At 39.6% G+C, this 144,179-nt stretch overlaps 1 protein-coding gene across 4 annotated transcripts; it reads left to right on the forward strand.

The window, feature by feature from the left end:
• The first annotated feature begins 38,566 nt into the window (after nt 1–38,566).
• Nucleotides 38,567–112,483, forward strand: FRMD6 (FERM domain containing 6). 4 transcript variants are annotated; one of them, XM_061182545.1, is made up of 14 exons: nt 38,567–38,645; nt 79,857–80,101; nt 85,753–85,843; nt 88,775–88,878; nt 89,855–89,931; nt 92,157–92,343; nt 95,519–95,674; nt 98,903–98,968; nt 99,860–99,928; nt 102,420–102,594; nt 107,177–107,512; nt 108,267–108,398; nt 109,708–109,799; nt 111,787–112,483. In XM_061182545.1, exons 2-14 carry the CDS (start codon nt 80,003–80,005, stop codon nt 112,069–112,071), a joined length of 1,869 nt encoding a protein of 622 aa, XP_061038528.1. In that variant the 5' UTR covers nt 38,567–38,645; nt 79,857–80,002; the 3' UTR covers nt 112,072–112,483. The 4 variants fall into 4 exon arrangements, with proteins under 4 accessions (XP_061038528.1, XP_061038531.1, XP_061038530.1 ...); XM_061182548.1 differs by having other exon boundaries at nt 88,775–88,854; XM_061182547.1 differs by having other exon boundaries at nt 38,570–38,645; nt 79,901–80,101.
• The last annotated feature ends 31,696 nt before the right edge of the window (nt 112,484–144,179 follow it).

The following is a 144,179-nucleotide window of genomic DNA, read 5'->3' on the forward strand; positions in this document are numbered from 1 at the left end:
TTTATGTCATAATGGAAAATGAAAAAATGATGGCAGATTAAAATGTTATATGCTCACAAATATGTCAAAGAAAAACTGCGTCATTGTCATAATGTGGTTCTTCCCACTAAAACATTCTATTTCTCTGTGTAAAATACCATCTTCATGTCTGTTGAATAACTCAGGGAGCACCTCAAATTGTAAGTAGTCATGTGAGACGGGGGAAAGATGGCTAGGGCAAGTACCAGGACAAATTCTTGTGTAATCTCACCAGGTAACTAGCTAGCGATGTGACCTTGGGCACATTGCTTAAATGCAGTGGGGCCTCATTTTTCCCTTTTGTAAAATGGGTATTAATAGAAATGCCTACTTCATGGAACATCATAAAGATGAAATGAGATAGCAGGCACTCAATAAGTGATGACTCATATCTAAGCATCTTGATTTGCTCATCAGGGAATGAGAGAGTAGACAAGAAGATTTCTAAGGTTCCTCAAACTCTAACTTGTGAGGCTGGAGAGCTTTACTTTTGGAAGATTTATAGAAACAAGATTACTTGGAATTGCTCTGGATGTCCAATAAGTTCTTACAGTTCTTAGCACTGTACTAGGCAGCAAGGACAAAAAGTGAATAACTAAGAGGAGCTCACAGTCAAACAATCCAATACAGTATGATGTGTGCCATAATGGAGACATATACAAAGTGCTTTGAGCATCTCAGAGTGGATGTAGTAGAGATGGTGATAACGTGGGTCTTGAAAGGCAAGGGGAGGAAAAAGGCATTCAGGCAGAGGGAAGCATATGTTCAAAGGCTTGGAGACATGAAAGAAGATTGTGTGTCTGGTGTGGCTGGAGTGTATATGGGTGGGGTGGGGGGTTGGGAAATAAGGATGAAATCTGGATTGAGACAGTTTATGGAGCACCTTTTTGGCTACAATGAGGACTTTATGACATACTCTTTGAACTAGGGAGTAATATAATCAGATTTGTGATTTTAAAATAAACTCTAACAGTGGTGAGGAAGATGATCTTGAAAAAGGGAGGCAGGTGGGAGGTTATGACAATAATCCAGGCAGGGGTAACAGAGAAACACAAAAGGGTGTATTAGAAAGATTGATAGGCCTTAATGATTGTTTGCGTGTGCTGGCGTGGGCAGGGAATGAGAAGAGGAATTCAAAGATGCCTGTGACCCAAGTAGAAAATCAGGAGGGCAGGTTTGGTGTGAGAAGTGCTACTATGGATACATTAGATGGAGAATCCACGAAGACAGGGCAGATTCGTGGATATGTGTCCCTCTAAGACTGGAAGAAGAGAGGTTACAGGATCTGTGTGCCAGTGGTGAAGTGATGGGTGCGTCAATGTTTGTCTCTGGAAACACCAGCAGTGTTAGGGGTTTCCAAGGCAGCCTGTCTCTAATGCGGACCAAGGACAGCCTTACTAGCATCACAGCCCCCTGGTGCTCTGTCAAGGCTCTGTCAAGGCCCACTGAGACAGAATCTGCAGGATGAGAGATGAGCATTTATATCTTAGCAAGTCTCTCTTTGCTCTAAGAAAAATAGCCCTTTAAATACTGATGAAAGCTATGGACACAGTACCATCCAACAGAAATATAATGTGAGCTAAGTAGGTAGTCTTGGTTTTTCTAGTAACCAGGTTTAAAAAAATAAAAATAATCAGGTAAGATTAATTTTAATAATATTTTTATTTAGTCAAATACATACAAATATTATAATTTCAACATTAATCAGTAAAATAGTTATTAGTGAGATATTTTGCATTTTTTTTTAATCACTCTAAGTCTTTAAAATCCAGTAGGGATTTTAACACAGTACACTACAATTGAGGCTATAATATATCAGGCACTCAATAGCCATGTAGTAATGGCTACTGCACTAGACCGTGTAGTTACAAATACCTCCCACTCCCCTGCTTTGGAAAAAAATACATACACACAGAATTTTTCTAGAATTTCTAAGGATGCTCATAGCTCCTGAAGCATATCCATGTTTGGTTAAGAACTCTTGTTTTTCAGGTCTTTGAGTTTTTTGAGACTGATTCTGAAAATAGATGGCTTTCTTCAATATTGTGAGGTTAATTTTAAATATTCTAGGCATGTAGAATATAAAGTAAGGTACAGTGCAGAGTGATAAGAATTCATTCTTGCGCATGAAAGAAAGGATTAAACAAAACTTATTATTTTAAAATTCTGCAGTGGACTGTCTACTCTAAAAGTTGGATTTTTACATTTTCACAGGACATACTATTGGTTGCAGACTTGATTTATTAACTCTGTGGATATTGTTTCTAGGCTGGACAGAAACAAAGGGTTAAATGCAACACTTTCGAGGTGAATCATTTTAAACTCGCTTTTTAATTCAGTGAATTTTAAAAATTGGTTTAGGTGGTTTCCTTTCCCCTCATCGTGGTTATAGATATATTGCAGAGAAATGACCTGAGACATCACTCCTTTTCCAAACTCCTATGTGTAGTTGCTTTAAAGCAGCACCGTTATAAAGGAGACTTCTTTCTGAGTCTGAGGCAGAAGTATTTTTAGAGAAAGCATCATGTTGTATTTGAAAGAATGACCCTTCCTGTAATTGGCCTGTTGGGATGATTTGGTTGTGGTCTCACATAATTACAGACCCGTGCCAAGGGTCTGAGGGCCATCAGCATATTTCCAAGGCCTCTAAATCAAGATTATTTGGTTAATTGCTCACAGGTGTTTTCCTGTGCTTACGAATACACGCAGTCTATGAATTTTACAAAACTTGGCAGAAGGAAGGGCTGTGCGGCCCAGGAGTTTCTTAGATTTACTCAGCTAATTAATCAGGCAGGGTAGGGATTTGGCTATTCTGTTGAGGGAGCTAAGCGTTTGGAGTATGACTGAGAAGTAACCTGTATTTTTGAAGGAGAGTTTAAGAGGAAAACAAAAGGAAGCAGAAACACTTCAGTAAGCTGCTGCCAGTGAGAGCTCAGAGTGGTGGCGTAGCCTATTCTGGCTGCTTTGCAGAGCTGGATCAGCTCTGCCTCTGCAAAGAAATGGTGCTGGATTCTAAAAGTGACTGTGTCAGGGTGTGAATTTTAATTTCTAAAACTGTGTCTAAAGTACAAGCCACACTGTTTATTCTTCTTTCTTCTGATTTCTCATGATCATTATTGTTTGGGCAATGGCCTTGGAAAGTGTGGAAATTCTGAGGAGAGGATTCCTATACTGGATTTGTTTAGAAATTCATCCTAAACAAGTGAATATGACATTATTCTGTGGCATAATGTGAAATCCAGAAGAATGTCTCAATAATTGCCCTAGGTCATTTCTATGATAGTTATTCACGGGAGAAAAGCATGGGGGCCTGGTTAAATGAAATTCACCTACAGTCAGTTAGACCACATCATTCTGCCCAAGAAGCTAGATAGAAAATTGTTTTGCAATTCATTTCAACAAGTGTAGGTGAATTCCTACAAAAAGCCAGGTGCCGATGTTAACAAAGATGAAAATGACATGATTCCTGTTCTCAAGTCTCTTACATTTGAGGGGAGAGGAGAGAAAACAAATAGAGAATGTCAATTGAAGGTACTACACGCTATGGAAGAGTCTTGATCCAGCCAGCGAATCTGGGACTCTTTCATGTAGGGTGTATGTAGCAGCTGGGCCCAATTATGAAAGATGAGGAAGAGTCCAGCTAAGAAAGCTTGGTATTCAGGAAGAATATTACCAGCATACAAAGAACTAAGTGGAGAGTAGATGGGCATGAGGCTGGAAACAGAGAGATGACAAGCTCCATGGATACCTTTTCAAAGATGAGGGAGACTTAATCTTGCTTATAATCTAAAAGAAAAGATCCAGTAGAGGGGAAGAGATTAGAGATACAAGCAGGTCCTGGAAGATCTTGGAAGATATGGGTATAAAGGACATAGTTTTCCTGAAATAGAGGGATGACTCAACTAGTAAGACCAGAGGGCAGGACAACAGGGTGGCGGCACATGTAGAGAAGCTTGTGAGCAGATAGGAATTTGAGATCTTTGGTGTTTACTGCCTCACATTTTCTGATGAAGTTGGAAAGTTCTCTGCTTTAAGGCAATGGTTCTAATCCTTAGCTGTACACTGGAATCATCTGGGGAGCTTTAAAAAAAAAAACAACTGATGCTTGGATCCGCTGCCAGAGAATCTAATATAATTGGCCTGGGATGCGGCCTAGGCACTGGGAAGTTTTTAAAGTCCTGGGGTGATTTTAATGGGTTGCCACAGTTGAGAACTCCTGGCTCAGACTAGAGTAAGGGGGCTGAGGAAAGTAGTGAAGAGGTCTACAACAGCTGCTGAGGTCTGGAAAAGGGAGCTGAGGAGAAGCAAAATAATTGTGAGGCAATCTTAAAGCCAGGTGAGTCTTAAGATCATATCTGTATAGGAGCCCCAATCCACACGGGCTGATTTCTTCCCCCAACAGCAGTGTTATGTCAGCCAAGGAGGCTATTTGCGGGACTGGTCCCAAGGTGGGCTTTACACAGTCTCCAGGGAACAGAGGCATGAGAAAGGGGTCAGGTCATTTCCTGCAGTTTAGGCTGGGCTTCGAAGAAAGCGAGGCAGGGAGCAGCCCAGCCCAATTCCACCATAATCCTATATTTCTACTAGTGGGAGTTCTTCTCAGCAGGCATTTAGACCAAAAAAACCAACAAGTAAACAACCCCACTGGGAAAAGCCAGGGAACCGGACACTCCAGCACTTACATAACTAATTGCTGAATAACCTAGAGGTGAGTGTACACGCTTACTATAAATATGTGTGCCACTGCATGTCAGGAACTCATTTCATGCCCATCCCTATTTGAAAATCACCTTTCATGCCCATGAAATAAAAAACCAGGAGGCGGTTGATGGTGGGTATGGCTGTTCCATTTGTCATAGAAGGCTTGTCCCAGATCACAGGAGGGCTGTCTACTAGCCCCCTTTTTTCCCCTGGGGACGGGCAGCATCGCTCTCGCTAAGGCAGTGACCTATTATTGAACCATTTTGCATGTGCACAGTGAGTCATTGTTCTGGCAGAATTCCCCGCTCTCCACACACATTTTTACCCACCTTTGGAATGTGGGAACACTGACTGTGTATATAATAGCCTGGCAGAAAAGTGGCTCTGCAGAGATTTTCCTACTGAACAGCAGGAGAGGAAGCCAGGAACAGGAGAAGGGAAGGGAAGAGGGAGGGTAAGGAGAGCAGTGGCAGGGGACATAGAGAGAAAGAGAAATTTCAAGAGGAACCAGAAATCATGTTACCATGTAGAAGAGTGAAATTAGAACACTCCCTAACACCATACACAAAAATAAACTCAAAATGGACTAAAGTTCTAAATGTAAGGCCAGACACTATCAAACTCTTAGAGGAAAACATAGGCAGAACAGTCTATGACATAAATCACAGCAAGATCTTTTTTGACCCATCTCCTAGAGTAATGGAAATAAAAACAAAAATAAACAAATGGGACCGAATGAAACTTCAAAGCTTTTACACAGCAAAGGGAACCATAAACAAGACAAAAAGACAAGCCTCAGAATGGGAGAAAATATTTGCAAATGAAGCAACTGACAAAGGATTAATCTCCAAAATATACAAGCAGCTCATGCAGCTCAATAACAAAAAAACAAACAACCCAATCCAAAAATGGTCAGAAGACCTAAATAGACATTTCTCCAAAGAAGATATACAGATTGCCAACAACACATGAAAAGATGCTCAACATCACTAATCATTAGAGAAATCCAAATCAAAACTACAATGAGGTATCACCTCACACCAGTCAGAATGGCCATCATCAAAAAATCTACAAACAGTAAATGCCGGAGAGGGTGTGGAGAAAATGGAACCCTCTTGCACTGTTGGTGGGAATGTAAATTGATACAGCCACTATGGAGGTTCCTTAAAAAACTAAAAATAGAACTACCATATGACCCAGCAATCCCACTACTGGGCATATACCCTGAGAAAACCATAATTCAAAAAGAGTCATGTACCACAATATTCATTGCAGCACAATTTACAATAGCCAGGACATGGAAGCAACCTGTGTCCATCGACAGATCAATGGATAAAGAAGATGTGGCACATATATATACAATGGAATATTACTCAGCCATAAAAAGAAATTGAGTTGTTTGTAGTGAGGGGGATGGACCTAGGGTCTGTCATACAGAGTGAAGTAAGTCAGAAAGAGAAAAAGAATACCGTATGCTAACGCATATATGTGGAATCTTAAAAAAAAAAAAAAACATGGTTCTGATGAACCTAGGGGCAGGACAGGAATAAAGATGCAGACATAGAGAATGGACTTGAGGACACAGGGAGGGGGAAGGGTAAGCTGGGACGAAGTGAGAGAGTGGCATTGACATATATACACTACAAAATGTAAAATAGATAGCTAGTGGGAAGCAGCCGCATAGCACAGGGAGATCAGCTAGTGTCCACCTAGAGGGGTGGGATAGGGAGGGTGGGAGGGAGACGCAAGAGGGAGGGGATATGGGGATATATGTATACATATAGCTGATTCACTTTGTTATACAGCAGAAGCTAGCACAACATTGTAAAGCAATTGTACTCCAATAAAGATGTTAAAAAAAAAAAGAAAAGAAAAGAAATCATGCTACCTGCAGTATTCCTCACTAATGAGAACCCTGACTGAGTAAAGCTCAATGTCAGTGAGATAACCAACATGAATACGTATGTAAAAAACATTTAACATGATGCACATATATATATGTTTAAGACCCTGGGCAAGTTACCTAACCTCCATTTTCTCAAAAAAAAGAGATATTACCTACCTCACAGGGTTGTTATAGGGATTAAATGAGTTAATATTATTGGAGCACTCCTGGAACATCGTAAGACAACAATAAATGGTAATCATTGCTGTTGTTAATATGTTTTTTCTATGTATTAAACAGCTCTGAACTTGAGGACGTTAAGTCACCTTTCCTAACTTATTTTTCTTCTTGAAACCTGTTTTTTACTATCTGTAAAAGGGGGATAAAATCATCTGGTCAATAGGTACATAAATTTAAGGGAATTAGAATGCTCATGCACCTTAAAGTAAAATAAAACATGCAGTGTACAAATGCATTATAATGATGATCTGTTTATTCACAAATAGTTATTGAACATTTATTATATGCCTGCACTGAGCCAGGACACGCATGATGTCTGCCCACATGGGGCTTAAAGTCTGCAGGAGAAGCTAGACATTATATATGATAGAATAATACAATATAGTATATGTTATATTATAATATGTATTATATTATAAAAATTCACAATTGTGGCGAGGGTTCTGAAAGAGAAGAACCAGTTGTTATGTTTGAGCATTACAATGGGAACTATGTTAGTCGGGGTACAAACCTTTGCTGAGGATTGATGTTTAGTTAAGACCTGCCTGATAAAGAAAGTAGAGATGGGGGTGGAGGTGGAGGGGAGGAGGAGGAAATGTTCCAGATCAGTTTACACACCAAAAGAAGAGTAAAGGCAGTTAGGGTTTAGGGAGCCAAGGGAAAAGTGGCAAGAGATCTAGACCTGCATTAAGGAATCTGGAACCAAAGCACAACTTGCTCCTGTTTACTTCTCTAAAAGGTCACCATGGTTGTTGTGAGCAGAACAGATTGGAGAGAGGCAAGGGTGGAAGAAGAGAGACCAGGTGGAAGGCAAAGAAATGATGGTGGCCTGGGAAGACTGGAGTAGATGGAGATGAGAAGCAAATTAGGCAGAGTTGAAATATATTGTGGAAGTGAAATTGGCAGGACTTGGTGAATGGATTGAATGTGAAGGGTGAGGGCTGAGAGGTGCCGAGAATGGGTCTCAGGTTTCTAGCCTGAGATGTTGGCTAGATGGTGCAGCCACCAATGGAAATGAGGAAGTCTGTTGGAGGAACAGATCTGGTGGGGGAGATGATTAGTACTTGTGATTTGTTTTCAAAATCATTTCATTGAAATGCAAATTATTGTAATCCATTGCAATCAGTAAAGAATTATAATACAATTATGATGTATATTTTATGAAAAACTGACAAAGTTTCATCTGATATATATATATATAGTTATAATAGTAAGGAAATCTGGATGATTCTTGGACTCCCTATGTTTAAAGAACCTCAAGTAATTGGTTGTGAGGCAAAAAATATGATCAGTCATCAGGTGTTTTAGTACCCCCTTGACTGTTATTCTGGAATCATTTAAAGTTAAAGATTACAGCTCTGTGCACAACACAGAAATTTCTCATGACAGAAGTTCTGTACTAAAACTTCCTGGTCTTGATTATCTATAAAATGAAGAGTCTTCTTGTATTTATATTAAAAGATGAATATTCATAGTATCTATACGAAAGCTGAGCAACATGAAGGAGCCCTTATCTTTCATATGTGCACAGGAGGCCAAGGCTCAACAAGTGACCGACTGATACAGTATCCCTTCCACAAGCTGTGACTGTGAGTGACTGTTTATTAAATCGCACAGTTGAGCTTTGAGGTACAAGGAGGAAAAGGAGGAGGAGGAGGAGAAAAGAAAGAGAAGAATAAGGAAGACAAGTAGGGAAGGGGGAGGGAGAGAGGAGGAATGGAAAGTAGGGAGAGAGGGAGGGAGGAAGGGAGAGAAGGAAGGAAGGGAGAAGGGAAGGAAGGGAGGGAGGGAGGGAGGAAGGAAGGGAGGGAGGGAAAGGAGAAAGAAAAAAGAAAAGAAAAAATAAGAGAAAATCTTGACTTTCACTTGAATCTGATGCCAATACATAAAGAAAAAATACCATTTGGAAGAGTTATCATAGACATGACAGGAAAGATTTCTTCCCAAATACGCCATAAAACAAACCTCCCTACCATCACTACCTTCCCTAACTACTCTTAAAGCGCCAGAGACAGATGGGGAGTCAGAGAATATTCCAGACTCAGAGCATAAAGGTTTATAGCTAATGCACAGTTTATGACTGGAGCCTAGGACACAGATCAGTCCAGATGTTTGGGGAGTTCATACTTTCCAACAGCTGGTCCCCGTACCTACCAAAATTACATCAGCAACTTTGTATACTTTTCAGAAAGTCTGAAATATCTCATCAGCTGGCTTCCACATGCTTTCTTTAGGGATATAACATTACTCCATGAAAACAAGTGAAAAGAAAGACGAACTTGAGAAAAATAGACAAGGCCTTTGCTTGTGACAACTGTATTTGATTTGCCCCAGAAGACAAACAGATATTTCCCCTGTAGTCAATAGTGTCACCCATGCCCTTTGCACTTTCAGTGGTGACTGGTAAATAGCTATGTGATTGGGCAGGTTAATTCACCTTTATGAGCCCCAAGTCCCTCATTGTAAAGCAAAGTGCCTGAACTAAATGGTCTCCATGAGATTTCTTCCAGGTCTTCCTTCGACTTTGACTTGCCTCCCTGGGAACACTGTGTTTAAACCCCATGGGAACTGGCTTAACTTGCTCTGTGGAGGTCATCCAAACCTGATTTCCACTCAGCTTGTCCTGTGACTTCTACTTTTAAGTTGGCCTGGGAACGTCTCCTCTAAAATTTACAACTGGATGAAATAAATCCATCAAGGGCGGCTAATTAGCATGAATATAGTTGCCAGCACTAACTTATGAAGGAAGTTCTGTGAGGATAAAGGGAAATGATTCACCTTAGACACAAGAAAAGTTCCACTGATCTGGCACACGGTTGGGGATTGGGTGCCAGGACATAGGGCAGAGGGGTGATTACTAGGTCTTTTTCCCTGAGAAAGGCAGGATTCCAAAGTGGAAAGGGATAAAAGAGGCCCGGTGTCCCTGTATTCAGGATGAAGTTAGACTTCACCAGTCAGACATTTGCCTGGGCCCATGAAGGCAGGGCTTCTGCAGTCAGCAGCTGAGAGACATCATCTTCGCTTCTAGGGATGTCACCTTCCCAGGAAGCCTTGCCCATACCACCAGCCTTTCTCTAGCTGGATTTCTCCAGCTTGCTGAGCAGTAAGTGTCCAGCCCCAGCAAGATCTGGCAAGACAGGGTGAGACACAGACCCGGGCCACGGCCACTGTCACTCCCATCGGCCTCAGCTGCTACGGGCCAACGTCTGCAAGCCGTGTCCCAGACGTATTGTTGGTTGCAAGCTGGCCTCAGCCTTAGAGAGCTGGGCAGTGCACCCACAGGTTCTGACTTTCCCAGAGAGAGTTCCCAAGTAGGAAGTAGTAAATTCAGGCAGAAGCAGGATCCGGGCCAGCTGACTGGCCAGTTTGCTGATAGAATCAACTTTGCTGCAATGGGGCTTTCACATCGCCACATTCCAGCACTGTAGTATAATTACTTTAAACACAAAGTGGCATCTAACCATGCCACTGTTTATGTGCCCAAATCAGCACTCAGAGGAAACTTTCTGATGTTACCTCGACATTGCATGTGACTTTGGCAGGGAAAAGAAGCCTGGTTATTTGCGTTTGACGTCTGACTCAAAGGCTCTGAAGTGGTGTGTTGGATCTGGTAGCCTGCCCTCAACGGAGCTGTGTTGTCATTCTCACTGGTCCAGCCTGCAAACCAGCTTCACATGGGGGCAGAGATTTCCTGCCTTGCTTGTCTTTCTCTAATAGCGATGAACTGACACAGTGTGACCCACCAAGGCCAAGCTGTTGCCGGGATAACACCTCCTTAACTCCACCGGCACATTCAGACGCAGTGTTTCACCCAAAGGATAGGCACCGACCTATCTTTTTAACTAGGCCTGAATGTCCTGCTGCTTCACCCTGCAGGCTGTTCAAGAAGGTGGGTGGATCTTCATGAAAGCATAACCGAGAGAACTAAAGCTACTGGATTAGATGGTGTTACTTACAGATTCTTGGATGTCTAAACGAAAGAGGCCTTACACACCTCTGACAAATTTTTTAAAGTGTGAATTTATATAATATCAAAACGATGACTCTTAAGAAGATAGAAAAACACAAAACAGGAACCTTCCTTGCAACGCACAATAAGTAGGTCAATGTGATTAAGACTTTAAGACTGGCAAACTGGGATTCTACCAGACCTACTTGGGGCAGAAAGGCGATGAAGATGCTAAAGTCAGAACTGAAAGCTCCCACCTGGGACCAGCTTGTGTGGTCACAGAGGTGTCCAACATAAATAGGGTGACCATACACTTTATAAGGCAAACCAGGACTGTTTTTTCAGAATGAAAAGGAAATTATTAAAATTTAAACCTGGACCCATATCTCACGTCACTCACAAAAATTAACTTGAAATGGATTAAAGACTTAAATGTAAGATCTGAAACCATGGAACTCCTGGAAGAAAACACTGGAACGAAGCTCTTTGACATGGGTCTTGGTAATGATTTTTTGGATTTGACACCTGAAGCACAAGCAACAAAATAAAAAATAAACAAGGGGGCTACATCAAACTAAACAGCTTCTGCATAGCCATCAACAAAATGAAAAGGCAACCTAAAAATTCAAAAAAATATTTGCAAACCATATATCTGATAAGGGATTAATGTCCAAAGCATATAAAGAACTCAAAACCCCAAATAACCCGATTTAAAAATAGGGAAAGGACCTGAATAAGCATTTCTCCAAAGAAGATCTATGAAATGTCAACAGGTGCATGAAAAGATGCTCAACACCACTAGTCATCAGGGAAATGCAAATTAAAGCCACAATGAGATATCACCTCACATCTGTTAGAATGGCCATTATCAAAAAGACAAAATATACAAGTGCTGGTGTGGATGTGGAGGAAAGGAAACCCTCGTGCACTGTTGGTGCACAATGTAAATTGGTGTAGCCACTATGGAAAACAGCATGGAGGATCCTCAAAAATTTAAAAACAGAACTACCATATATGATTCAGTAATTCCCCTTCTGGGAATATATCTAAAGGTAACAAAAACACTAACTCAAAAAGATATCTGCGCCCCTATGTTCATAGTAGCATTATTTACAATAGCCAAGACATAGAAACAACCTAAGTGCCCATCGATGTATGAATGGATAAAGAAGTTGTGGTATATATATATATATATATATATATATATATATATATATATATATATATATATATATATATATACAATGGAATGTTATTCGGCTACAAAAATTGAAGAAATCCTAACATTTGCGACAACGTGGAAGGACCTGGAAGGCATTATGTTAAGTGAAATAAGTTAGAGAAAGACAAATACTGTATGATCTCACTTATATGTGGAATCTGAAAACAACAACAACAACAAATCAAACTCAGAGAAAAAGAGATCAGGCTTGTGGTCACGGGGAGGGGGAATTGGAGGAAGGTGGTCAAAAAATACAAAGTTCCAGTTATAAGATGAACAAGTTCTAAGAACTGTAATGTGCAACATGATGACTACAGCTAACACTGCTGCCTGTTATATAGAAAAGTTGTTATAAAAAGATCCTAAGAGTTCTCATCACAAGGAGAAGTATTTTTTTTCCTTTATGATTTTCTTCCTCCTTTTCTCTTTATTGTAGCTAGAGGAGAAGATGGATGTTAGCTGAACCTATTGTGGTAATCATTTCACAATTTATGTAAATCAAACCATCATGCTGTAAGCCTTAAACTTATACAGCCATGTATGTCAATTATTTCTCAATAAAACTGGAAAAAAATGTAAACAAGAATAACAGGCATTACCTGGGACTTTCTGGCAAACCAGGACGTACATCCAAGTCATTCTCCAGCAGCCTTTATCAGTGGTACTGCATCTGGGTGAACCATGAGGCCAATGAAGCATAAGCTTCGAGTCCCTCACTTGCATTGGTCCCTGTGAGTGCTGGGAGTGGACCGAGCCTGTAGCGTTGCAGGTGTGAAGGGAAAGCCAGACACAATCTGGAAGCGTCTCTATGGAAGCAATGCTGGTAACTCCCCTAAAGATATTTTAGGAAAAGTCCCAGATCTCCAAGGCTTCAGTGACCTGTTATGATTTCTTTCCTAAATCATTATTCATTTCTGTACTTAATTTTGCATAATACATAATTTTTTTCTTCAAGAGTATCCCCCTTTCCACCCCTTCACCTCCACCCAAGTTATCTAAGCCTCAGGTTTCATACCTTGTGCTAAGGGCACCTGCTTAGGTGGGCAGTCTGGGGAGAGAAGTAGGGATCAACATCATCCCACAGGGTGCAAATAGGCTATTTCTTACCCTCACCACGTTTATACTAATGAAATTAGGATAAAATGATCATTAAGGGCAGCTCAAGAGAAGAAAATCAATCTCCCAGCTGGAGCTGAGGGTCATAGCTGATAGAAAAGGGGTAGCAGTAGTCTTGACTCCTAATCCTTAGTTATAGGAAGAAATACAGAAGAAAATGATGTATCGTATGTTTGTGAGCTTCAAGTCTTTTTATAGTCCCCATTAGTAGAGTTATTTCCCGCCCTAGAGCTTCACAGGGTCAGTCCCTGACCCAGCTTCAGCTGCCGCCCAACCCCCAGCTCACACAAGCTCTGTTCCTGTTCCAGGGTATTTGCTCCTATTCACAGTACCCTAAAGATTCATCCCAAACCAAGCTTTGGGAGTCCTTCAATCTAATTCTTCCTCTGCACTGACTTATTTTGTACAGGCTCTGCCATTTGTCACAAGATCCTCAGTTTTCTTGGATGTGCAATGAAAGTAAATAATGCCAGCAGCTCCTTGAAAAAAATAGATCAAAATTTAAAGTCAGCTGACCTCTATGTGTTAAAGCAACACCTCAGGTGCATGGAGTATGAGAAAAGAATAGGTGATTGTTAAAACAACACAAAAATGATCTTGGTGGACTTCCTGATCATACTTCAAGAAATAAAGTGAGATACTCTTGTTTTATCACCAGCTGGATACATTGCAGAATCTTTGCCCCAAGGAGTTAGGCATTTTGAACCAGTGTGCCATCATGTTTCCTGACTGCCAATCAAGAAAATGTCCTTTTGGGCTCCTGAATTCCACAGATCCAAACACTCAAATTGATTAGATTGTGAAAACTAGAGGCTGGCTGGTCACTCTGAAAGCTATAATTCTGCAAATCTCTCAGCCCTCTTCCAGCTCTGTCATCTTTCATATTTTTGCAAAGGTCATGCACATTTTCTCATGCCTCTGGACATGCTGTTTTTCCAGTTAGAATGCCTATTTACAACTTCTCCGTCTGGGCCACTCCTCCTTCCTTCACAGTTTCCCTGTTTCCAGGAAGATTTCCTGAGCGCTGCTGCCCTCCGCCCATCACCATTAGCACCTAGTTCCTGATCACATCATAGGGCTCTACACTGTATTTATTATCTGTCTACTCCACTGGGCCAGGAGCAATCTGGGTGTAAGGACTCTGTTTACTGTAGTTGTAGTAGACAGTCAATAAATGTTGAATAAATGAGCAAATGAATGAAAGCAAGAAGGTATTGTAGATCATTAATAAGGCATGAACTGTGACTTAGTGGCTCTGGAAATAGATTCAAAGAATTTCCTATGAACCTTATTTTGATGTTTCCCAACTTAAGAGACTATAGCCCTTTTTGGGAACACCGTATGGGCAAAATATTCACAGATTTGGATAAAAGAAAATTTCAACGGTCTGGGAGACTTTGAGTGATATATAAAAGGGTAAATTGGACTCTCTTTCCTGGCTTTTAATATTGTTGGCCTCCTAAAAGCAAGATGGATTTGTAGGGTGAGTGTGTATGGTGTATTATCCCACGATGGAATATATGTCTCTCCCATTGCTCTGTATTTTTAAAACAGCCTCTGCTAGGCACAGCTTAGCCAGTGAATGAGAGCAGAGTCCGAAGCTGCTTCTGTCCAGCCTCAAGAGCCCCGAGGGATGTTTTTCACTTGCCCTTCTAAACTGCAGCACTGAGATAGCTAAACATCAGCACCAAATATTTTATGCTCAGCAAGTTAGTAAAATGAATTTTTAAAGTCCAAATTAGAGCCAAGGGAGCTTGGGAAAATTTGACTGGAAGCCTAACTTGCTTTGTTAAAACTCACTAACAGAATTGCTCACCCCAATCTTGCACAAATTAAAAACTGTGTAATTATACACATTGGAAAGTTTTCAAGTTGTCCAGGTAGTAGGAAAATCATAATGACAATAATTACATTGTATCTAGAAACTATGCTTGAAGACTATAAAGACAGTTAAAGCTATTTCTCCTGTTTCACTAAAAGATGCCAACACTGTGGTAATTTTAAAACCACGTCATTTACTGCCCACCGTGTCTCCAGCATAGTATGAGCTGTGAAATAGGTATAGGGATATGGGAGTGAAGCAGGGCAGTTTGGGGGCACTTTCATTACCAAAATCGGTACTTGAAACACTTGGTATCATACCTCCAACAATCTGCATATTTAGAATGGGATGAATTTGTCTGTGTTGGGAGAGGTGGTGATATATTTTTTCCCATTTAGCAGAAACTAATTCAGAAGAGGTTCAGTAATTTCTACTGTTGCATTTTCAGAGAAGAAATGACTGAAACTGAAAACAGAACCCAGAAATTCTGATTTCTAAACCCTTGTCCCATGACCTTTCTGGGATTCCCCTTACTTTTTTTTTTTTTTTTTCCCGGAATGATGGCAAAAAATAGACAAAGCTCTACCCATGACAGGACGCAGTACCTGGATAACTATTCCCTGGACCCGGACTGGAACGTAACTTCTTTAGTGTCATAATGAACTGCCGTAGGATAAATCACTCTAGCGTTTGAGTCTTTTTGCTCCCTGGCACAAGCCCCATCACACCAACTGGGTAGGTGTCCTCACTGTTCTGGGATTCGGCATGCTCATTCCTAGTTCCAAGGATGCTCTTCCCTCTCTTCTCTGCTCATCCAAACTGTGTCTTCTATCAGGTTCAGCGAGGCCTCACGTCATTCGAGGAGGCTCCTCGCTATTCTCATCAGCTCATAACTGGGCCCCTCTCTAAATTCCTCTAGCACTTACTGTCTGAATCATTCTTCTTAGAATTTCATTCTCTTCTCCTCTCTCTACTGAATTGTGAGCTTCTGGAGAACAAGGTCCATGTCTTACTTTGGAGGATTCTCATTTCCTACACTTGGTAGGCATTAAATAGGCAATTTATAAATGGTTGTTCAAGCAGCCCCCCAAATCATCTAATCCTTAGTGGTACTCCAAGGCTTGATGAAGAATGAGAAAGCATGATGGAAAGCACATGAATTTCGAGTCAGACAGAATTTTTTAATCTCCCTCGGTTCTGTTTTTTTCTTTTTTTCCCCTGTAAACAGGAATAAGAAGACCTAACTTGCCAAGTTGTCTGGATTAGAAATACTGCGAAATGCCAAGTACAGTGCCTTCTATATAGTAGGCTCTCAATAAATAGAAGCTGTTATTGGTTATGTACCAAGACCTGGGAAATAAGGATTCTATTTTGTATTGGTTTGCCAAACAGATGAAAGAGTTTTGAGATTTCTCTTACTGAGGGAAAATAAAAATTATTGAGTAATACTGTTTGAACTCATGATCAGAGAAGTCTGTAGGGAAAATGGAAAAGGTTGCAGCATGTTACAGGCTGTGTGAATATTTTTTTTACTTATCAGCATCAGGCTCAGAACTGGGGTTTTCTGCAGTGAATATAGCAGGAGTCACATCTTCACAATGAAAGGTTTTAAAGCATATTCCTCTGCAGATCATTCACGCTGTTCTCAGGATTTGTCAGTCTTCTCTGCTACTCTTGCCTGATGTCAGATTAAGAAGATAAACAATTCTGAAACACACCAAAGGGAGATTTCAAAGGAATTTGAGATGCAATGATTTACCTTTAGTCAAATGATTAGTTTTAATTACTTAAAATATGTGCATATATCCACCGTGTGATAACGTTCTTGATCCATAATCTCCTGTCTTTTCCTCAGTGGAACGGATGCCAAAATCTTTGCATTGAATGTAAACCAAAGTTGCTACTTAATTAGTTCTAATGACCTGGTAACCTGAACACAAATGGTCCTTTTATTTTCAGCCACTCCAGTGATTTTCAGCAAATGAAGAGTCTGAAGTGTTCTGGCTGTCTGGAGAACCTATAGCTGAAAGTCAGGAGAGTCTTACAACCTGGTGACCAATTTATAAAACACTGAAGAGGAGGCCCGCACGGCTCAAGGACAGAAATCTATAGAGAACCGACTTGATGCCTATTCTTGAGTGAGTCATATGTCCTTGGCCCCTTGTGGCGTCTCCGTTTGTAAAAATGAGGGTGACAATTTTTACAAGATATTATCATGAGGTCTACTTAGATGTATAATGTAGTGACTGAGGGCTCTGGCTTTGGAGTCGGAAAGACCTGGACTTGAATATTGGTTGTACTACCTATCAATGGCCACTTTGAGCAGAGAACCTCTTTATGTCTTACTTGCCTCATTTGTAAAATTGGGGTAATTATTGTTCCTATCTCATAGGGTCATTATGAAGATTAAATAAGGTGCGTTGAACATCACAATAACTCAATAATTGTTAGCTATTATTTGTGGAGTACTCTAAGCTTCTTGCGGGAAAAAAAAGCCATATAATTCAAAATCCAAACTATTCAATTGGCAGATAGGTTTGGGAGGGCATTTTTAATTTTAAGTAGATTTAAATAGGCTTCCACTTTAAATAAGTACTGTATGCCAAATTATCTCGTATTTTCTGTGTGAAATTCACACAATTTCTGATTTCTTTTATATACCTGTAGAAATTTTTTATATGCCTGATTATTTTTCATAGGCCTGTAGAATTACAACCATCAAGATTAGGAGTGCATCACTTTCATCTGCATAACACTGCTCCCTCGTGATAATTTTCCTGTGAAATACTGGAACTGGATGAAGTAAAAAGGAGAATTATTAAATTATCAAGTCCTGAACTAGTCAAACTTCACTATTTTTTGAGATTCTCACCCACATTCACTTCTTCAATAATGTAAATTGCAAATTAATAATCTTAGCTTCTTAGGTATATGTTTGGGATGAGACCTAGAAAGAAGTTTGATCAGTAACTGAAAAATAATAATTGGAAGATAGGGTTTTCCTTGGTTTGGACTGTTACATACAGGGGTTAAGACAGTTCAGAGGATCTAGCCAGATAGGACACCCTGGTGCGCAGATGACTGAGGGACTAATAGATGGAGAAGCACAGCTCAGAGGAAGTTGGAAATCGAAAAGCAGGAGTGGGATAGGGTGGGGCAAAGAGAGACTGCTGGCCAAGATAGGAAGTGGCAGGGTGCGCGTATTGGGTGCTGGTTTGCCAAAGATCAGGCCATGCAGGTGTGTGCTGCCACCTCCATTCCTGACATCAATGTACAGAAGTAGTTCCGGTCTGCTTATCTGCCCTCTGCACCTTCTCTTCTGTGGCTGACATCACCCAATCCTGCTTCCCTCCTCTGCTCACAGCTTACCCAGTTGGAAAGTTGGAGCATTGGGGTTGTTTACTGTTAGAATCAGAGAATAATGAATACCTGAGCTGAAAGACAGATGTGTCCCTGTTTCTAAGAATACACCCTGATTATCATATTCTCCACAACCTCTGAATGTTACTTTTGATAAGGAGATCATTTCATGAATTGCATAACAATAAGCATTCTTTTTAAACAGCTTTATTGAAGTATAATTGATATATCATCTATTTTAAATGTACAATGTAATGACTTTTTAAGAAATTCATAGAGTTGTGTAATCATCACCACAATCCAGTTTGAGAACATTTCCAACATCCCCAAAAGATCTCTTATGCTTGTTTTCAATTAATCCTTATTTCCACCCCTAACACTAGGTGACCACCAAATCTGTCCCTATATATTTGCCTTTTCTAGGCATGTGCACAAAAGCATCCAGTATGTCCTTTGCACCTGGCTTCTTTCACTTAGTGTAATGTTTTTGAGTGTTATCCTTGTTTGTAGCAAGCTTCAGTAGTTTGTTCCTTTTTAGTGCTGAATACTATTCCATTGTCCATGCACAATTGATAGACATTTGAATTGTTTCCAATCTTTTGCTATTATAAATAATGCTGCTACGAACATTCATATATATGTCTTTGTGTAAATATATGTTTTCATTTCTCTTGGGTTGATTCCTAAGAGCAAAATTACTGGTGAGGTTTAACTTCTTAAGAAACTGCCAAATGATTTTTCAAAGTGAAAAAATATTTTACATTCCCACCAGCAATGTAAGAGGGTTCCAGTTTCTCCACATCATTGTCAACACTTACTATTTTCTGTCTTTTTAATTATACCCATTCAGTAGGATCATAAGCATCCTAAAATGACCAGAGGTCATTTACCAACTTGAAACAGACCCTTTGATGTCTGTGCAAACATAAAAGGAATGCTTATTTGCTATTTCTTGTTTTGGCCAAACAAGTAGAATAAGTTCAAACACATACACACACACCTAGCACTTTATGTGGGCAGGGGCAGAGGCTCAGCACTGACTGTCTTCTCCCCCGGGCCAGTGGGCCAGCTGCTTCTCCTGTACAACTCCTCTGCTCCAGCAAATTGAAGCAGGTCCCTTTAGGATAACCCTCTCATAGCCCATGGTGTTATTTCAAAGAAAACAAGCAAACAGACAAATTCAGGGAAGTAATTTATTCTTTATTTTCTTCCCCAAATGGTGAGATTGGGTGATAAATAATGCAAGCAGAGGAGAAGAGAAGAAAGCAGAGAACCCAACATTTGTCAACTGCCCAAACACTGGAAATGAGATAAGCATTTTCATATTTTTCACATCATGAAATTTTCATAATCTTTGATATAATTTTATGATCACTATCTCACGGGTGAAAAAGTGAAAGCTCAGAGAGGTTAGGTAGATTGTGTAAGGTCACACAGCGAGTAAAGCTGGGATTCAAGCCCAGGTCAAGTAGTTCTGAGCCAATTTTATTTCAGTATGCCAACTGAGAAGAAATAAATAAGGGAGGAAAATTCTAAGAAACAGGGAGAAAAAAGGTCATGTAAATGTTAACTAGTGAGAAAATATAACAGTGAGATTTACAATGGTCTAAATTATACAGCCAACAATTAGCTTGTGGTGCAGGGCTTCTATTATTTCCACACTTTGGTGCCTATGCATATACAAAGTTCACACCCTGGGGACTAGGAATCAAACTCGAAGCTTCAGGAAGGATGGGGAGGAGTGGTATTCCTGATTATTTGATTTTCTCCCAGCTGAAAAAAGATTGTTCATTCTGAGCACTTGCCCAGATAGTGCAGAGAAGAACCGCAGAGACATTTTTACCACCCAGGGTGAGAAACTGAGAAGTTCCAGAATTAACCTGGTACATTTTTTGAGTAATAGTTCTGCTTCCCGCGGGTAAGTGGAACCTTTGCTGATGTCATCACCACCCACCATCACCTGGCATCCCTGAGAGGTGGAGGTCATAGCAGTAGAGAAATAGGGTGGAGCATTTAGAAGAGGTTACTTGCAGGAGCTGTCTCAAAGAAACACATTGACAGATTCCACAGTGGAGGCCTCCTTAATCTCTGTCTTTAGGAATATTTGATTTATGTGTCTCTTACTCCATTTTTTTCCATAAATGTTTATATGGTCATCATGAAAGAAAAAGTGGTAACTCGTCTTTAGGATGCCTAGTTTCAGGGGAAATAGCACTGTCTCCCTTTAGTTTTTCTAGTCCTCAGAGCATCAAGTTAGGGGTTGTTCATGCTTAGGTTGGGAATGTGGTAAGAGGGACAGGGGATGAGAGATGAGAATATGAGTAATATTCTGTGAAACTACTTTTTCTCTAACAACCAACACAAACTCTAGTATTTGGGGACTATTTGGATTTTTGCCAATTAAGTCTTCAAATTTTAGGGCTTTAAATTAAATCCTGACTCTGGCAGCAAACTTGTTACTCAGCTCATATTACGTACTTAATAGCTCTTATTTTTGAATGGGAATAAAAATACCAGTTTACACCACAGGATCTCAGAGTGAGGGGAAAAACTAGCAAAAGTGATTACAAGGTGCTTTGCCAGAACAAATGTTTATTGGTGTACCTAATAAAAGCGGTAATAATAGTACGATAGATCAATGCAAACTTCCCAAACTACATTCTAAAACATGTTAACAGGTGATCTGTGGTGGGGAAAAAAAACCCCAACTCCATAATCAGATACATTTGGGAAACACGGAGTGAAATTTGCGTAACACCAAAAAGACTTTAATATAGTAAATGTGCATTATCAGCTTTCAAGAGGGGGATGCTAGAGGGGGATTTTCTGAGCTGCTTGAAAAGAAAAACTTTTAATCACAGAAACATTTCGTGAAACATTTTGGGGAAAGATGACACAGAAAATTTGCAATTGCTTTAGGAGTATCTTTTCTTGTCCTACCCAAAGTTCACATATCCAGGCAACTCTCCATTTCACCCATCTTCTGTCTAATATCTCCAACCAGGACCCAGATTGGTAAACCCATAGAGCACAGAAAGATGTTGAAAGAGGAATGATACCTATGACCCTTTCTAAATCTGAATTATCTTCTAAAAGCCTAGAGAGCCAGCCTGATTGAGACACTGATTAATGGTGGTTTCACGTGAAAGGGGAATTCTTCATTAAAAAACAAAAACTAACAAACAAACAAACAAACACTAACTTGTGTAATAACTACATGCAGTGCATGGAACTTGTTTGGACCTGGATTCTAACAAACCAACTATAAGAAGATATTTTGGGGATAAGTGGAAAGTTTGGAGGCTAAGGAATTATTATTAGCTGTGTAACCAGATAATTGTACCTGGTTATCTAAGGACATACACTCAAGTGTTTAGTGTGAAATATCATGATGTTTAGGATTTGCTTTAAAATAATTCAGGGAATTCCCTGGCAGTCCAGTGGCTAGGACTCCGTGCGTTCATTGCCGAGGGGCTTGGTTTCAATCCCTGGTCAGGGAACAAAGATCCTGCAAGCCATGTGGGGCAGCCAAAAAACAAAGAAACAAAGAAACAAAGAAACAAAATTTCAAAAAATAGAGGAAGCAAATATGGCAAAATATTAATAACTGTTCAATCTAAATAATGGGATATATGGGGATTTTTGTTTACAATATTTTTCTGTCAGTTTGAATTTTTTGATGATGAACAGTGTTTTTTTTAATGAAGATTTATCAGTCCCAGATCTACTAAATCAAACTGTCTGAAGATTGGGCCTGAAAGTCCGCTGTTGTTTCCCTCCTCCTCTCTCTCGCTCTCTTTTTTAATCATATGTAGTATCAGGGTTTTTTAGGAAAGCTGAGTTGCTAGCTTCCTCCGGACTGTTATAGCCTTTGCACGTTGCCCCATCCTTCACAGCCCAGTACTTGGCAGTGATGTAGGTGTGTAAGGTAGTTTTAATACAGGAGAAAGCCTATCACCCAAATATGTAGGGTGAGGCTACAGATGCTAACTAAAAACCATCTCATTAAACGAGTTTAACATGACGTTTTTACTGATTAGTTTTGGTGTTTACTGTTTGTAATATGAACACAGTTGCACATCTTTGAATTAAAAATAAAAAAGTGAATAATTATTTGCCGTAATTAGAAGGTAACCATAAAGTTATAATAAAAAAGTAATGTATTTTACAAATAAAACATTTTAAAGCAAACAGTATAAATAATAACCCTAATCAATTTCTAACACATTTACCTAAAACTAATTTCCTTAGAGAGAACGGCCACTATGAGTGATCAGCATAATAAAGTTATGTATTATACTTCACATGCTAAATGACTGTCAACCTTCAGAGGTGACATTTTGATGTATCTTTTCAAAGAGCACAGTGATGAACACAGAGATTCAGTACCTGCAGAATCCATGCTATTAATCCATATCAGCTGTACTTTCAAAAAACCATATTGTCGTACTTTCTAAATGTTATGGCAGAAGGTTTACATAACGGGCCTGAGCGTCATGCTGTGGTGCATACGGTCTGCAGAAAGTAGTCACCAGCATAATTAGCCATGTTCTAAGCCATCACATCCATTGAATATGGGTTTGTGAGCTGTTTTCATTTTTCTAAAATATTACACTGAAATGGATTCATAACTGTTCTTTTTAAATGCTTGTCTGTTACCACCTAAAATCATGTGGCATACCACAAGGAGTACCCTTAATACACTTTGGGAAACATCAACCTAATTTAAGAGCAGCAAGATTATATCAGATCCTTTGCTAATAGGAAAGAAAGGGGAAAATGATTCCTAAAGGGGAAGAAGTTATGTCGTAATTATATTTGTATGACCTGTAGCTAGCACAGTGCCTAAACCATAATAGGCATGCAATACATGTCTATTAAATGAATGAATGCTCATCATGTCTCTGAATTATCTCTAGCCCCTACTCTCAAAACCAATTATTTGTCAAGGTAAAGGCTTTTAATCAGAGCTCTTAGCCCATGAAAATTAAATTGCTGAGCCTGGCCCCTTTGTAGGAAATGTAACACTCATGAAATTCAAGTACTCTTGGGAAATCCAAACACATTTTCATTTACCAATGTATATAATCGAGGCAAAAATAAATTTAGATAAATTTATTTAAATAATGGATATTAGCTTTTGACATTTCCTAAAACACTGGAAAAGGAAATGGAAAATTCTATCTCACGGATTTGGCGGCAGCTTAGTGTAACTGAAAGAATGCAGACAAAAAGCCCAGGCTCAAATCCTGGCTTTGCTACTAGTTAGCAATGTATAACCTGGTAAAGTCACGTAATCTCTCTGAGCTTCAGTATTCTCATTTATAAAATGAAAAGGTGAGATTAAACTATCTATAAGTTTCCTTCCAGCTCTAAAATTCTATTTTCCGATTCTTCTCCCAGAGACTCCTGAGCAGCGCTTGGTATGAAGCTTCAGGTCTTTTCCAGTACTGAGTAGGCAGAGTCTGGCATGGTCCAGTGTATGGACCCAGAGCCATTCTGAATTACTTGAGCCCAGGTACTGGCAAACAAAATCATTGGCATATAAGTAAAGGCTCTTGGTTTTTCAATTTTCAAAAAAATATATTCAGAAAACAATTTAAAATGCTCTCATTTCCTTTAATGTTTTAAGTAAATTTTATCACAAGGCAGTACATTTAGCTGTTAAAGACTACTCTTGGCAATCAGATTGTTTAGGACTGAATCCTAACTTTAGAACTTAGACAAGGATAGATGTGCTACCCAATCTTACCTAATCTTATTCTGGTAGTCATTTCGCAATATATATGTGTATCAAATCATCACACTGTACACCTTAAACTTACACAATGTTATATGTCAATTATATCTCAAAGCTGGGGAGAAAAGATCTTAGGACAAGGGACTTCTCCATGACTCAATTACCTCATCTTTTTTAAGTGATTACAAAAAGAAAAAAAATGCTATCTACTTCACAGGTTTGTGGGAGGCATAAGAATTAAATGAAAAACAATACTTGCAAAGCACTTAGGAGAATGCCTGACATGTAGTAATCACTCAATAAAGCAGCTACAGTTGGTCTTTTCCAAATATCCTTTATCTAGGAAACAACTGTTTTTTCCTACTAAAGAACACAATAAAAGAGTTCATTTGGTGTGTACCTACCCCTTTGCTCTGAGCTATTTACATTTACATCTGCAGAATAAGTGAGGAAGGCAGGCAGGGATCATAGCCTGTCTGCTCCTGGCCACTCCTACCCTAGAGTTCTGTTCCACTCTGCAACCAACTAAATCGCTTTAGTCAAGTCATCAAATTTGCCTAAAGTTAACCATCTGTCTAGCTGTGTGCTATTGGCCCATTCTGGGCAGCTCTACAGAAGTTGCCATGTGAAATGCTGACTTGTGTTGAAAATGATGGTTCAGGAAGTCCCTGTCCTGTTTTTGCAAGGCCCATGAGATAATGCCTGTGGTTTAAATGCTGCAAAATGCTGTTCAAATGTCACTTATTATACGTAAGGTCCAATTTGAAGATAAAATCGAAAGGGAAAAGGCCAGAATGTGGGATGTGACCTCTGGAAGGTCTCTCATTATTACAGGGGACTGTGCTCATGTCCCATGGGTCCTGGAGTGGTTGTTTCTCTGTCCTGATTTGACACAATGAGAGGGATGACCTGAGGGGGAAGAGGAGAGACCCTGTTCCCCAAGAGGGCTGGGAATGAAAAGATGGAGGCACCATAGGGAAGAAAAGGCCATATTCATTTTGAACGATTTTCTCACATTCATAAACATTTTAAGTAAACAGTAATTGTATTTTACATTTTAAAAAATAAATGTTTGTTTTTCTTTAAAATAACTGACAGGAAATTTATATGAATATGTCTCCTATTTAAGGGAAAGAATAAACATTTGAATTCACAACCACTAAATCAAAATCCTTTGAAAACTGGTTTTACTCTACAACTGATGTGCCCCCATTTCGTATGTTAATGAATGATGTTAAATGTATGTGTCATTCCTTTATTTTAGAAACATATTTTTGCAATTTTTTTTTGGAAGCATAGTACATAAGAGTGATACCACTGGCTGGAAGTAGTTGCTGGGGGAAAAAACTGACATCAAGCAAATGGCATGTAATCAGCCAGAACAGTACAATTAGCAATAACATTTTGCCCAACCACACACACTTGCAGTGCCCTGTATCTAAAAACAAGCTTCAAGGGAATGGAGAACAGGGAAAACATTTTTTCCTTGTTAATTAGCATAAGTCACAAAGCTAGAGGGATTTTAGTTTGAAGTAGGAATTACAAATAATGGGGGCAATCTCAAAAACTGAGGCTAAAGATTAAATTCACAAGACAAGTTGATATCTGTATATCTTCGGGAAGGTAATCCATAAATCCATCTAAAACCATTTAAAAAAATCATTCCAATTTAACTCATCTCTCCCCAGAGCTCTCAAAAGGTTTTAATGCCTGGCTTTTCCTGAAACTCAAGGACTTTTAGTTCTCCAAGTTGGCGAAGAGTAATGGGGAAATCTCTGATTTAAGAAATGGAACGTTTGCCAAATTCTTTCCATGGGTTTGGAGTGAGGTAGGATAGTACGGTGCCCGATCCTCATCCTCAACATCAGTGGGAAGAGTAATTCGGTCCCTACCACCCCATTCAGACTGGGAGCCTCCAGCTGTGGGTGGTTCTGCATTGTTCGCATTCCTCCTAGAGACTGTCAGGGCTGGGCTGACGGTCACTCTGGGAGCCACAGCTGACAGAGGAAGCTCCTGTCGCGTGCTACATTTTACAGCTCGGCTCTAGCAGTGATAAACAAAACCATAGGAACGAAAGGCAAAGGTGATTCCAGGGACTGCCATCAGTTCCCTACATGGACCCTGAACTGTCCAACTCTCTCCTTTATGTTGTGTGTGTGGCTCAGATGAAGTAACTGGAAACCCGAAGGGGAAAAGCTAGGCTGCAGATAGAATGCAGAGGCAATGGCAACTTACCTGAGAGCTTTGTCATTCTTCCTTCAGTTTATCAATTTAAAACCCAGGCAAACTTAAGCTGTTAGGGTGGAAGGGGTGCCATCAGGCACTGCCCTATTGACACCTTCTTGTCAAATGATATATAATTCTTTATAAATTCATTTAATTCTTTATAATTATTTAAAAATAGATCTGTCCACTGGCAACAGGGCTGAGAATTTTGTCCCCAGCCCTTCCTGTCTCAAATCTGGGTTTGCACACGTTTGTGTGGGCACAGATCTTGGGTATTTCTCAAAGTTTTCTGATACCATAGCTTGCTGTCTGAAAAATCAAACACTTTGCTGAAAAGTGGACACTCTAGTGTCAGGTTTTAAAAATTGTATTGAATGCAAATGCAAACTGTGACTTTTCCATTTTGCTTTAAAAAAATTATTTACAAACTCTAATACTAAGGTGCATTTTGTATTTGGGTATGTTGTCTGTGCCCTGGTTTCCTTATTTGTGAAGTAGGAATTGTGATGGTACCTATCTCAGGGGGTGACTGCTATGATTAAATGAGATAATAAATTTAAAACCCTTGCCACAGTACCTGCAACACAGTAAATAATAAACCATCAACTGTCATTTTATTTTATTCCTGAAAACCACTCTTTTGAAGTCACTCGTCATTCATAGAACAAAATAGTTATCTATCCATGCAGGCTTGCACTTATCCATGAGGTGTCGGTCACCTTCCAAAGCCCTCAGTGGGTCAGTGCAGTGGGCATGAAATATATAGATGTTTATCAGGCAGCATTAAAAGAGCAAAGCTATGAAATGGGAAGAAATAAAAACTGGGATGCTTATATATTCTGTTCAGTCTTTATTCTCAGAGCTGCCCTGCAGCATATTTACAGAAATGTTAGTTAAGACTGTGATTCATTTACATGCTATTAGATTCATGTGGAAGTTTCTGGGGACTTAATGTTATTGTGATGTTTCTGGAGATGCGTTATTCATGTTATTCACATTATTCACTAAGACTGGTGGTCTCTATTGCTTTATCTTTAGTTGAATGACTTTGTAAAAATTAATAAACAGAAACCTCAGTTGAACTAGAGTTGGGTTAAAATGCCCTACAACGATAGCAGAGCCCAAAAGGAAGAAGAAAGACTTCCTCTTCTTGCCTGGCAAGAGCTCAGCCAATGAGAGACTCAGCCAATGAAAAGCCACTATACTTTGAACTCTCAATTCCTCCAATGGACTCTGTTTACTATAACCCTCCCAACTTCCTTTTCCCCTTCACGAAAGAGATCTCCTCTCCCTGTTGTGTGGGACTTGAAAGTGGCTCCCCATGGGTGCAGACCCCGAATCGCAATTCTTTGCTGGCCCTGAGTAAGCCCATTTTTGCTGGAGAAATAATCGGCAGTCTATTTGTTTAAGGTCAGCAGCTTCCTATTGACCAAATTAATGATCACAGTTTTACTTACTCCATTCACATCACAGAAAATTAAAAATAGGCAACCCTTTGTGAATTTGAATTGGATGCACTGACATCAATGTCCTTATTGTGACAAAAAGATTACTAACACATTACCTCCCCACCAACACACATTTTTATTCATTGGATAAAATGAATTGGTGGAGTAACAGTACCTAAAGTATTTTGGGGCTTTCAAATGAAACATTTCAAAAGTATCTTTAATCTGGCCTCTTCATTTAAATCTTACTTTAGCATCGGTATTAACAGAGTAACTGGTCACAAATGAGTGTCAGAATCATCTGGAGAGTTTGTTGCTTTTTTTTGAGATTCCCAGCCCTGTCACTAGTTCTTAAATGGTTCTGATACACTTACGGTTTGGAAACCACTATCTAAAATAAATCAGCTAATAAGTCTAAGTGGAAATCGGGCAATATTTGTAAAAGGTATTTATTGATGTCTTTTTAAAGCTATTTTTCTTGGGTTTTGCTTTCATGAGAATTTGAATATATTTGAATATATACATATATATTCTTTATTTTAAAATGCTAGTGATATGAAGAATAATGGAAGGAAATATAGAGACAAGGAAGTGGCTGTAGTCAATATGAATGTGATCAATATGATTTATGCAAATAATTTTTGATAGCCCTAATAATCCTTTCAAAGTTCATTTCTATGTAGTATTTGTCAATAGCTATTTGTTCAAAACAATTTTTAATATTTAATCTATTAAGTACATTTCTATCACACTATTTTAAAAGAAAATTTAGCAAATTATTTAAGTAATTACAATTATTATTCATTGTGAGAACTAATAACTAGTCAGGTCTTGTTAAATTATAAAGTTTATACTTTATTAATATAACTTTTCCTTAAGACTAATTTTAGTTCAGTAAGTTGATTCTTCACTGAAGTGAAAAGCTTTAGTGTTTCCAAATTTTTCTTCTCTGACATCACTATCATTTAATATGAATTGAGATAAATCTTGCCATACCTCGGCTGACAAAGAAGATGTGTTCTACCACCTTAGAAATTTTATAGCCAGAGATAGAAATTATGCTAACGCAAACAAGGCTTTCGTCAGATAAAAAGATTATCCTATTTTCTTTCCCTCTTAAAAATCACTGTATACTTATAAAGATGATACAGGAAGACATAAAATGTGTATCAAGTCTTGGGGCTGAGAAAGAGATCCAGGTAAAGTTAGGAGAGTAGATGGAGAAATGGAGCCTAAATACCTCACTCTGTCGGTCCCAAATGATCCCTCACCTCCAGCAACTCTTTTCAACAGACCTTCAGTAGGCTCAGCCAGCATCCCTAGATGGGAACCTCCCCTCATCCCAACTCACAGGGCACCTAAATGTTCCAGTCAAGTTCACCCTTTAGATCAGCGGTTCTCAACTAGGGGCAATAATTCTTTATCATGAGGTACCCTACAGTGTAGGATGTTTAGCAGCATCCCTAGCCTCTACCCGCTAAATACCAGTAGTATCACCCATCTCACCACGCATCCCCCACCGCACTGTGACAACTAAACATGTCTCCAGACACTGCCAAATGTTTCTGGAGGGGCAAAAGTCATATACTGGTTGAGAACCACCAGATTAGAAGTGGCAAAATAGGGGTTTGAAAAGTGCCTTATCTCAAAAATATACATCTCTCCCCTTAAAAATGCTGAAATTCCTATAATAAGGCCTTGTATCTTTCTTTCCACAATTGCAGAATACAGGGCTTAAACTTGTACCTATTCTTGTATAGGTACCAGTCTGAGGTTAACTTTGTGGGAATACTTTCAGCTAAAGTGCAACTAGTCAGTCAATAATGACAAAAGGTTGGACTTCCCTGGCAGTCCAGTAGTTAAGACTCTGCATTTTCCACCGCAGGGGGCACAGGTTCCATCCCTGGTCAGGGAACTAAGATCCCACATGCCATGCGGTGCGGCCACAGAAATACATACATACATACATAACGTACATACATACATACAAAAGGTTGGTTTTCAGAACCTTCCCAGGTCTGCTCAGATCACCTCAAGTGGACCACTTTTCAGAAAGAGGACTAAGAACAAACTTCCAAACCTTGACGACTTTACCTGGAATTGTTCATCTACCTGTCTAACACATACCTGCTGCCTTGTCACGATTGGTGCTAGATGTAGTGTGAAATATACAGTGACTTCAACATTCTGTAGGTGGAAAGAAGGGTCTGGGAGAGGGTCAGATATTGGATATTTAAGAGGGAGAGTGGATAATTGAAATTTAACTACAGGATGGGAGATTAGGTCTCGTTTACCTCTGTGTCCCCAACACCTGGTACACAATAGGTACTTAATAAGAATTTGCTAAGTGAATAAACGAATGATGGAGAAGGTCCTCAAGCAGCTGGGGGGACTTGGGATACAGAGCTTTGGTAGGAGGAAATTGACTGAGAAGAGTCAGGAGAGAATGGCCTAAGAGGAAGATACATGGAAGCTTGGAAGTGGAGAGGACTAAAGCCCTAGTGAGAAGATGCCTGATCAACTCTGCACCAGAAGCAAGGCAGTTTAGGGAGAAAGCATGAGCTTGGACAGATTTCCTGAGTTCAGATCCAGGCACAACCACTTGTTTTCTTTAAGATCCTGGGCATCTGTAAACCAGGGATAATGACAGCTCCTCTGTCAAAAGGCTGTCATGAGGATTCAATGAGGTAATACTTATAAACCTCTTAGACCATTGACCAGCCAAGGGTCAAGCTAGATCGACCCTTGAGAGTGGCAGTGTTTCAGAGAAGGATGAGGGACTTGAGAGCCATAAAAATCTGAACGATCATTGTGGTGAAAGGAAAAGGAAGCCAACCAGGAATGAGTAAAAAGTTGACCAAACATCTGTGAGCACTCCACTGACGCAACTGTTGTCTTGGTGATGTGACTAATTGACTCATTTATTCGATTTTCCTTAATCTTCCTCAGTGACTTTAAAGCAAAATGCAAGAACATTGATGATTGAGTTGACCTGAATTTGGGGATTGTTAAGAAAGCTGCATTAGAAGGTCAAAGAGATATGGGACGTTGAGACTAAGGGGAGGATATATCCAAGATGGTAAGCCCAGGCATTAAACTCAAAGGTTAAGAAGGGAAGCCCAAAACAGCTAATAAACTGAAGGAACTGGGGGCTGGGTGCGGGTTGGTGACTGAAAGTCTCAAGGTCAAACAACAGCTCTGGTGGGAGAGGTGGAAGGGCAGGATGTGGTGGACAGAGCAGTTTCCAGTGTTCAGAGATGGAGCAGCTCCAGATGACACAAGGTCCAGTTAAACTTCACATGGAGGTGGGGGAATCCAGCAAGGAATGGAAGCAAGGCCACTTCGTTTTCTCTTGATCAACTCAAACCACTCTGTTCCCAAGGGTATCTCATCAAAATGTTTTGTTGGCAAGGAATTCAATAATTGATTAACTGCTCTAGTAAAATCCCTCTAACGTTCTTCTTGCTATCTCAAAAGGCTGTAGGGTGAGTAGTTAAAGTCAGGGGGAAGGCTCACACAGAACTAAAGTACACATTAAGGTATATCAGTAGAGATAGAACATTGATAATTATACCATATGTCTATACTTTAAATATAAACATTAGGTAAACTGGCTGATGTATGATGTCCCATTCAAATCAACCGAAAGTCTTCTTAAGGGATTGATTCTTTCTCATCATTACCTGGGATATCTGTCCAAGAACCATCCCAGCAAATGTTAATCCTCTCCCATTCTCATCTCAGTGCCTTCTCTCTTTTCTCCACCTTACTCTCAAAGCAGCCGTGTGCGCTTGTGCGCACGCACACACACACACACACACACACACATACATAAATACATACCCTCCCTACACATAGTTTATGGGATTCAGTCATTTAACAAATATGTACCAGACACTGTTCTAGATGCTGGGGCCACAGCAGTCAGAGAGGTTAGATCTGTGCTTACATGAAGCTTATATTCTAAACGGAGAGACAGTTGACAAACAAGTGAACATATTCATAAATAATTTCAGATTGTGAAAATGCTACCAAAAAACTAAGTGATGTGATAATAAAATATTTTATATTCATTTGTATATTAAGTCTGTACGTATATAAAAATATCATGTAGTAGGTATATATCCCCATTATTTTTTAAGAAATTGGGGTGAAAGTGACAAAAATTATTATCCAATATAGAACTATTGGCAGAAGAGAAAGTCATTAATTTGCTGATTCTGTTTTTCTGCTCAAGAAATCACATAGAATATTTGGCTTAATGATATATGAATCACAAATACTTTATTAAAAGTTTTTAACAGAAAGCAAGTTTAAGAAAGCCTATTCCACCCCCCAACCCCAAATGGTCTTACCTTCAAAGCAAGATCTAGTTAAGAGTGCTACCAACCAGCACTTTATTCTCCCAGCCTGTCAAAACTAAACTTCAGGGTCTGAGGTCCTTTGAGAACAATCTCAAATCCGTGATTCCTAATTCCAACTCCATAGTCTAATTACCAGTGTCCCTCCTTCAAAGAACTAGAGCATAAGAATTCTGTTTAGGCTAACAGAATGATATATTAGGCTACCCTTGAAAAAGAAAAATGGAACCACTGCTTTGCCTGCAGAAGAATTTCTTAAGATTTTTTTGGCATTAGGTTCCATAGGCAAGCCAAACAAGAGTGAATGTAGGTTTTGTTTCTAAACTAGGATCAGGTGAAAGGGAAACATCGATCTAATGTGGATGTTCACAAATACTTTTTCCCTTTTATCCTACCAGTTAATAATAACCAGCACGCCAAGACCTTGTGTTATAACCAAAATCCCAACCACTGCAGATGGGTAAGGCTGTCTCTTGGAGGCCCCACCAACAGAGTCCTTTAGCCTCAGTGAATCTCCTGTGAAATTCCAGAGAAAGCACATCTTATTTGTACTTTTATCCATCATTCTTTTTTAAGCAACTAAAATCAAGTTTAAGAGCATGTTTGTTATGCCTACAATCTACTCAAAGTAACCAAATTAAAACAGACTGGACAGATTTTAAACCTTCTTCATAAATGGACTTTCCCTCAAGAAAGCCAGAATCAGCCAGGCTGTAAGTCTGTATTCATTTGGGAAGATGGACGTTCATACCTCCCCCGTTCTAGTTCAGTGTGTTTCATGTGCCTCAGGCACAAATTGATAAGATGGCATTTAAATATGGAAGAGAATTTCAGTGACATCTGTACTGTTATCATTTGTGTTTCAAAGTGACACCACCTAGAATACTATCCCAGATAAAGATCATCAGAGTGTGCCCTAGGCATAACTCAAGAGTAACCAGTCTATCACCAGAGTCCTACTTCCTTTCCTTTCTCATCTGTCTCCCCCAATGGGGAGTGGAGGGCATTGCCTTCCATCTCTGGGGGGTAGGAATGTTTTCTTTCAGCTTTTCGGAGAGTAATCAAGGAATCGGACCGAAAAACTGCTCTGGGACCTTAAAGGCCCATTGTATAAACACACAAGCGGCATATATCAGGAGGTTTTATTCTGTAGGCAGTCTACCCCTTGTCTTGTCCCTTCTACTAGACATTTTTTGGTTTGAGGGCCCTTCTACCTGTCCTCAGTCTTCTCTAGAATGTGAAGCCCATGCATAAGGCAGCAGTGCTCTTTTCACACTTAATTCCAAGACCTCAGTGCAATTCTCTGTGCTGGGCTCTCCTACCTTGTGTAGCTAATACCTCCACTGTACCACTTAGAACGGCCTCTCCTCAAGAGTAAAGGGCCTGGCCTGCCCGCCCCCGGTCTTCTGGAAGCTTTTGTCTGGAGTATCAAGAATTCAAGCCCTCAAGGAATTGAAATGTGGTGTTTGTGGTGAAACTAAAACCATAACGGAATAGAAAGAAAGAAGCTCTTCAAATGTATCTCCTGTAAACTTTTATATACTGTATTAAAACCAGACTTTGTCCCAGGATAATCAAGTTAACCTATTTAAAAACAGTGTCTCAAAATTTGATGGCCAAGAGAACAGAATTTAATGAATGCAGATTTTTTCAAGTTTGTATCTCTAAATTGGGTAAAGGTAAATCTTCCTGAGTTAGAGGTACATAATATTAATCCCAATGCTGTGCTGTCTCTGCAAGATACAATTGACCCTTGAACAACCGAGGGGTGCAGGGTGGGATTTAGGGGCACCAACCCTCTGTGCAGTCAAAGATCCAAGAATAATTTATAGTTGGCCCTCCACATATACACATATACCCTCAGTTCCTCCATATGTGTGGTTTCTCTGTATCTGCAGTTCCATATCTGCAGATTCAACCAATAGCGGATCCTGTAGTACCGTAGTATTAACTATTGAAAAAAATCCACATGTAAGTGGATCTGTGCAGTTTGAACTTGTGTTGTTCAGGGGTCAAATGTAATTCTTTCTATTCCTGGTTAGGGATTCCTGGTACATAATAATGAGACAGCTGGATTAAATGACTGTTAATCAATTCTCCTGCCTTTCCTTGAGAATTAAAATATCTTTTGGTGTTTTTATTTTACAGAACACAATTTATATACTAGCTGAGAATAATAAAAAGGGCACTTGGAGTTTTAGTCAGTGAAAACCAGGGCTACATCACTGCACTATTTGTTTCCACAAGTGATTCTTTTTTTCTTTCAAAGTGATATACATTAGCTAAAGGGACATTTAAGACCTTAGAGTAGGACTTACTTAAATTTATTTTGCTTTAAAATGCATTTTGTTTTGCTTTTTCAATGAACTTCAGTAATTACCAAAAAGAAAAAGGAACCTAATTTCTTTACTATGACCTTCAGCCAGAATGATGAACAGTATTTAATTTAGGGAAAGTATTCTTTAAAAGCTAATATGTCAAATTACTGGCTTCTCCCTTTGACTAGAATTTATATTTCAGCATTAAAACATACGGTAAGTCCCAAATTCCCTTGAATTATGTATAAAAGATGAAAAATAACTAAGCTTTTTTCTTCTAACATACTGAACTCATCTTAATTCTTAACGTACTATTCTGGTGTTTGGAAAATATCAATACTTATAAAGGAATGTAAATTATAGCAGTTCACATCTCTTAGTTTTCTATACAACTGTGTTTCTTCCATAAAAGCGTGTAACTATCACCCACCAAAGCTTAAGCCTCTTCAATTCCAAAATGAGGCTACGGCCATTGTCCTTTAAAACCATGTCTCCGTGCACCTGCTCATTCTATGCTCTCTTCCTAAGATATCCTAACCCATGGTTCCCACATGGGTCTCCACTTAGAATAATCTGGGGATTTTGAAAACACTCCCAAGCCCAGGTCACATCCCAGGCCAATTAAATCATATGCCTGGTACACAGGCATCAGGAGTTCTTTTTAAAGTCCCCAGGTGGTTGCAATATGCTGCCAAGTTTGAGAACCACCACCTCAACCAACTTGTTCCCAAACTGTCCTTCATCCTTCCCATCTCAGTTGACAGGGTATGTCTGAAGCCCTCCCTGAAGGTTGTAGGCCTTCCCATTACTCCTCCTGCATATCTCTACCATAGCAAGCAGTAAAAAGTATATTGTAACTGTTTACCTGCTCACCTGTTCCCTCAAACTACTCCAAGAGTCTATTTTTAGGTCTGAATCCCAGAGTCTCACCCTGTGCTTGGTGTAAGGGCGTACTCAATAAATACATTCATGGAACGAATAACTTCTTCCTGATAAAACTAAAGCAAAAACATACAGTTATGTTAATATTTATATGCTATGGAGAAAGTAGTGGTTTAAGATGTGTTTTAGGATAATGTTTCACTTGATGGGCAATGTCTCATATTTAGGAAAACATCTCATCATACCAATGAAAATAAATCTATATCTCAACATCAAAAAGAATAATAAAATATAACTTTACCTACAAAACTTCATTCTTTATTGTAATAAGCACAGAAAAACGTTTCCTGTGATAAGAAACATCTAAAACAACCCATCCTTTCTTAGTTCCATTTCCATCTTGAGTGGATTATGCGTTGTTTTCCAAAGCAATCCTTTCCGAATTTTATGATGTTTCAGGGGTTTATAAAACTGATTTTTAAGAGTTTTAAAGTACTTAGTTGGGACTTCCCTGGCGGTCCAGTGGTTAAGACTCCGTGCTTCCAACGCAGCCGGCAGGGGTTCAATCCCTAGTCCGGGAACTAAGATCCCACATGTCACGTGGCATGGCCAAAATAAATAAATAAATAAAGTACTTAGTTTACAAAGTGTATCATGTTAAGAGTCTATGTTTATCATGGTATTCATACTGTTAACATGATCATTATAATTTTAAAAATTCATACAGTAAGTTTTGCTATAATCAAATTCTAGACAATAAACCCAATCTTAAACGCATGTTTTAAAAAAGGTGTTTTTTAAAATTTTTTATTTTTTTGCCTTATATATCCTGAGAGGTTTATTGATTTCTTTCTTTTTTCAATGTAATTGTAGCTTCTTTTCATTAGTAGGAGTGATAATATGATGTTTTATTGTGGTAAAAGATATATAACATAAAATTTACCATTTTTCCAGGTTTGTTGAGATATAATTGACATATAACATTTTATTTGTTTCAGGTATACAGCATGAAGGTTTGATATACGTATAGATGGTGAAATGATTACCACAGTACAAGTTAACATCTATCACCTCATATAGCTACAAATTCTGTGTGTGCATGTGTGTTAACTTTCAAGATCTACCGCCTAAGCAACTTTCAAATATACAATACGTTGTTTTAAACTTTAGTCACCATGCTGTATGTTACATCCCCAGTACTTATTTACCTTATAGCTGAAAGTCTGTACCTTTTGAACACCTTCACCCATTTTGACCACTCCCACTCACCCCTTCCTCTGGCAACTGACCAATCTGTCCTCTACATCTATGAGTTTGGGGTTTTTTTAGAGTCCACATATAAGTGATATCATATTTAAAATATTTTGCTCCTTGGGTTACCTATTCATTTCATATTGCAGCAATGTTTTACAGTCTAACAATATGTTATTCTTTATCTGCTAGATTTTTATGCATGAAGCCTGAAAAAAAATCAGATTTAGGAACTGTTTTCCAAGACAGTATTATATTCCTCACTTGTCTCACATCAAGTTAATTTAAGACCTTAACAACTACTGTTCAATATGCACTCATTCGGAATGCATATTAAAGACAAAAATGAGAGAAAAAGTATAATCCTCCACTTTTTAAACGCCAACATTGTAATCAACTACTAAACAAAAATTTAAATTTAGTCTGTTAATTAAATACAGCTAATTTAAAAGGTAGTCATTGGAACATGGTTCTTGACTTCCTTCCTATAACGGGAGTCATGACTTTAAATCATGAGTGCAATAGGCTTAGAAACTGTTCTGCTTTATCTGAAATAAGCTCCGAATGTATTTTCAATTGTGGAAAGGCAAAAAGATTACCGTTCCTAATATTCAGTTCTAATGTCATGGTTCCCAAAATGTAAAAGCTGTGAATAAGACAACTATTCCAAGGAAGCTTCAGCTGTGAACACAAAACGGAATTTCTTTTGCCATGCAAACAAGGCACACAGGCATACTTTCAACCAATAACAGCTAGCTTTATACATTTATGTTTGGATCAAAAGAGCAGGGCAATTTTAAAGCTGGCTTCTGTTAGCATCAGTCTGATCTGGGGTGGCGTCCTTTCTTAGGTCCTCTGCTTCCTTGTCTCCTTGTCACATGCAGACCCACCCCATCGCCCCTTTAGTGAAGGGCCCTGTGGGGCGTTACTGCCGCCCCTGGCCAGGGCTCACCGGATCAGCAGGCAACAGAAGACCTAGGAGGGTAGAAGCCTGGGGGGCTGGGGGTGGGAGGGTTGGAGCTCTGTGGGTCGCGGGCCTGGGGGCCAGGTGGAGGCTGGTTCTCTCTTCGTCTCCAGTCCCCAGAAGCTGGTCCAGTTGGCGCAGGCTGACTGGAGAGGCGTAACTCACCCCTTCCCTAGACCCAACAACTAAAAGTGGCAAAGAAATCTCCATCTCCTGTCCTGAGTCTTAGTGCCATAAAAAATATCTTCCACTGGCCCTTCGCATCACGCGCCGACCCTCGGCTACCATCAAGAGCGGACAGATATAATTTCTGAGAGGTCACTGGCACTAAAACCACAGCGGATAGAGAGGCCTTGTCTACCTGAAGACCTGGAGAGGCAGAGTTAGCGGGGGAGGCTTGGCTTCCTCGGCGGTGCCCCCTCCATCCAGCATAAAACCCGCGAAAGAGCGGCGTCCTGAGTAGTGGGTGGGCAGGTGGGTACGAGACAGGAGGACGGGAGGGAGCAAGGAATCACGAAGCCTCCTCCGCTGGGACCGCCTCCTCTCTCAGCGGCCTCCCCACAGTCGCTCCGAATTAATAAGACGAAGATCAGGCCAAATTGCCGCCCCCGGCCAGCCCAACCGGGCTCCGGAGGGAGCGATCCCCGGGAGCGGGGGTCCGCGCGTCGGAAGGGGCCATTAGGCCAGAAGGGGGGTAGCTGACAGTGTCCCCTCGCGCCTCCGTCTCCGTCTCGCGGGGAAAGGCCTAGATCGCCGCGGTCCTAACACAGCATCCGTCTGCGGCTCGCCTCCCTCTCCGACCCCGGAGGCGTGGCGCCCTCGGCTTCCTCCCGCCCCCGACTCGCGGCACCCCTCCGCAGGACGCTTGGTTGGGCCCGGGGCGGGGCCTGCAGGCGCTCCACGTGCGGCTGCAAGCTCCGCTCCCGCGGCTCTGCCACCGCCCCCGCCACCTCTGGGCCGACGGGGGGGGCGGAGCCTCGGGGGGCGGGGCGGGAGGCGTGGCGAGGGGCGGGGCGGACGCGGAGCACTCGTCCGGCTGCCCAGGCCAAGGGGCTGAGAGCAGTGGGGCAGGCGTGGCGGCCGCAGGAAGGCACTGAGTGCTGACGGGAGTCCGACGTCTGGTGCTGCGAGCTTTCTCCGAGGTAAGACCAGGAACCCGGCTCCCCAGGACGCCCCCCCCAGCCCGGCCACCGCGCCCCGGCCGCTCACTGTGCCCCTTGCCGGCCGGGTGGCGGTGGCTGGACGGGACTTCGGGAGGGCTTCTGGAAGTCGCGAGCCCCAGCCCAGGCGGTGTCCCCTTCTCTGCGTCTTTCTTCGCCTTCTCGTCGCTGCCTCGGCTCTGGGCGTCGGGCACCGGGCTGGAAGGTCGCTTTTCCGCGAGTCGGAGCTCGCCCACGCCGGGAAGGGAGGACGGGGCCCCGGGGCGGCGGGGGAGGCGCGGAGCTCCGGGGCTGCTTCTGCGGCGAGGGCGGGAGGCCGGCCGGGTCTGTGGGCTGCGACCCCGGGCTCGGTGCCCGTGCTCGGCTTCCCGGTGGTCGCCGGCGCCCTGGGCTTGGGGCGCCTGCCCTTCGCGCCCCGTCGCTGTGACCCGGTGGCGGGGCCAGCCCCTGAGCCCCGAATTCCTGGGTGCCGCCTGTTGTGCGCGCGCCGGCCCGGGCAGCCCGACTGCGGGAGGGGACCTGAGGCGCGAGGTCTGCCCCATCGTCCCCTAGTCGGGGGAGCCGGAGGCTGAGCTCGGGCTCGGCGACGCCGGAAGGGGGCCTTGGTGGGATGCGAGTGGGGGGCGCGGCCTGCAGAATTTGGGTTCCTGGTGGAGCTGGCGGAGCGCAGGCCCGGCCCGGGGCAGAGGAGACCCCCAGCTGCTGATCGGGGAGGGCCACGACCTGTCAGGGATGGACAGCTGGGAGCCACCGGGTGAGGTCCACAGGGATTATAGCAGCACCTCCAGTCCCGGGACAGCATAACCTAATGGTGAGGGCGTTTTCTTGAAGGCAGGAAAAAATGGAAAGCTGTCAAAATAAGCCCATTTTAAAGTTGAAATGAAAGTTGGCGGATTTTCAGGCCGTGCAGTTGTGTAGCTAGTGTCCAAAGAAATATTAGCTCCTTGACACCCTTTTCGTTTGGATTTCTTAGCAAAAATCTGTTTTGCCAGTATTTCCCTCAGGAGTTGTGCATTGCCCGCAGCGGGGAAGGAAAACTTAAGCAAGCGTTCTCGGGTTGCTTTTAACTTGCCTGTGCTCTCCAGCCTTTTTGAGTGTGCAGAAAAAGTATCTCTTGCTGGATTTCTCATGTAGGATTCCGTCTCTTCTTCTCTGGGACCCGACGATGTTTGTTTATTGGTTTTATAAGCATCTATTTAAATTTAGTCCTTGAACCAAATACTCCCCGTTGCCACAGGGTGTAGTTTAGGGATTAGAGAATACTGTTGGATAAAACTGCTAGTGGCTTCATTTTGCAAGAATGTAAGTCATTTCCTTTCTGTGATTTCAGGGAGTTGATATTTCACAGCATCAAAACTTTGTGGGGAAAATTTTCCGTAGTACATCTGTCATTAAAAAGGCTTTTGACTTTTGGATTTCTCTTCTTAGAGCAGGGCGTAAATTTAGGCTCAGCAGTGTTAAAGTATCAGAAGTTTTTCAGAATCTACAGCATTCTGAAACTATTGTAGAAGGTAATTTTAACAAGCACCAAGACCGGCAAACTGCCTGCAGGATAGAGAGTGGGGGAGGGGAGAAGACCAGAAGAGAGAGGCAGGAAAGCAGAAGCCTGTGCTGTTGTCCTTTGTCGTATAAAACTTCTGGCACTTAATCATTTTTCCTTGGGTGTGGTTTTGAGAAATAAAAGTATTACGTTAAAAATGAAAATACTCCACAGTATGAGACAGCTGACATTAGAATGCTCTTTCAGTATGTTTGTAAACATATTGGATTTACATTTCATATTAAAATGGACTTCTGGGATTATTAGATGAGAAGGGTCCCCCAGGGGATATCTGGTATCAAGTTATCTGCAGGATATCTTTTCCAGAAAGCAGACTGCCTGTAATATGAACTAATTCCCCCCCACCCCCCTTTGAATTGCTTGTAAGAGTGCCTGAGATCTGACACTGATGGACCACAGTAATCAGTTCTTGCAGGGCCCCAAACATTTCAAGGGACAGGAAATCTTTCTCTGTTTCTACCCCCTCCTTTTTGGTGGGGCAACAGGGGTAAGCTACCAGCTTCAAATACATAATTTGAACTTGCAGATATAAGATGCTCCTGGCACTACAGGAAAACTGAATGGGCCAGGATGAAGACCGCTGCTTTTGAAAGCGAAATGTCAATGTGCTAGGTAATAATTTTTAGCTACAAGTTCTTTAGAAACTCATTCAGCTGGTCTAGTTGAATTGGGGGAGGGGGGCGGGTTGTAGAGCTTTTCTGATTTCTGAACTTTGTTTCCACTTTTAACTACACTTACAAAGCTTTTGGCTTTCAGAACTTATGACATAATAGACCATGTAGCCTTTTGCTGCAGATGCTTGAAATGAAAGTTTCAAACAGAATTGTTTTTGACTGAGCTGTCAAGTTCAGAGTTTAGTGTAAATGAGTCCTGTCTCACAAGTAACTTTTTTGATAAAGGAATTCTTTGTAGTTTTCAACTTGAATGTTGCAGATTTTGATTTCTGAGTCTGTGGGTTTTTTAAAAAAAAACTAAAACCTGCAAACAATTATTTTAATACATGAAAGCCGGTACCAAGAAAAGATTAATTCAGTCCAGATGTAAAAATGTATGTGAATTTTAGATTTGGATGATCTCAACCAGTTTTCCCTTTTGTTGATGAGGCTGCCTGGATCCCAGATGGCATTCACAAATTATCCCTTAGGTGGTTTTCTGAGTTCAGAACTAAATTTCACCAGCCTTCTCTAAAGTCATTTTAATATTTTTTCAAGTCTTCTGAAGGATAGAAAGTTTTCTGCATTTATAGAGAGATGGATTTTTCATACTACTCATTAATACTAACCTTATAAATGCCCTGGTTTGGTAGATGAATCCTATGGGGAAACTGGAGGTAATCAGTATCGTGTATTCTTCTTCTTCTTCTTTTTTTTTTTAATTAAGAGGTACAAAACTCCAGTTATAAGAATTGTGTATCCTTATGGGCAAAGCATAGAAGCTTTGGTTTTCGCTTATGCAATTCCAACTTTCTTCTTTTAAAGGAAAAAGTTTTAAATGTGTTTACAATCTTCAGTAGAATCTTGTTGTTAACAGTTTGTGGTCTCTGATATAGCAATTGTATGATGAGCCTCTACCGTTCTTTCTCAACAAGAAACAGCAAACACAATAAGAAGACTCCAGCATTTTTTTAGCTTGTACTCCTAATACCAGAGTTATAAAGGATGTGTGTTATATATTTAAAATTATATATTTTTAGGAAGTCTTTGTATGATTATATAATTATACATTTTGGGTGTTTGAGTACATTGCGATTGTATATAAAACAATCCAGTGTAGGAGGGGGGGAAAGGAAAGATTTAGTGAAGGAATTTATGAGTGATGAAATTTTAGTTAAAATGTATCTTTCCTGAAACCCAAACAGGAAAAATGGTATTGTTGGTCTCCGTACGTAGTTAAACTTTGATATAGGGAGTAGTTGAGAGGGCTTTTTGAATTGGACATTCTTCTGAGGAAGAGGCTTTGGGGGCCTATAAAAATAAGTAGAAACAAGTTAAAGGGATAATTTGAGAGGAAGGAAGAAGTAGAATACTGGGCATTGAATTGCAAGGAGAATCTAAACTTAGAAGGATGAGTATCGAGAGCAAGGCTGAAGTAGGGAAAGCTTTCTATTTAAAAGTGTAAATTAAAGAAGATCTTTTTAGCTGAGAAAAAAAAGGATTAGAATTAAGGTGCCCTATAAGGTCTGTATACAACATGAAATAGTGCTGCGGAGTGATATTTATGCTGGAAACCTTGCCTGCATTTGTGTTGAATCACTAGTTTGGTGTTAAATATTGCATTCAGGGACTGGATGCTTATTACTGTCCTCTGCTCCCCCTCTCCCCCTTATACCCCCCCCCCCACTTCCCATTTCAAAGGCTGGAAACATTTTTTGTCTAAGTTCTAATGATTCGAGAAATATTTAATTAGTCCTCCAGCATTTGGGAGAACTGCTAATGCCCACCCCCCATGCTGTGGGACCAGAGGGACTCTACAGCAATATTGGCTGAAGTTATCATAAAATTTTGAGTGAAAACAAGCCATCTGTGTTTCCAGTTATCTTATATGATTTAGTGGTGTAATTACTTCTGATGCAACTTTGTGTACTATCACTTTTCATATGTATCAAATGGAGCAGTCATGCAGTATACCATATTGATCAAAGAGGGATCCTAGAACACTGGGGAGGGGAAAGAAATCACTGATCTGACAGCTGGTATAACGTAAGGAGGAAAGTGTTGTGCCGAAACATTCATGGATAAACCAAACATAGAGCAAAGGAGAAGGCATTTTTTCCTGGAGCTTCCTTGGAGTTGTCTGTAGCACAGCGTTTTCTGGAATGCCTTTCTCCACCTATGTGACCTTACCTAGCAGAGTTTAATCTATACAGCAAGAATCTAGGTAGAGATCTGGTCATTAACCAAATCATTTCATTAATGTGGTAATTGGGATAATTCTGATCAAAAGTATTTATTTTGAGCCTCCATATTCCAATTAGATTATCCTGGGATATTTTCAGATGTTTTCTAATAACTTTGCCTTTGTACATGTATGTTATAGAACTTTGAGCAGAAATGTTTTACTGGTATATGAAGGTAGAGGGAAAAGCAATATTTTCTACTACCTTATAGCCACAGTTTCATGTGAGGGAGGAAATCATTATAAAAATCAAGGAAATTCTGGATGAAGATTTTAGGAAATTAATGATGTTTCTCACTTAGCTTCTCAGGTGGTTCTTTGTCTGATTCACATTAAATGAAATGTAATTAATTTTCTCCCTACAGGTAGCAGTACTTACACTGTCCAGTTTTAGTGGATGGCTTTTGTTTGGAGGGAGTGGGTGTCCCTGTGGCTTTATTTCTTTGAACTTGTTCCTGAATAATTACATACAGCCAGAAAAATGCACAGATCAGAAGTGTACGGCACAAAGTGATCATATCTAGGCAACCAGCATCCAAATCAAGAAACAGAACCTTACCAGGCACACCCCCCCCCCTCCGCCCCCCGCCCCAGCTCCAAGTTTCTTGCAGTCATAATCCCTGCCCCAAGGATGACCACTATTCTGACTTTTACTGCCGTAGGATAGTTTTAACCTGTTTTAGGGTTGCATTCATTTATTTTTCTTAATTTTTAAAAAAATTTATTTATTTTACTTATTTACTTTTGGCTGTGTTGGGTCTTCGTTGCTGCACACGGGCTTTCTCTAGTTGCGGTGAGCGGGGGCTACTCTTCATTGTGGTTCGCGGGCTTCTCATCGCGATGGCTTCTCTTGTTGCGGAGCACAGGCTCTAGGTGTGCGGGCTCAGTAGTTGTGGCACGTGGGCTTCAATAGTTTTGGCTTGCGGGCTGTAGAGCGCAGGGTCAGTCGTTGTGGCGCACGGGCTTGGTTGCTCCGCGGCATGTGGGATCTTCCCGGACCAGGGTTCGAACCCGTGTCCCCTGCATTGGCAGGCGGATTCTTAACCACTGCGCCACCAGGGAAGCCCCTCTTGGGCTGCATTTGAATGCAATCAAGTATAAGTTCTTTTTCGTGTCTTTTTTAACTCAACGTGGTGTCATGTCCAAACTGATTCAGGTAGCAGTACTTCTTTTTTCTTTTATTTCTGTGAATAAATATACCTAGTTTAGTTATCCATTCTGTTGATAGACATTTGGGTAGTTTGGGGCTGATGTGTGGGGCTTGACCTTTTGATGGCTCAAGAAAAATCAAGCAGTTTGGAATTGAAAGAAGAGTAATCTTAAGATTAAAAGAAAAAAATACATCAGAAACGTGAGAGAAAAAAATACAATATCACACAAACAATAAAGGCTCAACTCAGTCCACAGAATCCTAGTGTTTCAGGGACACATTTCGGAATATACCAACTGGATATTGCCGGATTTCACTTGAGAATTGGGAAAAGGGAAGGGACCTTAGGTGACAGCTAGCCCCTTCATTTCTTAAAGGTGAGGGGACTGAAGATCCAAAAGACTGAGTGACTCAGAGTCTCACAGCTAATGACAGTGCCAAGAGTAGAAGCTGCTTCTGACTTCCAGTCTAGTCTAGACTAGTGCCATCTGAGGGCTGAAACCCAGCTCACTACTCTGTTGTCCAAGCAGTGAGTCCACTGGCCTGGAACATGGGGTGCCCTTTCCTGATCCACACGAAGATATCCTGTGGCTCAGTTCAGATGGAAGCATACCTGCCCAGAGAAAATGGAGCTGTGGCCCAGTGAGGCAGAATTATACTTCCTCAAGCCTGCTCTGCCTCTGCCCCCAGTACAGAGCCCTTGGAATTTCTGTTTAACTCCTTTCTCCTTCTCTCCTCTCTACTAGGGCTCTCCAGTGAGACTTTGGGTTATAAGCGCCAAGTAGGTGATATCTTGAGGTCCCTCCTGGCTCATTGTTTTATTCATCCATAAACAATCTAGGATTGACCCCAGTTTCAAAGGACTGCTCTCTAAATATTTTCAGAATAGTTTATTCTTAAGAATAAGAATATATATAAACATATATTTTTTGCCTCTTCCTGCCGTTATGTCACCTCCTTTCTATACACTTTTCTCCTCCATTCTGCCCCCCCCACCCCCTTTAAGTTATCTTTTCTTAAATATCCCTGGAAACATCCAGTTTCTGGTCTCTGTCTACCAAAAACAACAGTGAAATTCTGATGCTGAAATCTGTGGCAATTATTGTAATAAGTGCTCCCAGGAAGCACTTATTGTAATAAAATATAGGATTATGAGAAATCTGATAGGTAAAACAAAGTGCTTGTGAAGGAAGACTGTTGGTATAGATACTTTCTTTCATGTTTCCCTAAAGAGAAAAAGGACATTTTCGTGGTTCAAGAAAAGACTCAGAATTTCAACTTAGGCTCATTAGGAAGGTGAAAAAAAGGTAAAACAAACAAACAAATAACAAAAGCAAAACCTGAAGTTTCATAAATGGGTAGTAAATAACATATCCTACTCAAATGAGATACAGCTTATAACAGCAAAAACTTAGCATGTATAATCTTAGCAAATAAGAGATAAATAAGAGATACCTGGGGGAAGAGTGCTCACCATAGGGCCTGACAAATTGCTCACTGAAATTACTACAGAAAAGAGTAATAAGTTTTGAAGACAAAATGGAAGAAAGGCAGTAGAATATAAACGTTAAGAACAAGATTTTTGAGATTAGTTCTCTGGGGTCCAAATCTGGGCTCCACTGTTTTCTAGTGTGTAATCTTGGGGAAGTTACTTAACTCTCTGAATCTCTTTTTCCTCATCTGTAAAATGAAGATAATAATAGCAACTATCTCACAGGGTTGTTTTGATTAAGTGAAATAGCACATGTAAAGCAAGTGCCATGGTGTGACACATAGTAAACAGTCAAGAAAAGTTGGCTTTTATTACTTAACACAAAAAGAAATGATGTATACAAAGATTTCTAGCCCTTGGAAATCCCTAAGCTTTTGTTTACAAGCAGTTGTTCACAAGATTTTATTTTGTGTTTTGATCACATTAAGTAGGCAACAAATTATAGTATTTCTCAGTTACAGATATTGGGCAGTCTATACTGCTGCACTAAGAATAGCTGGCATGTCCCACTGATCACTAACTGAGTTATTTTTCCTAATTCTCCTATTTGCAGCAGTCTCATTCCCGCAGCTTCTGCCTGCTTGCTAATATTTCTTTCCAGCTGCCAAAAAGTAAATTTACAGATTTAAAAAATTCTCTTTGTGATGAATAATGTTGTACAAAGTACTTTTAAACTTAGAGTACCAGTGTCCCATGTCTTTTTCTCTTGTACTCTGTAGATTTCATGTGAGTCCTTTTTAAGAAAGCCACTATTATTGGGATAAAGCAATTGTTTCTTCCTCCCAGCCCCACGCCCCACCATTGGCACAGTTTATAAAATGTGGGCCAGACCCCTTTACGATTTTCTGTTAGGCCCAAAACTTAAGATTTTTAAACCATTCATTCAAAGAAAATTAATAGTCTGAAAGTTTCAAAGGAGTTTTTAAGAAAAACAAACTTAAGCACATTAGAAAGACACATTTACATCTAAATAGCATAATTACAAACCCAGTCAAAATAGGCACAGAATGGTCCAGAATAATCATGGTGTCATTCTGCTCTGTTCATTAAAAGGGGGGCCTACCCCAGATAACCCTGTGCCCTGTTATGTGTTGTGTAATATCTTGAACTTAATAAACTTAATACTTTAAAAATGTTCACCAGGTCCCTCAACAGGTTTTGCTTATGTATGAAGTATCCAGGACTGTGTTGAATACTTACTGCAAGTCCTGCCAAAGGGTTTCTTGTCTTGGTGGGGGAACAAAATATATGTGTTTGGAGAGGTATTAGATATTTCCCAGTAAGTGCTAAGTGGACTCCAGGAGCAGAACCAATGATGGCCAAAGGTAGGATGGCCCTAGCTTCCCTGGGGCTGCTGGATTTGGGTTGGGTCAGGAGGTCAGGCTGGGATTTTTGTATTCCTCAAGTACAAAGGACCTTTTCTAGGAGCAACAGAAATGTTCAGGATTTGGTAAAAGTCTCAAATATTAAAAGAAAATTATGAAATTGAAACTATTAAATGTTTAATTAAATTCATTCATTCATTCAACATAATACATGCCTACTGTGTGCTAGACACTGTTCTAGGCCCCATAGCTACGTCAGTGAACAAAATAAAGAAAATAATCTGGCCTTTATGGAGCTTATATCCTATTAGGAGGCAAACACTAAACATAACAAAGCTGTAGTATTTTAGAAAGTAGTGTGTTTGGAAAAAGAAAAAGCAGAGCAAGGTAAGGGACATTAGGAGCGCTGGAGGAGGGAAGCAGGGCCTTTGGCAATTTCAAGTAATATGGTCAAGGTAGGACTCACTGAGAAGATGACATGAGGGAAGAAGGTGGCCATACAGAGACACCTGGGGGAAGAGTGTTCCAGCAGAGGGACCAGCGAAGGCCTTGGGCAGAAGTGTGCCTGGTCTGTTCCAGGACCAGTGAGAAGGCCACAAAGTAGCAGTAGATGAAGTTATAGAGGTTTGGGGAGCTTATCACGTAGGGTCTGCCTGGTGGACCATTTTAAGAACTTTGGCTTTTACTTTGAGTGAAATGGGGAGTCACTGGAGAGTTTTGAGCAGAAGAGTAAGGTGATTTGACTTGCATTTTAATAGAATCACTGACGGCTGTGTTGAGATTGAAAAATGGAGTGGGGTGGTCCTGGGAAGCAGGGATACGAGTTAGCCGCTGTTGGCAATAATCCAGTTGAGAGATGCCAGTAGCAGTGGAGGAGGTGGTGAGAAATGACCAAGATTTATTTTATAGGTCGAAACAATAAGATTTCCTGGTTTGAGGGATATGAGAAATAGCGATCAGAGGAAGGATAACACCAAGGCTTTTTGCATAGTTATGGAGTTGCCATGAACTGAGATGGGGATCTGATGGAGGAGCCGGTTTGGGAAGGATAACCAAGAGCCATTTTGGACATGTTATATTCACCTTCCAAATGGAGAAGTTGAGAAGCTTGTTGGATTTAGGAATCTGGAGTTTATGGAAGACGTCCAGGCTAGAGATAGAAATTTGGAAGTCGCCAGCAGGCTTTGGATGAAATCATATAGGGAATGTATGTAGACAGGGAAAGCAGTCCGTGGACCAAGCCTTGGGTCATATCCATATTTATAGTTTGTGGAAAAGAGAAGTCTCATAAGAATGTATCTTAAGCCAAAGGAATTATGCACATATTTCTGACATAGTGGACCTAATTGTTTCCATTCCCTAAGTAACAGTGTTATTATTAGTAGATATTAATTCTACTGACCCACACCATGGGAAGAAGGAACTATGAGTTACTTTTTCTGTGATGAGGGGCTTGGGCTGAGCCTGAGGCACTTGAGGCTTTAGAGAGTGAGTTGATAAGGAGGAACCAGTAGAGAAGACTGAGAAGGAGCAGTCAGAAGGGCAGGAGGGAAATTAAAAGCATATACCTGAAATCCACTAAAGAAAGCATCTCAGGGAGGAGAGAATGATTCAGTGGTGTCGTGTCAAGTCAAGTAGCTTGAAGACTGAGAGTTGCTCATTGGATTTAACAACCTTGAGGTCACTGGTGACCTTGACAAGAGCTGTATTAGTGGCAGGGTGGGGACAAAAACCCGGCTGGAGTGGGCTCAAGAATGAAAAGCTTCTGAAAGATGATTCTTATTTTCAGTTCAGTTTCTTATACTATAAATATTCAATATTGTATGTGAGTACATTTTAATATGTCTGATAAAATGCGGGGTGGGACTTCAGAATGCTGGGGGCCATGAGGGTCTTCAACGGGTTCTGACAGGGATGGGGAGCCTTTGAGTTTCCCACTAGTACAGTGTATGGTAGGATCGTTTTGTTTTGTTTCTAGTGACAACATGTTCTTTAATTCAACCCATTAATCATTTCATATGAAAAGGATAAAACAGAGCCCCAGTGAGACATGTGTTTTGAGTTGGCTTCTCTTTCAGCAACACTGATAGGTTTGAGCTGGCCAGTCTATACGTCATGGTACTCCACCAGCCTGAAAACCTTCATTCCTGGAACGGATGGCTCAGGTTAGGGGTTCCCAGGGGCCAGAGCAAATTGAGTAATAGAAACTTTGCTTGTTTAATATTTCTTTTATGCTTTGATGACTTTCATTGTGAATATTATTTCAAGGCATGTGATTAAGCAATTTTCATAGTTCTGTATTTTATATCATAATTATGCACTAAGAATTTTCTCGTCTGGGAATTACCTTTGAATTATAATTCTAACTTTCTGTAATACTATCATCAGAAAGAATCAACAGGTCTCTGATACTAATTATCTTTTGTTTCTCTAAGCTTATTAAAATGCTAAAACATAGGCCTTTAATGCTTAAATATTGTTTTTGGGTAGTTAAAAGCTTATAGTGATTGGTAGAATTAAAACATTGTTACATATATTTGAGTGCTGCTTGGTAATGAAAGTACTGTATGGTAATAGTCTTTAGAAAGCTGCTGATTATGGGAAAATGCTGGAAAGGGTAAGGACTTGTCATTTGTAGTGGATTATGGCACATGTTTTTTGAGAAGTGGAGCTCCAGTGATTATATGTGTGTTTCTAGTGGGTTGTGGTATACACATATAATGTCAGCATTCTCTGAGGTACTGCTCTGTCAACACTGTTTTATTAGTATCATTTTGAATGTTGTTCCAGCTGAAACTTACAAGTCACTCTACAGTTAATTAAATGAATGAAATTGGCCTGTAACAGTGAAATACTTAACACAAGGCCAATGTGAAATAATTTGGCAGTGGTGAGTGTTTTACATGGTTAAATACTGGAGCGTGCAGAGGTATAAAACTAAGCAAATTATGAAATAAATGCTAGGTCTCTTAAGTCATTGACTACAGAATGAACTCCAGATCTCTTAGCGTGGAGTTCGACATGCCAAACCAGAGTTGCAAGCCTGTGGCGCACCAGCAAGATTGGCTACAGACATGTTTTGGTTTTAACACAGTGTTGAAAACATCTATTTTCCAGCATTTAAAAATTGAGAAACTTTAAATTTAAAAAAATTGAATTTTACACATTTTCTTAAAAAACTAGAAGGCATGGCAATGATCTGTTGGAGCAACATAGCAGCTTCCCTTTTTATACGGGTGTGTGCTCTGCAATCCCCCGTTGTCCCCAACAGAGATCCTCTTGCTTCCAACATTGAGACCAGGTGTCTGTTGACATTTTTCATCCTGCAGGCTTCATTCCGATGTTAACTGTCCCTGTAGGCATGTGAGTTTGCTGTCCTCCTGTTGTAAATACTTATTTTCCAGTGTCATCTCGAAGCTCCTTAAGTCTAGCCAAATTGTTCTGCCCTTTGTCCCGTCAAACACATACACAGTTCGTCTGGGTCATGCTTCCTCTACCCCTTCCACTGAACTGAGCTGCTTATTGCCTGTACCACTTGATGGAAACAGAGCACATGCTACTTTGTATAAGTCATCCTTTTATATATATTTCCTAGCTTCTCAACTGTATTAGAATTTTCTTGAGGGCAACAACTATATCTTAGAATTTACTAGTGCCTATCAAGTTTATTTTAGATTTAATAGATTAACTATTGCTTAGATTTAGCTTCCAGTGTATGGTAATATATGATTATTATGATGCTGTAAAAAGATTAGAAAGTATCAAAATCTTGTATAAAGTCTACTTCCTCAAATAGGACTTTCTTAATTTACTATGTCCATTCCTTTGTAGCTTTGTAATCACATTTATGTAATCTAATTGAGTATTAATTCACTAAACACCTCATTTATTGCCAATTCTCTGATTCTGTTAGGCAGATGAATGAAGTTTCCAAATAAATGGGTCATTACAACATACCATTTTATTTATTTCAGGTATGCTTCTTTCTAATGGCTATTATTGTTTTACATGGCTTATTTTCTCATTCATTTGGCAAATAGTGTGTACACTATACGGAAGGCCCTGGAGATGTGTGAACTTGACAAGCATGATGGTACCTGCTCTTCAGAAACTTTTAGCTGGAAAGGCAGATATTAAATAATGGAGTATATAATTGTTCAATTTTGATAAGTATTAAGAAGTAGGGCGTGTTCTGAGACCTTATAACAGAGTACTCTGGTCTGGGGGCAGGGGCTGCAGTATGGCGTATAACACGACTGAATTCTAAACTCCTTGACTTTCTCATAATTCCATAGCAGTTTGTAAAATATTCTGAAGGTAAAAATTTAACCTTAGAAACAAATAAATTAAGGGGTAATTTATGTAACAAAATAAGAGCTTAAAAAAAAAAACTTTTCCAAAGAATTTACCTTTGGCTGTAGACATTGCATTAATGATAAAAATTATAATTTATAGCACTAGAGTCTTTGTTTAATACTTGAGTTGAACTCTGTTTAAGTAAACAAAAGGGAAAAGGGAAATTGAGCTAGAAATTTCCAATGTAGCTAACTTGCAAAACAACTTTTGTTTTATGACACTAATTATTTCAAAGGCATTTGTAGTAAGAACTTTTCTTATGACTTTCAAAAATAGGATATAAAAAATAAACTGATTTATCCCTTCAAGAGTAACCAGTGGATAGTACCTTAATTTTATACTTGTAAGCCCATGACTGAGAAATATTAATAGTTTATCAGTCTGATCTTGGAGTGAGGTAATGTGGTGTCATGAAAAACCTCAGCAGTAAAGTTAGTGACAAGTGTGAGCCAAAAAATAGAGTGGAATTTTGTGTGGTTGCATATATTTTATCACAACAGTCAGACATGCTTTAAGTGTTTTTTCCTAAGGAAAATAGAATTTTATACTTAACCCATCTAAATATAGTGGTAAAGTTAATTTTTTGCATGGTTTATTGTCACACTGAAACAAAGGTCAGCCGCAGTGGTGCCACTTTTGAAATCTTTGTTGAGAAACTCATGTCACTTGCTAATTATAAAAGGAGATTCAGAAAAATCACCATACTTAAGGAAGGTTTAGTTCAAATAAACCCAAGAGTTTTAAATGTGATCTTAAGGAAATGCAAGGAAATCAGATCAGGGCATAGTTTTTAAGAAATGTCAAGTGTCACGTACAATTTAAAATAAATTCCAAATAAATCTGTTTAAAATAAAATCTTTTTAACTTCAAATATTCATTAACTGAGCCCACATTCATTTTAAATCTGTAGAAAGGATGTTGAACTGATAATTTGTCATTTACTAAATTATTTGCTGTTACTGGTGCCTGGAGAAATGTAAAGATAAATTTTTGTAAATTTCGGTTGTCGATTAAAACCTAGCAGGAAAAGCTAATGGAAGTTATTTTATTCATAACATAGAACGAAACTTCCTTTATTTATTTTTTATTTTATTTTATTTTTATTTTATTTATTTATTTTTGGTTGTGCTAGGTCTTAATTGCGGCTTGCAGGCTCCTTAGCTGTGGCATGTGAACTCTTAGTTGTGGCATGCATGTGGGATCGAGTTCCCTGATCAGGGATCGAACCTGCGTCCCCTGCATTGGAAGGCAGATTCTTAACCACTGCACCACCAGGGAAGTCCCAGAACAAAACTTCCTTTAATAATTGGCTTATGGATTCTTGAACTAGACTCATGTTTCTGACCAATACGTTTTCAGGAAATTTGTAATCAGTATATTATAGATACAGGAGTTAAATTAATGCATTTTAATGTATAATCTATTTTCTACTGAGGAGACTTCGAAATATATACTCAATTGGCAAGGGGATGGGAAAGGATATAAAATTTTATTTGGGGGCTTGGGTAGGCTGGTTAGTGGTCATCTGAATTCCATTTTCTAGTGCTTTGAATCCTGACCAGACATGTTGTAGTGGGACTCCTGTTTGTGTATCTTTTTCTGGTATGATGTTATTTTCTGCATTACTAAGGTTAGTCACATCTTCCATGTAGGCAGTAAGCTGTTTGAGGACAGACAAGATGCTGCATTTCCCCCTCTCCTGAATTCTTCCATAGCTCCTAGAAAAGTGCTGGCTCTTGACTTAAGCCCAACAGGATTACAGCTTTATTCTTTCTGATCTCTATAAGGTGAGAGAACCATCATGTAGATTTGAACCTTCAGCAAGTCAGGGAGGCATTTGACCCATTAAAAAAAGTAACAGAAATGTGTTTATGAAAACCCATATGCCTATTTCCCAAGTCTGACATATAAGTAAAATATAACTCTTCCCGTAACAGTCATGTGTATTCAGATTTAATGTTGGCATTCAAAAATACACATTGTGTTGCTTAAATTTTCAAAAGCCTGTGAAAATACAAATTTTGTTTCTTAAACTTTCAAAAGAGCATAAGATTGGGTTTTTAACATTAACAATAGAATGCAGTGATAGAAATTATCTGTGATTTCTCGATGCAGAAAGGCAAGGTCTCTTTTGAAATGCCTTAATTTGGGGTTTCTTCCTGGCCTGCGAAAGAACAGGGTTTCTTGTTTCCTCATGCCATCAGTTTTCTGTGAGCATAAGGAAGGTAGAGTGTGCACAGATTTCCTCTGCTTTTCTGGGGTTGGCCAAGGCATAAGCTTAATCCATTGAAAATGTCCACTTGACCATTCCTGCAGTTTTTTCTCCTTGGCTTGACAGGTGGTGGTGTCCACTCATGTTGTGGTGATCAAGTTGTCCATGAGGAGGTAATCTTAAATTGACATGGACCTCTGACCATTTGGGTTGATATGCTTGGCCCCGTGGCCTAGGAATGAGATGATAATGGATGTCATATTTTATTATTAAGGAGTTTATATTGGTCTTACCTTTCTTTCAGATTAGGGGCAAAAAACACAAAAAGTTGGGATTATTTAATTATAAAACTTTCGTGTTGCTGGGCCACCCATCTTCTCTGCTGTTGCCTTGACTTCCTTGGAAATAGGAGTTTTAGCTTCCCCTGACCTCTACTTCTTCATCCCTCTTCTGTGTTCTGTTCCTGCTTCATCTGTCCACTTGTGTGTCCTCTATTCTTACAGAAAACAAAATCTCTGCATATGGTATGTTTTATATTGGGATAAGGAGAAATTAACTAAAATCATGTATAGAGATTCCACCCCTTCCTAGTTTATTTTACTGTGTGTGTGTGTGTGTGTGTGTGTGTGTGTGTGTGTGTGTGTGTGTGTTTCCCCCTGAGGATATTAATAAAGTTACTTTGTGAGTACTTTTATGAATTTAAACCTTCCACAAGCCAGGGGGAACAGTTTGACCCATAAAGCAAACTTAAAAATGTATTTATGAAAGTCAAGTATGTACCTTCCAAGTCTGACATATGAGTAAAATATGAATAAAAGTAACATGTAGTTAAATTTAATGTAGAATTGAAAGATATTTTGTTTAAATTTTCAAAAACTATAAATAAAGATTGAATTTTGAAGATTACCAATAGAATGTAGCTATAAAATAGAACATTTTCCTCAAAAATATTGAGATGTTATTGATGAGGTTCCTATGGTAATTTAAAAAATCATATTATATATTTTAAATGTTTGATTATGAGAATAATTATATATAATCATAAGAATAATTACAAATGGTGTTTTTTCAATTCTCTGAGATGCTAAAATGTAAAATAAAATAGATTTTCATAAATGTTTATGCACCTTAATTAGTGAGATTTTTCTGCCTAAATGTAGATAGAAATATAGCCATACAGTATGATTAAGAATTCTAACTACCATTATAGTTTGGTATTATAATAAATTACAGTTAGGAAGTTAAATTATATCTGATATTTGAGTGAGGCCATGGATCTTAAAGAATTATTAGCAACTGGAATATACTACTAAGATGAAATAATGTATTTGAAAGTGCTTTGTAAATGTGATATACTGTATAGACACACCTCGAAGTCTTATCACAGTTATCTGGATTGTCATTTACTACTGATACCGTAGGAGAAAGAAGAGTGTAGAAATTATCATAGTGTACCTGGGCCAGCCTACAGCAGGGTGCTTAACCTAGACTGTAGGTCATGAGAGAGAGACTCTAATTCTAAAATTAAACACAAATGTACTGTATGTGTGCATGGACACATTTGTAGGGCAAGGATGCATACTATTTATCAGATTATATAAGAACCACGATTCATATACTGTATGGTATTTTTTACTTAAACATTAAAGGAAGGTGGGAATTCCCTGACGGTCCAGTGGTTAGGACTCAGCGCTTTCACTCCCAGGGTTCGATCCCTGGTCAGAGAACTGTGATCCTGCAAGCAGCACAGCATGGCCAAAAAAAAAAAAAAATTAATGGAAGGTAAGCATTTATTTCCTTTAACTAGATTTTCTAGCATCATAATAATGTATATCTGTAGGACATTTTTTATTTTACTAATAAATGGAACTTTTACTTGGTTACTTTATTTGGTCCTCAAAGTAATAGTCTCTCCATTTTACAGATGAGGAGGTTAAATGACTTGTATGATTTGACACCTTTACCTGATTCAGTTTGTGACAAAACCAGAACATGACACTCTTCTTCTAACTCTGGGACCTGTGCTTGTTTCTTGCCACCTCAGTCACAATTGCCCTGTTGATAAAACATTTCTAGAGTGTTTGTAAAATATGGTGCAACATTTTGATTTCTTTTTTTCTTTTTTTTTTTTAACTACCTATTTAAGTGAGTTTAGTTTCTGCCAGATACTAAACGTGTGGCCCTTAATTAGCTTACGTTGATTTTGCCATAGAGAATTTTTGTGTCATTCTGAACTGGACAGGATAATCTTTTCAAACATTCTACTTCCCATGATAATGCATTTAACTTGGCACAAAATTCCAGATCATTGGATTTTGTCTGAAGAAAACAAGATATGCATAAAATTTCACACTATCAATCCTTTTGTTACCTTGAAAAAATCTCTATTAATTTGTAGGGTTGGTTAGTAAAGAGAAATTTTTTTTTTTTTTTTTACTATTTTGTCCAATGGTTATTTGATGTGTTCACTCTTTTTTTTTTATTTAATTTTATTTATTTTTTATACAGCAGGTTCTTATTAGTTATCCATTTTATACATATTAGTGTATACCTGTCAATCCCAATCTCCCAATTCATCCCACCACCACTCCCCCCCACCCCCTACCGCTTTCCCCCCTTGGTGTCCATACGTTTGTTCTCTACATCTGTGTTTCTGTTTCTGCCCTGCAAACCGGTTCATCTGTACCATTTTTCTAGGTTCCACATACATGCGTTAATATACGATATTTGTTTTTCTCTTTCTGACTTACTTCACTCTGTGTGACAGTCTGTAGATCCATCCACATTTCTACAAATGACCGAATTTCGTTCCTTTTTATGGCTGAATAATATTCCATTGTATATATGTACCACATCTTCTTTATCCATTCATCTGTTGAGGGGGACTTAAGTTGCTTCCATGTCCTGGCTGTTGTAAATAGTGCTGCAATGAACATTGGGGTGCCTGTGTCTTTTTGAATTATGGTTTTCTCTGGGTATATGCCCAGTAGTGGGATTGCTGGGTCATATGGCAATTCTATTTTTAGTTTTTTAAGGAACCTCCATACTGTTCTCCATAAGGGCTGTATCAATTTACATTCCCACCAACAGTGCAAGAGGGTTCCCTTTTCTCCACACCCTCTCCAGCATTTGTTGTTTGTAGATTTTCTGATGATGCCCATTCTAACTGGTGTGAGGTGATACCTCATAGTAGTTTTGATGTGCATTTCTCCAATAATTAGCGATGTTGAGCAACTTTTCATGTGCTTCTTGGCCATCTGTATGTCTTCTTTGGAGAAATGTCTGTTTACGTCTTCTGCCCATTTTTGGATTGAGTTGTTTGTTTTTTAAATTTTGAGCTGCATGAACTGTTTATATATTTTGGAGATTCATCCTTTGTCCATTGATTCGTTTGCAAATATTTTCTCCCATTCTGATGGTTGTCTTGTTTGTAGTTTCCTTTGCTTTGCAAAAGTTTTTAAGTTTCATTAGGTCCCATTTGTTTATTTTTGTTTTTATTTCCATTACTCTAGGAGGTGGAACAAAAAAGATCTTGCTGTGATTTATGTCGAAGAGTGTTCTTCCTTTGTTTTCCTCTAAGAGTTTTATAGTGTCCAGTCTTACATTTAGGTCTGTAATCCATTTTGAGTTTATTTTTGTGTATGGTGTTAGGGAGTGTTCTCATTTCATTCTTTTACATATAGCTGTCCAGTTTTCCCAGCACCATTTATTGAAGAGGCTGTCTTTTCTCCATTGTATATCCTTGCCTCCTTTGTCATAGATTAGTTGACCATGGGTTCGTGGGTTTATCTCTGGGCTTTCTATCGTGTTGCATTGATCTATATTTCTTTTTTTGTGCCAGTACCATATTGTCTTGATTACTGTAGCTTTGTAGTTTAGTCTGAAGTCAGGGAGTCTGATTCCTCCAGCTCCGTTTTTTTCCCTCAAGACTGCTTTGGCTATTCGGGGTCTTTTGTGTCTCCATACAAATTTTAAGATTTTTTGTTCTAGTTCTGTAAAAAATGCCATTGGTAATTTGATAGGGATTGCATTGAATCTGTAGATTGCTTTGGGTAGTATAGTCATTTTCACAATATTGATTCTTCTAATCCAAGAACATGGTATATCTCTCCATCTGTTTGTATCGTCTTTAATTTCTTTCATCAGTGTCTTATAGTTTTCTGCATACAGGTCTTTTGTCTCCCTAGGTAGGTTTATTCCTAGATATTTTATTCTTTTTGTTGCATTGGTAAATGGGAGTGTTTCCTTAATTTCTCTTTCAGATTTTTCATCATTGGTGTATAGGAATGCAAGAGATTTCTGTGCATTAATTTTGTATCCTGCAGCTTTACCAGATTCATTGGTTAGTTCTAGTAGTTTTCTGGTGGCATCTTTAGGATTCTCTATGTATAGTATTATGTCATCTGCAAACAGTGACAGTTTTACTTCTTCTTTTCCAATTTATATTCCTTTTATTTCTTTTTCTTCTCTGATTGCCGTGGCTAGGACTTCCAGAACTATGTTGAATAATAGTAGTGAGAGTGGACATCCATGTTTTGTTCTTGATCTTAGAGGAAATGCTTTCAGTTTTTCACCATTGAGAATGATGTTTGCTGTGGGTTGGTCGTGTATGGCCTTTATAATGTTGAGATGGGTTCCCTCTATGCCCACTTTCTGGAGAGTTTTATCATAAATGGCTGTTGAATTTTGTCAAAAGCGTTTTCTCCATCTATTGAGATGATCATATGGTTTTTATTCCTCAATTTGTTAATATGGTGTATCACATTGATTGATTTGCGTATATTGAAGAATCCTTGCATCCCTGGGATAAATCCCACTTGATCATGGTGTATGATCCTTTTAATGTGTTGTTGGATTCTGTTTGCTAGTATTTTGTTGAGGATTTTTGCATCTATATTCATCAGTGATATTGGTCTGTAATTTTCTTTTTTTGTAGTATCTTTGTCTGGTTTTGGTATCAGGGTGATGGTGGCCTCATAGAATGAGTTTGGGAGTGTTCCTTCCTCTGCAATTTTTTGGAACAGTGTGAGAAGGATGGGTGTTAACTCTTCTCTAAATGTTTGATAGAATTCACCTGTGAAGCCATCTGGTCCTGGACTTTTGTTTGTTGGAAGATTTTTAATCTTTAATTTTTGCCAGTTTGATTACTATGTGTCTCAGTGTGTTTCTCCTTGGGTTTATCCTGCCTGGGACTCTTTGTGCTTCCTGGACTTGGGTGGCTATTTCCTTTCCCATGTTAGGGAAGTTTTCGACTGTAATCTCTTCAAATACTTTCTTGGGTCCTTTCTCTCTCTCTTCTCCTTCTGGGACCCCTATAATGCGAATGTTGTTGCATTTAATGTTGTCCCAGAGGTCTCTTAGGCTGTGTTCAATTCTTTTCATTCTTTTTTCTTTATTCTGTTCTGCAGCAGTGAATTCCACCATTCTGTCTTCCAGGTCACTTATCCATTCTTCTGCCTCAGTTATTCTGCTATTGATTCCTTCTAGTGTATTTTTCATTTCAGTTATTGTATTGTTCCTCTCTGTTTGTTCTTTAATTCTTCTAGGTGTTTGTTCTTTAATTCTTCTAGGTCTTTGTTAAACATTTCTTGCATCGTCTCGATCTTTGCCTCCATTCTTTTTCCGAGGTCCTGGATCATCTTCACTATCATTTTTCTGAATTCTTTTTCTGGAAGGTTGCCTATCTCCACTTCATTTAGTTGTCTTTCTGGGGTTTTATCTTGTTCCTTCATCTGGTACATAACCCTCTGCCTTTTCATCTTGTCTTTCTGTGAACGTCGTTTTTGATCCACAGGCTGTAGGATTGTAGTTCTTCTTGCTTCTGCTGTCTGCCCTGTGGTGGATGAGGCTATCTAAGAGGCTTGTGCAAGTTTCCTGATGGGAGGGACTGGTGGTGGGTAGAGCTGGCTGTTTGTTGCTCTGGTGGGCAGAGCTCAGTAAAACTTTAATCCGTTTGCCTGCTGATGGGTGGGGCTGGGTTCCCGCCCTGTTGGTTGTTTGGCCTGAGGCTACCCAACACTGGAGCCTACCTGAGCTCTTTGGTGGAGCTAATGGCGGACTCTGGGAGGACTGATGCCAAGGAGTACTTCCCAGAACTTCTGCTGCCAGTGTCCTTGTCCTCACAGTGAGACAGAGCCACCCCCCACCTCTGCAGGGGACTCTCCAACACTAGCAGGTACGTCTGGTTCAGTCTCCTAAGGGGTCACTGCTCCTTCCCTTGGGTCCCGATGCCCACACTACTTTGTGTGTGCCCTCCTAGAGTGGAGTTTCTGTTTCCCCCAGTCCTGTCAAAGTCCTGCAGTCAAATCCTGCTTCCCTTCAAAGTCTGATTCTCTAGGAATTCCTCCTCCCGTTACCAGACCCCCAGGTTGTGAAGCCTGACGTGGGGCTCAGAACCTTCACTCCATTGGGTGGATTTCTGTGGTATAATTGTTCTCCAGTTTGTGAGTCACGCACCCAGCAGTTATGGGATTTGATTTTATTGTGATTGCGCGCCTCGTACCGTCTCATTGCAGCTTCTCCTTTGTCTTTGGATGTGAGGTATCTTTTTTGGTGAGTTCCAGTGTATTCCTGTCGATGATTGTTCAGCAGTTAGTTGTGATTCCAGTGCTCTCCCAGGAGGAAGTGAGGGCACGTCCTTCTACTCCACCATCTTGAACCTGTTCTAGTAAAGGGAAATTAAAGATTTTTTGAAATGATTGCACATCATATATTTAAAGGTGAGACATTAAATACAGTTGCCTGATTTCTCTTTAGAACTTCATAATTTTTAAATTGCAATAAAGAATGCTCTGAAGCTTGAATACAATAGTGCTAATGTTTTATGGAAGTGCATCTACCATATGTCCTCCTGCAGGAAGTTTTACTTACATGTGGACTTTGGAGAAGAAACCTAATTTAGCATGAGAATATCTGCAGTTCATTCTTTCATTCAACAATCATTTATGTGCCAAGCAGTTTGCTAGAAATTCAGTGATGAACAATGCATGGACCTGTCCTCTAGAAGTTAGAGCCTGGTTGATGAGGGGAGACAGACAAACAAATGAACAGTTATACCATGTGACAAGTGAAATACTACCTATTAAAAACTCTGCTATTGCAATTTTTAACAAGAAATTTTCTTTTGTCTCTCCAGAATTCTTGCTGGATGGTAACCTTTGATAAACATAAAAGGCCAACCTTTGTTTTTACTTAGTATCCTTTAAAATTATAGTCTATTTCCAAATCACTGTGACTTCCTACATTTTAATTCTAAGGTCTGGTTTAAACTTTTTGAAGCCATGGATTTAGCCAGTTTACCTAATGTATTGTTTCACTTTTGTTTATGCTCTGTGTCATGCAGTGAAGGGTTTGAGGTGATGTATTACTTAACACGTAAGGCACTTTAATGAACGTGTAGATTCATTAAAATTTTTTTAAATTAGCATTTTTTAATGATATGAATTACATACAATAAAAATAAAGTTCCCAAATTTTAAGTAGATAATTTGATGACTTTTGACAAATGTATATAATCATGTAACCAGTGTCACAATCAAGATAAAGATCATTTTTGTCCTGCCAAAAAGTTTTTTACAGCCATCTTTTAGCCTCTCCCCCACCACCACTTCCTCTCTTCTCTGCCTTTTCCCCTTACCTCCCCATCCCTGACAACTACTCATCTTTAGTTTTGCCTTTTATATAATTTCATATAAATGGAATCATATGGCATCTAGTTTTTTCTTCCTTGCTTTTATATCTGATTTCTTTCACTTAGCAAAATGCTTTTCAGATTCATCCATTTTGTTGCATGTATCAGTAGTTCCTTTTTATTGTTGGGTATTATTCAGTTGTTACAATATGTTTATTCGTTCATCTGTTATTAATGGATATTTGGATTGTTTCCAGTTTGGACCTGTTATGAATGAAATTACTATGAACATTCATGTGTAAGTCTTTGGTGACATATCTTTTCATTTCTCTAGGGCAAATACCTAAGAATGAGATACCTGAGTTGCGTGATAAATGAATTTAGTTTTATGAGAAATTGTCAAATTGTTTTCCAAGGTGACTGTATCATTTAACATTCCCACCAGCGGTGTCTAAGAGTTCTAGTTGCTCCAAATTCTCAGCAAGACTTGGTATTCAGTCTTTTTAATTTTAACCATTCTTGTGAGTGTGTAGTGGTATCTCACTGTGGTTTTTGTTTACACTTTCCTAATGACTAATAATGTGGAGTATCTTTTCAAATCCTCATTTGCCCTTTGTCTGTCTTCTTTGGAGAAGTGGCTATTTAAATCTTTCGGCCATATTTTTAAGAGAATTGTCTTCTGTTAGTTATAAGAGCTACTTATGTATTCTGGATTTAAGTCTTTAATCAGAGAAGTGTTTTAAAAATAGTTTTCTCAGTCTGAGGGTTGCCTTGTCATTTTTGTGTGATTTTCAAAGAGCAGAATTTTTAATTATAAAGAAGTTCAATTTATTTTTTAATGTGTCATGGTTTTATGTGCCCTAAGAAACCCAAGATCACAGAGATCTTCTTCTAGAAGTTTCTGTAAGTTTTATAGTTTTAGCTTTTACATTTGGATCTGTAATCCTTTCAAAGTAATTTTTATATATGCATTGAGGTCATTTTTTTCCTCAAGGATATCTAATTATTCCAGCACCACTTATTGAGAGTTCATTCTCTCACTGAATTGCCTTGGCGCCTTTGTCAAAAATCAAATGACTTTTTATGTATGGCTCAATTTCTGGACTATTTGTCCTATTCCATTGATCTATATGTCCTATTCCATTGATCTATATGTCCGTCTCTAGGCCAATATTATACTGTTTTGATTACTGTTCGTATGCTTTATAATAAGGCTGACAGTCAGCTAGTAAGTCCTCCAACTTTGAATGTGAGTAGTGAGAGCAGACATCCTTGCCTTGTTTCCAATATTAGGGGAAAACCATTCAATCTTTCACCATTAAGTATAATATTAGCTGTAGGCTTTTCATAAACTGTCATGACTTCTTACACTCTTGGAGCAAATAATTTCCACATTGTAGACATATTAATTCAATTGGAAGATGTTTTCGAAAGACTCTTTAGAGGGAATTTCAGGATTTTATCTCCTGAATTTACTGAGACTTTTACTGAAGTTGCAAAGCCAATAGACAACTTACAACTTTCCAAATCTTATATCTGAAAAAGAATTCTCATCCAGCTTTCCCTAGAAAGCCCATGACTAGGACCAACACCATGTTTTCTTAATTCACTCTTCCAAATGAGAAAGTCATGAAGGGAAAGAGGTACTCCTCTCCTAATGACTTTTTGAACGCTTGAATAGTTTTGCCTCTGGATTTAAGATGAGATGATTCCAAGGCAATTGTTGGCAAAATATAGCCTTTTTTTGGTAGGGTTAAGGGAGTAAAATGGCAATGATGCGCTACTGGTTTTACACAACTGTCCCGTCAGGAGTGATGGCTGAGACCTTGGAATAGGCTGCTCATCTGGTTTCTCCAGGATAAAAGTCTATAGGTCAGCCTCAGAACTAGTTGCCTTTCCAGCATGATTAGAGCCATATAAAAAAATCAGTCCTGAGCAGAGGTAGGGTGGTTTCTGTTTTTTGTTTGTTTGATTGGTTTGCTTGTTTGTTTTTAACTCTAACCTTCAAGGCTGAGCTGTGGTTCCATTTTTCATGGAGGATTAACCCTGTTAGTGTAGGGCCAGGTGTAATTCTGATTTCCTTCCTCCACACCCTTTAAAAACCAGACTTGAAGTCTTCCTCACAGCATTAGAGGATGATTACTGTAAGAAGGAATGCTCTCTTTTGGCAGTATGCAGGGGGAATGCACAGCACAGAACCAGAAAATCCAATGAACAGGTAGGTCAAATGGGCTATTTAGTGACTTACTCTATTGGGTTTTGTTGACTTCACACACCAAGGAGCCCAGAGGTTCACTGTTAAGTGGCTTTTATTTCTATTCCCTTTGGAATATGTGGGTAATAATTGAGTAGACCTTGGTTTTTATCTTATTTCAAAACCCTAGTTGAGAAGAGTTCCAGAAATAAGGCCTGTGTATTAGTATATGGGAAATAGAATGTTAGCACATAGGTAAGTACCACTGGAAAATCAGATTTCACACTTGATAGAACTGGAAAATTCATGGTAGTTGTCTTCCAGAAGCTAAGGGAATTCAACACTGGATGGCAGGTAGAGGAGAGCCAGCTTCTGATTGATGATTCCCTTGGGAAAAACCTAAGACCGCAACCCTGGCTCCCAGTGGAGTTCCCCATAGCAATCTTAGCAGTCTTGGATTCATGTTTCTCCAGAATGACACAAGCCACTTCTGTCTCCTTAGAGTAGATTGGCTAATAATTTGATGATGCCCCAGAGGAATGGGGTGGGGGAGGTGGGGTGGGGGGGGTGGAAGTGGGTGGCAAGATGTTTTTAAAGTTTAGATTGTTAGTCTCTGGTTAATGGTAACTGAAAGCTTTGTCAGGAATGAGTGTCTTTTAATGTGTTGGAGATGTATCCCTGCATGACAATAGCAATGATAAATATTTTGTAAAGCTATAATAAAGAAGTCATACATATATCTAAAAAAGACAAAAACTAATTCAAAAAGATACATGCACCCCAATGTTCATAGCAGCACTATTTACAATAGCCAAGACATGGAAGCAACCTATAAGCATCCACTGACAGATGAATGGAAAAAGAAGATGTGGCATACACATACACACACACACACACGTACATACACACAATGGAATATTACTCAGCCATAAAAAAGAATGAGATAATGCCTTTTCCAGCAACATGGATGGACCTAGAGATTATCATACTAAGTGAAGTAAGTCAGACAGAGAAAGACAAATATATAATATCAATTATATGTGGAATCTAAAAAAAATGGTAAAAATAACTTATTTACAAAGTAGAAACAGATTCACAGACATAGAAAACGAAACCATGGTTACCGAAGGGGAAAGGGGAGGGATAAATTAGGAGTTTGGGATTAATAGATACACACTACTATATATAATATGGATAAACAACAAGGATTTACTATATAGCAACGGGAAGTATATTCAATATCTTATAATAACCTATACTGGAAAAGAATCTGAAAAAGAATATATATATAAAAATAACTGAATCGCTTTGCTGTACACCTGCAACTATCACAAAATGGTAAATCAACTATATGTACTTCAGTTTAAAAAAAAGAAGCCATATATAAAACAAACATTTATCATTTCCCTTAAGGATTTTTCAAACTGTAAATCAGAGTTCTAAGGAGGGTTTTTAATGATTAAAATAATCATTATTTTTCTCTGACTTTTTAAATTGGTATTTTCAGACGTCTTTTATATTTATGTGACAGTTTTGTTTCTAACTTACATATTCACAGCCAAACCCCTAAAGGGATGTTAAATAAGACTTTTGTAGCATTATAAAGCCCCTTTAGAATGTCCAGAAGAATCTTTTACTTGGAAGTCTGTAGACTGTGCTTTTGATCTTTTACTGTAGAGGGTGCCTGGCCCTGTGAGTCTCACTGCACACCATTCTGCACGTTTGACACATGCACAGTATGTGTGCGTGTGTGAGGGTGTGGCCCGGTAATGCTGCTTGTTTGGGTGTGTCCGGTTAAAACAATTTCAGCCCATAATTTATATGTATAAGTGTAAAAATTGGATTCTTAGCATTTCAAAGTCTTTTTCTGGCTTCATAAACTTTTTTTTTTTACATATAATTCTACAACTCTTAGGATAAAAGGCAGGTTTTACTAGCATTTGGGTATGTTTACTTTAGTGAATCATTTTAACATGTTTCTTAACTTTCTATTTAAATATATGAAATATGAACTCTGAAAAGAGACTAGTTTAAATTGTTTTCTACGCATGGGAGTTTTTGAATAGAACTTAGAGAAGAAAAATTCTGGAAGGAAAACACACCAGCTGCCTAAAACTACCTGGTATCATCTTGGCCCAGTCATTCTCTCTAAGTGTCAGTTTCTTAACCTATAAAATTAAGGATTTGGACTGAACCATCTTGAAGATCTGATTCAGTGGTAAGGTTTTCATTTGATTGTACTTTATTGCATTACTTTTTCATTTAGTAGTAGATAGAAACCCATGCATAATCCACTGTCGACTTAAAGGAAAACACACAACATGAGAGTTGTGAGTTTAAGTTTTATTCCGTTAAGTTTTATTCTCACTGGGGACTATATAGCCCAGGAAACAGCCACTCAGTAGCTCTGAGTTAACTGCTCCGAAGAGGTAGGCGAGGAGCCAGTATGTATATGAATTTTGGGGCTAGGAAATACAGGTAGTCAAGCATACATCTTGGTAAAAGATTACTACTAATCACAAAGAACAGATATCACAAGTTAATGATTCTAGTGCTTTTCTATGTATGGGAAGATGCAAGAAGCTGGGGTCTTTGAAATTCTTCCTGAGATTTGCATCTAACTATCTAGGAGCTTGTTTATCTAAAGCACAGAATGCCTCATCCTGTTTTTTCATCCTGAATTCCTTTCAAGATGCATTGTTGGTTAGTGACTACGTGGGTTGTGACTTAACCCTTGTATAACTGGTTGTTACATATCTTTTTAAAGTTTAATCAGTAGTATGTGATTATTCACAGCATTTTAACATCAGTACCTCTGACTTTAACTTTTCTAAATTGCGAAATACACACATAGAATGTCTATGTGCATTTTAGAATAGAATTGCGAAATACACACATAGAATGTCTACGTGCATTTTAAACAGTGATAGTTATAAAAGAACACCATTGTATTTACCACGAAGCTTAAGAAAAAGACTATTTCTGTAGCACCTTTGAAGTCCCTGACCCTTTCCTGAAGACATTCCCTACCTCAGCCTCCCCCGCCCCTCAGTACCACTATTACAATTTTGAGGTTAATTGTTCATTTCCCTTTCTTTATAGTCTCACCGCATATATATGTATCCCTAAATGAATCATTGTTTGGTTGCCCGTTTCTGAACTTGTTATTCATAGAAAAGAATCATAGCGTGTATAGTCTTCTGCAACTTGACTTTTTTTGTTCAACACTGTTTTTGAAATTCATACTTGTTAATGTGTAGCTGTAGTTCATTAATGTTCGGTGCCGAATTGTGTTAATGTACCGTACTTTATTTACCTATTCTACTGCCAGTGGACTTTTGCATTTCCAGCTTGTATGTTTATTTCATTCTTGTTATTAAGAACCATTTCATGACACGTAAAATCCTTTTGTAGTGTTATAAGAAAGCTAGCAGCTTCCCAAACGCTTAATTCAATCTTTAAAGAGCTCCATATATTACCACCAGATAATGAGAATTTCACAGCAAAATTATTATCTAGAAAGCTGCAGTTCTGTGTCAGAGGGAATTGAATGCAAGTCCCATGAATGAAGGAATCAGAGATTTCATTGTGGAAATTAGAAGCAGATGCTTCTAAGTTGGAGGATTTTCCCTGAGAACAGCACTTTTTGTTGGCGATGTCATGCTAGAAATTCATCTTGGTTGAAAGGAATTTTTGCCCTGGTTGCTAAACCGATATGACTTTTGAATACAGATGGCTATGAAAAAATGAAGTTTCAGTGGTTTAAAATTTATGAATTTTTACCATTGCCTTTGTTCTTCTTGTTGGTTGCTTATCTAGCATCTGCCTTCATCTCCCAACTTCCCATGTTTTTGTTTTGATGTCCATGTACTTCAGGGGAAGTTGATCCCACCTCTAGCTCTGGAGGTGGGCCCTGGGAGGCTTCAGCTAATCTAACTATTCCATGCTCCTGCCCAGCGATAGGGGGCTTGTAGCCTAAGACATCCAGTCAGAGTGAGTATCAGTACTCTTGTTTGCCTCTACATTCTGGTTGATTTGGCTACTCTGAGAGATGCCAGCCCTGAAGTGGAGTGATTCCAAGGTGCCAGGAAGAAACTTGGTCCTGGATGACATGTTAAACTACTACATCAAACCAGCCACAGGCTTACCCATCCTACTTCTAGGCTTCCAGTTACTTTAATTTTTATAAATTCCCCTTATATCATTTAACTAGTTTAACTATCAGTAGTTAACACTTATATAGTGTCTACCATATGCCTTATAACTCCCTTTAAAGTAGATACAGTTATTATTTCCATTCTAAAGATATGGAAGCTGAGATGTAGCGAGGTGAAGAGACTTGTCCAAGGTCATACAGCTAGTAAATAGTCAAAGAGTCCAACCCAGGCAATGTGGCTTCAGAGTCCAAGTTCAATTTGGATATCTTGGGTACTTGCAACTTAGTGCATCCCAACCAATGTATCTTTATATATGTTTGCTTAACCTGATACACATGGGGAAAGTTGGCTTAACCTGATACACATGGAGACTTTCCTAAAAACTGTACTTTGTTGACAGTATTGACATTACGTTTGTCCACTAAATTTAAAGACAAGAAAAAAGGTGCCCTCTTTCACCTATAATTAACATACAGAAAATATTCAGGAAGCTGTGACCAATACTGACTCCCATTGCTGGGGTGAGGGGAGTGCTTCTTAAAGAACCTAATTTTAATCTTAATTTTTAGGGAATTCATTCACATTTCTGGTGACTTTCTAAATAATTTAGTCAACATACCTTACTGGGTGCCTGTTACAGACCCAGTACTACTCCAGGCATTAGAAACATAGAGATGCTGGCAGAGCCTATCCTTGAGGAGGTTCCAGTGCTCTTTGGGGAGACAGACTTGCCAACAAGTACAAAGGTGATAAAAGTGCAGGAGAAACGCCCCTCAGCTGCCTACTGATGTGGAGACGTGCTTCACAGACCAGTGTCTTGAGTTTTCCAGGGAGAATGAAGATTCTTTGCTTTTGTTCTTTTGGAGGTGGGTGGAATAATAGGCAAGGGAGGATATTATAGGCAGAGGAAACACCATGGTCAAAAGCATGGAAATATGAGAGCAAGACTTGTTCAGGGAACCATAAGGAAAAGAATTTCATTAATATATAAAACGTGAGTTGGAGAATGGCCACACTGAGGAAGGAGGGGACCTGATGGTGAAAGATTGCTGTGCCTCAGAGTTCAGATGCTATCCTGTGGAGGTGCTGTAGCCCTGAAGAATGTGAGCTGGGGTGTGATATGCAAGATCGGATGTACAGTTTAATGAGGTCACCCTGGCAGCATTGCGGGGGTGGTAGATTTAAACAATGAGAAAAGACAGAACATTTAGAAATCCAAGTGAGAACACAATGAGGAGGTATGGCAGGGGAGAAAGCCACTAGAATGATAGACTAGACAGAAGGAAGGGTTTTCTTTTCCTTACTAAGGTTATTTTTTAAATGTATATATAGCAACTAAGTCTATCCCAACCTTTCAACCATTGAGGATCACTTGTTATCCTTCTCTCCCACCTTCCTTGGCTTTAGATTTGGAAAAATTGTCTATCAAAATAAATTTAAGTCATTTGTTTTCACTTTTTTAATCTGGCAGGTAAAACTAATTGTGCTATGAAAATAAGCACTTAAAAATGACATTAAAGTTACTTAAGTGAATGCTCTTTTAACTTCCCTTGAGATATCACCATGGGTACATATGCCAATTTTATTAGACTTTTTGAAATATTTAAAATAACTCTAAAGATTCCCATTACTTCTTTTATGAACTCCAGGAGGGAAGCCATTGTAATTGTTGATTAAAAGAATTATGCTTATAACTGTTCTGTTTAGGGAGAGTATACCAGAATGGTGCTTTGCAGAAATATGTTTTTAATCTCAAGCGTTTAAAAAAAAAAAGTGGTGGTTTTATTTCCCCAGGTATCACGTTATCATTACCCTTTGCTTTGCCTCTATAATTGAGTGAATAAAGTGAGTATGGTCATAGAAAATAATGTCAAAGAAGGGGAAAATTCAAAGGTCTGGGAGTCAGAATACCACAGTGTGCAAAACCATTGCCAGAGCTAGAGGAGGTGATTGGTTGCATTAACTTAGAACACAAGTTTGAAAAAAACGACCCACTGTATGATGTCCCAATGAGCCAGAAGCCTCTCAGGGTACTGAAGAAAGTGCCTTAAGATGCAGGGGAGCGCCAAGACCTGATGTCATCCATCTGGCCTTTGCTGGGGCATGGAGTGGGCGGGGGGTGGGCAGTCCTCTCTCCTGCCTCCCCTCCCGGGGCCTTAACTGTGTCGCTTTCCACCCTTGCAGTTCTTCCTTCTTCTCCCAACCGCATACAAGTCATTCCTTTCCCTCCATGAAATTGGCCTGAATGCTGCACTCCACTCAGGTCTCAGTCTTTTCTCAAATCCCACAACCATTATGTTACCGCACAGTTTAGCATTTAACTTAAAATACAATTGTATTACTTTCTATTGTTTCTACTGTTAATTTCAGCCTTTCAGAGAGATTATAAGGTCTCTAAGGGCCAGAATTTAGAAATGGTATGAGAGACAAAAAGTAGTAAACTTTAACAAAGTGTTATAGGGCTCAAATGCCAGTTGGCTTATGACTGTTCATGGACTAACAGAATATTTGCAATCTTTTTCTTTCTTTTTTTTCTCCCTACCTCTTAGATTTAGAGGCTTTCTTTACTTTATTCCTGCAAGTTCTGTTCTAAAAACATATAGTGAAACAGGGTAATTTTTGGCTGTAGTGGGTATTTGTGATTTGGGGGGAATGTGCTCAGTAAATGGTGTTTTTTATTATTGATGTTATTTTTGATATAAAATAATTTACTAATCCATTGCTGTTGTTAGACTATTTAGATTTTTTTTCCAGTTTTTACTCTGATGGATAATGGTTCCTTAAGTACATTTGATCAAAAGTGTGGTGCTCTGTTTGAATTATTTCCTTCTTATACATTTCCCAAGGTTGGCTTACTGGGTCGAAAGGTATGAACATTTTTAGGCTTCCTACTAGAGTCATGTTGGTCATAGTGATTTACAATGCTAACTACAGCTTATGAGTACATCCATTTCACTCATTTTTCTCCTTATTGCAATACAAAGCTTCCTTGCCTATCTTTCTTATATTCTCCCTTGTCTATAGCCAAGGACTAGCCATATAATTTTATTCATTAGAGTATGATAAGCATTACTTGGCACCAGTTCAAGTCCACTTTAATTGGAAGGTTCTTTCCATTCCCAGCCTCAATGTGCAGCAAATCTCATTGGTTAAATACAAAAATGAAATAATTTATTAGCTACTAACAGGAGAAAAATACTATGTCTTGCAAAACTCAAGGTATGATTAATGACAGAATAGATAGATTAGAACCAACACATATTACCAAAAAGCAATTCCTCCACTTGCTTTCCATGATAGGAAGTCAGTAACATTACCTAGTAGTAAATGAGTAACCCAATTAATAATCTTCCCAACAATTCCATTTCAGAGGTGAGAAAAACGGACACAAGGAAGTGAAGAGACTTGCCCAAGGGCATCCAAGTGGCAGGTGTCAGAGCTGGCATCCAAATCGGAGCAGTCAGGCTCCAGAGTCCAAGCTTAAGCAGCACATTATATTGCCTCTTTCCTAACTTAAACTTTCCATTGATACAATAGCTACATTTCGCGTGTAGTTATCATTTGTATTATATGTACATATTTATGTACATATTTACATACATATGCTATTTATGTAAAAATATGTATGTATACTTACATATTTAAAATAAATACATATATTTACATATCTGCAAACTTGTCATACAATAACTATATATTATAATAACTGCATTTCAAGTGACATACACAGCTACTTATATAGTGTGTGTAGTGTAATAATGTTACAGTCAGGTTATGGTCCATACTAGATTGCATTTGGTAATTAGCTTAATGATTTTCCCCTTACCAATTTTTGCAAAATTGCTACAACTATACTATAAACTGACCAATTCCGAAATTATATATCAACGATGCTTTCTAGCTATTTTGTTTGCAGAAAAAGCATTTTTTTGCAGCTACTGTAATTTATTTTAAGTGGAAAACATAATAAAAGCATATTCAGCACAATTCTGTAAAAACACATAGTGGTCTTTAATAAGAGAGGATTATTCACCCACAAATTAGTATTCCAGATGAGATATTCTCTTGTTGCTGAAAACTACTGTTATGAATTAATTACCCTGTATACTTTGTTTGCCTTGAATGAATTTATGCATTATACCCATAAATCACTTGCTGTATGTAATGATCTTAGAGAATGATGGTATCTGACCAGCAACTCAACCACCTAAACTTTTCATCTACTCAGATTTTTTTCCTGCCTCTCAGGTCTTCTCTGCTAATGGTGAATATTCATCATAGAGAATATTCTCCTTTGTTTTAGAATCGAGAAAAGCTTTAAAACTTAGGGCAATGTTTTTTTCAAGTAAATATTGATGTGGGTAGCCAGTGATAGTAGGCATTCAGTGAATTGATGAATGAATGTATCAAGCAGTATATCAGCTTGTTTGGATGGGCTGTATTCAGAAAGACTCATTCAGTTGCAAGTGGCAGAATTAGCTGAAGAGAATGAATAATTTATTCACTCACATATGGAAATTCCTAGGGGTAGTTTCTGGCTTCAGACACAGCTGGTTGTAGCAGCTCAAATGATGTAACGAGGATGCTTTCTGAGCTTCTCTTTTATCTGTGATGTCTTCCTTCTTCACGAAAGTTCTTACCATGTAAAGATGATTGCCAGCAGCTCCAGGCTCATATCATTCTCACAAATAGCAATCCAAAGAGAGGAGAAGCCCTCTCCATTTGTATACTTTTTTATGGAGGAATTCTGGCCTTGCTTGAGTTATATGTTCTTCCTTTAGACCAAGCACTGTGACTGAAGATGACGTACCCTGTTTGGCCAGCCTTGAGTCACATCCCTACCCTTCCAGAGTAGAGTATACACTGTGATTGATAGCTCCACTAGAAATATCTGGGATGGGAGAGGGACACTCCCCAGTGGAGAAATGGTACCAAGCAGATGAAAACAGATGTTTTTTTACATTCCATCCTTTGGTCAACAAGCACACACATTTGAACCTATACACTCATACATACTTTGTCTTTTTCAATACGTAAAATTTCAGAGGAATTACCACCTTATATAATACAGCTGTCCCATTTACAACCAACAGTAGACTTAACTTCTCCACCCCAAATAGACATCCCAAAGTTTAGCCCTGATGCTGCCTCTGGCTCTAAACTCTAGATCTCTAGGTGATATGTATTTTTGTCAATCAGTTGTAGATGTGTCTTCTCATGAGCTGGCAACTCATGACTGTTATTTTAACGAGCATCCCCCCAACAACCTGATATCTAGTACTTTATGTCCATTGTCTCATTTAATCTGACCAATAATCCTAGTAGGCCAGTAGTACGTATTTTACAGATGAAGAGTCAGGCTCACAGATCAGGTTCCTTGCCCGAGTTCATACAGCTCTTACTGTAGAATCTAGGTAGGATTCAGGTTTGTCTGATTGGGGAGGTTAAGTCTATCTTCTTAATCAGTATTCTGTCCATATTGGGAGGTGATATTCAGCTTTTCAGTCCCTCCTTTATCTACTAGAACAATGGTTAGAGGTGGGAAAGAGACAGAAACAAAAGAGTCTGATGTTCTTTCCAGAGGGTTTGGCTCCAGATAGCTGATAGATGTCAGCTACTTTCTTTTTTAGATAAAACAGTAACTGCAAAAGAGGCCATAAAATGTTCAATTTACTTACTCTTTTTAAAAAAAATATATTTATTTATTTTTTTAAAATTTTTGGCTGTGTTGGGTCTTCGTTGCTGCGTGCGGGCTTTCTCTAGTTGCGGCGAGTGGGGGGCCACTCTTCGTTGTGGTGCGCGCGCGGGATTCTCATTGTCGTGGCTTCTCTTGTTACGGAGCACGGGCTCTAGGCGTGCAGGATTCAGTAGTTGTGGCACGCGGGCTCAGTAGTTGTGGCTCACGGGCTCTAGAGTGCAGGCTCAGTAGTTGTGACACACGGGCTTAGTTGCTCTGTGGCATGTGGGATTTTCCTGGGCCAGGGATCGAACCTGTGTCCCCTGCATTGGCAGGAGGATTTTTAACCACTGTGCCACCAGGGAAGCCGTACTTACTCTTAAAATTATATGAGGAAAATAATTCTGTGGATCCAAAATGACCCTTGTAAGCAAATGACTCTTACTTAAGAAAGAAAATATTCTCGTAATACAGAGAGCATACAGACAAATTGAAAATCAGGTATCACTTGTTTCCAGGTCAGTTTTTATATTTCTAGATACTGGGATCAAAATATAGGACTTGCCAGCAACAAGAACCTGGTAATAATGGAAGTCTACTTACATGAGAAGTTTGGCAATATACTCCATTAAAAATTGAAGTTTCAAGAAGGCTAAACTTCAAAGTGGTTCTGAAGCTAGAGGCCATTAGACATTCAAGATGTTGAAAAATTTGACTTCAAGGTTCAATCCAGATTTCTGAGTTTGGAACTTAGTTGCAAACTAAGTTGCAAACTTAGTTCCAACCTTTAGTTGGAAAATGTTTATTTGGTAAGAATTATACTACTACCTAAAAAATAGCTGGATGGTAAAAGTAGCCCATAGTGACTCAATAAGGAAACTTGTTCTCAACAATTGGTTCTCAACAGTGGGTGATTTTGCCCACAAGTTGACATTTGGCAATGTCTGGTGATATTTTGTGTTGTCACAACTGGGGGGTGGGGGGATTCTCCCTACATTTAGTGAGTAGAGACTAGAGATGCTGCTGAACATCCTGTAATGCACAGGACAGCCCCTCACTACAATGAGTATTTGGCCCCATAATGTCAATAGTGCCAAGGTTAAGAAACCCTGCTGTATAATCTTCCTTGTCCAAGGACATGTGTGTAGTAAGCCAAACAACCCACTTTTAATGAGCATGTACTATGTTCCTGCCATTGGAGATTAAAATACACACACACACTCTCACACACACATACACACATAGCTAGTGACCCTGCTCTAAGAAGATCTGAATAGAGGAGATAGACAAGAAAAATAACAACTACAAGTTAGTGAGTCATCCATGAGGCAGAACTTTAACGGAGCATGAACTAGTCCAGGGCCAGCTCAGATTCAAGAGAAGGGGAAACAGATCCCGCCTCTCCATGGGAAGCATGGCAAAGAGTTTTCAGTTTTCTTTAATATACCATAAGTACTAAACATCAGCACTTGGCACATAGTAAGTAAATGTTAGCTATAATTAGTGCTATTATTTTACCTTTTCTGAAGAGTAAGTGAGCCTTGGCATTTACTGTCCCTCTACTTGGAAAACTCTTCCCTGGGATGGATGGATGGATGAAAGGAAATAAGGAAGGAAAGGAGGAAGGGAGGGAGGGAATAAATTACATCCCCTCTCTTAGTTCTGGTATCTGCTAAAACATCAACTTGTCAGAGATGCTTCCCCTGGTTACCGTGTATGAAATAGCAGTCCACACTACCACATTATCTTCATCAACTCTCTCACCTACTCTGGGTTTATTTTTCTTCATAGTACATGTCACCATCTACGTTATATTGTCTGTCTCCATTAGAGTGGAATATTTGTTTTGTTCATTGCTGTGTACTCAGCACTTACAACAACACGTGACACATAGTAGGTGTTTAATGCATATATGCTGAATGAATGAATGAATAAGTGAACAACAACAACAAGCCAACTAATTTTACCAAAGGCATTTTGGTATCACTTTAAGGATACCATTCATTAAAAGACCATGTCCTTTTTTTCCAAAATGATCTTAGCTACAGTATTCATATACCTAATGCTGTCATCTATTATGTCTTTTCATAAGAAATGCCCATTGAAGTCTGTGTGCTCTTGGGAAGCAGGGACAATGTCATCATCTTAAGCGTCTTGGCCCTGTTATATCCCTAACTAGATGGTGAATTCATGGGTATAGGGGCACATCTTCTATTGCTTTTGTGTTCTGCTTTTCACCAAGTAAATACTACAGTGCTGTGTGTGTAACTTGAGTTTCATTAATGTGTAGTGATTAAATTAAAAGATAGGGCTCTCTGCAATCCAGTTTTTCAAGATAATGTTTGCCTTGTTTTTGTTAGGTAATAGAGATACCTTATTGACTGTTGAAATATGCCTATTAGCCATGCTTGCATTATAGTAATTTTCTTATCAAATTAACCACCTGTTCACTTTTTTTAGGGCGACAATCTCAGAATTGAGAATCCTCCTTTGCCTCCATTCAAAGTGAGACTATACATGTTGTATGGGTAGGAAGTTTCTGGTGACCTAGGGTTTTTTTTTAATAAACTTTTTAACTTTAGAATACGTTTAGATATACAGGAGTTACAAAGATAGCACAGAGTTCCTCTATACCCCACAGGTACCCACTTTCCCTGTTGTTAACCTCTTACATGAGTGTGGAACATTTGTATTGAACCAGCATTGATACATTATAATGAACTAAAGCCCATACTTTTATTCCAGGGTGACCCAGTTTTAAAGGCTACATCCAATAATTTCTAAAAAATGAAAATCAATATTGAATGTCCATACTAGATGGTAGCTTCCTGATTCTTAAAAGAAATGAAGTAACTTTGTAACCAATGGGGCTTATCAGGAAGTAAGGAATTTACAATAATGTGGGTTTAAAATTCAAGTGGGGAAATCTTATAGCTTAACATTTTATTTGTAAGTTGGGTGTTTGTAAAGATGGCAGGATGGGGTTTGATCAGTATTTAAGCTGTTTTGTTGTTGTCTGGGAAATATGGTACTATAACATGGTTTGTTCTTCATAGATAATCTATCCCAAGATGACTGAACAGACAAGGGCTGCCCTGGAGTAGGAAACGTGCCCTCCTGGGACTGAGTTGGGATTTAGCTTAGGATACAGAGTAAGTAGCCAATGGCTCAGAGGCTAAATTCTACGATTAAAATTGGTTTAAATTTAGTCGAATTCTTTCCCCCAGGACTCTCCAACTTAAGATTAAATCTTATACTGAAGCACATTAGAGATATGGGTATTTTGCTATTTCAGTGGAACCTTTTAATCAGCTTTAATGCAGGCCTGGGTAAAGTAAAATCTTAATACTATCTCTCTTTCAGGGCTTTTCTAGTTTGCTATCCTCAAAGCAGAAAAAGCAGCAATGAAGCAGCACTGCTTCTTAAACACTCTGCTTTTATTAAATTTTCTTCAATAATCCTCTTCTAGTCTTTTTTTTTTAATACTGCACTATCTGAACCATAAACAAACTAGTAAATAAAAGTCATATCCATGAAATTTTAAAATTATTTTAATGAGGCTCTGGAAACATCCCAAAACTCAGAAGATATTTTCCCCTAGTTTATTTTGTAAATTCTAGAAATTAGGTCAGTAGAATTATCCCCCTTTAATTAGTTTAATTAGAAATGGAAAATTATATGAGTAACTCAATTTGAAGTATAGGTTTGAATAATTATACTGAGATTAATATCATTTAAGGGTTTGAATTTAAACAAGTTACATTTAATCATAGCTTATAATTTCTTGAAAAGATTTTAATGTCAGAGAAGAGGCCTAAATGTTGGAATATATCAATTCATAGGGAAAAATTTTGCCATGAAATATAATATTTGACAATGAAATTGTTTCAGAACTGTATTTCTCAGGTGGTATGCCTGAGAATATTATTCTACAGGACCTTAATAGATTTTTCTTGTGGGGAGGGGGGAAATATTCTGAGCCCAAGTAAGTTTGAGAATTATTAAGTTAAATTTAAGAAGTTGCCCATAGGACTTCTCAGAGCCTTCAGTGCTTTCTGAATTGCTAAGAGAGGGTATACAGGATATCCTGTTTCCTCACCTAGTTACATTTTTAAGGAAAACATTCTGAGTACACAAATTTGACCTGATTTAGGAATTCATACCTTTGAAAATGTTGAGGACTTTTTTTTTTTTAGTTATAGTGATGATGTGTGCTATATTTCACATATGTTGCTTATCCCTAATTCTGTACCTCAAGATATTTTCCCAGTGTCTTCTATGAAGGTGTTATATCCAACCCTCTGCTCAGCAACTTCTTTCTGTTAGCTAAAGTGTTGTTTCCATATGTGACTGCATATCAGAAATACTTGGGGAGCTTTTTTAAAAGATTAAGATTCCTGGGCCCTGACCCTGGAGATTATGAGTCAGTAGCAATGTCACTGTGCTCAGGATTCTGTATTTATTACAAACACCTAGGTGATTCTGATGCAGCCGACACTGGTCCTCCAATTGGTGCGTCAGAACTGTTAAACTAAAAGTGTGCGTTCTGCAGATGGACGATTGGATTTGGAGTGCAGTTAGTTTGTGGTCATAGAACACGTGGGCTAACCATCCCATGCTGGAGAGAACTATAGCACTGACCTCTGGTGACCCTGTAGGGTGATGTACTGGCTACAACCTAATGTGAAACAATTGCTATTATGCTTTAAGAAAAGCAGAATACTCCTAAGGGGCTTTTGGTCACCTTCCTAATAAGGAAATACTTACTGTATATGTTTTTACTTAGTTTGAGTAGCTCCCTTGTGGATGGTATTTCATTCATACTTTAAAAAGAAATACTAGTTTATATTTACTCATGGTGCCATCTAAGAATATATTCTGTCCCGTCTTCCTGCTGATAACAGATGGACATTGAACCTTAAGCAAATAAGCCTCATGTATGCTTTGATTTATGTCAGCAGTGATAATAGCTCTTCTATTAAAACTGTATGGTTATACTTTCTGCCTGAAAATTCTTACATATCCTACAAATGTAGCTGGAAAGGAACAATATAAATAATTACTAATGGTTTGACAGACAAACAGTCTTAACATACCTTGGTTGAATCGTGTTATATTAGCAATAATATATGAAACACTAGACACATTCATTAAAAATAGGAAATACCCACCATTGTTTTAAAATTATTCTTCAAGGTCTTGCCAATGCAATGAGACATGAAACAAATAAAAGTGTGATTATTGAAAATTGGCGATAACGTCTTCATTACTTGCAAACAAAATTGTATACACTGAAAATCTGAGAGAAGTTAAAAAATAAAATGACATGGTTTAATAAACTGATTACATATGAGAGGTATCCAAAATCCACGGTATACAAATATAGTTTATACAGTCATGTTATTTCTGTGTATTAACTGGTTGGTGAAATAACATATAGAAAAATTAAGTTTGCATTGTCAGGTTAGAGAATCAGAAGAGAGAGCAGCACCATAAAAACTCAGGAAGAAAAAAGTTGGAAGGAGGGCTTAACAACCTCAGTAAGTGTTGTACATAGAGAGATCAATCAAAATGAATCCTATGGATTCTCTTGATGGTCTAGAGATCACTGGCTTCCTGTAGCAAAGCCATGCTGATGAAGAGAAGGAAGTGGAAGCCAGACCTCAGTGGTTGAAGAAGGAAAATAATGTAATAGCCAGGACATTTATTTGAGTTTGATTGTAATGGAAGAAAAAAAGAAAGAGATTGATAAATTTTGTTGTTGCAATTTTGTCATTTTGTTTGTTTATTCCAGAACCCTTCATTTTCTCCCATGTGAGACTGGAAACTTCTCAAAGGCAGGCTTCTGCTTCTGTGAGCCCTGTAGTACACAGTACTGCCTTAAATGTAGAGGGTTTATGTTTAATTCATGACTGTGAATGAAAGGTTTTTTTTTTAATAGTTATTTTATTTATTTATTTTCCTTATTTTTGGTTGCGTTGGGTCTTAGTTGCAGCACACGGGATCTTCATTGAGACATTTGGGGTCTTTCATTATGGCGCTCAGCCTTCTCTCTAGTTGTGTCCTGCAGGTTTTCTCTTTCTAGCTGTGGCACGCCGGCTCCAGGGTGCATGGGCTCTGTAGTTGAGGCACGCCGGCTCCAGGGTGCGTGGGCTCTGTAGTTTGAGGTACGCGGGCTCTCTCGTTGAGGCGTGTGAGTTCAGTAGTTGTGGCGCGCGAGCTTAGTTGCCCTGCGGCATATGAGACCTTAGTTCCCTGACCAGGGATTGAACCCGCATCCCCTGCATTGGAAGGCGGATTCTTTACCACTGGACCCCCAGGGAAGTCTCTGAAAGTTTTAAAACACTTGATAGCGGGCAAAGCACAGAGTACGTTTCTGTGCATTCTCATTGATTAAGCGAGGGAGCCCTCACTGTGAGACGTGCTGTACCTGCGCCAACAAGACTAGCCGTGCTGCTGCTCCTCTCCTCGTCTCTCTCCTCGTCTCTCTCCTCACCAGCCTTACCGCCTTTATTCACAGCCGCCTTTTGGGCTTTTGTTACAGCTATGAAACCCACGTAGTCGAACGTCATGATGCTTGTTCTGTAGGGCGTGTGATGAGGAGCAGAGTTTGGCTTTGGAGTGCTCGGAACCAGAGGAATTGCCGAGGACTCGGAGCCCAGCCCTGATCCCTAGAGAGCCCACAACACAATGAACAAATTGAACTTCCATAACAACAGAGTCATGCAAGACCGCCGGAGTGTGTGTATTTTCCTTCCCAACGATGAATCTCTGAACATCATCATAAATGTGAGTAGATCCCACTTTAGAAATGTTTAAATGATGGTTTCCCACCAGTGACCACATTCAAATTATGAGTTGGCTAAGGATGAAATCATTACAGAATGAGACCATTAATAATGTGGGAGAATTGGGGTAGTAAAGTGGTCTACACAGGTATAAACTTTGAATTATGGCTTAAGTTCAGCTGCTTTCAGCATCCTCTTGTCTGGTAAAATAAGAGAATTTTGGTTATTATATTATAGAAAAATGAACACTTTGCTATTTTTAAACCCTTATTGAAATATAATTTTTATGGATATCTGAGTTTGCTTTTTAAATACTTTTGAGTTGTCAACCTACACACGTGAAATGGTAATACACAATTGCTAGCTTTTTAACATGCGCTTGATCATTGTTTTAATAGTAACCTGTAGCCTAAGTCTAGCCAATTTCAAGAATAGGCTGTGTATTTGAGTACTAAACTGTTGCTTATGGTTCATGAGTCAGAGTTAACTCTTTTAGTTAACCTGGACATTGAGGAATATGATACTTTTTTTTATTTTTTACTTTTAAAGTTGGCTTATAATTTACTTACAGCAAAGTATAGGAATCTTAAGTGAGCAGCTCAGTGAATTTTTACAAATGTATACATCCATGTAACCATCATCCAGCTTGAGATATAGTAGATTTCTAGTACCCCAGAAAGATCTTTTGTGATCCCTCCTAGTCAGTAATCTCCACCCAAGGGTAACTATTCCCACCTCTATCACCATGGAGTACTTTTCTTGTTTCTGAACTTCATGCAGCTAAAATTATGTGATATGCTCACTTTTATATCTGGGTATATTTTATGTACTCAACATTTGGCCTGTGAAAGTCATCCATTCTATCACATGTGACAATAATTCCTTTTTCATTATTGTATAATATTTCATTGTATGAATATGCCCAGTTTCTTTTCCAACTATTATTGATGGATATTGGGTTATTTTAAGTTTGGGGCTGTTACAAATGAAACTATTTGGAACATTTTATGTATATGCACATATGTATACATTTCTGAGCTTATACCCGACAGTGGATTGTGAATCATGAAGTAAACATATGTTTAGCTTTGGTAGAGACTGCCAAACAGTTTTATGTAACCACAATCATGCCTAGCATTTTTCAACCCCTCTCCCTATTATCAACTTTCATATTCTTTCTTTCACTGATTGTATTCTGATGGAATTAAGGAAAAAATTGCCTTAGTGCATGCCTTGAATTAGTTTTCTTTGCTATATGCGACTATATTTTTAACCCAATTGCTGTATAAAAGAATATTTCTAAATGTTATAATGAAGGTGTATGACATTTAAATAGCTCCATTAAAAGTTTAAATAGGAAAAGGTTCTGCTTATTACCATAATTATTTTGGTTTTATTCTGTCATTCACCACAGTGTCTTGATTTACTAGTGTAACCTTGTTTTTGCTCACAGGAATTGTCTGAGCATCAAACCTGCCTGTTGAATGAACTTTATCAGTCTGTTAGGCAGAATTTCTATTGATTAGCTACAGTTCTGCTCAGCGTACCTGAAGTTGTTTTGGTTTTGTGAAGTGATAGGCTGTTATTTTTGGCAACATTATCTCTCTTTGTCAGTATGGGCACTGTCAGAATATATCAAAGTGTAATTTACATGTATACATGAATATGCTGTTTGAGTTCTTTTATACAGTTATATAAAAAAGATATCAATTACATTTTAAAAATATACATAAATATAAGCATAAGCACTTAAGAAACTTCTCTCCGTTCCATTTCTGTCTTTTCACCTGGTGGAACGTGTATACATGTGTTCATGTGTTTGTATACACATATACAGGATATGGGACAAAACCTTACTGACCTCAGGTAAGTTAGAAGGAAGACTAATCTGACTTCATGAGGAATACTAGGAGCTGACTATAATATTCGAAGAAATTAATTTGTACTAAAATCTTAGCTGAGGAAGATAATTACAGAGAACAGACTGGCAGATAGCCAGTCCATTCGTTCCTGTAGATCAGTGATTTTACAACTTGATGTCCATCAGAATTACCTGGAGAGCTTGTTAAATACGCAGACTATTGGACTCCAATCCTTGGAGATGCTGATCTAGTAAGTCTAGGGTAGGACGCGGGGATGTAGGTGGAAATCTGTGCTTCACAATTTACTCTGCAACCTTGGGCAAGTTAGTTTTTTTGCTTCGGTTTTCTCTTCTATAAAGTGGAGATACTCTTCTCACAGGGACATTGTGAGGATATAAAGACATAACATGCATAAATGCTTATTGCAGTGCCTGGTACCTGGGAATTGCTCAGTGAATGAGCACTTAATAGAGTAGCACTTGTTTTCATTTCTTTGAGCTGTGTGCTCACTGTTAATGAAACTCAGCTGTGGAGTCTGAATCCCATGTAGACCTGTTCTTATTCCAGGGTCCCTAGATGGCCCTTCCATGTCCCGACTCCTCATTAGCAAGCAAGCTGTTGGACCAAAGGAGGGAGGAGGAGGGACTGGGTTAAGTAGTATGGAGGCCCCTCCTTGCTAGAAAGCCAACTCAGGGCTGCCAAAGGCCTGTCGTGTTCTACAAAGTGTTAGTTTTGTCTTTGGAAAATAGCAGCTGATATTTGTAGAGTTGTGGTAGAACAAATTAACTGTAACAAAAACTATTTCATTAATGGTCTCATTTTTTAAATCATTTCTAAACATTTTTTTAAACAAAGAAAGTTTGTTCCCTGACAAATGTAGTTGATAGAATGTTGCCTTTCTGCATGTGGGGTAAATTTAGTGTTTTGGTCATTTTTAATTCTCCATGAGTTGAACTAATAGGGACTGTTCTAAATGATTTTAATCATCAGATAATAAATATGGGAACTTGGAAATTTTTGGAAATCAAATGATGGTAAATGTAGGAGCCACAAAATTTTTGAGTGATATAAATTATGGGTAAGAGGTTACACCTCTTCACTGAGACGAAAGTGAACAGTTCTTTTTCTGGAGCATATTTTAAACATTCTTGCTCAATAACAAACCATTGACATCGATACTCAAATGCTGTTTTTATTAGAAAGTTCCATATAGAGTATATTTTTAGATAATGCTTTCATTCTTATTCTTAATACCTCATACTCTATGGCATTTTTTAAAGTTCCCATTGCTCCTGAAGATTAAAGAACTTGAAAAATTTCACAATCAGCTAAAATGTAGCCTTAAAGACTCATAGTATGCAAATGCAAAACACTCAAGCTTGTTTTCACAGCAGGTAAGACTTCAGAGCCACAGCCTTACTTAATTACAGTTTTTAAACAAGAACATTGTTATTTCCTTAATAGTTGTTAAAGAGCTTTATCAGTTAGGCTCCAAATACTTGATTTAAACTAGCAGAACAATAATAATTATATAGGATGTGTGGAGGAAATGCACAGCATTATTTGAACAGCAGTTACACAAAGTTACAACATAGTTCATTTTGCATACACCGTATGGTTTGGAATTTTTCTTTTAACGTTTTATCACGTTTTACCCAGAGTGCTTTGTATATGACATTTTATTTTTTTATTTTATTTTATTTTTTTAAATTAATTAATTAATTAATTTATTTATTTTTGGCTGCGTTAGGTCTTCGTTGCTGTGTGCAGGCTTTTTCTAGTTGCATCGAGTGGGGGCTACTCTTGCTGTGGAGCACGGGCTCTAGGCATGCGGGCTTCAGTAGTTGTGGCACGTGGGCTCAGTAGTTGTGGCTCACGGCCTCTAGAGCGTAGGCTCAGTAGTTGTGGCATACGGGCTTAGTTGCTCTGCGGCATGTGGGATCTTCCCGGACCAGGGCTCGAGCCCATGTCCCCTGCATTGGCAGGCGGATTCTTAACCACTGCGCCACCAGGGAAGTCCCATGACATTTTAAAATACAGTCAAAACTAAAGATTAAAGAAATCCTAGACTGTATGACATCTGAAGTCTCAAATTTTGTAGTATCTACTTCAATTTTATTTAACATTAGACACTTTTTCCATTACTTTATCATTTTCTTTATTTAAGCTTATTTGTAAAGTGGAATTACAGTAATATAGAACTCAAATCCAAAGTCTTTTTAGTGAACGAAGATGATACTGATTTCCTATTGGCAAATGTATTCCCCCAGTGGTGTTGGTGGATTTGTGTTGATACATTTTCCCTAAATTCTTACGTGGCACATTACTAAATGATCTGCTCAGTGGGTCAGAGAGTAGTCTGTAGTCATGGAACAGAAGGAAGGTGAGGAGCCCACAGGAAAATCAGATCCCTAGCTTTTGTTCATCAGACATTTACTGAGTGCCTGCTGTATATCCTGAATATAAAATAAGACACTGTCCCAGCTTCACTGAGTTCCTGTAACTTATAAAACAGCCTAAGTGGTACTCTCTGGCCTTACATAAATACTTTTTGCACTTTCTAGTGGATAAGGTGCTTCAGATTATTTGCCATTTAATAGTGAATGTGGAAAAGAGCTGTAAACCTATTTTTCTTACTCCAGTTGACATTGTCACCATTTTGAATTGTTTGGCTTTCAGTTGTCAAGAGAGCTCAACATGTTTTTATTTTCTGAGTCTGAGTTACACATTAAGGTATGATAAGAAGTCATTAATTCAGAGTTAACTAATTTAGGATTTGTAATCATTAAAACTGTAACTGTCATCATTGTTGAAGAAAGAAGTTGCAAGTTAATATTACAAATACGAGGGGAAATGCCACATAATATATGTACCTAGAATGATAAACTGTCATGTTGCACATATTTTATTAATATACACATACAAAAATATTGTAATACACAAATGAGCAAAGGTGTGAGTTGCTGCCTCTGCCACTACTAGCTACATGACTGCAAGCTGTCTGGGTTTTCTTTTCTACTTCTATCAGATGAAGAAATTGACCCATGTGGTCTCTTAGTGTCAATCCTAATACTAATAAGCTTTAGTGGTTCTGAATTCAACAAGGCAGACTCATTAGAATTCCTGTCTCCCAAAACACTTGATTAAACATTTGAAAAGTCATTAGAACTGTATCTTTTAAAGACTGTTATCGTTCAACATGTGACTTTTCAGAATAACTTAACCCCAGAGTTCCAAATTAATATGGTATTATTATGTTTAAATTATACTAGGACTCAGAAAAAGAACCTGGTTTAGGTACTTACAAGATGTGTCAATAAAAGTTATTATTAAAGTAAGTAAAAGCTAGGTATTCACTTATTGTGCAGTATGTGAGCATTTTGTTTAGACCATCAAGAGGAAAACTTTCCTTGTAAAGATACTTGCCAAATTAATAATTTTGATAATCTGATTAGGCTACTTGGGGTTCCTTCTGAAATAACATATTTATCATGCACCATGGCTATAGAGTAGGGCCTTGTCCATGTATCCTAAGATTTATGAGTCTTGTACAAGATTGCAGTGGTACTTTATTACCAGGTTGTAGAAATTTGAATTATGATCATCATTATTGAAACACAGCTGCAGATTAAAGTGATTTCCATAAACCAACTGTTATTTTGCTAGTGTCAGCTTCTCCCTTCAAGGCATGTATTTAGGATGCATTACATTGCCTGATTGTGGCTCACTGTCTGGACTTGGCTGAATTGTTATCTTAAATGTGTGTTTGTCTTTGTCTTTTTTCCTATAGGTTAAAATTCTGTGTCACCAGTTGCTGGTCCAGGTGTGTGACCTACTCAGGCTAAAGGACTGTCACCTCTTTGGACTCAGTGTTATACAAAGTAAGTCTCAATCCCGTCTCTGATGGAGTTAGCCAGCTGTCCCTGAGGAAATGACATTTTATAGCTGTAACTTAAATTGAGCATATTGTTTTGTAATTATGATTGTCAAAATACCCATAAACTGATCATGATTTTTAATCTAGTACTCATATTTTAATATGAGTACTGTTCTGTATTTCTTACAAGTTTAGAATTTTAGGTCATGAATTTATTATGGTTTGAACTTAAAAACTGGTTCCTCTTTAGGAGTCTGGGTTTTATGTGTTTGCTCTTTTATGTTTTAATGAACTAAGCTTGATTTTTGTTTCTTTGCACTCAGGGAGCAGCTGGCGCTAGTAGGAAATTGGATGTTTTTGTAATTTAATTTGTTTTATAATTTTTAACATTAAAAGACATTTAGACATAATAAAAACTGACTTTCCTCTATTCAGGTTCTCTTACTGTTGAATATATAGTATAACAAAGTGATCTATTAATTTACTCTTGTTTTCTCTTTTTCCTTCCTTACCCCTTCTCTTTTTTCCAGTCAGAACACATGACTTGGAGATATGGGATCAGTTTCTTCTGTATACTTTATGTGGAAAAGATTTTCAAGCAAAGGGCTCCATATAAGCTTTCTCTGCCAATAACACCTTAGTTAGAGTTAAGTTCCCAGGGTTTAAGTGCAGCCATTCCTTAAAACGTTCTTCTTTCAAATCATATTTTAAGATTTCTCAAAGTTAGTCTTCTAGATGCCAAAAACCTTTCAAATCTCTGCTCAGTTTTCCAAGGAGACCTTTTTTTTGTGAAATTTATCTATATTTTATATTTAGATATGAATTATTTTCTACTACTGGAATTGGTTTCAATTTAAAGGCTTATGATATCTTGAGAATCTGGTTAGTACCATAAAATGCTTAGGTCTGCCACGTTGGAAAGTATATCATGATCAACTGATCAACAAGTTAAGCTCCAAAATGTGAGCAGTTTTCAGTTGTCTAAAAAGATAGCTCTGGAGAGGCCAGAGAGCATGGAGCAGGAAGTGAGGAACCAACCATTTGCTCTTCAGTTTCTTCCTGTGGTAGTGAAAGCAATAAAAACACAAATGCTCAGCTCTATCCTTGTATTAGTACACACCTCAGTCATTCTTTCAAGGAAGGGTCTGGGGGTATAAGATGCCCTACAGATTCTAAATAACCTTACTTTTATTTTGTACTCAGCGTTAATTCTTCTTACTCCAGCTACAGCCAGACTGTTGATCTTTGTTGTTGAACAAGTCAATCTCATAAAACCAGTTTACAGCTTCCTTAGGTTTCAAAATAAGAGTTTTTCAGATGTCCTTTTTAAAAGAGAGATTGCAGGATGGCAAAATAACATTGGAACAGGAATCAGATGACCTGGTTCTGGTTTTGGTTCTACGAATAGCTAGCCATGTGGCTTTAGACATATCCCTTGCCTTCTCTCCATTTCAGCTTTCTCTCAGGTCAAATGGAAATCACTGTTCCACCTGTTTTCAGGATTGATGTGTGCTTGAGAATTCCTAAAGTACAAAGCTCTGGTCAAACTGTCAGATGGTAGAGACACAGTAATAGTTTAAAAAAATATGTATGTGCCATTATGGTGAACAGTCTGTTCTATTCATTATGTTGCTTCTTCAGACAGGAACTCAAGCCAAACACAAATCAGATTCAACAGGAAGGTTGTCTGATCTTGTCCATTTCATGTTTAATTGGTAACATAAGAGAGATGGGAGATAGTTTTAGTTGACGTGATAAGTGGATTTTAGTAGCGTCCTCTTGTTTTGGGGACCTCTTCCTTACGCGTTTCATCCAAACTGGTTGACTTAATATGCCATTCATAGACAAAAAGTAGCTTTACCCTTCCTGTTCTCTTAGGACGCTTTTCCAGTCAAACTCCAACATTCAGTCATGAGTGACAGCGTGGTCAAGTGTGTTATCCTTGGAGTAGTCAAAGAGACACACTTCTCTTCCAGAATGAGTACATTTGTATCCAGGGCTTTCCAAGAACATGCCCCCATAGTGATGGTTAGAGGAAAAGGAAGGAGCTTTTTCTTAAAAAGATTGAAAACTGTACAAGATAGGAAGACTTTTCATATGAAATATCTCTCTCTTTAAAAGAGTCCATTTGGGAAATCGGAAAATTTTTACATTTTTTACCAGCTTGTTTTCACATGTTTAGATCATTTTTACATGGGTTTTTTAGCAGTCTTACTTTCTGTTCATCTTAAGAACATCATTCCCTTGAAGAAATATTTTGGCATTCATTCTTGTTTTGCATAAGATTCTTCTCCTCTTCCCACAAGGTCAATCCCAAAGGCAGTGCGAGTAATGCTTTATCATTTCTTCATGCTGTTTTATGCGGAGGAGACAGAGAAGGAATAGTCTAAAAGACTTCTCTTCACAAAGCACATGGGTCTTAAAGACTATTCTTCACAAAACACATGGGTCAGGCTCCTCACTTGGGAATGGGTTGGTTCTCATCAATGTTTTCTAATTTCTTACATAGAATTAAGGCGGTGTTTCTGCCCTGTTTCATTACTTTGCACTTATGAGATGGGTCCTCTATGAGCCAAACAAGAGCATGTTTTTCTAAAACCGAGTAACACCCACAGTGTTGGAAGTTAAACTGTAAGTTATAACGACCCCAGAAACTAAGTAAAAGTAAGAGTTGGAATCTAATATTTCTTCTAAATGTTAACATATTTTTAACGAGACGTGTTCTGTATTGCAAAAGCAAAATAATTCATAAAGATGGTCATTAATGTCTATCCCACAGAACCTTTTATCTTTTAATATCCTGTTGAGTTTTCTTGGTAATATGTGAATTCAGGGCACATTCACAAATCTTGAGGCTTTTTTGAAAAACCCATTTCTTTTCTTTTAAAAAAAATCTATCCTTTATCACCTTGTCTCCTTTTTTTTTAACGTGCAGATAATGAACATGTGTATATGGAGTTGTCCCAAAAGCTTTATAAGTATTGTCCAAAAGAATGGAAGAAAGAGGCCAGCAAGGTACGACAATACGAAGTCACTTGGGTGAGATTACATTTATGAGCAAAATTCTTTTGATTTTTTAAAAGGTTTATTTTAATTATTATACATTAGAAAAATATCTTAACACTTTATACAGTAAAGATTGGGAAAGGGAAATGAATTATAAGTTCTAAAATATCACATTAGTGAAGTGTTAATAGCTTATAGCATGTAGCAATAGATTTTGAATATCTGCTAACATAATATTGGATAATAACTTTTTAGTAATCTTGGGATAATGTTTTGAAATGAAAAGCATGGAAAAAGTATTTGTTCCTGTTCTTTGGCCACGTTAGTTGTCAAAACTGATGGTCTAGAAATTATTAGTCATTTTAAAATCCACTTTTACTATCCTTACATTTGATATTCGGTTACTTTATTGAACCGGTGCCTTCCATTTGCATAGGGGAGCATTCACTGGGAATTTACCTAGTGTTTTCAAGATCACCCCCTCGCAAATCAGTAATAATCCCCAGTGTCTAATCCTCGATCCTCCAATTTGTATTTAAGAATTCTTGGAGTAAACTGGAAGGCTACTTCAAAGCCAACTACAAAGTAAGGAACGTGAATGTCTAAATAAACAAACAGCATGTTAGCATTTGGTATGTGGAATGTCAGACGAACAGAACATTGTAATGAGGAGCAAATGGTCACCACAGGGGACAGAGCTGAGAGAGGAGCTGGATCTCAGCTAGAAATTTCCACTGGCATTTATTTTTATCTTCCCGTATGTTGTCATTGGCATTACAGTGAATGAGTATCAGATATAGTTATAAAACTTCCCGTTTTCGCATAAACCTGGTATCCATCTAGGACAACTGAGACAACTGTCTACCCGCTGCAAGCCCCTACTCACTAGAAGTAGATCAAACCTTTCAGTGTTTAAAAAGTAACTTGTAAATAATGGTATTTGTTGTTTTTGAAACCCACTTTTGAAGTAACTAAAAACAGCCTGATTTTTACACATGTCTTTGTTTAGGGTATTGACCAGTTTGGACCCCCTATGATCATCCACTTCCGCGTGCAGTACTATGTGGAAAATGGTCGATTGATCAGGTATGAGGACAGGGAGAAATTCCGAACCTTTATTTTTCTACAGTACTCATCCTCTAACATATCAGATGAAGTACTTGTGTTTATTGTTTGTCTCCACCTGCTAGAATATAAAAGAGCAGGGATTTTTAAAAAAAATTTTTACGCACGCATGTATCTTCAGTCCCTAAAACAGAGGTACAGTAGACACTCAATAAACATGTGTTGAATGAATGAGTGATAATGTTAGACTATCAGTGAAAATGTTAACAATCTCATCAGCTCACATTTTCTCTACTCCACATTTTCAGTAACAAATCAGTCACTGAAAAGATATTTCCTTTAAGAAAGAGCTAGCACTCTTGTGTAAAGTGGAAAGTTGGTTAACGGATTATATTCTTTTCTGGTGGTGGTGTGGGAAGTGGAACAGCAGCAGGAACTCTGTCCTATAAAAATGCATGGGTGTTTATATAGCCTGGTTTTCTTTTCACTTTTGGGGTCTTGCTTCTGTTCTTGGCAGTAGCTTTAAAGCTAAGATTACGCCCAGTGGAGGTATCCTGTGAGAATCTTAGATGCAGTTTGGCAAGGGCAGGTAATTGATTCTTTTTCTGGAGGCAGGTGCATGAATAATACTGTGCTCATGATACAGACTCAGAATTCCCCAGTTTAGAAGCTCAGTTTATTATTTGTATAGGAGGATTCAGTGCTGGAAGACTTTGAGGTGATTTTGTTGGCTGATAGAAAATACTAGAAATGTGAACTCTGTGCTTTACTTATTTATTTTTAAATTTTGAGAAACCCCACGTAAAAGGGACAAAGATACATGTGGCTAATGAGCTGTATCTGAGATTTGCTCTTAATATCTATGTTACTGCCACATGCAAATTAAAAAGTAAAAAATATTAGCCCGTAAAGAATGTTTTTAAAGCAGAGAAACTTTTCTAGTTATTCTCAGTTTATATAAAACTTTTACTCAGTTTACTTAATTGGAATGGAATGTGCTGGAAAGAAGGAAAATATATTATTTAGCCACTAATTAGCCCCCTGGGACTAATGACTGTTTAATTGATCCACACTTCTGCCCTTTTCCCCAGTGATGAGCTAGTCCAAACACTGTGTACTCAACATTATAAAAAGAAGTGCTCTGGAAAGTCATAAGGGAAAAAAAATTACATAAATGCTTTATTTTTAAATTTTAAACTTTTCATTTTTAAGCAGTCTTGGTTAAAGTAAACCCATATGTTTTTATTATCATCAACTAATGAGCTATTAATCTCAGGTGAACATTCAACCTAAAATAATAGGAAGACAAATACTCATTAAATACATACACAGACACACACACACACACACACACACACATTTTTTTCTTGCATTTTTACTTTGATCACAGAGGCGTCCTGTTTGCCTGTGACTTTTTTTGGAGCTTGACCATATTTTTCCCCAGTCAGCACGTCTTACTCAGTGTATTTAATGGGGACTGTATTTATTTCTGACCTCAATGGATTGTAATGAGTGCACTATTAGTATTTCCATTTGTGACGACTATCATGATTCTTATAACATGTGCCTATAAAATCACACCCATAAAGTAACAGCCACTTAATTAAAAAAAAAAAAAGATTTAAGGAGAGTTTTCAGTTTATTCATTCTTAGAGGAAAAAAAAAAAAAAAGACTATTCATAGTTAGGCAAATTCTTTTCTAGTAGGGCATATAAACAGAAATATTTTGAAAAGGGCCTTAGTGTATTTGTAATGTGCTCAGATGAAAAACAAAACGAAAAAGGACAGCATAACATTCAAGCCAGGATTGTCTCCTCAGATTTGTCCTTATTTGTGTCATGTGTGCAGCATTATTGTAGCAACATTATTTTAATACAGACAACAGATGCCTAGGCTTCTATTCTAATACTTGTTCAATGTAGTATATCCCATATTGGAGTGGAATGATTCAGATCTGTTTTCCATTCTCTGAATGAATCAAATGCTGTTGGCCATAGGAAGTGTTATTTTTGCAGTCTGGGTAGTCTGACTTGGGGTCCTGACGCTCTGTGACCTTGATGAAGCAGCAGTTAGGCAGCAATCAGGTATTAGCTACAACCTCCCCCTTTTCAGTGAGTGAGGAGGGAGGGGGAGGAGGGAGCAGGAACAGAAGAGCTCTTGTCACCAGATGGATAGCAGGATTTGGGTTCTGTTTACATGCCTTTAGATTGTTCCATCAAAATGTGAGTTCTGTTTTATTTTCCTAGTGACAGAGCAGCAAGATACTATTATTACTGGCACCTGAGAAAACAAGTTCTTCATTCCCAGTGTGTGCTCCGAGAGGAGGCCTACTTCCTGCTGGCAGCCTTCGCGCTGCAGGCTGATCTTGGGAACTTCAAAAGGAATAAGCACTATGGAAAATACTTTGAGCCCGAGGCTTACTTCCCATCTTGGGTAGGCACTGTTTTCAAATTCTAAAGTGTTTTCTCTAGCACATTTCTAGTTCATTGTGTGGGTAGTCATGCTGCTACAAGAACTGGGAACCCAGACGTTTGATGGCCAGTACACCCTCCATCACGCCCAGATACACATTTCACACTTGAGAGCGTGGCACATACAGTCTCTCGATGGCCTCAATCTGCTTATGGGTTATGAGGAAGAGGATTGCTATCCATCCTAAAGATGGTGGAACTTGGAATTTGCCAGCCTTCTTATGGCATTTACATGGCCTTGACCTTCTTATTTACTCTTAATTCAAGCAGCATTTTTCCCCTTCAAAGGGAGAAAAACATTACTCTTTAAAAGGTGAGATCATTCACAGCTTCTCCTATGTTGAGGAAACAAGTATAAGTAAACTGCTTGATCTGACCACCATCTCCTTCACTCTCAAAAGAGGAGCCACCCCCTTACTTCAGCAAGAAAACTTAGGTTATTTGAGCACTGACTGTCTCAGAGGTCCTTTCTCCATCCCCACCCTGTTGATATCGCTTCCCATTCTTCCTCTAGGTCTCTGCTGAGACATCTCTCTCTCCCATATCTTCAGCCTCTACCCCAACTAACTCTTCTTAAGTCAGAACATACTTTGTTTGGTTCACACCTCCCCATCCTCAGGGAAGAAAGGAGGGAGGGAAAGAAGACCTACCAATCTCGCCTTCCCTTCTCAGTAAAGCTTCTTGAAAAAGTGACGGCGTATATTTGATTTTTTAGCTTCTTTACTTCGACGTGTAATCCTCAACCCACATCCATCTGCCTTCTTTCCTCACCACCCCCTCCACTCATGGTGCTGTCCTTAAAGCCAGCGGTGACCTTTAAATTGCCAAATCCGGTGGACACTTCTCACTTCTTTTCCTGAATTTCTCTGCTGCATTTAACACTTAGTCACTCACGTCCCAGGAGATCTCCTCCAAGTTAATGCTTTTTACAACCACCTATGTGCTGGCACCTCCTGAATCTGTTTCTCTCCCCTATGTCTGTAAGACAGCTGTTTACCCATAGGCACCTCACACTCAGAATGTCCCAAATCAAATTCGTCTTCTTCCCACCTCAATTCTCTGTGTTCCTACCCCTGTGTTCCTAACCTCAGCCAGTGGCACTGCCGTCCACCTGATCACCCAGAAACTTGAGTCACTCGGGGCTCTTTCTTATCACCCTCCTTTCTCCCTGCCCCATCCAGTCGACGAGAACATCCTCTAACATAAACCCTTGATTCCGCATCACCCAGCTTAAGAAATAAGATCCTCTTATATTTTTGTTGCTCTTAACTTCCTAAACATTACCACGTGTCCTCCCCGTCGTGGTTCTTCATGTTTCCCAGCCTCCAGCTCTCATCAGCACTCCTGCAGACGCTTGTCCTTGCTTCAGGCTTTACTCACAGCTTGCAGAGGAGTTGATTTTGCTTCTGATTTAAACCTTCATCTGCGGAGTGAAGCCCTGGCTCCCAAGCATGACCTAGGAACTTCCCAGCATGTGGTCCCTGCCAGCCTTTCCAGCTTCCTTTCTGGTTGTCCTGTACCTTGTGTGTTGTGCTCTAGCAACACCCAGCAATTCCTGTGTCTCCACACCTACTGTGGTGTTTCACACATTGGGCCTTTCTGTCTGCAGCTCCTTTAGCTGGTGAGGCCCCCTCCCTGTTTTACCTGGCTACTCCTGCTCATCAGCTCAGGTGTGGTTCCCTGGGCAGACTGTCTAGGTGCCCAGTGCCCCTCCTCTGGGCTCAGTAAGACCCTGAACATAAGTATTTTATTCTCAAATGCTCTGTTTGTCTCTTGCACCCAGTGATCTAAGTGTTTCTTAGCATATTCTAAAGGACAGGCGTAAACGTAACCTTTTCTGTTTCTTCAGCATTTCACATCACGGTGCTCAATATAAGCTTTTGTTCACTGGCTGACTGTGCTTCAGTTGTTCAAGAAAACCCACAAAAGATGTCAGGCTATTACATAGCAATGTCTGTTGGGCCAAAATTAACCTGTATTTACATTCCCTAGTTATCATCAGGTACTCAATGACCCTTGGTCTTTAAAGCAGAGCTTCCCATTAGTGTGCCATGGCACCCAGGGCGCTGAGATACCAGCTTCCTCAACCCTTGCGATCACCAAAATCATCTACTTCATTGCCCTTACAGATATTATTTTCTAGGGGTTCTTTGACCTGAAAAAGGTTGACAAGTACTGATTTAGGTGATCTCCATGTAAAAGGAACCTAGAAAGAAAAATCTGTAACTTGAGTTCTCAGCAAAACTTGATTATTGGCCAATAACTCATCATGTTTAATTCTCCTTAAAATATTCATAGGAAGAAACAAAACATCAGTAACTATAAAAACAATGATAAAACTAAAAATTCTCTAATTTTCAAATCCTGGTCATTTTAAGCACTAAAATGCTTTTTGTTCACTTTGCATAATTCTTTCCATATTTTATAATCTTCGTGAAACCAGCTAAGACTTTTAACTTATCAACACCTTTCTTTGAGCCTGCAGCTACTGGATACTGTATATTTTTGATATCTAAAAGCTTTGACTACTGTCTGATGAAAACTGAAGTCGCAGTGAATTGTAATGAATATTTGCGTGAAACTGTTTTCTCATAAGCATTTGAGTAAAGTGTTCATATCAGCCTCTTATGCAAAAACCAGAAATGTTTCTGAGAATTCCTCACAGTCCCCTGCTTTCTTCGGATTAACATTTAGAACCTCCCACTCTGTGGCTGTAATTTTAGAAGAGTTAAGTAGGATCCGGAACCTGAAGATGTGCTGACAGTGGCTGCATTTCATGGTACCAGTAATTCTGCAAGTATAAGCAGTGAGGTGGACAAAATTGTGCAAGTTTGCATGGTTTTTCTTTGTTGGTGATTTTAAAGCCAAGAGAACATATTTTTCCCATTTCTTGTGATTTTTCTTCTTAGATATGGAGTACTACAGCTAAATTGACTCTGTAGCTTCTAGTATTAGCTGATTCAGCCAGGTCACATAACAGATGATCAAAAAAGAATGAGCGTGGGAATTTTCTAATGGAAATCAGCCAGTTTACATGGGCTATTTTCGGTTCTCATCCTTTCATCATTTGGAGGATGAGGGTAGTATTTGCATCCCTCCAACAAATGTTGCATTGCGCTCCCATTGTATTCCAACAGGTTGTTTCCAAGAGAGGAAAGGACTACATCCTGAAGCACATTCCAAACATGCACAAAGATCAGTTCGCACTGACAGCTTCTGAGGCTCATCTTAAATATATCAAAGAGGCCGTCCGACTGGATGATGTTGCCGTCCATTACTACAGATTGTATAAGGTACAAAACTGCAGTAGGTCTGCAGCCGTACCTCCTTGATCAGGAGAAGCTTTTATTGAAAGTTGTCATTTTAATTTTTTTAATGGGCTTTTAACAGAGTTTCATTTCAACCGCTGTTTGTCATCATTGGTCAGTCTTGGAGTCAATGATGCTTTTCCTCAGTCCTGGGAGCAGAATGGAGTCTCTTTAATGGTCCTAGTATTGAGATAACAAGTGGCTGTAAATTGTGCATCTGGCTTTTCAGTGATTATGAAATAGTTATTTTTCTCCTTCCCAAATCTGCATTTCTGCCTTGGGGGGTAACCTTTGCAACTTGTTCGATCAGTAATTTTTAATACTCCTTGAAGTGAAGCCGTACCTGCATGTATCCATTAGTACTAAGAACATCACCACAATAGCTAATGTTTATTGAGTATTGTGTTTATGGGGCCACTTTCTATTTATCCTCTTTTAAAAATCCTCATAACTATAAGATAGGACTGTAATCTTCATTTTACAGACCAGGATACACACCAAAGATCACAAAACTAGTAAGAGCCAGGATTCAACCCAGGTCTACTTGACAAGAGCCTGTGTGCTTAAACCACTGACTCTGTGCTGTCACTCTGAAGTTTGTTACTGCCTTTCTCCCGTGTCCTTGTGTTTTGTGTTCTTGTGTCTCTAGCCTCATTTTTCCATCCTGGGTCAGAGGTCACAGACCCAAATAATAACTGGGGCAGGCTCTGCAGGGAATCACTGGCAATACTATTTGTCACGTTCTGTCTTCTCTCCTGCTCCTCCTTCCCACTCCTCTCCCTATTTCACAAGTATCACTTCCATGGCAAGAACCCCTGAATTTAAGTATTCAAAGGTATATTTATTCTCCAACCAAATAGGATGAAGTGGTTCAGAGTGTGGTCTGTTGGGCCTACCTTGCTGGGATTAAATCCCAGCTTCACCCCTTACTGTGTAACTTTAGGCATGTTACTTAGCCGCTCTGTGCTTTAGTTTCCCCATAGATAAATGGGGATGGTAACATACCCAATTAACTCTGAGGTTTATTGAAGACTAAAGGAATTAGTGGGTGAAAAGTGCTTAAAACAGTACCCAGCATGTGTTAGGCATGAAATTAAACGTGTTGCCTTTACCATTATCATTGTTATTATTAGGTTTGTTATCTCTCCTACATCCTTTGTGGTAAGATTAGCATAACTAGACAATTGGAGACTAGACCATAGTTTGGATATATTGCTGGGTAATTTTCCTGGCTGGTTCAAAAGACTTAAAAAGAGAGCAAAGGATGTTATTTTTTCTCTTTCATGTGCAAGAGATGCATTGTTAATGCCCTGTCATCTTTCAAAGGCATAGAGTTCCACAAGATCTCTTCAGCTAAATTGCTGGAAGACTGAATTCTTTTTTTTCTTTTAAGGGAGTTCATTGTGACACCTCAATTTATATGAGAAAATGCAAATAAATGACATTTTTTGACAGTAAATTTATATTTTTAAATGTATTAGAAGTATGAATGATATATCAGCAAGACTGTGGCTTTATAAACCCTCCATCAGCACTCACTCTTGCTGGGATCCTAGGCAACTGTTGCTACAATCCTGGGCATCTGTTAAGTGGGAATGATCCTATACATATCACAGGTTGGGAAGATTCAACAAGATGGTGAATCTGAAATAACCAGATGGAGTGCCTGGCACATTAGTGAATACTCAGTAAATATTGGTTGCTTTTTATTTTCTAGGGACGCTTTGGTATTTTAAAGAATCCTATTAAGATCCTATTAGGAATCCTTTAGTGAAGTAGATGTCTCCAATTTATCTTTCATGGAAAAATTAATCCTTCAATTTGCTTAAAGTGCACTACTTTTATGTGTCATAGAAAATCACTCTGGTCTGCTTAAAACAAGATAACTAATACCAATGAACTGAATGAGGTGGGGAAATAGATATTTTTTCCTTATAGGCAGAATTTTCATTCTTTAAAGAAATCACGTGGCCGCCATTAAAACTGCTTCATTTAAGGACTGTTAATAAAATGGAGACAGAAGACAGGAAACTTAAAACAACAAGAACAACAACCAAAAAACCCTCTGTGCCTCTTTCCCAGTAATACGCGCCTCATACACGCACCACCAGCATTTTTATGAGCACAATCTTATTTCAGGAAGCAACGAGAACAGCCTTGAAAGGGAAATTGGCCTAAGCTCATAGTGATGGATTGGTTTCTCCTGTTAAACCTGTACTGTATGTGCCTTTCTTGATGTAAAGAGTATTAGTGGGAAAAAACAGCCCCCATAGTGAAAATAGGCTGTGGCTTCTCTTTACTATGCCAGGTAAGGATGCATTTTCTAAAAATATCCCTTTCCATGATCATGCAAAAACGGGCAGTAAATGTAATAAAGATCTGCATGTACTCATTTATTGTTTTTATTGAGAAATCTCATAATGAAAATATTTTAGTTACTCAGCAATTTTGTTTTCTATTTTGAACTTTATACCTTATATCCACTTGTTACAGATGAGCACTTAGAAGATGTGGCCAAGTTCAGAATACATTCTTAATTGTACAACTTTTTCCCTTATACTTGTGGTAGTATTTTTTTTTTTTTTAGTTTATGGTTTAGCTGGTAGAATGTATATCATATTGGCAAGTGATAATTGAACTTCTTAAACATAAGTATTTTCTTTCAAGACTAACTAAATGTAAAGCTTTTATAGCTTTATTAGCTATCTTCATGAAAGAGCATTAACTATTCAGGCTTGCCTCTGACTTTGTTTTCAGAGTTGGGAGATTTAACCAGTTTTAAACACATAAAGTCTAGTACACCTCAGAATATAACTACGACCTTATATTCAAGATTCTAACTTCTGAGAAAAGATTAAGCATAAGAGAGAAGATTTAAAAAATGATGTAAAAGCAGCAAAATAGTCTTACTTACTGTCTCAGTAACACAAATATTTAGAATATTGTCAGATATGAAAGTGTATGTAATATAGTAAAAACACTAAAACTTTGAAATCGCAGGGATTTAGAAAGTAGAAAATACCATTACTGATTTAATATGTGCCCATGATTTTCTTAAATCTTATAGAAAACAAGGGATGCAGAAAGACAAGCAAAGTTATTTTAAGTCAAAAGCTTTCTAATCCTGAAATTTATCTTTGGTTCTTTTCTTTGGTGCTGAATTGTTCATTATAGAAGAAAAATATACTTTTTCATACAATTTTATTCCTATAGGATAAAAGGGAAATTGAAGCTTCTCTGACCCTTGGATTGACCATGCGGGGAATACAGATTTTTCAGGTTAGTTAATGGGAAGTAAGTGTCAAATGGCATCCACTATGTCTTACTGTGGCACTGTGCCTGCCTGGTCCTGCGATAGGTTCACTGGTCCATTTCCAGCCATTGATTGGTCATTACTTCCTGTTTGTCTAGCACAGATGTAGATAATGTGGGATAGACGAAGTGAAGCAGTCTGATCCTTGACACTAATAAGTCCTCTAGAACAGAAAACAACAAACCAAAGATTGGCCCCAGTTCATCACTCACAGATCATTAATATCCAGACATTTTTCTTTGTGTGTCATTAATTTTTAATATTCTTTTTTATCATCTGGTGCATCTATAACTGTGGAAAGAAAAATGAATTTTTAATACAGTGACTGACCAGACATTTTAATTTCCGTTACAATTTTCTGATAAAACCTGTCCCTTGAGTAAGTAGTTACCATCATCCTTTTGCAGGTGGGATGGTTTTATGCTACAGCCATCAACAAGGGAGAGAGATGCCTCCCTCTGTGAGACCGGGGAAAATAAAAGGATGCCTTATCTTCAATATAGGCAAAATATCCAGTTATGAAAGTCTGAGTGCCTTATCTCATCTCTTGAATGCCTGAGTCTTCTGGACTTTTTATTTAAATTTAGGGATAGGCCAGAAGGGAAAAGATTGCCTTAAAAGGACAGGTTAACGCAGTCACTCAGGAACCAAAAGCGACAGAATTGTATCACTCCTCTTTTAATTACTGTCTGCATATCTCCAAAGAGAGTTGGGGACCTCTTTCAGATTTTAATTACTGTATTTTAGTTTTCTGGGAAAGAAGTTAGAGCTATTTTAGAATATCTGTCAGTTTCCTCAGTAACTCTCTGTGCATTACTTGTAAGAGTTATAAGTAACTCTTATAATTCTTTCCACAGAATTTAGATGAAGAGAAACAATTACTTTATGATTTCCCTTGGACCAATGTTGGAAAGTTGGTGTTTGTGGTAAGTTTAAAATAACTGACTTAAAATACTCAGTTTTTTGTTTTTGTGGACTTGTTTTTTGTTTTGTTTTTTTAAACAAAATATTGTTTCAGGCACAAAACTTGATATTTTCTCAAAATTGAAGATGAAAATAGTTAGTTAGCTGTCTTACATTCTTATGCGTGTGCTATAATTACAATCCTTGCCACTTTTCAGTAGTGAACCTAAACCACAGAGTCTTACAGCAAAAGAAATTACTAATTTTTATTTGTGTATCTGGTCCCCACCACTCTACCCTAACTTATTCTAGTTTCAGAAGAAATGTGATGGGAAAAGTTCAAGATGAATTCATCAAACAGAATTGTTTTAAAAAATGTACAGCAGAGGGGTTAGAAAACAGAAAGCTGTAATCAGAGGGTAAATTACTCTTAGCATGGGGGTTGGCCAGTTCTTGTGGAAGTTAACTTCTCTTGAGCAAAGAATAAAGAGTGATATAAAAAGATGTTTCTATTAATATCTGTCTGTTGAAACTCATCATTATAAAGAACGGACTGCAATTCTTAACGGGAAAAGTACTTTTACTTTTAGATTATTGAGAATGATACGCTTTCTTTTGTTGGAGCAGATTCTTGATTTTTCCCAGCTGTTTCACTGTTTTGTCAGCTGTATCCATTTGCGGGAGGGTTCAAAGAATTACAGTTAATTATGTGTATTTCTAGTGGTCGTTAAAATTCATAATTTTGCTTTGTTCAGAAATTATTGGAAAAAATACACAAAGAAAGGAGGAAGATAAGGATTAGGACACATGTGCTTCTTTCTTTCCATCAGGAAGATGGCCTATATAAATAAAGGGCTCTGTTGCCAAATAGCATTTGGGCACTGACTCCACACTGCCCTGGGAGTTAAAAGACCTGTTTCTGACTTTACATTGGGCACAGTCCAATCTGATTTCACTTCACTCATACATTAAATGGGGCCTGACCTGCCTCCTACTCACTGGCTCTTTCTCGTTCAAGCTCTTTGGGAAAGGAGTGGAGCTATTTGTAAATGAGCAAATTATTACCCCACTTGCCCCCTTCATGTCCCCAGTTAAGAAGTAATAAAATACATTTATAGAAATTGAATTTCTTAAGGGTCCTGCACCCCAGTGGTTCCTGAATGTAGTTGTGCATCACTCTCATCTGAGGAGCTTATTTAGATTTCTGGGCCTCATCATCCTCACCTAAGAGATTTTTGATTCAGTAGGTCTGGGGTGGAGACCAGGAATCTATTTTGGCAAACTTCCCAGATGATTCTTCTTGCAGCCAGCCCAGCCCTGCCTAGTTGTGTGACTCTGGGCAAATCACTTAACATCTCTGTGCCTTGGTTTCTTCATTCCAAAATGGGGATAATTGACTGTCCCCCCGCCACCCCATAGACTTGTGAGGATTAAGTGAGTTAATACATGCTTAGTGTTCATTAAGTGTAAGTTATAAGCATTCTAGCATTGAGAGCCAATGTTGGTTCCTTTTAAAATGGAAAGTCGAGAGGTAAGAAATTCCATCCACGTCTGAGTTACACAAACCCATATTGCTTTGCACTGACGTTAAGTGTGTAGTTAGAATATGCCTCCCTCTTTGCTTTATCTCTCCTCTCCAGCTGAGAATCACTGTGCCTGGAATATTCCTTTCTGTAGTCCTGCTGCCCTATTCATTGTCAGGAAAGTTAAAGGAGTTAATAACATTCCATAACTGTAAGGAACTTTGCCAAACCCTCGCCCTCAACTTAGAACTTTATGTTAATGATCCCAAACCTAATGAATGAGATTCCTCTACTGACAGAAAGATACTTACGCTACTTCCATCTCTTATTTCTCCTTCCTGTCTCATCCCTCTAACTGTCCTTCTGGCTTCCAGCTCCCTCTTTTATCCAACTAGAGAGTTTTTCATTTTTTCTAAAACCTAAATAGATATCCTTTATTGTTCACTATCATAACTCCTTGTTTATTTCCTTCCCAGAATTTATCATAAGCTGCAGTTATTTTATGTGTTTATTTACTGTCTCTCCCACCAGAATGTAGTGACATGGGGGTAGGGACTTTGTCCTCTGCACTGTTATTTTCTCAGGGCCTAGCAAAGTGTTTGGTACATTGTAAGTGTTCAACAGATATTTGAATGCATTACCCTTCTAGAATTTGTTGTCTTGTTTACAGAGTTAGGGTGTTGGGATTACATTTAAGGATGCTTTTGTGATGGGCCCTTCTCTTCTCCATTATGTAAATGGCCTGGCCAGCCAGAGAAACCAAAGATGGAACCAGAAGGCCCTGGCTAGGCACTTCCCTGAATTTTTGGTAATCCTCTGTCCTGTGACGTTTTTGAAAGGGAAAACAGTAATTTATCCTCCGGGAATTTTGGATGGAGCTTTATACATCTATTTCTGAGTCTGTAGTTTTCCTTACTAACTAGCAAATGAAGGGGAGCTTGGCACATCGGACACTTTTCTTCCTGATCTGATTCATGCCTTCCCTCCACAGGGAAAGAAGTTTGAGATTTTGCCAGATGGCTTGCCCTCAGCCAGGAAGCTCATCTACTACACGGGGTGCCCCATGCGCTCCAGACACCTGCTGCAGCTCCTGAGTAACAGCCACCGCCTCTACATGAACCTGCAGCCTGTCCTGCGCCACATCCGGAAGCTGGAGGAAAACGAAGGTCCTGCAGGGTCTGGGGCGGGAAGCAGATGGTGCTTTTGCCACCCGGGGCCCCGTACTCTACAGCTGCCAAGAACTGGGGCTTTAGTCTTCTGAAGAGTGGGACCTGGGGACCGGCATCTCCAGATCCCCAGCAGCATTCCTGTTTCATCTCAGCACTGTCCCGGAAGGCCCACCTCCCACAGTGCTAGTCAGCATATCCGAGATGATCCCTGCCATTTAGCTACCTTCGAGAACATTCTCTGTAAGGTTTCCCCACACTTGGCTTGAGAATTCTTGCAGAAAGCCACCACATGAAGGCGCAGGCCAGGGTTTCTGTGCATATCGGCTTTTATCTGCATCTCAGAGCTTTGTTTATACGCTGATCCACCTTGGTGCTGTTATCCACAGGCTATCTGGAATTCCTTCCAGTGTGATTATTCCTTAGGTTAGAGTGACAATAAAGGTGGGTCACAGAATGTCTCCAGCCTCTTGTTGACTTCTAGGAGGCCCCACGTCTGGCTGAGCAAGAAAGACAAACAAAGGAGAGAGAAGTTTACAATTGAGGATCTCGTCAGCCAGTCCTGTGGGAGCTTTGCTGAGACACAGAATAGAGCAGTGCCTTTGGGGCTTCAGAGTTCCGGGCCCTGAAAGGGGGGTCAAGTCATGGTGAAGAGAGGAAGACGGGGATGGGGGCTTCTAGCAGCAGACTTCAACTTCACAGTATTAACCTAATGGTTAACTCTTTATCTCCTGTGGTTACCCTGTTCGGCACACTCCAGCTTCTAATCCCCAAAAATGCTACTTTGCATATTTGGTTTTTTAATGTCTTTGATTTTTTTTGCAAACTCATTTTGTAGTAATTCTTGGTAATTCGATCAGATTCGATTTGGGGTATTTGCATGAACATTAAGATGCAGATTCATATCTTAGGTCCATATCGGAAACAGATTTCGACCTCTCAGACCTCACTTTTCCTATAGAAGTGAGACAAGTACCTGTCCTCTTTTTTTTTTTTTTTCCTAATTGGGGTATAGTTGCTTAACAGTGTTGTGTTAGTTTCTGCTGTACAGCGAAGTGAATCAGCTATGTGTATACACATATCCCCTCTTTTTTGGATTTCCTTCCCATTTAGGTCACCACAGAGCATTGAGTAGAGTTCCCTGTGCTATACAGCAGGTTCTCATTAGTTATCTATTTTATACATAGTAGTGGATATATGTCAATCCTAATCTCCCAGTTCATCCCACCCCCCCATTTTCCCCCCTTGGGGTCCATATGTTTGTTCTCTACATCTGTCTCTCTATTTTTGCCTTGCAGACAGGTTCATCTGTACCATTTTCTCTCTTAACAAACAAAAACCTTATAGAGGTTTGCATCTGATTGATTTCTCTCAAAAGCTGTCTGTCAATTTACATGAGACCCAGTTTGGAGAAGCCATTGTAATTTAAGTAGCAGTTGGAATGTGAATCATTTTCCACTGTCTGCCACCAAACTGCATCTGTCTTCGGAGAGAATTGGTCTCACTGTCAAGTGTATTGGCTTCCCCTGCTGCCAGACTGCCAGTTCTTTCCCATGATGACTCATCAGTATAATAAATGCATATATCTCTCTGACGCTGATATGAAGATTAGGAATTTAAACAGGATAGAAGTGCCAAGGAAGCTTGTGAGACTAGGTAACTTAGGTGCAGAGCCCATCATTTTGCCAAGTTGGCTACATTCCTAAATGGCCAACTTGGCACCTTGAGAAATTCACTTATTCCAGCAGCTCTCTGCCGGCAGCATTTTAGTAAATTCTTGTTTAGGTGACCTTAACGGGAGCCCCTTAGAGCTTGAAAGAATTAACAAACCTCCCCTACAGGTTCTAAAGCAAAATTACATAGAATGTCGTGTTAAGAGGGGAGAGCTTTGTCTGTTATCAAGCATAGCACCAAGTGCATTTGAGGGCTTATGTGAGTAGGGGCAGTGAGGGAATGATAAAGGTGCAGATTGGATCTTTTACATGAATACATATAGATAGATTTTGCGGGGATGGCTTTTTTTCCTTTACATCTTTAGTTTTCTCTGCTTAGAAATCCCTCGAGATCTGAAGAAAACCTGAAACAGTTTCTTTGGACTTACCTTGGCCTGAATCCAGTTATCTCACCCACACTTAAGGACTCTATCATTTTAAACAAAAAAAACTGTTAACATTAGCCAAAATCACAGCATGAAAAGAATCTATATTTTTCTTAATTAAATTTCATCTAGAGTCACCTTGTCTGAAACACTATTTTCTCATTTTATAGTAAAAATGATCACAAGAATCTTACGGTATTTAGAACAGATGGATAAAAAATGCTTTCTGTCATTAAAATTTTCTTTCAACTCAACTTTATTCAGTAGCTAGGGCTTATTCTTAGGTCTGTGTCAAGAGGGCACGTTGACTGCATTGTATTACAAAATAACATATGAAAAACTTGGTGGTCTGTGGGCTTTTACAATGGAGGGAATAAATAGAACACTGGCACATTGATGATTTGCCCTGTTGACACCAGTGATTACTAGGGGGTGAGAGGTTGCATTTTGCATCTCTTAGAATAAATTTCCAGAATTATTTCAGCATTTCCCTCATTTTGTAACCGATTGGTGTGAAGCTTCTTAAATGTTCGCAGAGGGTCTAAGAGATAAAGCACGATGACAGGAATAGAAGCCAGCACATGGAACACCAAGGCTGCGCTGACACATTGACAGGAAGTAATTCATGCTAGGCTCCTATTAGATAGAAAACAAGTTGGCAAAGTACTTGTCTTCTAGTGACTATGCTTGTGAGTATAGAATAACTGTAGTTGATTCCAAATCTACCAGAAATTTGGGAGTAAAAGGGCTATTTGTAAAGAGATAGAAAAGCTTTTAAATTATTAGATCCACAATTCTCAATTGTCTTAGAACTCGAACACCATATAGGACTTTTTTTTTTACTTTTTCTCTTTACTTTCCACCCTTCCAAGGGCCACATGGCTATTGTATTGAAACTACAGTGAAAAGAAAGTATGAGAATTTTGCAAACCCCTTTAGTTCTTCATCTCATCTCAACTCCTGTTGCCTTCAGAAAATAGGAATCATTAGAACCCAGTCTAACCCTGAAAAATGGGCTGTAGATGGATGTACTTTTGTTGCAGTGATGTGTGTGTTAGGCTCTGAGTCACCTTGTCTGAAACACTATTTTCTTATTTTGTAGTAAAAAAGGTTCCAGTCTGCCTCTGTGTGGCTACACACACTCACCTTTGTGTGTTTCAGCTCGATTCCTTAGAATTGACATGAAAGGGCTGAAGCCCAGAAATGTACACACAACCTTCTCCAAGCATTTTTTCCATTTTGCATCCTGGAATGCATATTTTCTCTTCCTGCTGATGTTCATTCCCTCTCTGGGGAAGCCTGTGGTGATTATACTTCAGAGCTGGATTCAAACATCAAGAGTGCAAGTATTTTTACTTAACCAAGACACAATACAATTAAATTCATTAACAGGCCCTTGAGAACCCAATTAGTCTAATAGTCAGCAGTTTCTGAAATAATATCAATTTAACATTCCCCAAATGCACTCTCCATTTTTAACATTGTTCTAATGTGTTACTTCTCATCAGTATTAAAGATACAAGGCAGTTTAACTATTTCTTTGTTTTAAATTTCTGACCTGAAGCACAAAAATAGTATGTTTGTATCAGTTGTACACCTGTAGCTCAGTTGTAACTTTGTGCCTTTATGTAATGGTTAGTTTAGCATTGGATAAAAGGGACTTTCCAATATTGTGTCTTTGCTACGTTAAAGAGGTGTACTGACATGTTAAATCAAAGAACAGTTTCATCAATCAGAGGCTACATGGGTATAAATTATCAAACCAGTAGTGATTACTATGTGTTCTTAATAGATGGTAAAACCTCACTGATTCAGCCTAAATGGAGAAAAGCAATCTTCATCCATGAAAATCTAAATTCTAGAATTTTTTGAAAGAAATTCTCAGAAGAATAATTTTATTTTAAATTGTCTTCAACAGTTAGAGCTAAGCTAACAATGGCCCAAATTGAACAGATGAATAAATCAAATGAAAGGCAATTAGCATAAGTATATTTATTGAACCGTTTCTGTAGCAGTCCTTTTGAAATTATCTGTGGGGAAGGACCAGATTTTTAAGAACTTCTAATCCACTGTGGACCGATCCTTTTGCAAAGTTCAAAATCACATTCGTGGATGTCCTGGCAATGTCAGATCACTCTAAAAGTTTCTAAATGTTTATTCTCAATTCCTGAACTTATTCCACTGTGGACCGATAACAGTTTGCAGACAAGAAGTGATCTGCCATCTTACACTTTGAGTAGCATTCTTCTATGGTGTTTGAGGCTTTAAAACTCTTTGAGTAGTTAAATACTCACCTCATATCTATGGTACTGGTTTTTATTCATTTTGCAGTCTTCTTAAATTGAGCTCCTATCAGAATGAGCACTTTCCAGTCACTCACTTCTGAATGTGAAATTGTACTTGTTCTTGGCTTGACCCCAGCTAATCAGCTGTTCCTTCTGCCTTGGTTGAATATAATGACGAGCTGTCTTCCTCACCACACAGAGAAGAAGCAGTACCGGGAATCTTACATCAGCGACAACCTGGACCTCGACATGGACCAGCTGGAGAAGCGGTCCCGGGCCAGCGGGAGCAGCGCGGGCAGCATGAAGCATAAGCGCCTGTCCCGTCACTCCACCGCCAGCCACAGCAGCTCTCACACCTCGGGCATCGAGGCCGACACCAAGGCCCGGGACGCGGGCCCCGAAGATGTCTACCCCGGCAGCGCCATCCACCGCAAGCTGAAAACCTGCAGCTCCATGACCAGCCACGGCAGCTCCCACACCTCCGGGGTGGAGAGTGGCGGCAAGGACCGGCTGGAGGAGGATTTGCAGGATGATGGTAACCTGCCCCCCAGGCCCTTCGAGCTAACAGTGCTGACCTGCCGTCTGGGATGCTCTGCTTTTTCTCTTCCAGTTTTTTCGCATTATTGTTTCTGTAGAATTGATGTAGTAATAGAGAAGAAAGAAACACAGCATTTGGCTGCTTAACCCTGTGTTAAGGAGATACGATCAGACCTATAGCCTGTATCAGCAAACTTAGTACTTGTGTGCATCTTTTTTATTTTTCTGTTTCAAATAATTGCTGTAGCATTCAGGTTTGGGGAAAAGATACACTGATTCCATTAAGGAAAACTGCAGAGCATACGTGTGCTTACTATAGAATTCACGTGGATATCAAATCAAGTCGCTGAATGCTCTGAGAGAAGGCAGCTGTGGGTGATGGGGAGCTTCATGCACTACTCATTCTGTCCTTGTCGACAGTCTGCTTTGGCATGAGGCAGACGACCCATCAGTCTCCTTGGGCCCTTTGTTATCACAGCATGCTAGTACAGCTTTTCTTTTTTCTTAAAGAGAAAGAATAATTGACAGTCAAAACATGGCATTAGCAGACATGTAGATAACACAGCAGTCCTGTGAAGAAGAGAAGCAGCATCTAGTTGAGAGTTGTCGCTAGAGTTTCCTATTGTGGAGTCTCATTAGCAGATTTATTTTTAAATATGAATAATTAAATAACCTCCCTCAAGGTGTGGCTATGAATTACAGTGGCCATTTCCCCTTATGTCACTAAATGTCTTTTCCTTCTTCTGTGTCAGAAATAGAGATGTTGGTTGACGACCCCAGGGACCTGGAGAGGATGAACGAAGAGTCCCTGGAAGTCAGCCCAGACATGTGCATCTACATCACAGAGGACATGCTCCTGTCTCGGAAGCTGAATGGACACTCTGGTGAGCTCCCTCGGGAAGGTCCTCTCCTTAGCTAGTGGGTTCAGAGGATACTTAATAATATAAGAAACCTAGGTAAGAAAAACGGTACAAATTGTTGAGATAGTATGATCTCAAATTATAAAAATGTTTACATGTATATGGCAAAATATACATAAAAATATTAATAGCCTTTTCTCTGGATGATGGGGTTATGGATGTTTTTATTTTCTTCTTTGCATCATCCTAGTTTGCCAGAATCTCTACAATTTGAGCCCATTGTTTTAAAAACATGGAGCTAAGATTGAGTAGTGACATAGTGTACTGCTCTATCCTTCGTTCTCGTGGAAGTTTGGCAGGAGTCTGTTCAGTGTTCTGAGCACCAGGCTTGATACTGAGTTTTCTGGTGCTGGTTCTGGGTTTTGGAGCAAATTACTTACAGGCAGGAAAGGCACATTTACAAGGAAATTCAAAAGGAACCATACCCAGTTTCAACCAGTGCACTAGTCCACATCTTCTTCCTGTGAAGATTGACTCAAAAGTTGATTCAAAAGGTGACAGGGAGCTCCGTTGACCTCAGAGCCCCAGAACTGACTTCTCACCGTGGCCTCCCATTTTGGTGTCTCACCGGTGGGATCTGCTGCAGAAGGCCTGTGCCACGGTATCCCCGTCGGCCAAGAGGAGCCTCCGGAACACAGTGTGTTCCATATGCTGGCCCTGGACCTAGCCCTTTGTGAGCGTTTGCTCTTTAGTTGGATGGGTACTAGGCTCAGCGCCATTTATAAGAGGAGTAGACAGACACAAGGACACACACACACTGGCCAGGACACACAGCTCCTTAACTTACCTGAACCCAGTTCCCACCCAGATCTGTGTGACTCCAGAGGAGGCCCGAGCCCCGCACTTACCCACTGCTCGTCTAAGTAGAACCAGACCTAGAGGCTGTGTCCAGGTTAAATTCAAAGTCAGTGTTGTGTGGAGAGTGGGGGAGCTTTAGGAGATACAGTAAAGAGATTGCTTTGCACCTTCAGCCTTTGTGTTCATTCCTAACTGCATCATAAATAGCTTAATTAAAAGTTTATTTTAGGAAATGCAGTTTCTAACCTCCATCCTGTGCTCGAACCCCACATGTATCTCACTCCTCCTGTTCACTGCAGCACAAGGAGAGAATGTGATCCCCCCTGGTCGTCTGCCTCCAAAGGGCCACAGTGAGATTTGTGGGCAGTGGTTAATATTTGCCCTTTCCTTCTTGGTAGCAGTATATGTCAGATGAGTGGCAAGAGGGATGAATAATTTGAAGTCTTCACTGGTTTTCCTCTGCGTTTCACTTTAGGGTTGATTGTGAAAGAAATTGGTTCTTCCACCTCCAGCTCCTCAGAGACGGTGGTCAAACTTCGAGGCCAGAGTACCGATTCTCTTCCACAGGTATGGAAGGGATTGAAATTTTAAATCAGCAGCTGAAGTTATAGAAAATTTTAAATAGGGACTTACATTTATAATTACATAAATGAGCAGAAATTTAAAACCTTAATGAAATGATTCCTAGTAGATACATACATTCTAGTTTTAGTCTGAATTTATGTCCATTTATTTTCTAGTTCTGTTTATCTTTGAGTTGGGTTTTTATTTGGATAAACTATGTACTTTGTTTCATACTTTATGTGGGTGGGAAGCCTCTAGTCTTCAGGCTTCAGGTTAATTCTGGTGTGTGTATGTATGTGTTGATCTCAACAACTGGGAGAGTAATTTTCTCGTCAGGTGTGTTGTGGTAGAAATGTTTCCACACTCTAATTATTCCATTCAGATTGAATTTTCAAACTATGCTAAGCTAGAGCATTTGATAACCCATGATCACTGGTTAGACTATTAAACTATCAGAAGATATAGATAAATTAAAATACACCATTGCAGCATTTAGATATAATCTACTGCTGATATTCACCTCTGTCTCCAGGGAAGCACTTGGGTGTTCTCTGTCTCTTTTGTTTTCTTCCTTCTACGTGTGTTCCTCTTTTCTTTCTTTCTCTTGCATTCTGGCAATCTTTGCCTCCTATATTTTTCTCTCTTTCTTCCCTTTTTTCTCATTTGTCCTTTTTTTCTTTTCCATTTAAGTACCCATAATGTGAACGTGACATTTTATTAAATATTCTTCTGGAAGCTCCAATGAGTGATATTTATTGCAGTACATGTAGCACGATGATTAGGATTACAAGCTCCAGGGTCAAACTGACTGGGTTTGCACACCAGCCCTGCCAGTCAGCGTTAGCTCTTACTGTACATGAACGTTTGTGGGGCACCGCGAAGGATCAGCTTCCACATCTACCAGATGGGAAGAGCATTCGTGTGCCTGCCTTGATGCTTTCTGGCGATGACCTGATGAATTCTATGTGAAATTTCGGTGGAGCCTCAGAAGACATCAGTACAAGGATTGTCATCTTCAGGAGGCTCTCAGACCTGACCCTTCCAAGTAAAATGTTGTTGAGCTCAGGCTCTGTCCTTTTCTTCCTGGTACTTTTGCCTCCAGCAAAAGTGATATCTTATTCTAACAAGGCTGGCCTTTGTGGTTTCAGCCGCAAAAGTAGATTAGAACTGTAATGCCTCGTTTCATTAAGTAACCATTAAGGATCTTCCATTCATGTAATTATTGGAACCATTTTTTAACCTACTTATATTTTCAGCTGGAACCACCTCTTGAGATAATGAATTCTAAAAGTCTGCTACCTGCTGTGTGGAGCATTTGTCAGAGTGTGACCTCTTGCAGTGTTCGGGAGCCACCTCTTTGTCCTGGGGCTGTCTCCCAACATTTGCTATACCAAGAGCACTTCATGTTATTTTTCTACCCGAGAATTCTGGCTTTTGAAAAAATAGTTTTTCAAACTGTGTTTCTTGAGTAATAATTGGTTTGTTTTCCCATTTCTTATTAAAAGAATAACAGACCTCAGCATGAGAGTGTTGCCGTGCTGAATTGCCATATCCTCATGGAAAGACCGAGAAACAGTATCTTTACCTCTGCAACCTGATTTTAAGATAACTGCTTGGCTTCTGAGATGCTAGAGACAGTTGGATTCACATTGCACTGACTTCTCTGTGCCTTGGGTTATCCATCTGTAGAGTGGGGAGAATAATAGCACCTGGCTCACAGACTGATGGGAAGATTAAATGAGTTCTAGGGTCTAGCACATAATGAGGGCTCAGTAAAAGCTAGCTGCTATTATTGGTGGTGGTGGGAGTGGCGCTTTGCCCCACAGGGCCTCAGGGCCCACAAACCACAGATTGGAAACCACTTCCTAACATATAAGGATTCCTTAACCTTTTATGATTTTGCAGCTTCTCTCTGTACAAGGCAAATGGTGCTAAACTTTCGCTTTAGTCTATGCTCTTAAAGTTGTTTCAACCTTCTCTTGTCTTGTAGACTATATGTCGAAAACCAAAGACCTCCACCGATCGACATAGCTTGAGCCTCGATGACATCAGACTGTATCAGAAAGACTTCTTGCGCATTGCGGGGCTGTGTCAGGACACTGCTCAGAGTTATACCTTTGGGTGCGGCCATGAACTGGATGAGGAAGGCCTCTATTGCAGCAGCTGCTTGGCTCAGCAGTGTGTCAACATCCAAGATGCTTTTCCAGTCAAAAGAACCAGCAAATACTTTTCTCTGGATCTCACCCATGATGAAGTTCCAGAGTTTGTTGTATAAAGGACGTCTATGTGCAGCTGTACAGACAGCCTGCTGTTCGCTAGAGGCTGTGAAAGCCATGGGTTCTTTCTTTACCTATTACTTGTGCCATATTTTCTTCACCCCAAACATAGCTCTTTCTTTATAATATTTGTGACAGAAATAAAAGCTGAGGGACAGTTGCACTTTAAGTATTACACAGAAGTGAAAGGACTACAGAGAATGTATACCAAGACAAGTGCCCAAAAGTTCACTGATCCTTTGGAAGGAAATGTGCTTTACTGGTTACCAAGCCTTCAGAATATCCAACTGTGGTGTGTTTGTTCATTGTTTTGTTTCCCAGTTCAGTTACGTGTAAGAACACTTTTTTTTTTTATCGTGTGAAAGATGTTGTTGGGTTCCTTTGTTTGCTTGTACATTTTTTTTTTTTTTACCACTCCCTCATAAAATGCCGGTGGTTGGAGGGAAGAGAGAGAGAAGAGGCTCTCATTTTTTGATAGAGAGACCGTCACCTACTCATAGCCATTGCCACCCCACTGGGGCTGTACGAAAGTGAACACGAACAAAGCAGTCAAAATCCAGCACGCCAAAGATGCCTCCACCAGAAGGGCAGCCCAGGGCCAAGAAGATGTGAGTCAAGCAATAACCAAAAGACCGTGCATGCCGTGATGCCTTGTGACTCCTTCACACCTGGTCAGTGCCACGTCATCCTCCTGCTCTTCCAGAAAGCTCTAGGACTCAGCTGAGCCCCTTGTCCAAGTAACGGATCGGTTGTGTTCATGCCATAATGAATTTTGTGGAGTTTCCAAAACCAGTTTCTGTTAAAATTATGGAAATGTCTTAAAATATGTCTGTACTTGGTGGATTTTTTTTTTTTTAAATCAAGAGCAAAGTATGGTCATGCTGGTTTCTGCTTAACCAAAATACCCTAACTATACCTACATGTTATACATATGTAAATATATGGGACTGTGTGTGTTTATATGTATTTAAACCTTACTAACTTTTCATTTTGGCTCCCATGACTATCTCGTATATATGGTCTTTCTTGTTTGGTACAGAGGATACGTCATCAAATGAATGATGCCTACAGACAATCAGTTGTTAGATACAGAGTTAAGAACGACTGTTTTCTCATGTGTCTTTTGCCATAGTTCTCAACCCTGGTTGCATCATAGAATTATCTGGGGAGCTTTAAAAAACTAACAGTGTCTGGGTCCCACCTTGGATGAATTAAATCAGTCTCTTGCAGTGAGACTCAGGTGGAATTGCCTTTTCTTTTAAAGTTTCCAGATGGAGCTAGTATGTAACAGGATTGAAAACCACCGATCCAGAAGATGTCTTTTTCGTTAATTTTCAAGTATACAGAAAATGTTAGTGTTTGAGAAAGAACTATTTTTAAGACAGTTACTGCCCCTGCTGTTAGGATATATAATGAAACCAAGTCAGGAGATTGAACTTAGTAACCTTTAGATGTACAGTAACAGTGTTGTTCACACTTCAGGAAAGTACTTTAGCACAATGTCTTTCTATGAGATGTTTTTAATGATGTCATATTTTACAACATTTGTTTACCATATTTTGATATACCATTTTTTCTATCTACCAGGTTTTATTAAAAAAAAAACTATATTATTTTCTAAAGAAACGGTCATATTTTTATACAAAATTAAGTTTTCAGGTAACAAAGAAATAGACTTAGGGTACAGCAGCACCTGCAGTGTTCCCCATGGATGAGAGTCAGTATTACAAACACATGGAGAACGAGAACAAACTCCACCTGTACTGTCCCGCGCACGCCCCCCCCCCCCACCCCCCGTGGACGTGACAGGGCAGTGTGTACACACAAGCCTGGTCAAATTGGCCTAACTTGACACTTTAAAAGGAAAAAAATTCTATGACATTCTATAGTCATGAAATGATTTTGCTTTTATGAAATGTTTGAAAGAACCAAAGTTTCAGGTATCCGAATGTATAAAAGTATCTCAATCTTTGTATAAAAGGATGAAAGTATGAAAGGATCATCTAATGACTATTTTACTTATGTCATTAAATAATCCACCATTTCTTACAGATGCTTAAGAGACAAACCCTGATGAAGTTTGACTCTAAAGAGCCCAGCTCATAATGTGGTACATTTCCTTAGCTCCTAGTGTTTCTTGTTTAAACATTAAGAAAAAACATATTTAATTAAGTACATAGTGCTTTATACTTTATTTCCTCTCTACTTCAAACAGAATCAGGTCTTTAGGGTTTTTCCAGCATCGTTGGTGGTTTTGCACACCCTCTTTCTAATTGCATTTATGAATAGTCTCGTGGGTTTTCAAAAATGAAATGTGCTAAGGACATTTTTGCTTTTTGATCCACTGTTTGCAGCAGAATTATATATATGTATGTGAAAATCCATTTTGAATATCTACATTTTTGTATTTGGAAATTGTTTTAAAAATAAAAAAGGAGAAGTATAAAGCTGTTATTTATTCTGCATTTGTTAATATCCATTGCTAGTCAGTATACCAATTTGGTATATATTGCCTCTATACATCTACATTTGTATTTGCAACAATGAACTTTATATCTACATAAACTGTAAATAATCCTTTCTGTGAAAGGATCATCATATCAAGATGATACCAAAAGTGTGTGGAAAAAAAAAAAACTGCATTATTTTGTAATTATTCTTATAGGAATTTCATGGTAAGATTAGCAGTCAATAAAGTTACTTTTTATTTGTCTTTGAAGTGCCTTTTTTAACTTGAGTTCTCAGTTACGCAAGAGTGAATGTTCTCTTTTTGTTCTTCTTTCCTATAATAGAGCACATTAAAGGACAACCTGGTAGAATTCTGAGCAAAATGGCCCTTGTGGAGATGATGCTAATAGCTGATGCTGAGCCCTGCCATGTGCCCCATCCTGCTCCACGTGTGATAGAAGCTCATGTGTTAACTCATTGAATCCTTGTATTCCCATAAAGCAGGTACTATTATTCTTCTCAAGCTAGGGATGAAGGAACCAAGGCTCCAAGAGGCTCAGTCTGAGAGGGTGTGGCAGTCAGCCACTATTCAGTCCCAAAGTATGGGGCTGAAAGGACTCTCCTTCTTAAAATATAATAGTATTTTTCATTTTTTAAATTAAAATAGCTACTTTAACTTTTACCCATTCAACAGACATTATTGGAATATTGGTTCTAATTTCAGAAAAATGAGTGATTGCATTTAAAAGCATGCATTCACAAGACCAAATGTGAGAGCAACATGGCATAAAGTATAGAGCCCAGAACTTAGAGTCAACAGTCAGGATTCTGAAAAGCCCAGCTCTGCTCCTAAAGGAGAATCCATTGTCTTGTCTTTGCTCCAGCTTTCTCGGCTGTAAAACAGGAATAATTCAAAGGACTGTTGGGGATTAAATAAGGTAATGGGTGTAATATGCCCTTGATGACTAGGGTGGGAGAGAAGAGGGTTCTCAAGTCTTCTAACAAACATTTAACTTTTATAGAATTGAGTCATTTGGTCATTTGGAAGCATAAGATACAAAGCAGAAGCTTCTAGCAGGGTGTTGTTCATGAATTTTGCAGAGTATCTGGTAAGTTGTGTCAGTTGGAGGCAAGGGGAGGAAATATATGGGCACCTACTATGTGTCTGGTACCATACAAGTCACGGCTAATCCTCACAGCCCTTCAAGGTGTCGTCACCCTCATTTTGCAGCTGAGGAAGCAGTTCAATTTGCCCAAGATCCTGTCACTAGTAAGTGATAGAGCAGAGTTTTCAACATAAATTCGTCTCCAAAAGCTTTGCTTTTTCTACTACATACACCATGTTACCCAGTGTTCTCAGAGAAAGCTGAGTATCTAATAGGAAAGACAAACTTACAATTTTGATACTGTGATAAATGGAGTTTATTTGTTCACACACTATTTTTTTTGGAGCACCCACTATCTGCCAGACACACACAAGGCATAATCAGATGTTGCTTTGACACAGGCAGTGAAGACCTAGAAGCTGGGAGTGGGAGTTGGCAAGATCAGAGAAGGTTTTATTCAGAAGAGCCTTGAATGGGGACTTCCGGCAGGATGGCTGAGGTACAAGCTGTCCAGGCAGGGGCTTAGAAGCTGGGGACAACAGTGCTCATTCAGGACCTGTGAGGGACCCTTTGGTTCAAGTAATGATCCCCCCAGCCTACTCAGGAGAGGCTTTGGATGTCCAGGTGAAGATACAGAGTGTCTGGACAGCAGGGAGCCATTGAAGAGGGTTATAAGAAGAAAGATGTGTTTGGAGTTTGAGAGAAATAATGGGAACGGTGCAGGTAGGGGTGGGGAGGGAGCAGCAAGACTAGAGAGATGACGATTTGAACTAAGGATGTGGCAGCAGGGAGGAAAAGGAAAAGATGCAAAAGCTATGTAGGAAGCAGAATAGCAGGATTGTCTCACAGACATACACACTCACACCGTTGTCACCTCCAAAGCTAAAAACTGGAGAAATAGGCAATTTTGCCATACTTGGCAATAATCTTGAGAGAACTAAAGAGTTCATTACTGCTTTATATTATGAATTAAAATATACTCTGCATGAATACTTTGAAAATTGGCACAATGGCTTCAACTACTCTAGTCTCCAGCAGTGGTTCTCAGCCCTGGCTGCACATTAGAATGACCTAGAGAACAATGCCTGGGGCCCAGACCAGAGCTGCTGATCTATTTGGTCTGCGGTAGGCATGGTGCTAGTAAAAGTTCTGCAAGTGATGCTTATGTGCATCAGGGTTATAACCTAGTGGTCTATAGGTGAGCCCAAGCAATATGGACCAACCAGTTATCTGCTCCTGAACTAGAGTGATCCACACGTGGGATGGGTTGGGTCTCCAGAGTGTCCAGGTGTATTGCATTTTGTGAGAGTGGCATTGTTTTCTTTTCGCCAACATAGCTGTCAGAGAGTGAGGCACTGAACTCACTGTTTCAGAAAGTCTGAATGCACCCACATACTAGAGACCTGGGTGTTACATAAATATGGCCAAGTTTGGCTAAGTATGGGGGTGGCGGTTATGTGAGTACCAGTAAAATATTTTAAAATCTCCCTGTCGCTGTTTGGTTTGCCTCATCATTTCTCTGATGCTTTATACAAGTTGATCCCCACACAGAGGTGTAATGAAAACAGTAAGCTAAATTCCACCCAACCCTTTGATTCTTAAGACATACATTTTGACTTAATGGAGGAGCCTGAGCTCTGAAAAGTCCTGCTTAGATGCTATGAGCCATTGTAGGTGATGGAGTTATATACTCTCAAGAGATTAATCGAAGGTCTATAAACATGGCGCTGGTATAATTAACCAACTCATTACTTAGGGTGGGCGTTTACCCATCTGGTGTCAACTGTCGTCAGTTAAGGTCTCTTCAATTTATTACTGTCATTATGGCAAGAGGTGGATTTCTCCCAGCTTAGGAAGGAATTATGTTCCAAGTTTGCTCCTAAATTGGTTGTTTAATATTTAGAATACACATCCCTAACTAGCCCACAAATGCCTGTTTATCCCAGAGAGATTATTAGAGATGATTTTTTTTCTGTGCATTAGTAATCATCTATCAAAGAAGAGGCCCAGTGTATAAATAAGGTAGATGGAGTGACCCCACAACCACATGGAGATAGCGCCCCCCAGTAGACCAATAGTTCAGTCTTCAGGTTCTTCTCAGAGTACATTCATACCCAGCTATACATAAACGTGGAAACAAAGCTTCAGGCAAACCATGCCAAAATGAAGCAGCTTTAAGCTAGTTTCTACCTTGGGGTTCCACGAAGGGTACTTCTAGTGTTTTCTCATGCACACCCCAGGCCCTAGTTCAGAGCTGCTCAGCCCTGCTCTGCCATCATGAAAGAGTCAGCTGGAATGAAGCCAACACCTAAGATCAAGTCAGAGGCCCTCTCCTTCTGATCTACAGGGATGGGAGGAAGTGGATCCGTGTAAGAACTTCCCGGCAAAGCAGAAGCCCCAGGGTCTTAGATTCTATCCCTGATTTGCTACAGGGTATAAATAAGGTGCTATAAGAGAGAATATAAGGAGCCTATACTGGGACCTTTAAATGCAACATCAATATAAATGTGGAAGACCATAAAATCCACTGGGGAAATTAAAAGAAGGCCTAAATAAATACACCATGTTCCTGAAAGGAAAGACTCAATAGTGTGTCAATTTTTCCCATCAGTTCCAATCAAAATCCCAAATGAAACATTTTAACCATGAGGGGGTAATCGGAACCAGTTTTACCCTCTCACCTTAAACAGCTTAAAACCCAAAAAAATGCATGAAAATGTTTTTTATACATTCAACAACAGGTAATGCAGTAGTGTAAACCCCAAAAGGAGAGAAATAGATGAGCCTTATCACTGCCCCAGCTTACTGCCTGGAGAGCGTTTCCAGGCCAAAAGGAGGGAGGAGTGGTCTCCCTGAGAAGGCAGAGTGGAGAATTTGGGGATGCCAAGGTAACTAGAGTTCAAGGGACAGAGTACCAGAGAAGAGAGAGCTGCACAGAGCAGGGGGCGGGGAGAAGGAGAGCACGTGCTCTGGAGAGCTGCAGAAGGTTCCCCTCAAGTTTTCAGCTGAGCACTTAATCAGCGTGTACATCTGAGGAAAGCACCTGGGGTTGGGAAGAGAACCACGAAAAAGGGGCAAAACCATCCCCGGAGCTTACATAGGGCCAGAAATAGTTTGTGTTCCCACCAGCGAGAGTGAAAAAACCTTGTGATACATGGGGCATCTCGTAAAGTACTCAGAAGGGTATTTTCCAAGACTAAAGGTTGTTCTGGTCCTGCCTAACAAAGTGTAAAAAGTAAGCCTTTTTCAATTTTGAAAGAAAAGTATTGTCAAGTTAGAATTCTGTACCCAGCAAAAGTCTCTTTCAAAAACAAAGGTGAAATTAAAATTTTTTCAGGCTTACAGTAGCTGAAAGAATTCAACACCAGCAGATCTGCACAAGAAATGTTAACAGAAGTCTTTCAGGCACTGAAGAGCCCCCAGAAATGGTAAGTACATGGGTAAATATAAAACACAATTTTTTTTCATATTTTAGATCTAAAAAGGTAATTGAAAATAATTGCTAATTGAAAATTTAAAAAATAATTGACCATTTAAGGCAAAATTAAAAACAATGTGTTATGGGGTTTATAACATATGTAAAAGGTAAATTGTATGATCATAATAGCAAAAAGACCAGGAAAGAAGAATGAAAGTATACTGTTGTAAGTTTCTTATACTATATTTGAAGTGGTATAATATTATTTAAAGATGGATTATGATAGCCTAAAGGCATATCCTATAAACTCTAAAGCAACCACTAAAATAAAAGCATGAGAGATAAAATAGAATAATAAAAATTACTAAACCCAAAAGAAGGCAGACAAATAGGATAAAAGGGACAAAGAAGTAGTAGGACAAGTAAAAAACAAATAGAAAGCTGGTACATTTAAACCCAACCATATCAACAATCAATTAAATGTAAAATTCACCCAAAGACATTTACAAGGAATAGTGAAGAATTTTTTGAAATATAGACCCAGCAAGATCATATTTACTTTTCCAGCTGCAAAACACACTATAGAAGTCCTGTTATTGATAATGCTGATGCAAGGATTGGCAACTTTTTTCTGTAAACAGCCAAATAACTACTTTAGGCTTTGTGGGCCATGTGGTCTGTGTTGCAACTTCTCAACTCTGCCATTGTAGTGTGAAAGCAGCCATGGACAATATGTAAACAAATGAGCGTGGCTGTGTTCCAGTAAAACTTAATTTACAAAACAGGCAGCAGGCTGGATTTAGCCCACAGGCTGTGGTTTGCCAGTCCTGATCAAGAACAATGTAATAGACAAAGAGGCCAGAAGTGGACCAACATATAAAAAGGAACATAGTATATGAAATAGGTGGCATCTCAAATCATAGGGGGAAGAGTGGATTATTCAGCAGTTAGTGCAAGAAAAATTAGCTTGTTTCTTTTGAAAAATAAAATTAGAATCAACTTTGTATCATTCACGAAATAAGTTAATTAAAGAGCTAAACATTAAAAAATTTAACTATAAAAGTAGAGGGCAGTGGAGAAAAATGTATTTATAAACTTGGGGTGGGGGGAAGCATTTCCTAAAGTAAACACTATAGTCACAAGTCACAAAAAAAAAGTTGATAAATTTGAGTACAAAAAAATTTTTTAAACTTTCCTGTATACTGTCTAAAAGTAGATGTCACCTAAAGGTAGGAGACACACAGGGGGAAAATATCTGCAACTTTTAAAACAAACAAATAATTGGTATCTATAGTATATAAGAGCTTCTATAAATCAATAAGAAAAATACAAACAACACAGTAGAAATATGGGGGAAAATATTATTGGGCAATTCACAGAAGGAGAAATTTTGAAAAACAGCTAATAAATACTTGAAAAGCTGTTCAACTTCACCAGTAACAAAGTAAACCAACATTAATGTACCATTAAGATTTTTTTTTTTTTTTTGCCTATTGGCAAATTGGCCAACCAAATCGGCAAAAAAATAAAACAATTGATAATATCCAGTGTTTGTACAACTGTGAAGAAATAGATTCTTTCATAATTTTTTACAGGAGTATAAACTAGCATTATAGGACAATTTTGAATAAAGCTGACTTACAACCCAGCCATTTATTTCTAGATGCTTATCCTACAGAAATAAAAACATATTTTAAAATAAGACTTGAGTATTGATTTGAAAAGAGAAACATGTAATAAGATCTAAATGTCAAGTAAATACTGGCACAATCTTATTTTGGCATAGTATGCAGCAGGTTAAAATAATAAGTAGTTTAGATGTACAGACATTAAAAGATCTTCAGCATATGCTGTTAAGTACGAAAACAAAGGCACAATGCAGCACATTAGTGTAGCACAAAAAAAAACAAGGTATGTAATTATATGTGTATGTTTAAATATAAGCAAGTGCATGAAAAATGACCTTGAAGGACATATAACAAACTAAACTATGGGTAACTCTGAAGAGGAGAGTGATTAAAGGCAAGGTAGGAAAGGGGACTTACCTTCTTTTGTTTGTTTTAAGTCCATATTCTTCTTAGAAAAAACAGAAATATCGCAGGGAGTAAAAAAAAAACTTTGGAAAAAACAACCTATTGTTAATATTCTCAGAGAGATAGAAAATAGTGTACTCAGACAATTGGAGAAGACTGCTATATGGATAGAGATGTAGAGAATTACAAGAGCTCTTCAAAATATGATAGCCAAGATAAATGTTCCAATGGGGAAGTTGGAAGATAAAGTAAATTTCTCAGAATGCAGAACAAAAACAGCAATGGTAGATGTTAACATACATGCATACATACCAATAGATAGCTTATGTACATACATGAAATGAAGGGAAAATCTTACAAGAAAAATTTTCAGAACTGAAAGATATGCATTTCCAAACTGGAAAAAATGCAAAGAATGCCCATAAAATAAGTAATAAAGACCAATCCAGGAACATATCATCATAACATTTTAAAAACTAGGGATAAAGAAAAGATCCTAAAAACGTCCATATATTCCCTCCCTAACCCCTGGTTGAGTTTTTTTTAAGACTTTATTTGGGGAGTGGGGAGGGGCAGTTTTAGGTTAACAGAAAAATTACGGGGAAGGTACAGAGATTTCCCATATACTCTCTGCCCCCACACATTATAGATTTTTTTAGAAAAAGGATGGAAAGAAAGATGGATGGAAGGAAGGAAGGGAGGGAGGGAGAAAGGGGGAAGGAGAGAACAAGAGAGAGAAAAAGAAAATAGTCATATATAAGAATCAGGACACAAAATGGAATTAGTGTTTTCAACACAGGAAACTGGAAGACAATGAACAATACTTTAAAAATTGAGGGAAATGTTTTTCAACCTAGAATTGTAGAATAAATTAATCAAGTATGAAAGTACAATAAAGACATTAAAGTCTTTTAAAGTTTATCTCCCATATCTTCATACTCGGAAAGCTACTGAAGGATGTGCTCCCACAGGATGGGGGAGTGAGTCAATTAAGAGGAAGATAGATGTGAGATCCAGGAAACATGGGACCCAGCACAGGAGAGAAGCAAAGGGAAGGCATAGGTTGTCAGCCATACAGCAGACTCAGGGAGCAGGCAGTCCATGTAGAAACAGGAAAATGGAGGGTTCTAGGAGAGGCGTCTCCAGAGGGAAAATAAAGCTGATGGCACACTCAGTGTATTTGACCAAGTAGAACAGGATATTGAGAGGGGCTTCATAGTTCTGTGAGGAATGTGGGAAAATTTGATACACATATAGAATAACTGAGCAAACAAAAAGGAAATTAACTCTGAGAAAAAAATATTGAAGAAAAATATATCATCATAATATTCTACAACTGGCTTAACAATTAACACTTGCATAAACATAAAGTAAACATTGTATAATATTGATTTAACCAAAAATGTGACATAACTATTGGGAGGAGAGGGAGATTCTAGGTGGGGTGGTGGGACAGAGTGAATGTGTGTAAAAGTGCTTTCTCCTTATCTTCCATGATAGGAAGTTGACATGATAATATTCCAAATTGGAAAAGCAGCATACATATATTCTAAGAATGTTACTTAGAAATACGAAGGTAAATATTTTTCTTCTAAAACCACCTCAAGAGGTGAAAGTATTAGCATTTAGGGAGCGAAGGAGGGGCTATTTTTTGTTAGAGGCTTTATAGTACATTGGACTGTCAAATTATGTAAATGTATTACTTTAAAATTCCTTTTTAATTCTTTTTAAGGAGATAAAACTAATTTCAGTCACTAGCATAGAACCCTGGGTTCCCAGAGACCCTAAGGAGTACAGGACTGGCAAATGGACACCAGTGGGGTGTTTTGAGGCCTGGGCTGTACGTTTGTCTCGAATGAACAGAGACCTGGGTGCCAAGCCCGGGAGGTGGAATGGGAGAGGGGACCGTTGTTCTCAGACACAGGCTCTTCCTGACAACGCATGCAGGCTATTCTGGGAGGTGTTGAGATGTACATGAAAATGGCTTGGGGGAGTCATATGGGAGCTGTTTGTAGTGAAGGCACCAGAAGGCAGGTGGGTCTCCCTTCCTCCCTGCAGACTGGGAGGCGTGGGGTTGATGCCCAGTGAAAGTGATCTGGCTCCCATTTCCTTAGTGAGAACAGCCAGCAGATGGGTGTCTGGTAACCCAAAGCCTCTACTGAACAGGCCCAAGTCAATTGCTCCCCCTGGCCGGGGGCTGGGGCTGACTCAGGTTTCAGCCACAGGCCCCTGGGGGCTAATGTCCGAAAGCGGGGCAGAAGATTGAACCTGAGGCCTGGTTTTGAGGGAGGCGGGGAGACACAGAGGATATCAGGATGCGAGGAGAGCTAACAAGGAGACTGTTGATCTGTCTGTTCCCTAGTTCAAGGGTTCACGAACCTCAGTGATACTCAGAAAGCCTCAAAGAGGCATTTTTGAAAGATAGATATATTTCCAGGCCTCACACCACACCTGCTGATCAGAACCTCCAGGGGTAAGGCCCAGGATTTTGATGCACACATGCATTCTTCTCACCACCCCTGGGAGCCCACGTGCAAGCTGGTTCCAGACCACTCCTGCCCATGACTCCAAGGCAGTCCTCGCTCTATTTGAGCTGTTTCTCTTCTTTCTTCTTTACTAGCTGTTCAGATACAAAAGAAACTCTCCGAAACCCTGGGGGCGGGGGTGGGGGTGGGGTGGGGGGGGTGGGGTGGGGTGGGGGTGGGGTGGGGGGGTGGGGTGGGGTGGGGGGGGTGGGAATCTGCTTTTTGCAGGGGTTTGACAGCATCTGTCAGTTATGAATTTGTGCTATAGGAGAAGCAGGTGCTTCCTGGGAGGCGCAGGAGCAAAGCTCTCCTTTAGACTGTTGCCATTTTTATTCCCATCATTCATCTTCAGTGAGAACCTCTGAAAGGCAACTGAGAGGTTCAAGGACAAATATTTCTTTCCCCTTTGACAGCCTCCAAGGTCTGAGTAGTGCTCGGCACCAAGAGGGGGAAACAAAGATGGTACCTGAATGGGCTAAATTCAGTTCTGGAAGATGTGAGCTCTGCTTTTGGAACCCGTGTCTTCTCCTCACCCAGATCACACAGTCCTGGGATAATAATATGAGGAGAACTCTGAGAGCAAAGGGCCAAAAATGGGCAAGGAATGGTGGCTGGATTTATTTTTTTATCTGAGCCACCAGATGCTGTGTTCAGGCTCTTGATGGTTTCCCCATTGGATTCTAGTGTTTGTGGTCACAAAGCCCTCCCCATCAAGGCCATCCTAATCCAAAATCTAAAACAGATTTTCTATGATGAAGAAGATAAATGGTAAGTGTAGAAATTCAGGGTCAGCTGAACCTTATCTTTTTTTTTTACTTTATTTTTTTGGCCAGTTTTTTTTTTTTATTAATTAATTAATTAATTTATTTTTGGGTGTGTTGGGTCTTCGTTTCTGTGCGAGGGCTTTCTCTAGTTGTGGCAAGCGGGGGCCACTCTTCATCGCGGTGCACGGGCCTCTCGCTATCGCGGCCTCTTGTTGTGGAGCACAGGCTCCAGACGCGCAGGCTCAGTAGTTGTGGCTCACGGGCCCAACTGCTCCGCGGCATGTGGGATCTTCCCAGACCAGGGCTCGAACCCGTGTCCCCTGCATTAGCAGGCAGACTCTCAACCACTGCGCCACCAGGGAAGCCCTGAACCTTATCTTTATAAACTGCACCAAGTTATAAACTTCTTGAGGGTGGAAACCACGTCTTTCTTGTTCACAACTGCAGCCTGAGGGACCAGCATCACCTGGCATAGAAAAGGTGATTGATAAATGCCAAGTTCAGAAATGAGTGGGAGGTCTGCAGCCACGGGCCAAGGTGCCAGGTAGGCTCGGTAGAACCACATGAAAGTCCTCTCCACCTGGAAAGGTCTTCCTCTGGTCTTTCTCTTCATTCCAACCTCAGCTCCATGACCCCTCCTCAGAAATGGTCCCTGAACACCCTATCTGAAGTTGGCCTTTCCATTACATCTCTACCCCATGACCCTATTTATTTCTCTAATAACAAACGTCACAATCACCAACTCTGATTCCCTAACTCATTTATTATTCTTATTTGATTACCTGCTTCCTACACCGTAATATCAGCACCACTGAACCCTCTACCCACAGCACCTGGAACAGGTTCTTGGCCCAGTAGGCAGGCGCTCCATGAATTCGAGTCGAATGAACAAAGCAGCATTAGATTATGAGAACGAGAGAGACACTTTTCCCCATTCTATGACACACGTTTTATTGATTCTGGACCTGCGCTGCATCTTACAACCAATGTACGTATGTGACGTTGCCGTTTGCTCCCATCCTCCCTGAAAAGCTGTTAGCACATCAGGGTGCTAATGTTATAAACCGTGTCTTAGCATCCATGGAGGACACCAAACATGATCCTGAGCTCTCTAGCTTAGCTGCCTCTAAATCCAGGATGCTTTTGCTGAGCAATGAGGAGGAGGGAGGCACATCAAAGGGCATAAAATAAGGAAAGCAGTGCCGAGAAATAGCTGGAAGGAAGGCGGAGCACAAGGGGCATCAGGAGAAGGCAGGCTGGGCTGGCAGTGGTCTTCCTCGGGCGCTGGGCGGTATGAACTGTCCTTCCTCTCCTGCCGCCTTCATCCCACCTTGGGTGTTTATTAATGTGCCAGGAGTAGCTGTGTCGCCTCAGGTGTGCCAGAGACCATACATGTGATGGCCTACAGCACTGGGGTGGCAGGGCACATGGGCAGCCCTCTGCCTGCTGGAGTCCTGGGCATGGCACAAAGGTGAAGGCTGCACTTAGGGACTTCTTGGGTTGGAACAACGGCTTCAAGCATTCTGCCAAAGTGTGGTTCTGCGGCGTCTGTGTCAGAACCAATCAAAGAGTTTGCATAATAGGCAGATGCTCGGGAGGCAACCCCTCCACCCCAGAATGGGCCTCCAGAAGCAGCCCCCAGAATCCGCTTTTTCATAAGCTCCCCCCGACCCTCCCACTGCCCCCCCACCCCCCAGCATAATTCTTTAGGTGAGTGGGTCTCAAACTTAACAAATGCAAATGAGGGAATGATCTGATTCATCTGGGGACCTATCCCAACTCCAGGCAGCTTCTATTACAAACGGGAACGGAATCCCACAGGCCACTGCTGGATGCGCTCTGGTGAGCTCCTAGGCGGGCAGGCAGGGCAGGGCCTGGGGGGAACTGAACGGAGCTCGGCTCTGGGGCGTTCGCTGCCTGTTCCTGGCTGCAGCCTGACCCCTGGTGGTCAGAGCGAGGGGTTTGGTAGGAGGGCCCCGGAGCATTTGGCTATTTGCGATGCCAGGAAAAGTTATAACAAACTCCACCTCTGCTTGCAAGAGGTGGGATTGCCAAGACTGGGATGATTTGAGGAGGGGTGATACGCAGGTTATGGATTTTCTAAATTCCTTGTTTTGCCTCCATCGTTGACTCGTCTTGTCAGTGTCCCTCCCCAGACATCTCTAGGCGGCATTTTAGCTGCATTTCTGCATCTCCTTGGAGGGAGGAGGGGGGGAGAGAGAAGGACAAGAAGTTGGGTGTTTTCACAATACATTCTTCTTTTTACGGTTGGGGGCGTGGCCAAGGTTAGCAAACTGACAACCAGACACAGGTGTGCCTGTGGCTGCTGTTATGCGTGCCGCTGCCTTTTCCTCATCAGCCCAGGTCCCACTCTGCCTCTCACCTGGCCGGCGCACCTGAACCCACTGAGGATGGAGCGAGACGGCAAAATGGCTGCACCGCTGCGGCAGCCTTTCCTCTGTCCCTCGGGGTCTAGGAGTGGCTCACTCAGCGGCCGGACACTGACCCCGTCAACTTGCTGAAGCTCAGGCCCTCCCAGGATGCAAGTGGTCATAAAAAGAGGTAATTTAAAGAAGTCTCTCCAGTGATATAGTGCCCTCTCCTTTTCCTTTTTAATTCTTGGGCATTTATAACCAACAGAAAGAGATCACCTGACTTTAGTGATGAATAATAATGTGCTTTGCGTTTCCAGAACTGAAATATAGAGCCCAAATCAGGGAGCTATGATTCTTTCGGCCAGTGACCGCAAAGCAAGATGAGTTAGTGTAACAAGGGGAGCAAACACAGAGAGGAGAAATTTCGACCTAGAGTCAGTGGAAGGGAAGCGGCCTGAGAGGCAGCACCCTGAGCTGCTGCGGGTTGACCACGTGCAGTCCAGTTATTCAGGTGTTTAATACACATGACTGAGAGCCCTCTATGAGGACAGCACTGAGCTGGATGCTAGGAAGACAGAAAAAAGTAAGACATCTGGCTCCTACCCTCAAGTTATTTTCAGTCTTGCAGGAGGCAGTGGAAAGATGCATAAGCCAAAACTGATCAAACTATTTGGACTATGAATTTATCTGGCATGTTTAGCTCTTTGATTCACTACATGATCATCATTGCTGTCACTCTCATTCACCGAGCGCATAGAATTTTATTTAATTCTCACCATAATCCTACCCGTATTTATTATTATGCCCATTTTATAGATGAGGAAACTGAGTCCTTAGATTAGATCACGTGCCCAAGGTCAAATAGCTGGGAACTGGGGGAGCTGGCATCAGCCTGACTCCAGAGCCTGTGGTCACCCAGCAGGTGACAGTGTCCTCCCGGGCCTCCACCTCCAATCGTGTTTCTGCCGCTCTCTTGCTAGAGTCCACTTCTCACATCTCACTTACACTTATCTCTCCGCACTCACCCACCCTAGCATCCTTTCCTCCCATCCCCAAGGATAAGGCACGCAGCCGTGGAAGCTCATTCATCACTCTACCCCTTCTCCTCCAGCCCTTAGGACTCTGTCCACTCACCTCCTTTCTCCTGCACCCTCAATTCATCATCTCTGCTCGTTCCTTCCCCTCAGCCCATGAACGTGTCAAAGGCTCTCCTTCACTAAACAAACCCACAAACAAATAAAACACACCACAACAAAAGCTTCCTATATCATACACCTCTTAGAACAGCTCAAATATAAAATAGTGACAGTACCAATTGCTGGTGAGAATATGGAAAAACTGGATCTCTTGTAAATTGCTGTTGGGAATGCAAAGTGGTACAGTCTTCTGGAAAATAGTTTGGTAGTTTCTTATAAAATGAAACATACGCTTACCAGGTGATATAGCAGTTGCATTCCTAGGCATATATGCCAGAGAAATGTGAACTCATGTCACAAAAATGTCTACATGATGTTCATTGAAGCTTTATTTCTAATAGCTCCAAACTGGAAACAACCCTAATGTGTTTTAGGGAGTGAATGGCTAAACTAACTGTGGTATATCCATATGATGGAATATTCCTCAGTAATAAGAGAAACAAGCTCTTGATACTTCCAGCAATGCTGATGTCGTGGGGAAAAAACTGAATGAAAAAAAGCCAGGCTTAAATGTTACACACTATATGGTACCATTTGTATAATGTTTTCAAAATGACAGAATTACAGGGATGGTGAACAGATGCATGTCGCCAAGGGTTGGGGCATGAGGGAGCTCTTTCTGGTGATGGAACAGTTCTGTATTTAACTGTGGTGGTGGTTACACAAATCCATGCAGATGATAAAGTTGTGTAGAACTATTCATACACACACGTATGAGTGCATGCAAAAACTGTTGAAATTTGAATAAGGTCTGTAGCTTGTAGCAATGTCAATGTCCTGGCTTTGAAAATATATACTACAGAAATGTAAGACGTTACTACTGGGGGAAGCTGAGTGATGGATACATGGGACCTCTCTGTACTGTTTTTGCAACTTTCTTTAAATCTACAAAAACTTTTTTAAAGTACAGTGTACTTAAAAAACAAACAAACAAAATCCCAAAGCTTCCTTTACCCTATATCCAGTTCAGCCCTGCTGGGTCCCCAGCCCATGGGCCATCACCCCATCTCTCCCCTCCTCTGCTCACCCAGGACCATCCAGAAGGTAACCTGCCCTCACCGTCTCCACATCCTCACCTTCCATTCATTCTCCAGTCCCCTGCCATGTGACTTCTACAACCTCCCCATTGCCAGATACTGTGGAGAGTTTGCAGTCTTTATCCTTGGGCCTTTCTGCTGCTACTGAAACCATTGTATCCTCCCTCCTTGGGGGCGGGGGGTGGTCTCTAATCATTTGGTGTCTATGGCAATGCACTTTTCTGCTCCTCCTTACGCCTCTCTGACCAATATTCCTTCTCTGTCTCCTTTGTGGACTTCTCTTTCCAATATCTTGTGTTCTGCTCCTTATCCCTTAAATATTGATGTTAAGGGATTGACACTGACCCTCTCCTTGACCCGCTGCTTTTCTTCCTCTTCACTCTATTCCAGAACAATCTCATCCACTCTCTTGGTTTTAACTGCACTTACCTGTTGCTGTCTCCCAAATCAGTATCGCTAGCCTAGGCCCTCCCTCAAGCTTTGGCTACGTCTATCCACCAGCCTGCGGTCATCTCACCCAAATGTCCTCTGAGCACTTCAGAATCAATGTGCACAAAACCTTTATCACCTTCCTTCTAGATCAACTCTTCCTCCTATAAGCTAGAAACTTAGGAATCACCCTTGATCACACACATTCAGTTAGTTGATGGGGTCCTCCTGAGTGGGCCTAAATGCTCATCTCTATACCTTTTACCACCGTCCTGGTTCAGGGCACCATAATCTCCTGCCTAAATTACTGCCATAGCATCTGAACTGGTTTCCCTCCACACAGGGAAATCCTTCCTAAATCTGTCCTCCACATTAAGGGTGGAGCAATCTATTTAAAATATGAACTGCCTTCATCAAACTCTGTAGTGGTTCAGTCCATCACTTAGAGGCAGAACCCCAGCATTTTAACATGGCACACAGGCCCCTCTATCTAGCAACTGCCTATTGCAGGGGCTGTTTTTCAATGCATTTCACTCTCCAGCACGACAGGACTGTCTGTGGGTGTTGCTTGCACTTTGCTGTTCCTCCCTCCCGCCCGTCAGGCAGTGCTGTCCAAGGAGAGTGTCTTTCCTCATCCCAGCCCCACTCCTCCACCCATCTAGACTTAGCTACTCCTGCTCGGTCTTTGGGAACCATCTCTCACCTACCCTCTCCACCCCTCCTGTTTGCATTGCAATTATTTGTCTATGTGCCTATAGCACGTTTCCTCAAAATTTAATAGGAAGGATGATGATACCAGATTTAAGTTCAGGTCTTTGAATTACTTTAAGCAATCAAAATACTCTCTTGCTTGCTAAGTGAGATTTATGAGCTACTGAGGAGGTAGGACAATGCTTTAGGGTCCATACATGCCTTTCGTAAGCTGTGAGGGGAGGAAGGATGTGGAAAGAAGATGATCGCCCTACCAGCAGAGGGCGACATAGAGCCGTGGCTTGGAGGATAGGCGGGACCACTGCAGCCCAGGCCAGGTGTATCCAAGGTGAGCTGGAGATTAAAATCGGCTCCCATAACCCTGTATCATCATAACAACGACAATGCACAATGTCTGAAGTGAAAGATATGCAGCAGCAGAGAACATGGGGGCAAATGTGAAAAACATGCCCTTGTCATTATGGGAAAAGAAATAAGAAACACACTTGGATCTTCGTATGAGTAGAAGAGGAATCCAGGATTTTTAAAGTCTAGTCAAGGCTCAAATAGACCCTCGATCAAGGATGGAGACCCCAAGTGTAGCCCATTTTGGAGTTATGAGCTCGACAAGAATATGGACAAAAAGGGAGGTGACAAGACCAAGTACAGACACCAAGAAGGCAAATCCTTCAGCTTCTAAGCAACCCTCCTGGGTCTCCCACTGCAGTCTCCCCTTCTCCCATCATCTTTCGTGCCTTATCAGAACTCCTTTCATGCTCTTTGATTTGTCCTTACCATTTTAAGAGGGAAGGAGGCAACTTTTTAAAATGAATGCATTTTCATCTGATTTGAAATATGCCTGGTTTCAGACTTCCACTGCTTTGCTAGCCTTTCTCTTCTGAAAGAAGAGAGTTGTGTGCCATCTTGTGGTGGAGGGCTGCCACAGCAACAACAATGCACCCACAGCATCCTGCCCAGTCCGGCACCGGGGTTACCAGATGTACGGCTCTGGAAAGGGTTCTGGGTCAGGGCCCATAGCAGTCAGAGAATGTACCCGTGGAGAGACGCTGGGGGCTGAGCTGGTCATGAATAGCATTGGAGTAGGGTCCAAAGAGATTTTTCCTGATCTCCCAACCAATATGATTTTATCTTTTGGTGCCATTTTCCCTAATTGATAAATGAATTCTGATCCGTGATGGTGTTCTTGAACAGTGGCAAGAACACCAGGCTGAGCTAAGCCCCCTGGTGTCTAATCGCCCCCCCATCACAGACCAGCCAGGCGAGCTAGCAACAGAGAACGGTGAAAAGGGAATGGAATGAGGGTCAGGAGCTTCCTACTCAAGCGCTACCACAATCCAATGTGTTACCCTGGGGAAACTGTTGTACTGAGCACCTCTCCTGTGTCAAGTGCTGCCAAGGTGCTTTTCCTATTTCTTCCTCATGGTCATCCTATGGGATAGTGGGTCTACACGTGAGGAAAGTGAGGCTCAGCAAGAGGGAGTCACAGACCCAGGGAGTGATGAGTCAGGTGTGACTCCAAAGCATATGGTCTTTACATTTTAAATGTATTTTCTTTTTATAATTTTTGTCATGTGAATGTGAGGGGGGGGTTGGAGGGTCACACGTAGGCCCGAGAGCTTGAATATATTGTGTCCCTTGATAACAGGGCAAGCCCAGTTTCCACCTGAGTGTTCGGCAAAGCTACAGATGCTGGGCTGTTACTTTTTAATCCCCCGTGTATTCTCACTTCTCCCCATCTGACTTTGTTTCTAAAGACGTTTTAAGAGATTGAGCCACCTTAGCTTCAAAAAGCATATCCTTTGATTGCCGAAGATAAAAGATACGACCTTGAGAGAGAACACTGTCTGTGGGATTAATAGGAAAATGAAGTCTTCTACGGAGAGGACAAGATGCTCTCCCTGCCTGATGTACTTACTGCTTCTCTAAGGGCTGTCACTACAGGGTCTCACCTGATACAGCTCCCTGTGGTTGCAAGGGGCTTGTTGTCAGAGTCTCCATTTGACCCCTGAGGGAATTTGGGTTCAGAGAGATTAAGAAATGTGTTTGATACTATATATAAAATAGATAAATAACAAGGACCTACTGTATAGCACAGGGAACTATAATCAATATCCTATAATCTATAATGGAAAAAAATCTGAAAAAGAGTGTATATATGTATAACTGAATCACTTTGCTGTACGTCTGAAACTAACTAGTTCATTCTTTTTTATTGTTGAAGAATAGTCCCTTATATGGATATACCACAATCTATTTATTCCCTTGGTGATGGAAATTTGGATTATTTCTATTTGGGGGCTATTATGAATAAAGCCGCTAAGAACATTGACATGCCAGTCCTTGTAGTGGACATAGGCTTTCATTTCTTTTAGGTCAATACCCAGAAATGGAATATCTGGGTTCTGTGATAGGTGTATGTTTAAGTTTTTAAGAAGCAGGGAAACTGTTTCCCAGAGTGGTTGTACATTTTACAGATCAGCAGCATATGGAGTTCCAGTTTCTCCACATCCTTGACAACACTTGGTATGGTTGGTCTCTCCCATTTTATACATTCTGTTAAGTATGTAGTAATATCTCATTGTGGTTTTAACTTGCATTTCCTTGATGGCTAATGATGATAAATATCTTTTCATGTGCTTACTAGCCATTCATATATCTTCTTTAGTGAGGTGTCTATTCAAATCTTTTGCCCATTTTAAAAATTGGGTTGTTTGTCTCTCAAGTGTCACAGTCCTTTGTTTCCTAATGCTCATATTTTGAAAACCACTGTTTTTTTTTTTTTTTTTCTAGTTTTTTGGTTGCTTTAGGCAGGAATTGTAAATCTAGTCTCTGTTATTTCATCTTGACTGGAAATGGCAGACTAACTAACCAAGGTCTTTGACCCCCAAAGCTGTGCTCTTTCCTTAAGAAGCCTGATGTAAGAGAGAGTGGGTAAAATCTCACCTTTAAAAAAAAGATTTCATGAAAAATTGTTTCAATAAATGCTTAAAACCCCATCCCTCACTCCCTGTTGAGTGGTTCCTATACATCAAATTTTAAATTCCCAAGTTTTGATTCTCATACATTAAATTTATTACTTTGGTTCAGTTCTTTATTATGGAAAGTCACAAAAATTAATCTCATGCCAAGTTTACTCATTTGGAGGTGATGGAAAAGGTACTGTTTCCTCTGTAGTTCTGATATTTCATTGATTTCCTAATATAGAGGACATTAGCCATTTAGTGTACGAAAAGTACGAATTTTTCTGATAAATCTTATCTTGTCCCCAAACAGAAAGTAGAATCCAGGACTGTGGGATACTGGTGGCTCTAAACAGAAACACTAACGATTTACCATATATACTTAGCTTGACTTCATTAACTTTTTGGAAATGAACGTGTTGGGAAAGCTAATCTAATGTCATCCATTAAATAAGAAAAATGGAAATTAGATCATTAAAGTGAATGTGGCTGGTGCCAAGGCGAACACAATGAAAAATGCTTTATTACTCTTCCTTATTTCAAAGCAGCCCTTTAATTAAGATTTCTTCCACCAGCAAAACTAATTTCACAAGTTTATACAGCCAGCATATTTCAATTTACACTTCTTGAAAGTGGTCCTTTTGCATTATAGGGATTTTTTTTCTTACTTTTTAAAAAATAAATTTATTTATTTGGCTGCGTTGGGTCTTTGTTGCTGCGTGCTGGCAGCAACTCTTCATTGCAGTGCGCAGGCTTCTCATTGCGGTGGCTTCTCTTGTTGCAGAGCGTGGGCTCTAGGCACAAGGGCTTCAGTAGTTGTGGCACGTGGGCTCAGTAGTTGTGGCTCATGGGCTCTAGAGCACAGGCTCTGTAGTTGTGGCACACGAGCTTAGTTGCTCCGCGGCATGTGGGATCTTCCCGGACCAGGGCTCGAACCTGTGTCCCCTGCGTTGGCAGGTGGATTCTTAACCACTGTGCCACCAGGGAAGCCCGCATTATAGGGATTTTTAAAAAAACATCCTTATTGGAGTATAATTGCTTTGCAATGGTGTGTTAGTTTCTGCTTTATAACAAAGTGAATCAGCTATACATATACATATATCCCCATATCTCCTCCCTCTTGCGTCTCCCTCCCACCCTCCCTATCCCACCCCTCTAGGTGGTCACAAAGCACTGAGCTGATCTCCCTGTGCTATGTGGCTGCTTCCCACTAGCTATCTATTTTACATTTGGTACTATATATAAGTCTGTGCTATGCGGCTGCTTCCCACTAGCTATCTATTTTACATATGGTACTATATATAAGTCCATGCCACTCTCACTTCATCCCAGCTTACCCTTCCCCCTCCCCATGTCCTCAAGTCCATTCTCTATGTCTGTGTCTTTATTCCTGCCCTGCCCCTAGGTTCTTCATAACCTTTTTTTTTTTTTTTTAGATTCCATATATATATGTTAGCATACGGTATTTGTTTTTCTCTTTCTGACTTACTTCACTCTGTATGACAGACTCTAGGTCCATCCACCTCACTACAAATAACTCAATTTTATTTTTTTCATGGCTGAGTAATATTCCATTGTACATATGCGCCACATCTTCTTCATCCATTCATCTGTCGATGGACACTTAGGTTGCTTCCATGTCCTGGCTATTGTAAATAGAGCTGCAATGAACATTGTGGTACATGACTCTTTTTGAATTATGGTTTTCTCAGGGTATATGCCCAGTAGTGGGATTGCTGGGTTGTATGGTAGTTCTATTTTTAGTTTTTTAAGGAACCTCCATACTGTTCTCCATAGTGGCTGTATCAATTTACATTCCCACCAACAGTGCAAGAGGGTTCCCTTTTCTCCACACCCTCTCCAGCATTTATTGTTTGTAGATTTTTTGATGATGGCCATTCTGACTGGTGTGAGGTGATACCTCATTGTAGTTTTGATTTGGATTTCTCTAATGATTAGTGATGTTGAGCATCCTTTCATGTGTTTGTTGGCAATCTGTATACCTTCTTTGGAGAAACGTCTATTTAGGTCTCATTATAGGGATTTTATGTTTATTATCCAGGAAGGAAATGAGACCTAAAGGCAAGGGAGACACCTCAGCATGGTGGGGTGACAATCATCCTGCTCAGCTCGGGCAGACATAGTGAATGGTAACAGTTTTAGTTCCTTGGACCCAGTTTAGTATTATCTATTTTTCACATCAACAGCAACTCTAAGAAATATTATTGGCGGTATCAGGCTGGCTCTGGATTTTATCCCTCCTTGAATGTGTTGATGAAAGTAGAAACCTGAATACCAGTAACATTTCCAGTTGCTGGCTTCTGTGAAGATGGGGCAGCCGAAATTCGATAACTGTTCAGAATATTAATTTAAGCTTCAACCTGACAGCCAATGATCACCAGAACATATAGTACTGACCCAGCTGCTCAGCTTTCCTAGAAATGACTTGCTTACACAGTTAGAACAGCTGCTGGAGCTAGCCAAAGACACAGGGGGAAAATAAAACAGTCAAAGGAAAAATAAGGCAGGATTAATTTGTGGTCTAACTCATTAAGACCTCCTGCTGTCATCCTCTGCCAAGCCACTGAGACTTCACTTCTTAGAAAATGATCACATGCCTCCAGCTACTCTTATTAGTTTCCATGATTTTTCAGAAATCATAACACCCACCCCTAGGAATCATTAAAAGCTCTGGAGCATGTAATTTGTTCAAAGTGGGAAAAGCCTTCCCAAGGAGGCCAGGGATAGTCCACAGGGCTTTGGCCCTTCTCTCTGGTGGTGGTAAACCACCTGTACAAGTGGCTACACATGCCCAGCGTACTGGTCACATTTCTGCCATCCTCCCCTCCCCCTTCTTCTTTTCTCATCTTCTTTCTTCTCTCCTCTTTCCATCTTTCCTTCTCCTTTTCCTTGTCACCCTCTGGATGCTGGAGTGAGGTTGAAGACGAGGCGTCAGGGACATAGCCAGATCTGAAGCTACTGACAACGCACTTGAGTCATCTGTACCCATCACTCATTTAATCCTTACAAGAACCTTAAGAGGAGGCATATCTCCCCATTACATAGGTAGAGGAATTGTGGCTTAAAGAGGTTATGTCATTTCTTTAAAACCATTAAACTCGTGATTATGCAATTTCTTTCTGTTTCCAAACCTCTCTTCTCTGCTCTGTTCTGTGATGCTGAGGCTAGGACTCTGCAAATCACATTTCTGCTTTGTCTGTGGCTCTTTCTTGGCATGTGAGAAGGACAGTCTAAGGCTAGATGAGGAAGAAGGGACTTTCTTCTCCCTGCTTGCTTCCTGCTACTCTCAGCATCACCCCAGTAATGGTTTTTCACCTCAGCAGCAGCAGTAATTTTCCACATTCCTAGAACCAGCCCCTCAGAAATACCAACATCAGTTGACTGGCACCCCCTTCCCTGAGGTCTGGGTCCCAGTTACAAAGGGCCCTACTCCGAGCTTCTGGGTTCTAATAACCTTATCCTCTTCTCTTTGTGCCACTAGCCTTGGGGGCAGGAACTGCTTCCTAAAGTTACTATCTTTCTGGTGCCCCAATATTTCCTTTTACCTTTTCAGGTCTCTGACACCCTTTTAACCAATTCCCACTATTAAATTCTTTTCTGTTAAAATTATTGGTTTGGTTTCTGACTACTACACATAGGAGCAGTAAGATTCAGAAACAAGTATGTCTGACTCCAAATGCAGGCCCTTGATTTTTGTTCTGTGCTATTCCCCTCCACGTCCACCCCCATTTGCAAGCTGGTGACAAAGATTCTTTGCTTGACCAAACTTTACTCAAGCTCCTGAAACTTCTCCTAGGCCATCAGTGCACTGCCTAGTTTTACCAAGAACCCTGCTAAGTTAGTTTAACCAGATTCCTCTACTCCCCTTGATATCTGATCACCCTGGATATCTGATCAGTTCAGTGATGTCCCGCCAAGTGATGTCTGATCACCCTGGCCCACTTTCAGCAAGAATCCTGTTAGGTCAGTTTAGCCAGAACCCCCTTTATCCCTAATGCTTCCTCTTAGGGATAATTTTCCATCCACTGACCCTCTGCTCCCTGCTCCTTGGCTACAAATCCCACTTGCCTTGAGCCCAGTCTCTCTCTCCCACTGTAAAATCCCATTGCCATGGTCCCTATACCCTCATGATGGTCCTGAATAAAGTCTACCTTACCATCTTTAACAAGTGTCATTAAATATTATTTTCATTAACATTGACACTCGAAAATCAGTTTGAATCAAGTGTAACTAGGAACTCAAGTTACAGTCTTTCGGTACATCTTTGGGGGAAAGTCCTAAACATTACTGTATTGATTATTGAAGATTCCACTCACTGTTAAATGGTTTGGAAAGCACCCGGCCTACCGTACGTGAATATGATAGCCTCAGCTAAGTAAGACGGAACGCTGATGAATATGTTCCTAAAAAGATCACAGAATTGGCACATTGCAAGTCACAGCAATAATGGGAATTTACCAGCTCTGAGTTTTGACTGGAAATCTCATTTCTATAAAAGCAGGACATATGATATATTTTTGACCTTGTCTTGGTGATAATTGCATTTTGCAGAGGAAGAGGAAGAAACAAAAAGAACTTTCCTCCTAGATTTAATTCTGACCTCCCAGGAAGAACTGGTTATTGAAGCAGGAATACAGGAACCTAGAGGGCTGGGAATCAGGGAGTGTCTTTCACATGGGGGATTAAAATGCCCAAGAAAAGCAATTCTGGAGAGGCTCTGACATGAATCCTAAATGTCAGTATACAGCTCTCAGAAGCTCAGAGGAAAGTGTAGTCTAGTCCCATAACCAGACAATCAGAAAGAGAAAACTGTATAAGAGGATGACAGGATCTCAAAAATAAAATTCTAAGGATGTAAGAGTGGGGCTCTTGATGAGGAGTGAAAGGGATTGGCCTCCAAAAACACCAGTGTGCCTGCACAGAGAGCAGTTTGATGAGCTTAACATATCAAAGGGCAAAAGATGGAAGAAGTGTACAGCTGATGATCTGTGAACACCTCTTTGTTTCAGGTACTGTCTAGAGGGGAGCAACCCAAGTCACTGCCTTCCATATACTTACACTTCTGGGGAGGAAGTGTAATAAATAAACAAGCCAATAAGTAAACAATAAACCTGTAAATATATAAAGGATGACAGGTAAGTACAATAATGTTATATGTGTGCACTAAAACTATTGAAATTGACAATATTCTACCATTTTTGACCTACAAGAAGGGCAGTTTCATATAGTGCCATCTGCAGTAATGTTGGGAGGGTGAGATTCTACATAAGGTTGTGAGAAAAGGCCTCTCAGAGAAGCTGACATATGAGTAGAAACCTGGACACAGTGAGGGAACGAGCCATGTAAAAACCGTGGGAAGAGTGTTCCAGAAAGTTATAAGGGAAAAGCAAGTTACAAGATTTTGAGGGATGCTGGGTCTGTGTCAGGACCATCCAGAGGCCCAGTGTGGATCCAGTAGAGGTGTGGAGGCAAAGAACAGTAAGAGGTAAGATGTCAGAGGCAGCCAGAGACAGAGACAATTCACATAGGGTCTTACATGACCTACAGGTCATGACAAAGACTTTGAGTTGGTATTCTGGGAATAAAATGAGAAGCCCTTAGAAGTAGGAGAGCAGAGGTAATATGATCTGAATACTATTTTTTAAAGATCCATCTTGGGAACCCTATGGAGATTAGCCTATAGAGGGGCAAGCGTGGAAGCAGAGTGACCAGTTAGAAGGCCATTGCAGGAATCCGGGAAGGAGGTGACGGCCACAGGGGAAGGTTGTTAGCAGTGAAGGTGGCGAGAAGGGGAAGTGGTAGGCTTTAGGATGTATTTTGAAAGTAAAAGTGGCAGGATTTGCAGATTGCATTCGACCTAACAGTTGAGAGTGAGGAGTCAAAGATTACAACAAGACTTTTGGCCTGAGCTACTGCATAAAAGATGGAACCATTTACTGAACTAGAAAAGAAAGAAGGTGGACATTTACTTGGGTGGAAAAAATAAAGAGTATGATTTTAGGTATGTTCAATGCAACATTCTTCTCAGACAACCAATCTGAGAGGCTATATAGGCAGCTGGATAAACAAATTTAGAGTTTTGGGGAAAGGGCAAGACTGGAGATATATATCTGGAAGTTATTAGCCTACAGATTTATTTAATGCATGGACCTGGTAGAAATCACCTAGGGAATGAATGGAAATAGACCGGAGAAGAGGTCTAAGAGTGCCAGGGGACCCCAACCAGTTAGAGGCTGTGAAGAAGGGGATCCCTCACAGAAGCCACATTCCTATTTGGAAGAAGGTCTTTTCAGAAGGTATAGGGAAGCTAGAGAAACATCCACAGGAGAATCTTCAAGCTGTAGCAGTTCAAAGAAATATGAGGGCTCGACTCCAGGGAACCACTCCCTCCAGTGAGATAAACCCCTGTGCTACCTGCACCTCTCCCCAACCCCAAGTGACAAAAGTCAGTTCTACACACCAAACATAAGCAAATCTGTCAGCCCAGATATTTCAGGTATAAAAACCCTCTTGCCATTCCCATGGGCACAACAATTATAACTAACAAATACTCATCAAAATGCAAGTCACCTTCTGGAAGTTTTTCAGAAAGCAGCTTCCTGCCTAGGGTGTAAAAGGTCTGGGTACAAGGAAACCCAGTGGGCAAATTCCCAGACAAGCATTGGCAAAAATACTAAAAGACAAATGATTAAATTAATTAGAAGATTAAACAGGGGGAAAAACAGGAGACTTCAACTAGATTGTCAAAGATGAAGTAAATTGCAAATAAAGAGCCATTCCGGGCAGTGCTGTTTAGAGACTACCTCTAGAATACTGTTATAAACCCATAGAAAAGCCCTCTGGGAGAGACCAGATCTCTGTCACCCAGGGCAATTAAGTGTGTCACCAGGACTTGCTCCTCTGGCTACAGAGCTGGATAGGGGGATCTATCTGCCCATCCCAACCTCCCTGAGATACCCAGAAGAATAAGAGATCCCCAGCAAGAGAGGGCCCAGTTAGGTACACCAATCAAAACTGCTTCTTGACTCACGGCGCTTCCACCAGTTGCAAATTAATGTTTCCATTCTAAATATCTATGTAGATAGATAGATCGACAGACAGACAAATGCTGGTCTTGGGGTCATGGGATGTGTACAAAAGGTATTCAGAGTTGATAGATTTAAAATACAAATAAAATACAGTGTTTACCTTGTGTATTACTGGTGGGAATGTAAAATGTTTAGCCCCTGTGGAAAACACCATGGCAGTTCCTCAAAAAAATTAAACATAGTATTACCATAGGATTCAGCAATTCCACTTCTGGGATTCTTTTCACTTCTTTCAAAAGAAATGAAAGCGGGGATTCAAACAGATATTTGTACATCCATGTGCATAGCAACATTATTCACAATAGCCAAAAGGTAGAGGCAATCTAAATGTCCATCAACAGATGAATGGATTAAAAAATGTGGTATATACATCCAATGGAATATTAGCTTAAAAAAGGGAGGAAATTCTGACACACGCTACAACAGGGATGAAACTTGAAGACATTAAGCTCAGTGAATTAAGCCAGCTACAAAAGGACAAATACTGTATGATTCCACTTATATGAGGTACCTAGAGTAGTCAAACACATAGAGACAGAAGGTAGAATAGAATGGTGGGAAAAGGAGGTATTAGGGAGTCACTGTTTAATGGGAACAGAGTTTTAGTTTAGGAAGATGAAAAATTTCTGGAGATGGATGGTGGTAATGGTCGCACAGCAGTGTGAATGTACTTAATGTAACTGAGTCGTACACTTAAAAATGGTTAAAATGGTAAAAACAAAATTACAGTATTCAAAGAGTATAAAGTTAAAAAAATGATTAGCAAAGGTGTCTCAAAAGAATTACTAAAATTGCTTAGTTAGAAACAAAAATCCCATTGTTAATATTAAAGAAGACATCTTTTAAAAATATGTAGAGGTGTGTGTGTGTAAAAGTTGGCGTGTATGTGTTGACACAATAATTTTTGTGTGCATTGCCTTTAAGATTCTATTTCTTCTCTTTGTGTACGTGAAAGCTATAAATTCATCAGTGAAAAATTACAGATATCAGTATGGTTCTGAAAGCTAGGGGACAGGTGTGCTGGAGGAATAAAACTGGACTTTAAATAATTAAGCCAAAATGATTGTGTTAATTAACTTACATCCTTATCATTAATTTTCCCCCTGACTTTTGGGGAAGGAAGAGTTTTTGTCTCAAAAGCAGGCTTTAGTGACCTAATGGTATGAAAAGCAATCCGAGATAATGAGGCAAGGAAATTTAAACGGAAACATGCCAGCAATTATTGAAATAATTGAAAGTTTTTATGATTTTGGCCTGAACTCAGTGCTTTTTCCTGCTGGGCTGTAATGTGGGCAGGGGAAGAGTAACAGTTTGTTTCTCTTTTTTAATGAACGTATTCACTAAGTAATTTTGAAGCTTTTATTGACTTAAATATTAAAAGTCAGTAAAAACAAGTATTCTAACAATTTAAAAATCTGTCATATTTCAGTTGAGAGATTTTCTTTTCTTTCTTCTTAAGCCGAGATGTAATTGACATGTAACATTGTATTAGTTTAAGACAGACAAGTTTAATTAACATCCATCATCACACACAGTTACAACTTGTTTTTTCTTGTTATGAGGACTTTTAAGATCTACTTCCTTAGCAACTTTCAAATACTGTGTACAATTCAGTGTTTTTAACTATAGTCACCATGTTTGTACTTTATTTCCCAGAAGTTATTTGTCTTTTAACTGGAGGTTTGTACCTTTTGACCCCTTTTATCTATTTCTCCTCCCTACCCCACACCTCTAGCACTACTAATCTGTTCTATGGGTCTATCATTCTATGTAATCTTTCTGAGTAAGAAAGTAACCTTGTATTCCGTAATCTTGTATGCACTCACTAAAAAATCTTTATATGCATTTTATCACATTTCAAATTAATCTATCTGCCAAAAAGAAAACCTTGTGAGCAGGATTTGCTTTGTCTAGTAGGTTATACTTCTACATTTTAAGTTTCTGAAGAAAAAAAAGAAGTCCTTTATCTTACATCTTTAGTGCCCTAACAACTGATCATTAAAATAAAATACTCCTCATTTAAAAAAAAAAGGAACCAAGGGTGAATAAGTACAGGCTCAAAAATAAGATGAAAGAATGTTACCCTAAAAATTCAGATGTTATAAAAACTCCCTAGGGGTCAGAGCAGGAAGAAAGAGGAGGTCTTTATACAGCAAGGAAAATAAAAAAGAATGAAGGAGAAAACACCGTAAGATTTTTAAAATAAAAGATAGGGAATTGATGTCTTACAAAAGATGATATCTCAATGGCCAAGCACTGTATGAAAAAATGTCCAGTTGCATTCATCATAAGGAAACTACAAATCGAAACCATGTGGCAATACCACGATAACCCCACCATGATGGCTAAAAAGAAAAAGATGGAAAATATCAAGTGTTGGTGATAATAGGGAGCAAATGGAACTCTTTGACATTAATGAGGGGTGTGTAAGTTGGCACAACTGCTTTGGAAACCTGTTTGGCATTATATACTGAAGTGAAGCATATGCTTATTTATGACCCAGAAATTCCACTCCTAGGAGCCAACAGCAATGCATGCATGTGTTACACATGTTCACCAAAAGACATTTACAAAAATGTTTATAACAACAACCAAAAAAATGTTTATAACAGCACTATTTGAAGTAGACCCCAAGTGGACAGATGTTCAGCAGTGGGACAGATAGTGTGGTATATTCGTACAGCACCGAGAGTGAGGGATCTATCAGCTAACCAGCAACAATGTGAATGAATTCAAGAATATAATGTTGGGTGGCAGAAACCAGACACAAAGGAGTACATCCTGTATGATTGCATTTATTGAAACTATAAAAATTGGTAAAACTTATCTATGCTGTTAGAAGTTACTAGACTCTTGCTTGGGGGTGTGGGGTAGAGACTGAAAGGGAATGCAAGGGGATTTCTGGTTGTTAGTCATGGTCTCAGTCTAGGTGCTAGCTGCATAGATGTAATCAGGTTTTTAAAGTTCATCGAGTTACGCACTTATGTGCACTCTCCTGTATGTATAGTATATTTCAAATAATGTTTGAAAAATAAGGAGGGAATGAAAAAATAGCACTATTAACAGGAAAATATAAAAATGGGTTCCATAACAGGGGCTCTTCTTGTCATTCTAGGGCTGCCAGCCCAAAAGATTACCGTGGTGCCCCGGGAGGGTGGGCGGTAGAGGTTGGGTTTTGTTTTCCTTTTCTGACAGCTGGTGCTACTCTTGGATAGTACCAACCAGTAGATCATAGACTCTGCACTGTTTGGATTTAATTTCTGGACATCTGAACTGAGGGTCAAGAAGGAAGGGCGAAAGAAGGAAAAAGAAAAGCATGACCACCACACTTTCCCATGAAGGTTCCACTATGTATTCTGTTTGTAAATCATATTAGTCACCCTAAAACCTAAAATGAAGCCATCAGCACTGTAATTCAGATATAGGATTTGGTGTGATACCATGTAACATAAAATGTCAAATTTGATAGGAATATATACAAATCATGTATATGTACGTAAAAGTATATACAAAAGGGTTGGAAAGTTACCTATGTATGTAACAAAATATTATAAAAACAAAGGGAAGGAACAAGAACAGGTACATTGAAAGCATCAACATGAGCTAATGCTCTAGGCAAAGTTTCTCAGCCTCAACGCTATTGACATTTGGAGCCAGATAATTCTCTGTGGAGGTGGGTCTTCTCTGTATTGGAGGATATTTCGCAGCATCCCTGGCCTCTATGCATTAGACGCCAGTAGTAAACACCCCCAGCGCCAGTCAAGTCATGACAAGTAAAAATGTCCCTGGATAAAAAGCCTCCTGGGGGACAGATTCACCCACGTTGAGAACCATGCTCTACGGTATGTTGCTGCTTTGGTGCTGTCACTCCTGCAGCCGAAGTCGAAGTCACATCCAGAGTGCAGCATTGACTCCACCTTCTGACCCATCTCATTCTTTTCCACTAAAAGGAGCCAGAGTTCCTTGGAGGATGTTGGAAGGAAAGCAAGATAGGCT

The sequence above is a fragment of the Eubalaena glacialis genome, chromosome 2, assembly GCF_028564815.1.
Source record: "Eubalaena glacialis isolate mEubGla1 chromosome 2, mEubGla1.1.hap2.+ XY, whole genome shotgun sequence".
NCBI lineage: Eukaryota > Metazoa > Chordata > Mammalia > Artiodactyla > Balaenidae > Eubalaena > Eubalaena glacialis.

Excerpts from the sequence above, each read along its gene's own strand:
- FRMD6 (XM_061182545.1), top strand. The coding sequence starts at position 80,003 with ATGAACAAATTGAACTTCCATAACAACAGAGTCATGCAAGACCGCCGG. Across the intron at positions 80,102-85,752 it reads CTCTGAACATCATCATAAAT|GTTAAAATTCTGTGTCACCA; the intron begins GTGAGTAGATCC and ends TTTTTCCTATAG. Across the intron at positions 99,929-102,419 it reads TTGGAAAGTTGGTGTTTGTG|GGAAAGAAGTTTGAGATTTT; the intron begins GTAAGTTTAAAA and ends TTCCCTCCACAG.